Source organism: Carica papaya, chromosome 2 (assembly GCF_054855325.1).
Source record: "Carica papaya isolate Zhongbai chromosome 2, ASM5485532v1, whole genome shotgun sequence".
NCBI lineage: Eukaryota > Viridiplantae > Streptophyta > Magnoliopsida > Brassicales > Caricaceae > Carica > Carica papaya.
This window is the reverse complement of record NC_142310.1, coordinates 8,174,557-8,318,735: the sequence shown is the minus strand read 5'-3', so window position 1 is coordinate 8,318,735 and position 144,179 is coordinate 8,174,557. Positions and strand designations below refer to the sequence as shown.

General features: G+C 33.7%; 10 protein-coding genes and 1 non-coding gene across 21 annotated transcripts; 7 read left to right on the top strand and 4 right to left on the bottom strand.

The window, feature by feature from the left end:
* The first annotated feature begins 24,218 nt into the window (after window positions 1-24,218).
* Window positions 24,219-33,528, top strand: LOC110824095 (truncated transcription factor CAULIFLOWER A-like). Of its 2 annotated transcripts, none has more exons than XM_022054629.2 (8): window positions 24,219-24,630; window positions 31,303-31,381; window positions 31,509-31,573; window positions 31,672-31,771; window positions 31,862-31,903; window positions 32,397-32,438; window positions 32,624-32,745; window positions 33,201-33,528. In XM_022054629.2, exons 1-8 carry the CDS (start codon window positions 24,446-24,448, stop codon window positions 33,298-33,300), a joined length of 735 nt encoding a protein of 244 aa, XP_021910321.1. In that variant the 5' UTR covers window positions 24,219-24,445; the 3' UTR covers window positions 33,301-33,528. The 2 variants fall into 2 exon arrangements, with proteins under 2 accessions (XP_021910321.1, XP_021910320.1); XM_022054628.2 differs by having other exon boundaries at window positions 24,311-24,630; window positions 31,835-31,903.
* A 2,608-nt stretch (window positions 33,529-36,136) lies between these two features.
* LOC110824228 (Adenine nucleotide alpha hydrolases-like superfamily protein) lies at window positions 36,137-37,530 on the top strand. The gene is made up of 3 exons (XM_022054803.2): window positions 36,137-36,881; window positions 36,968-37,059; window positions 37,170-37,530. The coding sequence occupies exons 1-3, from the start codon at window positions 36,566-36,568 to the stop codon at window positions 37,461-37,463; spliced, it is 702 nt and encodes a 233-aa protein (XP_021910495.1). The 5' UTR covers window positions 36,137-36,565; the 3' UTR covers window positions 37,464-37,530.
* Window positions 37,531-48,754: 11,224 nt separating this feature from the next.
* Window positions 48,755-57,008, top strand: LOC110824067 (nucleolar-like protein). 3 transcript variants are annotated; one of them, XM_022054590.2, is made up of 16 exons: window positions 48,755-49,075; window positions 49,241-49,463; window positions 49,562-49,696; window positions 49,899-50,046; window positions 50,713-50,792; window positions 51,890-51,949; window positions 52,039-52,251; window positions 52,555-52,683; window positions 53,152-53,832; window positions 54,125-54,317; window positions 54,414-54,607; window positions 54,989-55,093; window positions 55,393-55,532; window positions 55,870-56,148; window positions 56,240-56,565; window positions 56,727-57,008. In XM_022054590.2, exons 2-15 carry the CDS (start codon window positions 49,254-49,256, stop codon window positions 56,502-56,504), a joined length of 2,832 nt encoding a protein of 943 aa, XP_021910282.1. In that variant the 5' UTR covers window positions 48,755-49,075; window positions 49,241-49,253; the 3' UTR covers window positions 56,505-56,565; window positions 56,727-57,008. The 3 variants fall into 3 exon arrangements, with proteins under 3 accessions (XP_021910282.1, XP_021910283.1, XP_088069272.1); XM_022054591.2 differs by lacking the exon at window positions 48,755-49,075 and having other exon boundaries at window positions 49,324-49,463; window positions 49,546-49,696; XM_088213146.1 differs by lacking the exons at window positions 48,755-49,075; window positions 49,241-49,463 and having other exon boundaries at window positions 49,899-50,050.
* Window positions 57,009-57,770: 762 nt separating this feature from the next.
* Window positions 57,771-66,282, bottom strand: LOC110823996 (Chaperone DnaJ-domain superfamily protein). Of its 2 annotated transcripts, XM_088213145.1 has the most exons (7): window positions 65,934-66,282; window positions 65,179-65,643; window positions 59,938-61,296; window positions 59,569-59,802; window positions 58,849-58,962; window positions 58,489-58,638; window positions 57,771-58,252 (listed from the first exon to the last, which is right to left on the bottom strand). In XM_088213145.1, the coding sequence occupies exons 3-7, from the start codon at window positions 61,270-61,272 to the stop codon at window positions 58,106-58,108; spliced, it is 1,980 nt and encodes a 659-aa protein (XP_088069271.1). In that variant the 5' UTR covers window positions 61,273-61,296; window positions 65,179-65,643; window positions 65,934-66,282; the 3' UTR covers window positions 57,771-58,105. The 2 variants fall into 2 exon arrangements, with proteins under 2 accessions (XP_088069271.1, XP_088069269.1); XM_088213143.1 differs by having other exon boundaries at window positions 65,179-66,282.
* A 5,150-nt stretch (window positions 66,283-71,432) lies between these two features.
* On the bottom strand, window positions 71,433-74,983 carry LOC110824260 (ACT domain-containing protein ACR4). Of its 2 annotated transcripts, none has more exons than XM_022054840.2 (8): window positions 74,501-74,983; window positions 73,770-73,842; window positions 73,605-73,650; window positions 73,348-73,462; window positions 73,171-73,238; window positions 72,489-73,079; window positions 72,307-72,411; window positions 71,433-72,081 (listed from the first exon to the last, which is right to left on the bottom strand). In XM_022054840.2, exons 1-8 carry the CDS (start codon window positions 74,502-74,504, stop codon window positions 71,740-71,742), a joined length of 1,344 nt encoding a protein of 447 aa, XP_021910532.1. In that variant the 5' UTR covers window positions 74,505-74,983; the 3' UTR covers window positions 71,433-71,739. The 2 variants fall into 2 exon arrangements, with proteins under 2 accessions (XP_021910532.1, XP_088069268.1); XM_088213142.1 differs by lacking the exon at window positions 74,501-74,983 and adding an exon at window positions 74,362-74,456.
* A 14,942-nt stretch (window positions 74,984-89,925) lies between these two features.
* LOC110824240 (Translin family protein) lies at window positions 89,926-97,253 on the bottom strand. Of its 3 annotated transcripts, XR_015816924.1 has the most exons (9): window positions 97,098-97,241; window positions 96,902-97,011; window positions 95,710-95,789; window positions 95,264-95,405; window positions 95,029-95,178; window positions 94,153-94,354; window positions 90,779-90,880; window positions 90,524-90,674; window positions 89,926-90,415 (listed from the first exon to the last, which is right to left on the bottom strand). XR_015816924.1 is itself a non-coding variant. In XM_088213141.1 (8 exons), exons 1-7 carry the CDS (start codon window positions 97,165-97,167, stop codon window positions 90,780-90,782), a joined length of 849 nt encoding a protein of 282 aa, XP_088069267.1. In that variant the 5' UTR covers window positions 97,168-97,253; the 3' UTR covers window positions 89,926-90,415; window position 90,779. The 3 variants fall into 3 exon arrangements, 2 of the variants coding, with proteins under 2 accessions (XP_088069267.1, XP_021910509.2); XM_088213141.1 differs by lacking the exon at window positions 90,524-90,674 and having other exon boundaries at window positions 96,902-97,005; window positions 97,098-97,253; XM_022054817.2 differs by lacking the exon at window positions 90,524-90,674 and having other exon boundaries at window positions 97,098-97,240.
* A 22-nt stretch (window positions 97,254-97,275) lies between these two features.
* On the top strand, window positions 97,276-97,348 carry TRNAV-UAC (transfer RNA valine (anticodon UAC)). Its single transcript has one exon. It is a non-coding gene; the product is annotated as a tRNA-Val (tRNA).
* An 80-nt stretch (window positions 97,349-97,428) lies between these two features.
* On the top strand, window positions 97,429-105,921 carry GEK1 (D-aminoacyl-tRNA deacylase). The gene is made up of 9 exons (XM_022054859.2): window positions 97,429-97,672; window positions 97,760-97,940; window positions 98,094-98,236; window positions 98,448-98,511; window positions 98,630-98,682; window positions 99,383-99,438; window positions 99,887-99,961; window positions 100,227-100,406; window positions 105,618-105,921. The coding sequence occupies exons 1-9, from the start codon at window positions 97,568-97,570 to the stop codon at window positions 105,703-105,705; spliced, it is 945 nt and encodes a 314-aa protein (XP_021910551.1). The 5' UTR covers window positions 97,429-97,567; the 3' UTR covers window positions 105,706-105,921.
* A 12,744-nt stretch (window positions 105,922-118,665) lies between these two features.
* On the top strand, window positions 118,666-123,338 carry LOC110824133 (18S pre-ribosomal assembly protein gar2-like protein). Of its 3 annotated transcripts, none has more exons than XM_022054685.2 (5): window positions 118,666-119,033; window positions 119,482-119,533; window positions 121,222-122,056; window positions 122,322-122,890; window positions 122,976-123,338. In XM_022054685.2, the coding sequence occupies exons 3-5, from the start codon at window positions 121,475-121,477 to the stop codon at window positions 123,082-123,084; spliced, it is 1,260 nt and encodes a 419-aa protein (XP_021910377.2). In that variant the 5' UTR covers window positions 118,666-119,033; window positions 119,482-119,533; window positions 121,222-121,474; the 3' UTR covers window positions 123,085-123,338. The 3 variants fall into 3 exon arrangements, with proteins under 3 accessions (XP_021910377.2, XP_021910379.2, XP_021910376.2); XM_022054687.2 differs by lacking the exon at window positions 118,666-119,033 and adding an exon at window positions 119,054-119,352; XM_022054684.2 differs by lacking the exon at window positions 118,666-119,033 and having other exon boundaries at window positions 119,363-119,533.
* An 11,699-nt stretch (window positions 123,339-135,037) lies between these two features.
* RGF8 (root meristem growth factor) lies at window positions 135,038-137,517 on the top strand. The gene is made up of 4 exons (XM_088212314.1): window positions 135,038-135,277; window positions 135,379-135,425; window positions 135,595-135,658; window positions 136,967-137,517. The coding sequence occupies exons 1-4, from the start codon at window positions 135,166-135,168 to the stop codon at window positions 137,119-137,121; spliced, it is 378 nt and encodes a 125-aa protein (XP_088068440.1). The 5' UTR covers window positions 135,038-135,165; the 3' UTR covers window positions 137,122-137,517.
* Window positions 137,518-138,508: 991 nt separating this feature from the next.
* On the bottom strand, window positions 138,509-140,545 carry LOC110824207 (rhamnogalacturonan I rhamnosyltransferase 1-like). 2 transcript variants are annotated; one of them, XM_022054779.2, is made up of 7 exons: window positions 140,443-140,545; window positions 140,264-140,352; window positions 139,989-140,157; window positions 139,585-139,874; window positions 139,303-139,507; window positions 139,051-139,208; window positions 138,509-138,973 (listed from the first exon to the last, which is right to left on the bottom strand). In XM_022054779.2, the coding sequence occupies exons 1-7, from the start codon at window positions 140,482-140,484 to the stop codon at window positions 138,733-138,735; spliced, it is 1,194 nt and encodes a 397-aa protein (XP_021910471.2). In that variant the 5' UTR covers window positions 140,485-140,545; the 3' UTR covers window positions 138,509-138,732. The 2 variants fall into 2 exon arrangements, with proteins under 2 accessions (XP_021910471.2, XP_088069266.1); XM_088213140.1 differs by having other exon boundaries at window positions 138,510-138,973; window positions 139,989-140,154.
* Between the last annotated feature and the right edge of the window lie 3,634 nt (window positions 140,546-144,179).

Sequence of the window (144,179 nt, the reverse complement as noted above, 5' to 3'; positions counted from 1 at the left end):
ATACAATTTTTTTTTTTATAAAAAAATGAATTATTTAAAGTATATGGTATATAAGATCTTAATAGTGTTGTTGCATATCAATATTATCTTATTTTATATTAAAAAATAAATTGTAAAATTTTATGAATTAATTAATTCACATGGTATTTACTTGAAAATCTATGTATGGTTTAACTAGAAGGAAGAATATGAATTAATGTATACATTTTGTATTTTATCATAAATTGGATATTTTCTATCTTTTAGAAACTAAATAAAATGATCCATCCTTTCTTATTTGCCTAAAGAATGGAGGCTTAGCCATTATTATCCACCGTTTCTTATTTGCTTAAAATTTAGGGGCTTAGCTATTATTTTAATTTGTTATTAGGGATTCTCTAATATCACTTAAATAATGTACAAGCATTACTTATTTTCTACTCTTCTTTTATAATAACAAAAAAGTAGAAAATGAAATCTCAAGTATTTTCCTATCAAAGAGTAAGAGTACAAGATGAAGCACTGAGAGACTAAAATATTGTAGGAATCAATGAAGGTGACCTTTTCACTTGAAATTCTTTTTTTTTTTTTTCACCTCAAAAGTTATAATAAATATGATAGGTAATGAGAATTTATAGCGCAAGGGCTAAAATAATTTTTTTTTTTTTACGAGGAAGAGAGTTGGCCTAGAATGTGCACTATTTAGTTGTATCTTTTGGTTTTTTCTCCCTTGAAGAAAAGTAATTTTTAGAATAAAAAACTGTTCACTTATTAAATGCGTGAAAAATACATTAAGAAAGTTTTATGTGATAAAAATAATCACATCAAAAACACATAAGTAATTATGTACTTCTTCACATAGATTTAAAATACATTAGTAATCTCTACACATATTTTACATGCCAATTAGTAATGTGACACTGTTAATTAAAAAAAATGCAAAGGTGTCATTAGAGACAAAAGCATATGCCAACTTGATTTCCATCTTCCTCCATACGACTAAATTTTAGTGTTACATAAAGAAACAAAAAAAATATATATATAGAAACAAGAAAAGGCTTCCCGAAAACATAGCCATTATATATTTATCAATTTGTAACTAGTGTATCTATTATATTACTTTCGTTGTGCCTCACGTAAGATAAATTATAAAGTTTAAGATCAATCAAAAGTTGAGGACTTAGAGATGTCCAAATTGAATAACAGTCCTCTATATTTAGAGAACCGTACTGGTGGTTTGTACCCATGATATGATTTGCACATAAAAAACATGATATGATTTTTTGCTTCATATACCATTCTCAAACATGGCCATAAGTTGTAGTGGAAGCAAGGAAGAATCATCTCCAAAAAACCATCTTATGAAACCCCGTAGTTAAAAAGAAGGTGTGGCTTACAAAATAATAACCATCTGTATGGGGTAATGTCCAACTATTGATAATATTTATGTGACATAAAACTATAATATGAACATTATGTATATGATATGAAAACACAATAACGAATTGTACACATACCATCTTGGACACATTGACAACTAAAAAATTTAACAACAAACTCCACTGTAAAAGTCCATCTCAGACTTGCTTCGGAGTTCTATCTTGCATACAAATACCAATATGAAGACAAGTTAACCCAATATAAAGTCAATCAAGAATTACACTCCTTTCTTTGCACTTATTATATTCATTATATAATCCATTTTGCCTCTTTATCTACCCCGTCCTAGTTAAAGAACCATCCAAACAGTTTCTTTCCCTGATCACTTTTGTAAATGCAATGGACTTTAACTTAGCCTTATTGGTCAATATCTCAGCCAGTTAACTTAATTCAACTATATCTCATCCTTTAACATGCTTATTTGAACTTGTGAATCACTCTTGCGATCAATTAATTTCTTTTGCAATCTTACATTACTCTATCGACAATCATGATACCACCCATGGTTAAACGTTTGACTATTAAAAAAGCATTTATGATTTTTTTTTTTTGTTTTTTACTTAAGCAGTTAAATATAATAGGGCCATATTAGGAGTGATTATATTGTGTCTATTATACTTATAGATGTTCTTCTATTTTATAGAAATACAATTCAAATTTATTGTAATATCCACATAAAAGAAAAGAAATGTAAATAAAATTTAGAGTTTGAGTGTAAATGAAAGAAATTTTTAAAAATTGGAGTTTTTAAGTAAATTCAAGGACTTAAATGAAGGTATGCAAGAAAAAAAATGAGTAAAAACATAAATAAGGAGAAGTGGAAGAGGGAAAAGGAAATCAGGAGAATGGACGGACCAGATCGGATTGCTTGAAGAGATCTGATGGAAGAGATTTTAAAAGAGAACGGATGGCCCAGATCAAGCTGGTTAGATCCAATGGCCAAAGAGATGGGTATATAAGGAAAAGATTAGGTTTTTCCTTATTTTGAGAGGAAAAGCCGAAAATGAGAGGGAAAAGGAGAGAGTCGACCATGTGAGAGGGAAAAGAGGAGATCTATCAAGGGAGGAGAGCTGAGAGAAAAAAAAAGGAGATGGAAAGAAGAGTGAGGCCAGAAAGAGGAAGGGAAAATAGAGAAAAAGGATGAAGGAGAAAAAAAAAGAGGACGGGCCGAGCGGGAAAGAGAAGGGGAGCCAAAGAGTGACCGCCGCGAGGGAGGAAGAAAAGAAGAGAGGGACGGAGGCAAGAGAGTGTGGAAGCTAAACCGAAAGGAAGAAGGATAAAGAAGGAATGACTGAGATGTCGTGTGACGGAAAAGACCGAGGCAAGCAAGGCAAAGCTTTGTCCTTTTCGTCTTTTCTAGGCATAAAAATTCACCATTCCAGTCGCAAACATACAAGGGAGTCGCGAGTTTACCGAGAAGAGGAAACCAGGAGCTAAACCAAGGCCAAATCGCCTACGCTTAAAGGTAAAACCATTTTATTTTTATATTTTGGTGGTGGTTGAGCAGTGGTGGGGTGGGGCTAATGTCGGACTAGCCGCATGGGTTCGGCTAGGTCACTCACCCGTGCAGAAACTGAGGAGGTTTCCTCGGGAATGGGGAAAGTCGACCTATTTGGAAAGTCGAAGGATTTTCCTCGAGCATGGGAACCTGGTCCACCATTTTAGGGTTCTAATTTACCATTCAGGAAGTTGAAAAGTCTTTCTTGAGAAACAAAAATCTGGTTTGTCATTCGGGAAGCTGAAAAGTCTTTCTCAGAAAACGAAAATCCAATTCGCCGAAAGATTTTTCGGGTATTGATCATGATAATTTCAGGTATTTCATTAGGTGGTCGTTGGAACCCGTAATTTGATTAAATAAAATTTTAGTATTTTGAAGTATTTTAATTAATCATGTCGTGTGTACAGAAAAATTTGGACCTTTAGGCGGATCCGGAAAGACACGTAGATGAGTAAGTATTTCTAAATATCAACCGGTTTCGAAATTTAAAAAGTGCATTCATTTCATTAAATTATGAATTTTGAAATTTGAACGGACATTGACCCAATTTTTGATAAAAAATAAAATCCAAATTATGATCAATAAAGCTAAACAATTAGAACCCTATGAGGAGACGAAACCAGAAAACAGACCAAATAGACTGAGAGTTATTTGGACTGATGAAATTTGAAATTGAAAAGAAAAATTCCCAATGAAGGAAAAATTGAAAGAAAAAAAATAAAATAAAAATGTAAAAATATAAAGGAAAAGAAATAATTGGGTTAAAAAATAATCATTTAAACAAATTAAGAATTTTGATATGAGAGGGTATGAGTGAATAGGGTAAAGAGCTCGAATACCTTCTTCTTTAGTATGAATCGAGGAGGGAAGTGTGTGTGTGACTGAAGTTCAGCGGGTATGGTAAACCTGCACATGGATAGAGTTTGAAACCTAATCCAAACATGGATAAACATTTGTGTGAGTGTGGGTCACCTAGTAAACATATCTGTTGTGGTCATTGTGTGATTTGTGTGTATACTATCCATGCGATGAGAGGATCTATTTCGCCTTTCCTTGATAATGACATAAACGGCATCGTGCGATGAAACCATAAAAATGACCATTCGAGTGTATCTGTCTATTATGTATGTGTGATTATGTTTCAAGATTATGAACGATATTCGAGTGTATCTTTGATCTTTTGTGTGTGTGTGATTATGTTTCGAGATTATAAACGATATTCAAGTGTATTTGTGATCTTTTGTGTGTGTGTTTATATTTTAAAATGACGATTGCTATTCGAGTGCATTTATGACTTTTGAGAGTATAGAAATATACATTTGATGTTTATATATAAAGAACATGTGAAATAATGAAAATAAGAACATGAATTTTGCACTGAGACATTTTTATTGCTTTTATTTATTACTCTGTGTTTTGCATAAATTATATCTAAGTTGAGTTAACGGGAATACTTATTAAGTTAGTGAAACTCATTAAATTTCACTCTCATATTTTTCAGATGAGAATGAAGAGTTAGCACTGCTGTCAGACGAGTAGAACCTCTAAAAGGGTTCTTGTTTCTATATATTTTGTGCATATTTGAAAAGTTTTATTTTATTATGTTAAACTCTAAATTCTGACCTCATATTTTATATATATAGTTACTGTACATATCATATGATATTTTAGATTGTATTATATATTTTTGATTCACTGATGTGTATATTTTATGGGCCTATTGCATGAAAATGGCGTGAGCGAAAATTGCACCTCATATCGAGTATCGGTGCATGACAGGTGATATCAGAGCCCACATTCCTAGAAACATCCATTGTGCATGAGGTTTTAGAGTTTAAATATGATATTTTGCAACTATTTAGGTGTTGAGAAGTAGGAAACGTTATTTTAAAATATTCTAATTCATTCTTTTCTGAATTAAGGGTAGTAAGATGAGACGTGGACAGACTCCATCGGAGCAACCTCCTGATTATATGTCCTTACAAGAGCATATTGACCGGTTATACCACATGATAGAGGAGCTTGTTAACCAGCTCAGAGAAAGGATACCTGGCCCTCCTCCAATACCGGCTCCATATAATCCAGAATAAATCATTATGGATCCAGACTGTCATAGAAAGTTCCTGAGACTCCATCCTCCTACATTTGCTGGTACCAAGATTTTTATTGAAGCTAAAGGATGGTTAAAAGAAATTGAAAAGGTATTCTGAATTTTGGGAGTGACTTCTGAACAGAAAGTGATCCTGGCTACACATTTGTTTGTGGGCGAAACTGATCGTTGGTGGGAATTGAGACATACTACATTACCTATTCGCATCACCTGAGAGAGATTTCTGGGGGCATTCAACGCCGAGTACTTTCCAACATGACTCCAACACCGAAAAAAATTGGAATTCATGCAACTTACTCAGGGAAACTTATCAATGGTTGAATACCCTCGAAGATTCACTGAGCTGACCCATTTTGACTTATGAAGGACAGAGGGCGAGAAAATTTCAATAGGGGTTACGCCCAGAGATCCAGGATGCTCTTGCAGTTCTAGAATTGAATACCTATGATGAGGTTTTGGCGAAAGTAGAAATAGTAGAAAGTAGACTGAGAGGTTTAGCCTCTGAAACAAGCAGTTCTAGACCCCCAATACCTCTGAGAAGACAGATTTTAGGGTTTAGTTTACAAGATAAAAGTCCTAGAATAATAACAGAGGTATCTCCTAAACCACCATTAACTCCTGGTAGGGTATCGACCTGCCATACTTGTGGAAAAAATCATGATAATCAGCCGTGCCATCATGTCATGTGATCCTTTTTTAAGTGTGGTAGCCAACAACATCTTATCGGTAACTACCAACTTATAAAAGAATAGTTAGAAGCTCAAAGATGGGGACGAGTGTACACACTTACTGCAACAGATGCTGAAGAAAAACCTGGACGTGGTTCAAGGTGTGTATCTTGTCTCAAAGAACCTAGTTAAGGTATTTGTAGGTCTTGGTTCTATACACTCATTCGTGTAACACACTTCTGCATAACGATTGGGTGTTACACTTATTTATTTAAGGCATATCTTGATGATATCCACACAAAGCATGGAAGTATTACTTTTTGATATTATCTATAAAAATTGTATAATAGAGATAACTTGTAGGGAATTAAAAATAGATTTGGTACTTTTAGATGTGAAAATTTTAATATAATATTAGGAATGGACTGGCTAGCGGCTCATTTTACTTCGTAATTGAATGATGTTATTTACCACATAGTATGGTTATTTAAGTTATATAATTTATTAAACATAACATGTAAAGGTTGACGTGGTAAGTGATAAAGATAATAAGATTGATTTTTATTATATGTTGGTAGTCCGTGAGTATCCAGATGTATTCCCTGACGAACTTCCAGGATTACCTCCGGACCATGAAATTGAATTTTTTATTGATCTACAACCAAACACCCAACCAATCTCCATTGCTCCTTACAAATTGGTGAGACCTAAAATGGAAGAATTAAAAAAATAATTAATAGAACTTCGAGAGAAAGGATTCATACGCCCTAGTGTTTCTCCTTGTGGTGCTCCTGTAACATTTGCCAATAAGAAAGATGGAACCAAACGAATGTGTATTGATTATAGACAACTAAACCAAGTCACCATCAAGAATAAATACCCTTTGCCCAGAATTGGTGACCTATTTGGCCAATTGCAAGGGGTGCAGATCTTTTTCAAGATTGATTTACGATCTGGTTACCATCAAGTAAAGATTAAACTCGAGGATATTTCAAAGACCGCCTTTAGAACCAGGTATGACCATTACGAATTCTTGGTCTTACATTTTGGATTGAAAAATGCCTTGACAATATTTATAGACATAACGAATCAGATGTTTGAGCCTTGGTTAGATCAATTTGTTATTGTATTCATTGATGATATATTGATTTACTCCAAGTATCGAGAATAACATGTTGAACACTTAAAACAAGTTTTTGAAACTCTTAGAAAAGAAAACTTGTGTGCAAAATAGAGTAAATGTGCATTCTGGTTCGAATAGATCGCTTTTTTGGATCATGTAGTTTCTAAAGACGGAGTATCTGTAGATCCAGTAAAAGTTGAACCTATCATAGGATTGGAACATTCCACTATAGTAAAGGATGTCTAAAAACTTTTTTGGTATAGTTGGGTACTATCGCCAATTTGTGAAATGATTCTTTAAAATTACAACCCCTCTTACCCAGTTTACTAAGAATGATGTTAAGTTTAAATGAATCCCAGACCGTGAAAATAGCTTCAGAGAACTCAAAAATTGACTTGTGACGGCTCCAATACAAACACTACCTAGTGGATTAAGGGGTTATTCTGTATGTACTGATGCGTCAGTCAAGGGCTTAGAGTGTGTGTTAATATAAAATAGCAAAGTCATCGCTTACGGGTCCAGACAATTGAAGAATCATGAATGAAATTACCCAACTCATGACTTGGAATTAGTTGCAATTGTTCGTGCCCTTAAGATCTGGCGTCATTTTCTGTATGGAAAGACGTTTAAGATCTATACTGATCACAAGAATCTTAAATATCTCTTCACGCAGAGGGAACTGAACATGCATCAGCTTAGATGGATGGATCTTCTTAAGGATTATGATTGCAAGATATCCTACCATCCAAGGAAGGGAAATGTGGTGGCTGATACACTGAGTTGTAATACCTCCAGCATGATTGCAAAACTAGTAGCTTTCGAATGCAAGACTCTAGAGACCTTACAAGAATTACAATGGGGTATTCATAAATGGAGAATGTATATAGCTAGCTTGAGAATCGAGCCAGTATTAATTCAGAAAATTAAAGATACTCCAGAAATTGACACTATTATAGGGACCTTGAAGAAAGAAGCTAAATAATTTTTAAGGTCTGACTTCAGAGTTCATGATGATGGGTTACTTCGATTCAGATGAAGATTATGTGTTCCTGATGACCCTAACTTAAAAAGATTCATATTAGAGGAAACACATAATTTTAGGTTTACCATACACCCAGACATCACCAAAATGTATCGGAGTTTACGATCTCGGTATTGGTGGATTGGGATGAAGAAAGATATCTTCGAATTTATTAGTAAATGTCTCACATGTTAGAGGATTAAAGCTGAACACCAAAAACCAGGGGGATTACTCCGACCTCTACCAATTTTAGAGTAGAAGTATGAACACATCACTATAGACTTTGTGATGGGTTTGCCTAGGACTAGATTGAATCATGATACTATTTGGATAATAGTGGACCAATTAATGAAGTTAACTCATTTTCTACCAACAAAAGCTATAGATCCTCTAGATAAACTTGCCAAATTATATATTAAGTTATTAAACTTTATATAATTTCGGTATCAGTAGTTTCATATCGAGATGCTCGTTTCACTTCTAAGTTTTATACAATAGACCTTAGACACCACTTTATCAGCACAACATTTGACCCATAAACGGATAACCAAACAGAGAGAATCATCCAAACATTAAAAGATATGCTTAGGGCTTGTGCACTAGAGATGGGAAAAAATTGGGACGAGCATCTACCATTGATTGAACTCGCCTATAACAATAGCTATCAGTTCAGTATTAATGCAACTCTATATGAAGCACTTTATAGCAGACCTTGTAGATCTGATGTGTGTTGGGAAGAAATTGGGGACAGAAAATTAATTAGACCCAAATTAATTGAAGAAACTACCTGCAATATTGTCTTAATTAAAAAAAATCTTTAAACCGCCCAAAGTAGACAGAAGAATTATGCAAATAACCGTTGAAGGAGTTTGAAATTTGAAATAGGAGATCATGTGTTCTTCAAAGTGTCACCAATGAAGAGCTTTATGAGATTTAGAAAGAAAGGCAAATTGAGCCCTCGCTTCATTGGACCATTCGAAATACTGGAGAGAATTAGATCTACTGCTTATCGATTGGCATTGCCATCAGAGTTGGCTAACGTTCATGATATATTTCATATGTCCATGTTACGTGAATACCAGTCTGATCCATCACATATAATTCAGTATGAGGAGATTCCTATTGAAGAAAATATGTCCTATCAAGAAATTTCCATATAAATATTGGACAAACAGGAATAGGTATTGAGGAATAAGACTATTCTGATGGTCAAAGTACTCTGGAGATATCATTTGCCAGCGAAATCTATTTGAAAAACTGAAGATTCAGTATGAGCTCAATTTTTTCACATACTGTAGAGACATATCAAATTTGGAGAACCCAATTTTTATAAGGAGGAGAGAATTATAATATCCACCTAAAAAAAAGAAATATAAATAAAATTTGAAGTTTGGGTGTAAATGAAAGAAATTTTCAAAAATTAGGGCTTTAAAGTAAATTCATGGACTTAAAATGAAAGTGGGTAAGAAAAAAAAGAGATAAAAACATAAATAAAGAGAAGTGAAAGGGGGCAAAGAAAATAAAAAAAATGGACGGTTTAGATCAGACCGCTTGAGAAGATTTGATGGAGGAGATTTTAAAAGAGAATGGATGGCCCAAATCAAGATGGTGAGATCCAACGACTAAGGAGATGGGTATATAAGGCAAGAGATTAGGGTTTTTCCTCATTTTGAGAGGAGAAGTCGAAAATGAGAGGGAAAATGAGAGAGTCGATCGGGTGAAAGGGAAGAGGAGATATGTCGAGCGGGGGGGGGAAGAGAGCCGAGAGAAAAAAAAGGGAGAGGGGAAGAAGAAGGAGGCAAAAAGAGGAAGGGAAATAAGAAAAAAAGGAGGAAGGAGAAGAAAAGAGAGGAGGGGCCAAGCAGGAAAGAGAAGAGGAGCCCAAGAGTGGCCGTCGCAAGGGAGGAAGAAAAGAAGAGAGGGGCAGAGGCGGGAGAGTGTGGAAGTTGAACTTAAAGGAAGAAGGAGGAAAAGGGAATGGTTGAGACGCTGTGTGACGGCAAAGACCGAGGCAAGCGAGGTAAATATTTATATTTTTTGTCTTTTCTTCCCCTATTTTCCTTTCAATCTATTTCTATTTTGCACTAATCGATTTTTTAGGCGTAAAAATTACCATTCCAATCGTAAGCATGCAAGGGAGTCGTAGGGTGACCGAAAGGAGGCGACCGGGAGCTAAGCGAGGCCAAATCACCACGCCAAAAGGTAAAACAGTTTTATTTTCGTGTTAGGTGGTGGTTGAGCAGCGGTGGGGCAGGGCTAAGGTCGAGCTAGCCACGCGGGCTCGGCCAGGACACCCATCTGCACGAGAACTGAGGAAGTTTCCTCGGGAATAAAAAAAGTCGATTCATTCAGGAAGTCGAAGGGTCTTCCCTGAGTATAAGAACTTGGTTTACCATTTTGTAGTTCCGATTTGTTGTTCAGGAAATTGAAAAGTCTTTCTCGAAAAACGAGAATCTAGTTTGCTATCTGTGAAGCTGAAAAGTTTTTCTCAAAAAATTGAAATTTGATTCACCAAACGGAGAACCGAAAGGTTTTCAAGGTACAGATCCTGATAATTTCGGGTATTATGTTGGGTGATCGTTGGAACCTATAATTTGATTAAATAAAATTTTAATATTTTAAAGTATTTTAATTAATTATGTCGTGTGTATAGAAAATTTTGGACATTCAGGCGGATCTGGAAAGACACGTAGGAGAGTAAGTATTTCAAAATCTCAACCGAGTTCGAATTTTAAAAAGTGTATTGATTTCATTAAATTATGAATTTTGAAATTTCAACGAATATTGACACAATTTTCGATGAAAAATAGAATCTAAATTATGATCAGTAAACTTAAATAATTTGAACCCTATGAGGAGACGAAACTAGAAAATAGACCCAATGGACTGAGAGTTATTTGCACTGAGTTATTTGAACTGATAAAATTTGAAATTGAAAGTAAAATTTCTAATTAATAAAAAATTGAAAAAGAAAAAAAAAATAAAAATGTAAAAATAGAAAGGAAAATAAATAATTGAGGTTAAGAAATGATTATTTAAATAAATTAAGAATTTTGGAATGAGAGAGTAGGAGTGAATAGGGTAAGGACCTCGAATACTTTCTCGTTTAGTCTGAATCAAGGAGAAGAGTGTGTGTGTGTGGCTGAAGTTCAGCGGGTATAGTGAACCTGCACATGGATAGAGTCTGAAACTAATTCAGACATGGATAGACATTCGTGTGAGTGTGGGTCACCTAGCAAACGTACCTATTGTGGCCATTGTGTGATTTGTGTGTGTGCTATCCATGCGATGGAGGGATCCATTTCGCCTTTTCTCAATGATGACATAAACGGCATCGCGCGATGAAACCATAGAAATGATCGTTTGAGTGTATCTGTGATCTTTTTTCTGTATGTAATTATGTTTCGAGATTATGAACGATATTCGAGTGTATCTGTGATCTTTTGTGTGTGTGATTATGTTTCGAAATGATGATTGATATTTGAGTGTATTTATGACTTTCGAGAGTATGAAAATATACATTTGAGGTTTGTATATAATATTCGAGAGAATTCATCAGATCGATCAAGAACATGTGAAATAGTGAAAATAAGAAATTTGTTTCTTACCATGTGTTTTGCATGAAATTTTATCTGTGTTGAGAGAACAAGAATACTTATTAGGTTGGTGAAGTTTATTAAATTTCATCCAGATATTTTTCAAAGAATGAAGAGCCAGTACCACTGTCAGACGAGTAGAACCTATAAAAATATTCTTGTTTTTGTATATTTTGTGTATATTCAAAAAATTTTATTTTATTCTGTTAGACTCTAAATTCTGATATCATATTTTGTATATATAGTTACTGTACATATCACATGAGATGTTAGATTGTATTATATTTTTTTGATCCACGCATCTATATATTTTATGGGCCCACTGCATCGAATATCGGAACGTGACATTTATTTTTAAGAAATCGAATAAATATTTTCTGTTCAATATATCTAATAAAACAAAACTTTGTAACAAATCAACTATAGGGATCAATCGAGATTTAAATATCTAGTGCTTCTTTGGGTTGTTCACAACTCTATTTTGTTTGAGGTAAGTTTGTCTTTGTCATTACTCTTTTTTTGAATTGTTTTATCTCTAAAAAAGCTTTCTATCTCTAAAAACTTTTTTTTTTTTTGGTATTTTTTAAGGATTTAAATATGAGATGAATAAAATTTTTCATCACCAATATTATTATATATTTTTCGAACTCCGTGAAAAATAAGTGAAATAAGAGTGCAGAATATGGAGAATAGTTGAGATGACATTTGATTCTTAATTTTTTCTGGTGGGAGGCAAAATGTTTGAAGGGAGAAAGAAAGTAAGCATGCATGTATGTCCCTTTAAAGTTGAGTGGAGTTGAGTGGCATTACCACAACCTGCACTCTCAATTGAAGTGCTCAACCTCCTCATGTTTATCCAACTATTTCTCCGTAGGTGTGTGTGTGTATGTATACATACATACATATATATATACATACATACATATATCACTCACCTACATATGTGAAATTACTTATTTACCCACTTCAGTGCACGCCCATTTAGCTTCACATTTTTCTCTTCTCCTACTCATTCACAACTTTCCTTTTTCTTTTTCTTTTTTTTTTTTGGGAAAAAAAAAAACCAAATAGTTCACCATTAAAAACAAAAGCAAAGAGAGATCAAAAGCATATGGTGCAACCATTAGTCACTAAAAATAGAGCAACCATGGCTGGCCTCATAAAATATTTTAACAAATCATATTCCTATTCCTTAATTATATTTACACTAAATTGTATTTACACTAAGAATACGAAGTTCATATAACAAGATATTTTTATTATAATGCTAACAATTCAACACTAATTATATTTTTTTGTTAAAACTATCTCTTAATATGCCTATTTAATTATTGCAAACTAATTAAAAATAAATTTTGAAAAATATGTAAGTAAATTTAATGATAAAAACATAAAGTAGAATTTAACTTAATTTAGCATGAAATTTATCATCACTTTACACCATGAATATATACAAATATGTATTATAAGAATTAATGCTCATACCTTATGAAGCCTACGTATAGGTAGAATAAGAATTGCCACAAATGGCCAAGTAGATTTTGCATTTGAGATTTGAAGAATTAGCAATAACTTTACAGGAGAAAGAGTTAATAGAACTTTCATAAGAGGATGCCGGCAGTAGGTTTTGATTTTGGCACCCTCGCCAAGGACACAGTTTCGGCAAAACTACACTCTCCGTGCCCACTTGCCTCACCTTGTCACCCATCATCTCAAGAAAGCATTCACTAACTTTTCATTTTTCTTATTTTTCTTACCTACTGTTTGAAAACATGTACAGGGTCTATAAATATATTTATGAAATTAAAAATTAATGTACTTGCATAGATGTATAGGTATATTTACTGAATATAAACGTTATTCCATTAATGTACTTAATGATAGAATGAGGTAACCCATCTAATCCAACAATTAAAGAAACTAATGAATTAAGTGTATTTGTTTGAAGACCCTTTTTGACATGTATATTTTAGAATATGGGTTATTAATATCATTAACTTATTATTATACTAAACCTTTTCACAATCTATCCCTTTCATAAACTATGTAACTATTGTTTAACTCATGAGAATTTACTCAAATCTATCTGTGAATAAGTGGCTACTAATCTGATTATCAAGAAATCTTTGACCAATAATTACAAACAGAAAGTATCCATTTCTTCTCTTAATATTAAAAAAGTATAGTCCCTGTCAAATTTACAATATATAGATCCAAATGACTTATCATTATTGTAAAAATTATCTCTCACCCTTGAACCTATTCTTAAGAAAACCTAAGATACATGTAGCTAATAGTACTTTCATTCAAGCTCTTACTTCCATGATTAGTACCTCCACCTTGTGTCCGAACACTAACATGTCCTGTCATATAACACCTCATTTGTCTAACCTAATAGCTTTAAATATAAGATTTATGACTAATAATACATTGGGAGTGTATAATACTTGTATAAAGTTTTATATATAATCTTCATCTATAGGTGCTTCCTACAAACAAAACCATTTTAATTTCCCTTTAATAAGAAATTACTTGGGATAAATAAAGAATGATAATCAGATGGTAAAAAACTTTTAGTACAAACAACAATCCAACAGACAAAAGTTTTAGAGCAAAGAAGCTGATCATGTCTTGAGAAAGAAGTGTCGTATTAACCAAGATGGGTTAATATGGGACCTGTAAAATAGTCTCATTTGTTCTTTGAAAAACCTTTCGATACGTGAATTAATTAATATAGAAAAAAGAGTCTGGAAGAGCAAATTAAAGGAAATAATCCAGATGAGGAAAGAATCTTTTGTTTTTGCTTTATTTGCTACCTTTATCACCAAAATTATGGAACTTGTGTAGCTCCGAATGGTAAGAAACTGACATAGCAACAAAAATTATTGTGACTGGATTGGATTTCAAATTCATACAAATAAGTCATCTGTTCGTGACATTTCTGAATTGGGTAATTGAGTATTTGTACCTTGTTTTTATGGGGAGATATTTAAATCATTAATGTGGTTAACAAGAGGACTACGTTAGTGATAACTATTACTAGGAACTATTTTGAACTATATGCTTTTTGCTTTCTGTGGCGATTTAATTTTGACTATTTGTTTTATTATTTCTTCAAGGACAATTTTCTCGTCAAGCTAAAAAAGGTTAATTTGCTTCCTTTTTATAATTATCGTACAATGAAGAGGTTGCAAATGGTAATAGGCGGTATTCAAGTTACTTACTTCGTTGTTTTTTTTTTTTAATAATCAAACTAAATGAGATAACATTAAAATGATATTTGTATTTTAATTCCATATTCTAAATTTATATTATTGAAGTTATTGTTTTCTCTATTGAGCAAATTGTCTAGTAAAAACAAGATATTTTTATATAAGAGACTCAAAAGTATGAGCATAATTTTTTGTTGTTTGTAAATTGTTTGCTTTAAAATTATAACTAAACTCTGTACATAGAAAAATATTTTAGCAAATAAAATATATTTAATCCAAATGTGCTAATTTTGACTGAGTAGGAATAAGATAAATGTTAGAAAATTTTTAAATTTAAATTATTTTTCAAATTTTAGGTTTATTGAATATAAATGAGAAGTACATAATAAAATAATATAAAAATAATGAAAATAACATTTTAATCCCAAATCAATTTTATATCTAATTCGAGTTATATGTTTTTGTTATTTATTCTTTGACAACTCAAAGTACAAATCTATCCTTGTGCCATTAGAAATATATATGATTTATTGAAAAATATATATCAAATATGTAGGTGATGATTAAATTTACATATTGAATAAGATAGATATGAGAATTGAATAAAATAGATAGCTTAAACCAAAAGCAAAGTTACTATCTCTTTTGTTTTGATTTAATATCTATTCTATATTTAGCTAATTCTTAATTCTAAGTTTTATATTAGTTTTCATGAGTATAACTGTAATAATCTTTGTTGTTAACTTGGGCCATTTTTACTCATAATATTTCTCAGAAATAAAAATTCAGTTTCTAGTTGTTAAAGTATGTATTGTATTGTAATTTCGTTCCCATTTTAAATTAAATTAATTTATAGTTCTTATAGTATATAGTCAATTAACAATAAGACATTTATTACAAACGAATTAGTCAATTAATAATAGGAATCAATTGTTACCTATTATTGTCTGTGGATAATAATAGTATTTTTTAGTGCGAAAATGATTTAGAAATAACACTTTGAATATGATTTTGAATGGTTATGATGATGTATTATGAAAACGTGAACTTCTAAAAAACTTACAATCAACTTTAACCAAATTTTGGCAACTCGAGGATGTCATAAAGCATAAGCTATAAACTGTAATTGGACTCGATACAATTAAGGACAAATATAAATATCTAGAGGGTGTCGTCGATAACTAAAAGATCATAATTTTAACTATATAATGGAAAGGGTGGTGTAGAAGCTAAAAGTCGGGGATGAATGCAATCTTTAAAGGGCCAGAAAAAAATAACATCAAAGCGATGACCTAAGTCCTTTTGACACATTAGTGAGTTGTTTCTTGTCCCATAAGTTATAACGAGCAATAATAAGAGTATAATGACAAGTTTTTAACAAGATCAAAGGATTAGTAAGAGAAGAATTCACTAGATGATTTGACCAAATTTATATACACCCAAAAGGGAAGAAAAAATATGGGATTGAGGGATTTAAAATCTGTAATATAGACTTTCTTGTAAAACAAGTAGACTCATACTCATAAAACAAGATTCACTATCAATAAAAATCTTAAAAGCCATAGAAAATCCAAATTCTAACTTGATGGGAGCATGTTTAAGGCATGGGCCTAGCTATCCATGAAAAATTATTTTAATTGGTCGTAATCACCTGAAGATAAGATTATTTTAATAGTTAAGAAATAGGTAAAAATTTCATTTACAGAAAGACAAATGGTTGTCGAACTAAGTAAGACACAATATATGATTGATGATATAAATTTCAAATGCAAATGCAAAGATATATATCTACTTATGCTCCCAAATAATTCTTATCTTTTATGAAACAACCAACTTATGGATAGTTCTTTTTTTTTTTTTTTAGTTTTTAAGTGTAATCAAATATAAAGCATCTTGTTGAGTTTGTAATGTAAAGAGGATAAGAAGATAAGCTTTATGTTTGCTACATTTACTAAATAAAGATAAAAAAAATTGTTTGAGTGTTATTTCTACACACAAGTTGCGATTAGCATTATCAAGAATATAATGATAAGTTTTTAGTGGGATCAAAAGATTAATAAGAGAAGAATTCACTAGATAGTTTGATCAAAGTTATGTATACCTAAAAGGGAAGAAGAAAGATGAGATTGAGCGAACTAACATCTGAAATGCAGCATTTCTTATAAAACAAGTAAATTCATACTAATAAAACAAGATTCATTATCAATAAAATCTTAAAAGCTATATATATATATATATATATTCAAATTCTAGCTTGATGGAAGCATGTTTAAGTCATGGGCCTAGCTGTTCATGGAAAATTCTTTTAAATGATTGTAATCAACTAAAGATGAGACTGTTTAGATAGTTAACAAATAGGTAAAAGTTTCATTTACAGAAAGACAAATGGTTGCCGAATTAGGTAAGACACAATATATGATTGATGATATAAATTTCAACTACAAATGTAAAGGTGTATGTACTCATGCTCCCAAATAATTCTTATCTTTTATGAAACAACGAACTTATGATAATTTTTTTCTTTTTTGGGGCTTTTAAGGGTAATCAAATATAAAGCATCTTGTTGAGTTTGTAATGTGAGGAGGACAAAGAGATAATCTTTGTGCTTACCTGTTTTACTACATAAAGATACAAAATTTTTATCTGAGTGTATCTCTACTCACAAAGACATCAGAATTTACTTATAAATTAATATCATTAATTTAAATTATAATTTTCATAATATTGACATATGTAATTCTTGGTAATATAGTTATTGGACCTATTAGTGCTTATATTTCTCATTCTTAAACTCCAATGTGTTACATTAACAATTTTTCTAACATCACAATGACTAACATCTCAATGAAAAATGCTTTAAGCATGATGCATGATAAAATACAAGTATACATGATCATATAAAGAAATAGAGGATATTGTTATAACTTATGCTATGGAATAATGTAATAGTTTACAGAGGTGTAATATAAATCTTCTCTAGTTAAAGTTCTTAGTAGTATATGGTGGATCGGTCAGCCACTACAACCCACATCTTCACCAATATTAATGGTTTCCTAACTATAATCCACATGTTTACAAACATTGATGGTTTCCTAAGTTTAAGAAAACTAATAGAATGTGAGCGATGGATCTATTCTAGAAATAAAGTTCACATGTTGAATTAGTTGAGACTTATAAGCTCATTTTGATATCTAATTTTTTATTGAATATAGAAAACACATTATATTTTTGAACATTTTCAAGGAATCTTGTTCCAGTTCCAAGATATTTAAGATTATATATAGTTTTTATCTTGGAAATAATTATAACATCCCGAACCCAATATCGGTGGGTACGGACGTTAGCATAATATTTCCAACTACTAGAACAGATAAATATTAAATATGCAGCAGAACTATACTTTAATACACATCCCTTATGACTGGATAGTTATTTGTTTACAAATAATTGAGGCATCTAAATTAATTTACAATATTAAAATAAAAACTAATAAGGTTTTCTTCGCCGTCTTCTTTTAATCTTGAACTTGTTTCTTATCTCATTTCACATAAATAAGGATGAATTGGGGTAGGCTTTACGAGCTCTGTAAGAAAAAAAATTCTATAACGAAGACTTACATACATACATTTACGCAATAATAAAATATAATAATAATTATAATAAAAAAAGTGTCAAACAAAACATCCCAATTAAAATACACAACAAAATATATCATCACAAGAAACATTTTTTAATCCTCACTTTTTTAACCTAATTATTGTTCTCCTTTCAAATCACACTTACGGATTCACAGATTCCTCAAGCCAAAACGGATTTACTCACATACACATATCACTCCACTCGGATTTATAATTTCACATCATTTACTCTTTTAAAGCTTAATTAGGTCACCATTACGCGATGCCCGTTATATTGTTATCAAGGAGATGCGAAATAGATCCCCTTATTGCATGGATAACACACACAAAATTTCACATTGGTTGTAGCAGTTACGTTTGCTAGGTGACTCAAACTCACAAATACCAATCCACGTCTATAATATGTTTAAAACTCTATCCATGTGTAGGTTCATCGTACCTGCTGAACTTCAGCCACACACGCACCCTCATCTCCTTGATTTACGACTAACGAATTAATTGTCTTATTTACTCTTCACAGTTTTCATATGATTACTTTCTTAGTGGCTTATTTAGTCTATTTCTCTAACTAATTTATACTTCTCAATTTCTTTATTGTTTGTTTTCTAAATCTATTTAACTTATTTAGTTTCATATTTAAAAATTTAAAATCTATATTGATTTAAGGTCCTAACTTCTACAGACAATTAAATATAAACATATACACAATATATGATATCATCATGGATATCAGAACCATATATTTCTCAAATAACTTTCTGAGTCATCTTATACCAGATCACACAGCAATCATAGGATGTTCAAATTTCTCGTGCAACTGTAATAGATCACACAGTAAGAACAATATATTGTACATCTGCACCAGATCGCACAACAAGTGCAAACATGTACCCTCACTACATATCTCAAACAAAATATATATTTATATTCACACACACACACACAATCTCTACCCATACATACACACACGTTCATATTTAAACATGTATACAGAATCACACACAACATACCAGATATATATATTTATTCACGCATTTATTCGTATCAACTCTGTTCTTATTAATTCATATCTCATTCATTGCATATTTTTATATATATACACACATATATGCGTAATAACATATATATATACACTATATAAACACACACAAATACGAATTATACATACATTTAAATATTCACACATAATGCACAATTTATATACACATTTACATAAATATATAATTTATATTTCCGTACAGAATACACATAATTTTTACCTATGATATAATTGAAAAGGTTTTAGAAATCTTTTCTAGCTTGATTATGGTCATCTCGGAAATTCGAATACTGTTTGGATAGTTTTCATCATTTATAATAAAAAACACATATATTAAATTAGGAATAATTTTGAAAACTTTATCACGCGAAATGAACGGATTTTACCTTAGGACACACGATCCCAGTCGCTAATGTTACCATGCGCCATCATACGCGTGTCACTGGAAATGTCAGGCATTGATGATTGAATCAACGCGCATTGTCACATGCGGCGCACCAACATCATATTGGTTGTCGCACTTCCATTTTTCTTCCTTAATTTAATTTTATTTTTTTTTTTCTTTCTTCTCTTTTTCTTCGTTTTTTTCTTTTATTCCTTTTTTTTCTCTTTTTTTCTTTCTTTTCTTTTTCTTTTTCCTTTTGTTATTTTGGAAGTAATAACTCTATTCTAAAATAAATTTACTAACAATTATAACAAAAAAAATTTGTAGACCTACTCATAACAACATGTAGAGCGATTAGGATAGGAAAATGGAAATTTATCTAAGTTGTAATATAATTTTTCAAATTTCAACTTCTAAGGCAAAGCACAATATGGATTATTTTCATTTATTTAGTATCAACAAAGTCTGAATAGTTAGTGTATGATTAGAAGTTAAACAGCTTAAAATCAAACAGTAACCCTTGATTTGGAGAATATATATATATACGGAAGATGTGAGCTTTTAGTTATAATTAGTTCACAAATGGTGCTGGGTGGTGAGCGAACGGATTAATTAGCAATAATTGATAATTGATTGGCAAGGTACTAGCTAGCTACCTTGTGTCCAAATCTATAAGAGCCCAAACCTCACCATCCATCGTGCAGAGTGATGATGTATAGTGATCAATCAAATTTAGTCAAATCAACTAATTGCTTATATAAAATTAACTAGATCTATTTACATATTTAGTCAGCAACCTTTAATATTTAACTATATATGTACGTGTGTGTATATATATATATATATATAATCTAGAAGTATAGGGTGCATATATATACACATATATATGGGAAAGTGTCCATATATTTATAATACATATTTGTAAATAATGTGTGGATCACGTGCATGTGCTAGAAAGGGGCCTCATAGCTTAACTAACAAGTTTAGAAGAGCAAGGAGTGCCAAAGCGACAATCCTCATTCCTTTATCAACGGAATTAGTGACAGGGATAATGATCTTTTTTCCTCTATTAAATATTAAAAATTACATTTTCTCTCCTTTTTAAAGTGCAATAAATTACTTTAACATTAAAAGTTTTTTACATAGTAAAAAAAAAAAAATTAACACTGGAAGTGTGAAAAGAATTAGTAAAAGTTTTAACAGTAATATACTAGGATGGCTTGTTGAAGGACAAATTTTGTTTCTATTCAACATTAGGGCCTGTTTGTTGATTTAGTCGAGCTGAATTACTTACTTGATGATTATTTCATATGATCAACAGTGGTCTTCGACCTATGCACAAACGTTTATTATGCACAGCAACTTGCCAACATTACTTGAGTTCTTTAAACTTTATCCTTCACTTTAAATTAAGTTGCATTTAATTCTTTATATTTCTTGTGAAACTTTTAACATCAAGGAGTAGTCAATAATTATTTATTTATTTTTTCCCTTGCTTGTGTTGTATATTGTTCTTATAATGCGGAAATCTTGGTGTCCTTGATTAACAATAAAATAATAAAAAAAAAAAAAAGTTTCTTACTGTGTGCTAGTGATCTCATGGTTAGACTAGCTTATATTTTTCCAGTCACATGAATATGACCTAAGAACATCTCTCGTTGTTTATTTTATAGAATTTTTTCTCTAGTTCCAAAATAAGTAATTTATGTGTGAAAATACCTGTAATAAGATTCTATGGGCGTGATATAAAGTTGCAATTCATGGTGAGTTTTCTATCAATCATATTATAGGCTCCAAACACCTTAAGGTTCACGCTTTAACACATTGTTGGCGCTAATATTTAATACTCGAATATTTAGGCTCTTATCAATAGAGAAAGGCAAACTATGGAAGTATTTCACTTTGGAGACGTTGTCATTCTTTTTTACTTATTTTACACATGTTTATCATGTTTACTTGGCATGCCTTTGTCAATTTTTACAGTTTGATCTTTAGTATATTTTATCTTAAACTGTATGTTTAATATTTGGACTTACATATCAATATGATAGTTTTTGTGCACTTGCTTTGTTTTAACCCAATAAAGCATATCTTTACTTAAAAAGAAAGTAAAACAAATAATGGATTAGTGAAACGTTTAAGTTTTCTCTAAATTAAATTATTTAAGGATAAAAAATGATAGTAGTGAAAGTGATTAACAAATTAGAAAAAAGAATTATGGCTAAAAAGTTGAACTTTGTCGTGATTTAAGGAAGTATTTGTAAGGATTTATTACTAGGGACAATTAACTAGCCAAAAGTGTTTTATGATGATTTGGTTGGCTCCTTGTCATGTTTCAAATAGTTTTGACAATGAAGGATTTTAATTTTACTGATATCATGAGATCTCTAAATTTAATGATGCCAGGAAATGATATTTAAAATACACATTGTCAATTTTTTTTATCAATGTAAATGGTACAAAACCACATGAGTCTATCAAGTCAATTTGAGTTCTTGGGGCTAGAACCCCTAACTTGAGGAGTCAATCAGCCAGGGCTTGATACTAATGGTGACTAGAATCTCTGTGAGGTATTAAAATATTTTAGTTGAAGTAAAAGATATGTTTTTTAGTGTCAATAGTCATATATCATATTGAGAGTTTCCTAGTGTCAAAATTATCTTTAAGATTAATTTTTTTTCGTGATTATTTTAATCATTCAAGATTAATTCAAGTGAAAGATAAATATTTTAGTGTCTTATAAACTACATAATATAATATAAATACAACTACTTGAGTCTACCTTAAAATTAAAAGTAAAAAATAATAACAAAAAAAAAGAAATTTTAGTTACATATGAAGTGCATTACTTAGAGCCAACTATCTGATCTATCAGGAAAAATATACATGCTGCTAGAGAAAACCTCCCAAAGGCAGAATCCAAGTGAAACACTACACCATTTGTATGATTCAGATAAAGAACGTATTTATCCTAGAAAAATTACTTCAATAATATCTATATCTCTAATGTCCTTTCCCCTCAAATTTACATCAAAAATTGGAGACAAAAGTTTGTCTTAAATTTTGATAAATTGAGGCATAGGTAAATCTTGGATGAAAATATCTATAGTTTGATCTAGAAAGGAAATAATTTGGATGTGTAATTCCTTGATAGCAACTTTTTCAAATACAAAGTGATAATCAATCAATCTCAATGTATTTAGTGCAAATATAAAATATTGAATAATAATTAGATACATACGTAGCACCAACATTATGCACCATGGTATGAGATGGGTAAAGTTTAATATCAAATTCATGCAATAAAAGTAGAGTCAATTTGGAATTTGGGACTTGAGATGTACAATTGATACGAGATAATATCATCTTTAGTAGTGTAGTACCAAATTCATTAATTAACCTATGTAAATTTTGATTGTTACAAACGGTAAGAAATTATGTTTTCTATAATAAATAGCATATAAAAGTAAATTTTGTTAAAAATTAATTACCAAAACAATATGACAGTAAAATAATTGAATCTTTTACTTGAAGAAAGGAAGAAGTAGTGCTTGCAGTACTTTCTAATCCTTTTTAAATTACCATCATATAGAGCTTAGTAAATTATTAATTATTGTATATTAGTTACAAGTTAATGCTCTTAGAATTCTTTTGAATTGTGCAAAATTTTATTTAATATACAAAAAAAGTGACAAATGTAACAATATTTTATTTTTTTATTAATTAATCGAATATATATATATATATATATCCTTATATCCTAATAAACGATATACAATATGTATAGAATTTTCTCTAATGGGACATTTTGTTACCTAATAGTTAAAGAAAAATCTTAAATTAGGTGTAGATAGAAAAATTTCTATATCTGTTCATATTCGTAAAAATATTTAAGCCAATAATTTGAACGAAAGAATTGGAATTAAAAAAATAATATCATATTATATAATTAAACATCTCTATAAATATAGAAAGACGAATTAGAAAAAGAATTAAAAAGGAATATCGAATGTTTTCTTTGAAAGCAAACAATTCTCTCTATCAAAGGGTATTGAATCATTGATATATTACGATCTATATAATATTCTATGCTAATATTTTAATTGTACTAGCTAGAAACTAAAAGAAATACATATATATATTTATATAAATGTGTAAAAATTTGAAGGCTTGATGATCTAAGATTTAATTCCTTGTAAAATCTCCGCCGTCAAGACAAAGCGAACTTGACACTTGGGGTTCCTGACACGCTTAGCATTATGAGAACCCTGTATTTGAAAACACTTTAAAGAAAATAAAAATACAAAATTTGTGGTTCCTACACGGGCCAGTGACTGATAGCAAAAGGACAATGAGCCAATCACAACTCGACAGCACATTCAGTGAAAACCACTTGGGTTTCTCCAAAAAACCACTAATTTTCCCCTAAAACAGCTTTTTTCTTATCTTTGAGAATTTTTCCTATTTCTATGTGTGTATATATACACACTTACATGCTTCCTCAGACACAAGAACCTCTCATTTATTTTAGCAAGAACAAACACAAGAGAGGAAAACAATTCCCCATTTGGGCTTTTTAATACACTACCCAAAATATCCATTTATATATATATATAAATAGTTTTTTGAGTTGTGTGTGTGTGTGTTATAAGTTGCAAAGCCTGGTTTTGTTTTCCTGGTTGTGTTTCTTGGGTTCTGGTTGTTGGGTGTTTTTAGAGAAATCAAGAAGAGTAGAGATGGGGAGAGGTAGGGTTCAGTTGAAGAGGATAGAGAACAAGATCAACCGCCAGGTGACCTTCTCCAAAAGGAGAGCTGGCTTGTTGAAGAAAGCTCATGAGATCTCTGTCTTGTGCGATGCTGAGGTTGCATTGATCGTCTTTTCTCACAAAGGAAAACTCTTCGAGTACTCCACTGATTCCTGGTAATTTTAATTTACTTCCGTAATTTTTTTCATCTCCAATTTCTTCAATTGATATTCTTATTCATCTGGGTATTTTTATTTTTACTCTTGATTTACTGTTATACACGCACACACACATATATCTCTCGTCTTATAGATCTTTGCACACCGATCCACATCTCAATCATCTTACAACTCCTTTTGTTTTCCTGCAAATTAATAATTTTGATCTTCTATTTTTCTTATTATATTTTTGGTTCTCAATATCCCTTTTGTTTGTAGTTAAGTAGTAGGATTAATACATTAGAGTGGTTTATAAAGCTTAAATTAATTTTTAGTAAATTTGTCTTCATCTGAAGTGGTACTGAGTTAGGAACTGACGTATATTAGGAACTACTTGCGGATTTAACACATGTACGTATGCTTTAAATGGAAGGTTAATTAAGGGGGTACCGCGGTTTAAGTTCTTTCTGAGCTGTTTCATTGAATTCATGCAATAATGCCCGTCATAACGTACTTCATATAACTAATAAATTAATCTGTAGTTAAACAGAACTACTGTTAATTCTTCATTTACTTGGTATATATATATATATATATATAATATCCGTTGGTCCAAATTTGAGACCGTACTGACTATAGAGCTGGACGTTTACTCATTACCCATTTCCTATTAGAGTAATTAATAGGATAATCATAGGATTATAGGAAGGAGAGATATTGACCTTTATGATGCATGTACATACATATATATATATATATATATATTCATGAAGCGATCAGTTGACGCCTAGCTCTGGTTGATTCTTGGGTATAAGTAATTTCTAATAGCAAACTATATTCAATTAATTAATACTTTTATTAACATAATTAACAATAATGGTCACAAGTGTTAATAAACGAATAATGACATGTGTGTATGATATATAGTTACTCCTTTTGAATGATACCGAAGTTTCCTCTTTTTCCTGCCTTTTGGAAGACAAAGTTTATTGATTTGACTCAAAGAACGTCTGAAAAATGCTAATGCTAGAAATCCATTTGGAGCTCTGCTTCATAGGCTCTCAATCATGGTCAAGGGAGAAAGGTGATACACACACACACTGCACTAAATCCCATACTTGCTTCCTTAACACGAGTAAGCCAAATTAGCAAACCCTACAAACATAAGCATCATTATAAAGTTGTATCACCTTTAACAAAAGATGGTTAATTAGTGATAATTATAAGCTTATCTTTCCGAAAACGCCCAGTGAAGTCTTCTGGATCCCACTAGAAACCTAGGATGAAAATATAGGTAGAGTTGTTTCGTCTTTACTAGGTTTGTCAGGGTTGAAGGATACATCTGAACGAGGACAGAGAAAAGAAAAGAACCAAACAGCTTTTTACTTCTCATCTCAATTCTTTTGTAAGATGAATTAACATAGTATTAATACATTTCTATTGATAATTTATTAAAAATTTTAATTTATTAAGTATATTATTTAAGTTAAATTTTTAATAAATTTCTGATTTTGTATGAATATATATTCATTGTACAAAATCATTTCTCTATTCAAACTTCAGATCCTTTCATAAAAATTTTATTATGACATAATTTTAATGGGACCTGTTGTGTCTAAACACCCCAGAGGCTTTCGATTTGGATTGAGGAATATAAGGACATTTCCTGCTGACCTTCCAAAAAGAAAAACCATAGAAAACCTTCATGAATATCCCATAACTTCGAATACATATACATATACATATATACACACACACACACACACACACACACACACACACTCCACAGGGGTATGCATGTAGTTTCATTCATAATGACCTGTGTATATATATATATATATATAGTATATATAGCTAATAGTTAATGACCTCAGATGATGTCAAAACTGAAGAGACTTACTGTAATCTGAGGTCAAGAATTTATTTGACTGATGTTCACTGACTCAAGCTGCTTAGAGAGCTAAAGATGAGTGACCTTGGGGGTTGTGTTCCAAGGAAACTTCTCTGATGTGTTTGATTTGTGATTTTTTTAAAATTTTAATATCTATAGTATTTTTAGTAAATAGGCACAATATTTTTTCCTTAAATTTTGATTTAACAGTTTTGTGATATAGTTTTACTGGTTGAAATAATCTGCTACAGTACAGCTATTTCATTAATTTAGATATATAGGAGCACCTTTTTTCACCAAAAATAATAAGTTATTGTCTATACTATTAATTTTATTCAAATTAATTATTCCGACAATTTTTCAATCAAATTAATTTATATATTTTATAAATATTTTTAATTTAGTTCATCATCTTAACTTGCTAACGTAGTTAACCTTAATGCCACTTGTCAAATTTGACATCAAATAACACTTTTTAATTGATCTGTGCAAGTGAATATAATATCAAATATTACGTAATATTTAATACGGTATTTAAAAAAAATTATATTTAAATTAGTTTAAACTAACACAACGTTTTTTTTTTTTAAATAAATTCCTAAGCCCTAATTTTCTTAAATTCCCAAAACACCCCACTACCATTCTGCTTCTTCTTCTTCTTCTTCTTCTTCCTCCTCTCATCCTTTCATGTAGAGATATTAGAGTTATAAGTGGGGCAATAACATTTGTCAAATAAAGCCTCAAAATCAAATTGACCTAAATGGAGATCTTAGTTGGTATGCTCAAGTTGAACTCATTGGTGGGTTTTCTTTTATTCGATAAGACTTCTGATCTCATTAACTGGCGTTACATCATTGTTGTAGTCACTGCAACATTGATAGTAGATGTAATTTTAATAGGATTCGCGACATCATTATCGCTCCTCATGGCTAGAAGAGTAGTTACATAAACATCAAGGTCAATTACTCATTGATGATAGGTTCCATTTATGTGGTCGAGCTATCTTTAGCTATATCTTGTGGCTTGTTGTCATCGTCCCCAACGATCTTCATCACCATGGGAATTCTTCATCACCATTGAAAGGAGAAGAAAAATGGTCGGAGAGTGTTTTTGGGATTTAGGAAAATTAAAGTTTAATGACTTTTTTTTAATTTGTTGATCAATCTAAATTTATTTACATATAAATTTTTTTAAATGTTATGTCAGATATTGCAACTGATATAATATTTACTTGCACAAACCAATAAAAAAATATTATATGGTGACAAAATTTGACATATGGAATCAATCTTAACAATGATAATGGTAGGACGATAGTGGTAGGTTAAAGGGAGAGACTAAATAGAAAATTTTTCAAAAATATAAAAATTAATTGAATTAAAAATTAAGATAAAAACTAATTTAAATAAAAATTAGTAATATAGAAACTTTTTATTATTTTTGCCATTCTTTTTGTTTAAAAAAATTCCTAGCTCATGAGCATAGATTTTAAACATTAGTTATCTCGTATTTTATTAACAAACCTCTAATCTCATGCTAACTGGTGAAGGAACAATTTTAGAAGTCTAAAATGATTATTAAGAATCTAATTTTTTTATTTATTTATCTACAATATTCTGGAGATTAGGTATATTTATTGGAGCTACAAACAGTTTTAATACTTTAGATTAATGAAACTCTAATCTAATGAAATTTTGATGTATTCATATTTTTTACTTTGGAAAAAAAGAAAGAAAGTTATATTCGTTTTGAACGAGAATAAGAGATTAAAGAGTGTTGGAAATATTTCTTTGCTACTTATATCTGTTTATACATAAAAAAAAAAAAAATTATTTGGTCTTTAAAAACAATTTTAAGTATATAAAAGATAGACGACTCATTCGTAATGTTCTAAATTTCTTTTCATCTATTAAATTTTGTTAATTATATATGTTGATACTCTTAAAATTAATATCATACGCAATAGTACAAATTAGGAAATATTTATAATAAATATGTACTTTTAAAAAAATTTATTAAATATACCTACTTGTTTTGTAATCACCCCTTTACTCATCTGTATAACTACTTATTTTTAAATAAGAACTTATTTATTTTAAATAATTTAAAACATCAAATTCTATTTTAATCCCACTCTTTTCGAAAATCTCGAAATCGTTCTTAAAACCTTGCATTTCTTTCTTTTTTCTAGTGGAGGGGAAGGGAAGGGGTGTTCAAGTACTACCCCTTCATTTGAATTTATGAACTTGGAATGAGTAATTTAAGTTGTTGTAGTTTAAATTCAATTTACAGTCTCTATAGCTAGTTTAACACTTCTGTTTTGAATTGTTAGAAGTGTTTTATAAATAATTTTCAGTAAAACAGTTTTAAAATAAAAATACTATAGTGATTTGTAAAATTTATTATATAAAATATTATTCAAATTTAATTAATTGCATTAAAAATTAATAATAAATATTAAAATGACAAAGAATTGAATAACAATAAGAATTGTTATAATTATTTAAACAGTATTAGTTTTTTAAAAAAAAAATAATTTATAATTTAAATATTTTATAAACTAATTATTACTTTTACTAATTCCATGTGAAACCTCATGCACATAAACTTACATCCCAAGACATCACCTAAACGGTTAATCTCGCTAGAAGTAGTATTTATATTTGGTACTTATCGGTTTTAGAATCCTTGCTAGTACTTATGTCCCGACAATCTGAGGCTTTTCCTTCTTTATGGAGTTTTTCAAGTGTTGGCTGCTTCAAGCATGCTCTTCTTGTTTTTCCCCTATGCAAGATATCTTTCATTTGCCAGTTTTCTTTTTGCATGGAGTTCTAACTTCATTTAGAATCCTATGAGGTTTCAGTCGTTTCAAATTTGATCATTGATGAACGTCTGGCTTTATGCTGTAAGTATAAGAGTTATATCAATTGCCTTTTTGCATCCCTGGTGGTGTGATTTAGTACAAGCTTTGGATTGTCTTCTTGGCTGCTGTGGGGTCAAATGAAACTTTCTTTATGGATCTCAATATAACAATTAGAATTGCATGATAAAATTCTTATTTTACTTCTAAAAAATTAATAGGGGGTTAAGACTTTAGGAGATTATGGCTTTGCTTCGAGCATGAAAATATTTAAATTTTTTTATGTATATATTTTTATAATTGCTTTTGTGTATGTTTTTAGGTGAAGATCACAAAATATGATAGAATGTTATATATAAAATAATATATTAATTTCAAGTTAATTCGATGTTAATCAAGATAAATTTGTCTTAAGTTAAAAAGTATAGCCGAGTTCCAAAAACAAACAGTAAAAAGCAAAGAGCTGAGTTCGGGTGAGAATGAAACTTGGTATGACTGTATCTGAAAATTCGCCAGCATTGTATCAAGTTTTTCTTCTTTTTTTCACACTGAATAAGATCGATTTAAAGAACGTACAAGAAAAGACAAACCCCTAAATTTCTTTCTTGTGTATCGAGTACCCTCAGTTGAACATTGTTGTTGAGAAGAAGGTGCTAAGCAATATAGACATCTTCAGTGATAAGATGGCTTGATTTTAAAGGTTGTAGAATGACGTCGCTAGAAGCTTCAACTGTGCTTTTTTATGGTTAAATATATTAAGTAGTACAGATCTGATCTATATATATATATATATATATGTACTATTAAGTATATATCAGTAATAGAGACCTAATCCTACTGACTTCACCTTTTAGGAGTTTCCACAATTTGTACACAGGAATATCTAGCTTCTTGCATTACCAATTTTGTCAGTTTTTTATTTATTAATTTATCAGAAACAGAAAAAAAAGATTTCTGTGTTAATCATCATTTTCTTTTCTTTTCATATATAATAAATCTGTAGAGACTTGTAATTAAGTCAACCCTCTCTGCATGCTTTTTAAATGTAATTAATATTATCCTTAAGAAAACTTAAATTAATTATTCCTCCTCTAAAAAAATTTGTTAATGTACTAAGTGTTATATATTACCTATTCACATGGTATTAGATACTGATTTTATGTTTAATTGTTAAAATATTGGTGATTTTTGGAGGAAAATGGCTGTCTGGATCAATTTGCAAGCTTTGTATATCATGTAGTTTATTTGAAAACCTTATGACTGTATGTAACTTGTTTCATCATCTGTCTATATATCTCTATATATATATATATTGTACATATATAAGGGTGTGGGTAAATAAAAATCATTAGATGAAGGTAGGGTATTGGGTTTTCACAGACAACCTACACTTAGCATCGGTGTTGACCCACTGTTTGAAGCTAATCTCATATGTACTTGTCCCTTGAAGACGTCACGACTTGTACTTGTTGACAGGCACAAAGGAATATTTACTGTGCTTATATATATATATGTACGTATTATACTACTCTTGTTTGTTAGAGATAATTGCTAGTAAAATTCTTAATTTGTAGAGACTTGGTATTTTAGCGAATATAAATTATTCAAATATAGAGATTCGAATCTGTGTGAGAGTCTCATAAGTAGGAATTGAGAGGTGATGAAGTTGTAATTTTGTATACGTTACAACTAAGAGATGTTTTAATTGAGAGTTGTATTGGGTTCAAGGGGACTTTTGACATATCAAATTAATAAACCTCATTTACTTAATTTCAAAAAAAAAAAAAAAAAAAAAAGAACATGTATGTACTGAATATTAAAATTTTAAATTATGTTGCTCATGTTCTTGATTTGTGATGAACTGAGAGATGAAATTAGGATTCTTAAATAATATATTGAATCAATTATTACACGAACTTAAATTGTAATTTGTGTACAGCATGGAAAAAATCCTGGAACGTTACGAGCGCTATTCTTATGCAGAAAGACAGCTTGTTGCACCCGACTCTGAACTGCAGGTATATATTAAAGTGATTAATGTTTAATTAAATTATGAGCATCTCTGATTTCTAACGCTACTACATACTATATATATTACATATGTGTGTGTGTATATATATATATATATATTTGATCAATATGAAGGGGAATTGGTCTCTGGAGTACAACAGGCTTAAGACTAAGATTGAGCTTCTACAAAGAAACCACAGGTATAGTGCAGCGAAAGTCAAGTGACTTGTCATTTTTTTCTAATGATGATACTAATTAATACGTACTTGTTAATTTACATTTCTAAAACCCTTTTCAGGCACTATATGGGTGAAGATCTTGAATCACTTAGTCTCAAAGAAATTCAAAATCTTGAGCAGCAGCTGGATACTGCTCTTAAGCACATTCGATCAAGAAAAGTATGTACTAACTCATATATAAAAATATATCTTCCTTGTTATATACTCATTTCATTTTGTCAGTTGATGATGGAATTTTGGCTGCTGCAGAACCAACTCATGTATGAGTCCATTTCTGAGCTTCAGAGAAAGGTTAGTTACTTAGGCCCCTTCAACCTCTTATCTAACCCTTAATTTGGTCAAACAAAAATTAATTCATGTCTTCATCCATACAATTAACTATATTATATATCGTATATATTTACATGTATACGTGTTTATTTATTTTGAGTTCAATGAGATTGATGCATGATTGATTGGAGGAATCAGTAGGTAGATTTAATGGTCCTGTGCAGTACTTTTTACCATATCAATTATCATGACATCCTAATTCATGGAACTCAAAAGCATTAGTACGAGGGAATAAAATAAAATAAAAGGAACCATAAATCACTCAAGAATCTTTGTATTCTTTTCTACTGTGGACTTTATTGATGTTGCACATAAATATATATATATACATCATATGTACATACGAACAAGATTAAAAGTGGCATATAACAACGATAATATGTATATATATGTTATTCTAACTTGTATGTCTGAGGTTGTTGATGATATGTCATGTCTTGTGACGTTCACACAGGAGAAGGCAATACAGGAGCAAAACACCATGCTCGCCAAGCAGGTCATCATTTACATATATATTTATACATATATACAGTTACTCATATGCCTACTGGTTTAATTAAGTTGTAATTACATCTCCAGAAACAAAAGTATATATTAATTAACTTTAGTCAGTAAAAGATATTTGAAAGTGGTCTTACATATGTATAGTTAATTTCTGTGTCATTGTATTTATGAATGTAGATCAAGGAGAAAGAAAAGACGCTGGCTCAGCAGGCACAGTGGGGGCAGCAAAATGGCAATGCAGGACCCAGCACTGTACCAACCTTCATGCTGCCTCAGCCACCTCCCTGTTTAAACATCGGGTATAAATATATATATATATATATGTACTCTCTTTTACAACACAGACGCCGTAGATAAGACTGAGCTAACCCTATCTATTGCTAATATATGCATGTGTGCCTACAACCCTAGCAATGCATAAACGCTATTACTTTCCTTCCAGCACAAGAATCTTAATGTATCTAATATGTGTGTGTGTGTGGATGTACATATATTAGGTGCTCATATGTAGCTTCAACTCTCTGCTCTCTATCAGCCACAGTAGTTACAAGACGTGCACTTCTTTTGATATACTCCTCTCTATGCTACGTTTAGACCCATGTGATTTTTACTTCACCTGATCAAGTCATTTCCTATGTATCTAGCAATCACCATAGGAGATTTATTCAACAACAATTTATTTATATTGATAGAAAATGGTAATTAGTAGATGAGAAACAAAAATTAACGAAGTAATTGGGTGATGTGTGTGTAGTGGGGCATACCAAGAAGAAGGTGCAGAAATGAGGAGGAACGATCTGGAGCTGACGCTTGAACCCATATATTCAACCCACCTTGGATGCTTTGCTGCTTAAGTTAACCCATCAAATATATAACTTTTACTTTTCTTTATATATATATATATCAGTTGGGATGAGATTACCACACCCCCAACCCCCTAAGAAAAAGAAGAAAAGTGTGATTGAATCTCATCCTCTCTTCTTATATATATATATATATGTATGTATGTATAATATGTGATGTAACATCTATGTTTGCCCTTCGTTAAGTACCGTACTTATAAATATGCACATTTTACTTTAGATCCATGTTTGAATGATTCTGGAATGTATCCATATATACATGTATACTGGTCTGCTTCTGATACTGTAGGTCTTTCATTTCGTCTACTCCAAAATCAAGGTGGGTGTGGTAGACTTCATCATCTGATGAACAGTATATTTGAAATTAAGATTTTATCCATACAATTTCATCATCTTTAAAACCCAAATGACAGAAGAGCATATTCACTATGGAGCCATTGAATAAAACCCAGACCATATGCATCTCTTTCCACACCCATTCACGTTCAAAACCACCTAAAAAACAAGTAATTGGATTTTCTGTGCTAAGGAACCGAACCAGTTGTAGCTAAAATTCTGTAGATCACAAAAACATTCCAGGATATTATAATTACAATGTGTTTCTTGGATAATATGATAATCTATTAATTGTTAAAAAGTTGTGACAAGACAGATAAGCTGTTTCTTTAATTAAGACGATTATTGCATGATTTATGGATTAAAAGCCTCTTTCTGCTCTGCCAAATCAATCTCTGCCCGCAATATAATTAAGTTTTGACTTCTCCCCTTTTTCTTTTTCTCCCTCAGACTTCAATCTGGTTTAATCTTCAAAAGACACGTTTCAATATTATGAGAAAATAATTATGATCAAGAAGTTGATTAATTTTTACGATTAGATGACCAAAACCTGCAGCGCAACATAATAAAATTGTAATTATACATGTCATTATTTATATGTAATTATTATAATTATTACACATATTTCCTATAAAAAAAAATTACTATTTATTACATATTACATAAAAATAATTACTGTTTGCCTTTTGAATTAGTAAAACTACTTTAAAACTAATCTTTTATAAAAGTAGTTTTAAGATTAAAAAAAAAAAAATTGTAAAAAGTATTTTAATATAAAATATTATATTAATTATGTTTTTAAAAAAATAATAATGTAATAATAATAATAAAATTTAATTATTCTGTTATTAAATAACATTGTTTTTCTATACTTATTATAATAATTTAAATTAATTTATAACTTATATTTATGTATTTATTTATTCAATATAAATATTAATTTTAAATTATTATTCTTTTTAAAATACATATTATTTTAATAATTTATAATAGATATAAAATTATTACTAATGAGTTAATATTGTTTTTTATCTTAAAAATATTTAATATTAACTTATAAAACATAACATTAATAAAAATGCTCATTACATTATTATTTACCTCATATATACAAGATAAATTATTTCTCAAAGGCGTCTACTTTCAGTTTTCTAATTTCATTTTTATTAAAAACTAAAAAAAACTAAACTAGTTTTTGATTTTAACATTTTTTTAATGTTTAACTAGGTTTTTACCTTTTGATAGCATAAATAGAAGCACTAATCGTTTCCATTAGAATGTGTAAAGAGTCAAATGATTAAGTAATTTCTCATGAGTGGATGAATAAAAAAAAATTTCGATCAAAGCTCTAGATTTTTCTTCATCCATTACTGTAATAGTATCTCAGGATATGCAACTATAATTTGATATATTTATTATATGACCATTAATTAAAATATGTCTATAGTTAACTAATTGACAAACTTTAGAAATTGTCAAAGTCATACCCATTCGAAAAATGATATTATCCAAACACGTTTCAAGCAATTGTAGTAAAACTTAACCTATTGATTCTTTGATTTTTCCAGCGATATGAACTTATTTAAGAAATTGTCGTTCCCTATGACCATAATGAAAAAGAAATTTTTGTTTTTCTTGTAAACAAATACGATATTGAGATTTCTTCCCGAAACACTTTTTGTTTGTAAGATTGCTTCCTTCTCTAGGTCGTTATATATATATTGGCCATGTATGATGGAAGTATAGGTGAGATACATGCCCACAAAATTTTTTTAATAAAAAGTTAGGTAATTATAATTTATACAACTTTTAACTTTGATATTATATTGAATCAACCATTTTAAAATATTTAAATTAATACAACATAGTTCAATTAATTATTTATATATTAATATTTTTGAAAAATGATGTTATACAAGATAGTACCAGTCAAGTGCTATTAAATAAATAATTTTTAGATAATTATTATTTTTTTTTTTTTGTAAAAATTAGAAATTTCTATTTAATAAGGATGATGTGAACACAATTAAATTACTACCTAATCATACCAATTACATTTATATTGCTTCTCCTGGTAAATTCTCTCTTTTCTTTTTTCTTTTTCCTTCTTTTCTTCCTAACCCAGTACGCGTGCAACTGTCTGTGACAAAAAGACAAACAGTGAGAAGCTACTTGAAAAGACAAAATTACATACATGTGTTTAATATTCTTGTAAAAATTTGAATAGCTTCTTTTTCATATCCTACTTCGCCCAAGATGGATAATTGAAATTATCAAATTTTTTATGCAATAGGGTTCTTTCCAAGCATAAGTAATTGCATGCATTAGTATAAGAAATTCTAATTCTTGTCAAATTTAAAGTAATTTGGATAATAATACATAAAATTTCACATAAATTTCATTGAATAACCTCTGGAGAAAATTAAAACACAGCTTAATTTGTCTGCAGATTAGAAAATTGGAGTGAGCTGTGTGTGTTTATTTTTCAAGAGCATACGTGGGTAGAACACAAAAAAGAAAATGAAAGAGAGTAACGTAGGGCTAATGATGATGATGATATGGGATAGTGCCTTGCATTTTTTTTTTTTTGAAGAGTAAAAATATAAATAATCTAATGACAGATTGCTCAAAATAGGTTTAACCAGTCGTCGACTAAAGACTAAACACCCACCGGGTCTACAACTTCATGACAAGCACGTTGATCAGAGCCCCACCCTTCAGGAAAACGAAAAAAATAAAAAAGGAAACAAACACCTTACCATGATTATCATCATACCCACCAACAAAAGCAAAAGCAAAAGCAAATCAATAAAAGATAATTTCAGTCATCAAAACAATACCCGGGTTTCTATCTTCTTCTTTCTTCCACCTTAGCTTCTTATAATACTTGGTCTTTGGTATCTTCACACCCAGAGAGAGTATGGGCAGAACTGGTGTAAAATTGCCTGGTTTCTGTCTAAACAAGATCAGACCTCACGTTAGAGTCCGGTCGCCACCCGTTGAATCAAACCCACCTACTCATCAGCTCAACACAGTCACTCATCATACAGAAAATAAAACCAGTCGTGAAGATGATGGATCAAAACCTGGTCAGTCCACATTGCTTGGAAGGAAGATCATGATTGTTGTTAATTCCAGCCCCGAGTCAAAGACTGCTTTGCAATGGACACTCTCTCATGGTGTTCAGAACCAGGATAAACTCATCCTTCTTCACGTGACTAAGCCTTCTAAACTAGGTGTCACTAATTAATTACTTTCAAATATTCTCAATGATGATGGCTATATGAATTTTTAACACATATGGATATTGTACGTATGTCAGTCTCAGGTGAGGAATCTGGCAAGAAGACAGATCCCAGGGCTTATCAACTTGTTCATTCTTTGAAGAAAATGTGTCAATCCCAAAAACCGGAGGTGGGTATAAATTCAACTAATTTGTTTACCTCTCCATAGAAAAACTTTTTTTCCTGTGGAGAAGATATATATTATCTAATTGAAGGGTGTGATTGTGTGGATGGCTGCAGGTTGAGATTGAAGTTGCAGTGGTGGAAGGGAAGGAGAAGGGTCCGACAATAGTGGAAGAAGCCAGAAAACAAGGAGTATCACTTCTGGTTCTCGGTCAGAAAAAGAGATCCATGACATGGCGTTTAATAATGATGTGGGCGGCAAACCGGGTAGCGGCAGGCAGCAGTGATATGGTGGAATACTGCATACAAAATGCAGATTGTATGGCAATTGCAGTGCGGAGGAAAAGCAAGAAACTTGGAGGGTATTTGATCACCACTAAACGTCACAAAGATTTCTGGCTCTTGGCTTGATCACTTGAACATAATCAAAAGAAAAATTAATTGAGTGAATAAAACTTTGGGAGCTTTTTCTGGTTAATTTATGTGATTGTGCTCTTCTATTAACTAATATTGTTTGTACATGGTGGGTAAAGTAAAATGGAAAAAGGAAAAGGAGTTTGAAGTGTGAGTAGAAAAAAGTTGTGTTTGCCATCACTTTTGGGCAGCTTGTATTATGGTAAAGGGAGAGACAGATGGGTCCCTTTTGTCTCCTTCATGGTTCTAATTAGAAGTTTCCAGATAGTTAAATTTAAAATTTTTAAAAACTAAGAAGATATTAAAATGGAAAAAATAACTATCCCTCGTTGATTGATTCAATTACTAAAACTAAATTAGATATATTTATAATATTTTATAAACTAAATATGTATACAATATAAGAAAATAAACACAACCATTAAACTGGACTGAACTTTAATTAATCACTTAATTTGTTCAAATATTATTTTCAATGTTGAATGACCCAAGAAAAGAGATGTATTTTGAGTCATCCAAATACATATAGGATGGTATTGTATATTTCAGGCTCGTACAATATAATTATATATATATATATATGTATATATAATTAAAGAAGGTGAGGATATAAATATAAATATAAATATAAATAACAAAAAAAAAGTAAGGATATAAATCATCCAAATTACATAAAACCACCGATTCAATAGTTTAAAAAAATGAGAAAAATGGTAGTTTTAGGAACTATGTAACAACTACTAAAAAACTATGTCATGCGTATGAAAATATAAATAAACAAAATAAAATTATGAAATTATCATACCATACACTAATAATATAACACCCCGAGCCCAGGATTATTAAATTTATGTTAATAATAATTTTAAAGACTTTAATTTTAATTTTTTAAAAAAATTTTAAAAATATATATATTTTGAATGTATTTGAAAATAATTTTCAAAAGTCATGGTAAAATTGGAAATAGAAAATGACATATTTGAAAAGAAAACTAGAAAATTGAGACAAAAGTGCAAAAATAAAAAAATAGTCACATAAGACGACCACCTCAGCAGCACGACCAGTGGTCGTGCGCTATGTGGCAGACATGCGGATACGCGTCCACGCAGGTAATCCGCGTGTCAATCGATCCAATGGTCCAAATTTGCTCATGCGCACACGAATTGATCCAGATCTGTTTTTTTTTCAGGTGCAATCGAACGGTTCACATGTCTTCAATCAAACGACTCTGATTTGTTTTTCAAATAAGATAGATCGGACGGTGGAGATTGGGCCACATAACTTTGAATAGATGGCCCATATCGAAAGTGGAGAGGTATTTAAACCTTTCCACTCGAACTCCCAAAATCATAACCGCCAAGGAAAATCGGAGAAGAAGTAGAGGGGCAGCCAAAAAGTGAACCAACCGCCGTCACCACTACACCGAAACCCGTTGTCGATGCCTGAAGGTGAGTTTTTTCTTCCCGTTCACTTCGTTTTTCCCCTTTTTCCATCAATAGAGGCCACCTAACCCCGAATTTCGCAGGATTTCGCAAAGAACCAGCCAAAACCGGCTTGACAGAGAGGAGGAACTGCTGTAGACAACGGAGCCAGCCTGCCTTGTTGGAACCCTAAACCAGCTCTCGAGAGAATTTAACCCATTTTGGCCATTTTTTGCATATTTCTACAATATTTGACGCGTATTTTTGGTTTTCGTAGAAAAATTTAAGAAATTTGATAACCATGAACTACCGAAAAATGCAAAAAGGCGGTATTCCGAATACTGACCCAAGGTAAAAATCTCTCACTCTTTTTTCTGTATATTTGTCCCTATTTTATTTGTGTTACATATTTATTGCTATACTGTTTTAATTGCTCACTATTACATCGTGTACCCTAATTTACTGATTTTAATTGCATGTCTGCTTATTAGTTTGTTTAATCATTTTCATCCCTATCCGTTAATTGGGTTTAAAATAATTGTTTTAATTACGTTTCTTGAATTATTGAGTATTAACTTATATTACCTATTAAAGAATAATCCTATTGTTCTCTAATTTTAGAATGCGAGTGTTGTATGTATTTGGTTGCTAAATGGTAATGGGGACATACAATGTGTAAGTTAAAGTTCAATAGATAATAAACAAAAAATTTTAAATGTTGGCGACCCCCCTTGACTAATTAAATACAGGTCATCGTTGGAGCCGGTAATCGGTTAGTGTATATTTATCCATATTTTATTTGTGTTACCTATTTATTGCTATACTGTTTTAATTGCTCACTATTACATCGTGTACCCTAATTTACTAATTTTAATTGCATGTCTGCTTATTAGTTTGCTTAATCGTTTTTATTTCTATCCGTTGATTTGGTTTGAAATAAATGTTTTAATTATGTTTCTTGAATTATTGAGTATTAGCTTATATTACCTATTAAAGAATAATCCTATTGTTCTCTAATTTTAGAATGCGAGTGTTGTATGTATTTGGTTGCTAAATGGTAATGGGGACATACAATGTGTAAGGTAACATTATTAAACCAATGGGGCTTATTGGGTGTCATGAAAAAATGTGTGCAGACTCGGTACATAGAGTAAATCCTACCATAGATGTTACCCTCATTCGAACAGGATTGAGAAGTCTTATACCGGAAGGGGTTGAGAATTATTTTAATTATACTTGTACCGAACGGGGTATTGAGACGGTTGTATGTTTGATGCCCATTACTAGACGGGATATGAGGACTGTCGGTTAATTAATAAAATGAATATTTGGTCTACGCATGGTAGAAACCCCTATGAACCCCCACAACAGCTGTAAGTAAGTAAAAGGGTAAAGTTTGATTACTGTTGGTCTTTTAGAATGTATGATGTGTATTGTTATCTTGTTTTTTTCCTTCATAACCAGTATTTGGAAACTTAAAGGTAAGGAATAAATATTTTTAAGTTAAATGAATTTATTTAAATCAAAAAATAATCTCCATTGGTTGTTTACGATTTCTACCAACCTTTAATTTTTCTATATCGGTTGTAAAGTGTTGACATTCTTACTAAGCTAGTGTAGCTCGTATCTTTATTATTAACCATTTCATATCAGAACGACCAAGATCCGAATCTTGAATAACAAAAAAGTTAGGAAAAATGTTGCCTCCCATTTTTTCCCATTTACTCAGTGGAGGTTAATCACATAGATTTTTAGTTTGCATTTTTCTTTCTTTTATATTTTTTTTAAGGGACATTCTCGTAACCCTATTGAGCATTTAAATTAAACTGTGCAATGAATGTTACCCAAAATTCAAAACTGCTTCCGCAAACTAATAAATTTTAATATTATTATTTAATATAAATGTTTAGGCCTTTACAGTTGGTATCAAAGTCACGATCCTTAGAACCGTTCCTTGCATATGGGGTTAGAATAATTTAAAACAACCTGAATCTCAAACCTTGTTGTGAAATGTAGATACAAAGACATAAGGAGAGAAATGTCCCCGCTAAATAGTGCAGCTTGGAAGGGATCGTTTCGAGAGGATATCGATCGGCTCTTAGAGATGCTGGAGAAACTCATCTCTGACCAGCAGGCTAGGGAAAAGAGGAGGGAGCTGTCTGATTCCCCTCTACCACTGCCATTGTATGAGCTACCTCTACACTAAGAGAATCCAGTGCCACCACAGTATGCCCATGCTCCCCCACCGTATTATCTAGTACTGTCACAGTGCAATCCCGCACCCCCAACATACAACCAGGTGCCACCATAGGGCCACTCGATCCCTCCCCAGCATAATCCAGTTCCCCTTTAACCAAAGCCAACTCCACCCATAATAGACCTAACTTACATCAAGAGGTACAAAAGACTTAATCCATCTACTTTTGTAGGGACATTCACTTTTGAAAAAGCTGAATACTAGTTAGTAAAGACTGATAAGGTCTTCGCAACTCTTAGAGTAGTTCCCAAATAAAAGGTCATTATTGCCACTTACATGCTCGTGGGCGAGGCAGGGCGTTGGTGGCAACTGAAGTAGGTCACTCTACACACTCCAGTCACCTAAGAATAGTTTCTGACAGCCTTCAATACTAAGTACCTTTTAGAATACCTTCAACATCTGAAAGAGATGAAGTTTGCACACTTGGTCCAAGGGAATTTGTCAGTATCAAAGTATGCTTAAAAATTTCTGAAGTTGGGCCAATATTCTCCTAAGAGCATGATAGACGAAGGCAGGACGGTAAGAAAGTTTAAGTGGGGTCACTGCCCCGAAATTAGACAACAATTGTATGTGTTCGAGCTCAGCACCTACTCAATAGTTTTGACCAAGGCACAGCTAATATAAAAGAACCTTTGCATTTTTTCTCCAGTAGTGGGCAATTCTAGGCCCCTGGTTCCACCTGTAGGTCAGCACCTACTGCACCAAATCAGTAGAACAAGATATCAAGGCCTATAACTTAAGCTCATTCTCAAACTCTAATGACAGGACGCAGTAAAATTTACCAGCACTGTGGCAAGGATCATGAAAACTGACATTGCTATCACCTCAACAACACCTGCCATATATGTTGGAGTGCCTAGCACTACGTGATAGAATGCCCGCGAAATCAAAATCAAGCCAGACCCGTAGTCCAGGGCAAAGCCTATACGCTCACTCAGCTGGATGCTGAAGCCAACTTGGACGTGATATATGGTATGTACACTATTTGTAACTACCTTGCACATATTTTTATTGATAATAATACTTCATGTTTTTTTTATTTCACATGCTTTTACTCAAAAGTTAAACGGGTTACTTGAAAGCCTTGATTCTATACTGTTTGTGTCTACACTTGGGAATGAGACACTTTTAGGAGATGTTATATACAAAGCTTGTATAATAGAAATAGCAGATAAAAAATTGAGTGTAGATCTGATAGCACTTGACACAGGAGATTTTGATGTAATTTGAGAATGAGTTAGTTAGCAGTGTATCACACCACTGTGGACTGTTTTCATAAAAAAATTGTATTCAACATTCTTAACAAAGAGTCTTATACAAATTAATAAAAATTTTAGATATCATTTACACGTGGTAATTGCATTTTTTATCAAATGCCTTAACTCAGTTATTCTTTTCCACATTAGGCAAGTTTAAGAAAGAGATTTCTATTCAAGATATTCCTGTTTGTCTGAGATTTTCTGGACGTATTCTCTTATGAACTATCAAGACTGCCAGTGTATCGAAAAGTTGAATTTGTCATAGATCTTCAAAGTGGCACCTAGCCCATCTCGGTTATCCCATATTGAATGAGTCGTGTTGAGATGAAATAACTGAAAAAATAGATTAAGGAATTGTAGGATAATGGGTTCATTCGACGTAGCATATCTCTTTGGGGTGTCGAAGTCACGTTCACAGGAAAAAGTGATGGGTCTTTGAGATTGTGTATTAACTACAGAAAATTGAACAGAATTACAATCAAGAACAAGTATCATCTCCCTAGGATTGATGATCTTTTCGACTAGTTACAGGGTGCTCAGATTTTCTACAAGATTGGTTTGCGTTTAGGATACTATTAGGTAAAGATCAAGACAGAAGAGATTTCTAAAATGGCCTTCAGAACCCAGTATGGGCACTATGAGTTCCTAGTCATGTCATTCGGGTTAACTAATGCACCCAGAATCTTCATAGACTTGATGAATAGGGTATTCAGGCCATTCTTAGATCAGATCGTCATAGTGTTCATTGATAATTTTATGCTTTATTTGAAAAACAAAGAGGAACATGCTCAGCATCTAACTCAAGTCTTACAGGTTTTCAGGAAAAAGAAACTATATGCAAAATTAAGTAAGTATAGGTTTTTTCTTAAGCAAAATTCCTTAATGGGGCACATAATATCAAAGGATGGTGTGTCAGTGAATCTCAAGAAGATTGATGCAATGATGGGCTCAAAGCAGTTGACTTCAGTTAAGGAAGTTCAAAACTTTTTGAGTATGGCTTGTTATTACCGTAGGTTTATAGAAGGATTTTCAAGTGTAATTGCCCTCTGACACAATTTACGAAGAAAAATGTCAAGTTTAAGTAGACTAAAGAATATGAAAGGAGTTTTATAGAACTTAAGGAATGACTAACTACTGTGCCAATCTTGGCTCTACAAAATAGAACAAGTAGATATATAGTATATAGTGATGCGTCCTACCATAGACTGGGTTATATTCTGATGCAGCACGGGAATGTCATAACTTATGGGTTTAAACAATAGAAAACTCATGAAAAGAATTATCCTACCCACGACTTGGAATTTGCCACTATTATCCACGCCTTGAAGACCTGATTTCATTACTTATATGGGAAAACATTTGAAATTTATATAGACCATAAGATTTTAAAGCATATATTCACTCATAAGAATCTCAACATGCGTTAGAGAAGTTGGATAGAACTCCTCAAGGATTATGATTGTAAGATCTTATATCACCTAGGTAAGGGTAATGTGGTAGCCGACGCTCTTAGCAGGATAACTGTGGGTAGGTTAGCTCACATGATGATTTCTTAGTGTAGGGTGATAAATGCTACGCAGTAGATACAGCTCTAAGATTTAAAAATGGCCACATGTCTGGCCCACGTAGCAATCCAACCCAAATTAATTCAGAGAATAAAGGAGGTTCAATTGACCAACCCGCTCTAGCAGTTCTCCAAAAAAATACATAACAGGGTTTAAACTCATAATTTTGAGTCTCTGTCGATGGGTTGTTCAGGTTTCAAGATAGGTTGTGTTCCAAATGATAGTAAACTGAAAAATGATACATGACAGAGGCTCACAGTTCAAAGTTCACCATGCATCTGCGAAGTACTAAGATGTATCAAAATATGCGACCCTGATTCTGATAGAGCAAGATGAAAAGAAAAATTATTGATTTCGTCTCCAAGTGCCTTGTATACTAATAGGTCAAGAGAGAGTATCAACACTTAGTTGGGCTACTTCAGCTATTGTCAATCCCAGTATGGAAATAAGAACATATCACTGTGGACTTTATAATAGGGTTGCCTAGGGAATGCTCAAGACATGATGCGATCTAAGTAATTATTGACCGACTCACTAAGTTCTCTCATTTCTTGGCCATCAGAATGTTTGAACCCTTGGACAAACTAGCTAGAATCTATATTCAGGAGATAGTCAGGCTATATGGAGTTCTGGTGACAGTGGTATTAAACAGGGACCCCAGATTCACCTCTCAATTTTAGATAAGATTTCAACAAGTAATGGGGACAAAGTTATCTCTTAGCACAATATTCCACCCTTAGATATATGGACAATCAGAGCGAATAATTCGCACATTGAAGGATATACTCAAGGCTTATGTTCTAGATTTCGGGGGGCACTAGGATAACTATGTACCTTTGGTAGAGTTCGCCTACAACAACAGTTATCAAATAAGTATTGGCATGACTCCATATGAGGCATTGTATAGCTGACTCTATAAATCACCGATCTATTAGGAAGAGGTGAATGATAGAAAATTGATTAGCCCAGATTTTGTATATGAGACCACAGTGAAAATTGTTAAAATAAGAAAAAACATCAAGATGGCACAGAGTAGACAGAAAAGTTATACGGATACTCGAATGAGATATTTGAAATTTAAAAAAAAACGACCAAGTGTTCCTTAAGGTCACCCCCTTCAAGGGTATCACCAAGTTTAGAAAGAGGGGGAAGTTGAACCTCCCGGTTCATCGGACCGTTTGAGATCTTGGACAGGGTTGGGATATCTGCCTATAGATTAGCATTACCTCCAGAACTATCCATAGTCCATAACATATTTCATGTGTTAATCCTACTCAAGTACAATCTGAACCTCTCACATATCTTGTCTTACGAGGCAGTTCCATTCTAGGAAGATTTATCTTATGAGGAGGTACCGGTTGGTATTTTAGATCAGAAGAGAAGAGTGTTTCGCAACAGAAAAATTCCTTTCTTCAAGGTCCTACGGCAAAATCACTCGCAGGACAAGGCCACTTGGGAGTTGGACTAAGACTTCAGGACTAAATATCCTCAATTATTTGACTAGTAGGAGAGCAGCAAATTTGATAACCAAATTTTCTTAAGTGGGGAGAGTTATAACACCCTAATCCCAGAATTTATGCTTAAGATGGTTAAATTTATGTTAATAATAATTTTAGAAATTTTAATTTTAATTTTAACTTTACTTAGAATTTTTGAAGAAATATACATTTTAGGTGTATTTGAAAATAATTTTTAGAAGTCAGAGCCAAACTGAAGATCAGAAATAACCTATTTGAAAAGAAAATTAAAAAATTGGGGCAAAAGAGCAAAAATAAGAAAATTGCCACATAGGACGGCCACTTCAACAGCACAGCCAGTCGTCGTGCACTGCATGGCAGACACGCGGAAAGCCACGCGAGCAATCAACATGTCAGCCGATCCAACAATTCGAATTCGCTCCCACGCATATGAATGACCCTGATATATTTTTTCTTCAAGCATGATCGAATGGTCCACGTGCCTTCGATCGGATAACTCTGATTCGTTTCCCAAATAAAATAGATCAGACAGTAGAGCTTGGGTCATGCAGCCTTGAACGGACGATCCAGATCAAAAGTAGAGAGATATTTAAACATTTCCACTCAGACCCTCAAAACCCTAACCGCTAAGGAGAATCATAGAAGAATAAGAGGGGCGATCAAAAAGTGAACCAGTCGCCGACCAAAAAGATCGGCCGCCATCATTACTGCACCAGAACCTATCGCCAATTCTGGAAGGTGAGGTTTTTCTTTTAGTTTGCTTTGTTTTCCATTTTAAGTCACCCCAAACCCTTGTCGATGCCGAAAGACCAAAGGAGAAGCCAGAAATAAAGGGCAAAGCTCGACCAAACAGCCGTACCTGAAACTAAAAACTCATATGGTGAGCCTGAATCCTCTTCCCAATCCCTTCCATTTTTTAACCATTAGTTTCCTAACATGTTTTCGGTGTAGGGCAACCGACAGAGAACCGCTAACATAAGCAAGGAATGGCGAAGTCGCCACACAGGAAACCCCAAACCGCTGGTAAGTTTTGATTTTTTTTCCCTTTTCTGTCAATAGAGGCCACCTAACCCCGAATTTTATAGGATTCTGCACAGAACTGACTGAAACTAGCTTGACCTAGAGGAGGAACTATTGTAGGCAGCGTAGCCGGCACTAGAGCATGGCGGCGTCGCCGTACCGGAACCCTAAACCAGCTCTTGGGAGAATTTAACCCCATTTGGCCATTTTTTGCGTATTTTCATAATATTTGATGCGTGTTTTTAGTTTTCGCAAAAAAAATCAAGAAATTCAAGAACCAAGAACCACCAAAAAGTGCAGTGGAAAAGATAATATTCTGAACACCGACCCGGAGTAAGAATCTCTCACTCTTTCTCTCATTACGATTAAGTTAAAGTTTAATAAATAATAAACGAAAAATTTTAAATGTTTGCGACACTTTAACTAATTAAATACAGGTCACCGATGGAGCTGGTAGCCGGTCAGTGTATATATGTCTCTAGTTTATCTGTGTTGCCTATTTATTGTTATACTATTTTAATTGTTCACTATTATGTCATGTACCCTAATTTACTGATTTAATTGTGTGTCTATTTATTAGTTTATTTAACCGTTTTCATCCATATCCGTTGATTGGGTTTAAAATAAATGTTTTAATTACGTTTCTTAAATTATTGACTATTAGCTTATATTGTTTATTAAAGAATAATCCTATTGTCCTGTAATTTTGAAATTCGAGTGTTGTATGTATTTGATGGATAAATGGTAGTGGGGACATGCAATGTGTATGGTAACGTTATTAAACTAAGGGGGCTTATTGGGCATCATGGGAAAGAGTGTATGGACCTAGTACATAGGGTAAACCGTACTGTGGACGTTATCTTTAGTCAAAAGGGGCTGAGAAGTCCCATACCAGAAGGGATTGGAAATTATTCTGATTACGTTCATACTGGATGGGATATTGAGACGGTTGTATATTTGGGGCCAATTACCGAACGGGATATGAGGATGACCGGTTAATTAATAGAATGAATACTTGGTCCATGTGTAATGGGAACCCCTATGGATCCCCAACGACAGCGATAAGTAAGTAAAAAGGTAAAGTTTAATTACTTTTGGTCTTTTAAAATGTATGATATGTATTGTTATCCTGGTTCTTTCCTTCATAAATGATATTTGAAAACTTAAAGGTAAGGAATAAATATTTTCAAGTTAAATGAAATTATTTAAATCGAAAAGTAAACTCCATTGGTTATTTACGATTTCTACCAACTTTTGATTTTTCCGTATCGATAGTAAAGTGTTGACATTCATACTGAATTAATATAGCTCACTCCCTTATTATTAACAATTTCAGATTAAAACGATCAAGATCTGTATCCTGAACAGCAAGAAAGTTAGGAAAGAGATTGTCTCTTATTTTTTTCCAGTTACGCAGCTGAGGTTGATTGCATAGATTTTCAGTTTGCACTTTTTTTTTATATTTTTTTTAATTCTCATAATCTTATTGAACATTTAAATTAAATTATGTAAGGAATGTAACTCGAAATTCAAAATTATTTCCACAAACTAATAAATTTCAATATTATTATAAGTATTTACAAATAAACTATCGTCCAAACATACTTTTAGCCTCCAATTGCAAGATGCAAGTCGTTTTTCTTTTCTTTTTTTTTTAAAAAAAAGAAAATAATAATAAGATAAGCTTTATTAAACAGAGTAGTAGTTATGGTAGGACAAAAGAAAACAACCTATACAACCCTACCAAAAGTTACACAAGCTTGTATGATATGAAGAAAAGAAGCAAAATATGCCCAGAAACAAAAGCTGGATAATCACTTGTATTTAGTTTGGGTTCCTCATTTTGTGAAATTGTGAAATCAACTGAACGCAAATTGAAGTTTTACTTTTGTAATTAATATACTATTTATTTTTTTATTTATTATTATTATTATTATCTTATTTGTTTATCTTTATTATTTGTATTTTTATTATTTTTCATACCATTTTATTATTTTTTCCTCTTTATGGTGAAGAAAAAGATAATGAAAAAAGAAACAGAATGAAAGAAAGAAACAAGAGAGAAAAAAAAAACAAAAAAAAAAGAGGATTGGGTTCATAAAAGCCCACCCAGAATCCAACCAGCAGCCGAGCCGAAACGGAGAAAACCGCGCCGGCCCGCCCAGCCTCGTGCCCAAGCCCAACTCCAAAAGGTGTAAAAACGGCGCCGCTGCGCTTAAGGTTTTTGGCGGGCAGGATTGAAATGACGTCGTTTCGTTAACTCCATAAACGACGTCCTTTGTTTAAAACAAAAACCAGAAGCTCTGGCTTCTAGGGCTTCTGGCTTTTGAAAAGAAGAGGAGGAAGCAGGTTCTGTGGCAGCTGTGGAGAAGAAAGAAGCTGTCGACGCGCGAAGAAGAAAGCTAGAAAGAAAAGAGGGAGAAAGAAGCGTTCGGCCTAAGAGGGAGAAGAGTCGCGAGTGAAAATCAGAATTAAGAAGGGAGAAAAATCTGAGAGATTTGAGGAAAGTAGTGTTCAAAAGAGGAGAAACAGTGAAAAAGAAAATAAGTAGTACGTGAAGAAGAAAGCTAGAAAGAAAAGATTTGAACCCGTTTGTTTCGAATCCTCAGGTACAATGTTAATTCCTTCGAATGATTTATGTATAATGCCGGTAGGGTTTAAGTTAAGTATTAAAATTCTCTTTTCTCTCATGAATACATTACTCGTTTGAAGAAAATATATATTAAGCTGAAGACGTTGGCCAAACCTAATATGAACTCTCCTACTCCTAACAGCGAAGCTCTCTCCATGGCAAAGGGGAATCCCAAAACGTCCAAAAAGAAGACGAAGAGGAGCTTCAAAAAATCTGGCCCCGATGCCGTTGCCATGAAGCACAAAACATCCCAGCCCAACCCCTTCGAGACGATTTGGTCTAATCGCAAATTCGACATCCTCGGAAAGAAGAGAAAGGGCGAGGAGCGCCGCATCGGACTTGCTCGTTCTTGTGCCATTGAAAAGGTAATAATATTTCAGCAAGTTTTGCTTTTAATCTCATCGTCTGTGTGCGTCCATGTATTTTATGCATATTTTGATGTGATAGTTTTCCTTGAGGGCAGAGGAAGAAGACGTTGTTGAAGGAGTATGAGCAGAGCAACAAAGCCTCGGTGTTTGTGGATAAGCGAATTGGAGAGCGAAATGACGAGTTGGGGGAGTTCGATAAAGCTATTATGCGTTCGCAGCGAGAGCGTCAGGTTAGTTGAATTTTTTCCAAATCTGTTTAGTGCGATGGCTTAGTTGTCTTGGTTGGCTATAAAAAAAGTGAAGGAGAAGACTTGGTGGCTTAAAGTTAAACATTTTATGTTTTATTGTTCTGGCTCTTTTATTTATATACCTCAGTTTTGAATCATATTGATTAATATTATGTTTTCTTATCTCTGCTTTTTGGTTATGTAGTTGAAACTAGGGAAAAAGAACAAATACAACTTATCTGATGGAGAAGAGGAGGATTTTGAAGGTGTGGGTCTTGGGGACAGGGATGATTTTGACGCCAGTGTGCTGTCAGATGACGATATTGATGAGGATAGTGAAGCAGCTAAAACTAGTATGTATGCACTTGGATATTGGTTTCTATATCTACATTAGCTTCGTTATGTAGTGCTATGAAAAGAAAAATTAGCTTCATTGGTTTCTATGTAGAGCTATAATCTTAAAATAAAAGCTTCATTATATATACATGCCTCAATTGCTGAAAAACTAGTAAAGACATGTCATCTTAACTGCTGGTACTGGAACATAAACTTTAAGTCTACAACTTAAAAAGTAATTCTGTGGCTAATACTATGAAGGACTATAATATATCACTGCTCTAGTATATGTTGTCTATCAATATATATTGAGAACTATGAATAGCCTACTAAAATCTGCTTTGAAGCAATTTCTTCCAATGATGAATGGTTCCTTCACATTCTTATCCAATGGAAGTTTTAGATTCTCCTGATTAAAACTTGTCATTTATTTCTTTTATCTACAAACTACATTTACTTATGTAGCTTTTATTTTCGTTAGGCTAGGCATTAGGTGCATATTTATTTGTTGGCATATTTTATTGCTGCCTTCAATTTCTTTGGATGACAGCATTCCAGCTCACCAGTTTGATAACCAATTATTGGTTATGTCATGATTCTGACTGGTTGTGTTAGGAGTAGTGAAGTTTGATAGGTTGTGACTATATCAACAGCATCAATGATATCTCGTTATTTTCTTCCAGGCATGTCATCTGTCTTAAGGCAACTTAACGCGCATGGGTCACAGAATTCCTTGGAAACAGGTTTTGAAGGGGAGGAAAATGTGAGACCTAATCTGCTATTGCTTTTGGGTGATTCTGTCACTTATCCGATTATTATTTACTGCTCTTAGTAACTCAATGTTTTTCTTAATAACATGCAAATATAAGGTCTGAGTTATATATTTTGCTTGTAAACATAAATTTTATTTTGGCTTTTTCTTGATATTCGCTGTTTGATTTGTAAATAGTTTGCTTTCTTCTTTCAATTATCAGTTCTTCCTGAAAAATTCTGCTTCAACCTTTTCTTGGAAAGGATATTATTAATCTGTAGCCTGCAATGGTCCTTTGATTGGCGAACCATGTCACTTAGAAAGGGATCATAATTTCATATTTAATTTCCAGAGTGTCTTTTAATTCTAGTCTCAATATTAAAAGTTAATTTTATTTTAATATTTTCCTGCCACATTCCTTTTAGTATTTTGTGGTACTCCAAATTTAATACCAAAGAATTGTATATATAAGGACTTTGCTGGAATCCGAGGGTGAAAATGAGTGAGAAACGGATAGTTCTTAATGATAGGGGGAACAATCAAATATGTCAGTTTCATTTGTTCCTTATCTGTTTACCAGAAAAAGAAACATATATTCATATAAAAAGCACCAAGGGTTGATTCCATGTAGACAGTACAAAATGTTGCATCATGAAGAATATACACACAAACAGGTATAAAGGTCTCCTATCTTTCTGACACTAAAACTAGGATGACCAAAAACAAAACATGCTAAAGGTATGAATCTGATTATGATTATTTAAAAAGGATCAGAGACACCTTTTAGAGCTCTATGGTTTCTTTCACCTAGAAGATAGTCAAAAGGGTAGTGAAAGATTTTCTTTTTTTCCTTCGACCAGATACCACCCAAAGCGCCAAATTCAGCTGCCCCTGCATCCCAAACTGCTCATCTGATTGAGTGATCAGTGCATTTTTTTTAACTTTCCTTTTCCCCCTGGCTGTGCTGGAAAGGTTTCCTAAATTGTACTACTGGAAATTATGTCAGAGCTAGGGAAAATTGTTGAAGAAGTTTTCTGTCTTTTTTATGCTGGGATATTTATACATGTAATGCATCAAACCTTAATTAAAGCTTGTTTTCTTCACTGCAGAAACAGAAAACCAAAAAAGAAGTAATGGAAGAGATTATCATGAAGAGTAAACTTGGAAAGGTGGGAATCCATTTTGTAATATTGAGACTAGAACTTTTCTATATGATTTTTCCTTAGGTTTGATTTATTTATATTCATTTTTTTATCAGATGGAAAAAGCAAAAAAGAAGGAAGAAAATGAACAGTTGATGGATGAATTGGATAAAAGTTTCACGTCTTTAGTGCAGTCTAAAGTGCTATTATCATTGACTGAACCAGGCAAGATGAGTGCGTTAAAAGCTCTTGTGAACAAGGTCACACCTAATGAAGATGTGAAGAAGGATGAGTTACCTGTCACTCAGAGAACGGAAAATTTTAAGCAGGTATAGATTTGTGGTGGTCTTGAGTCCTAAAATATCCTCAGTTATATATCTTCTAAAGTTCTTTTATGATTTTCTATGGAAAGATATCCCTATAGCTGCTTTAGCATGCCTTGTTTTCTTCTGTTTAGAGGATGCTTCTAAGGAGAATTTCTATGTTGTTGCTTCTACTTCTGAAAATGAAGGTTTCCTATGTTTGTTACAGTTGAAAGCTTAGTTATCTGTGTAGTTTATTGTTCTTGTAATACTTTCACTTTTTAATCTTGTTTGAACATCAGAAATATAGCCTGTTGCTTTATCTGGCAGGAACAACCTGATTCTTATGACAAACTTGTCAGAGAGATGGCACTGGATATGCGTGCTCGCCCATCAGACAGGACAAAGACTCCTGAAGAAATTGCCCAGGAGGAGAGAGAAAGATTAGAAAAATTAGAGGTATGTTTATTTCAGTCAAAATTATGTGTTTTCTGATGGTGGATTAGTTAGTACATGTGGAGGCTTACTATGGTTTAGATCTTTCTGACTTCTGCTCTACCAAAATATCTGTCAATTGAGTCCTTTTTCGTTAAAGAATCTGTCAATTAGGCTGTATCTAAGCTTTTAGTATGTCTAATATGAATTTACTCGCATAGATAAACTTAACTTTGACAATGTGGGTCTTCATAATGCACATATTCTTCCAACAAAATCATCTAAAGAAATTGGAATGACTTGTAATTTAAAAAATGAGGATATAAATGTGGAATGGGTCGTATTTTACCATAGAACTTTCTTCTCCCTTTTTTTTTTCTTTTATCGGTTTTTTTTTTTTTTTTTTGTTTTGAGGAGGGGAGGGGGGGGTGTCGGTAGAGGTAACATATTGCACACAAATGCTTAAAATTATTCCACTCCCATCAATTTCAGGAAGAACGTAAGAAGCGGATGCATGCACCTGATGACTTCAGTGATGAGGATGATGAAAATATTGAGAAACAGTCTGCCCAGAAGCCAAGGATAATTTCTGGGGATGATCTTGGTGATTCTTTTACACTTGAAGAAGAGACCGGGACTAAAAAGGGCTGGGTTGATGAAATACTGGAAAGAGATGTGGAAAATTCTGAGAGTGAAGATGATGATGGTTCTTCTGACAATTCAAGAAGTTCTGATGGTGACGGTGAGAATGAAGGATCTGAAGATAGTGCTGATGAACAGGAAAGAACTTTTTCTTTGAAGGATTGGGAACAAAGTGATGATGATGATGATGTAGGTACAAAATTGGAAGATGAAGAAGAAGAAGAGGATCATGATGATGATAATGCTGATGAAGAGGAGAAAGATCTGGAGCCAAGAGTTCATAAGAGGTTAAAGACTAATGATGCTGCTGAAACTGGAAAAGAAGCTGTAAAATCTTTGGGTGAGAGGGACAAGAAAAAAATTAATGAACATCCAACGGACATTCCTTTCCTTATTGATGCTCCAAAGAGCTTGGAAGAACTGTATGCATTGATTGAAAATTGTTCTAATGCCAATGTTATTTTGGTGATCAATCGAATTCGCGTAAGCAATGCAATTAAGCTTGCTGCAGAAAATCGGAAGAAAATGCAGGTATTGGTACTCTCTATTTCTCTCTAGTTTGTCTGGTTGCTAAATTGTTGCTGATAAATTATGGCATAAAGAAAAGGCAATCGACTGAGTCATATTTCCAAATTGGGTTACCTTACTGGACAGGATGCAGCGCATTAAGCTTCCATTCAACTAAGTGTCGTTGGGAAAAATTGAATCCTTAAAAATGCTATTTGAGTAACCTTGAATTTTGAGTATGCAAAGCCTGCTGTAGAAGGATTTTATTTCTTAATCATTGTTTCTTAATGAAAGCAATTTGTCCCCATGGTTCCAGGTATTTTATGGTGTGCTATTGCAGTATTTTGCTGTTTCAGCAAATAAAATGCCCTTGAATTTTGAGTTGTTGAATTTGCTGGTCAAGCCATTAATGGAGATGAGTATGGAGATCCCATATTTTGCTGCAATATGTGCTCGTCAGAGACTTTTGTTGACTCGAACACAATTCTGTGAGGCTATCAAGAACCCAGGTTTGCAGTAACTTTGATCTCAGAATTGCTGGGTCTTTTTAACTATAATTTTTCTACTTACTGTTGCTTCGTTACTAACCAGATGTTTGGATGCAGATAATGGATGTTGGCCATCCTTGAAGACTCTGTTTCTCTTGAGACTGTGGTCCATGATTTTTCCATGCTCTGATTTCCGTCATGTTGTCATGACCCCAGCAATAACTTTGATGTGTGAATATTTAATGCGATGTCCCATCTTATCTGGCAGGGATATTGCTATTGGTTCTTTCCTATGTTCAATGCTTCTCTCAGTACGTCTCTTAATAACCACCATTTTCAGCTTCTATTTTCTTTTTTATTCTGTAATTAATTAATAAGAAGTGCCTAAAGTGCATTTGGAGCATATTTCTTTGACTTGACAATCATTATGTGACAGACTTTCAAGTAATAGTGCTGGAACTTGTCATAACACTCCTATTATTTCTTGGTGGGGTTAGAACCCCCATTAGTGAACTCCTTATAAGTGTATTTATGGGAGCAATTCTTTTTGTTTAGAGAATATTGTGAACTGACCTATATTTCAATCTGAGAGAATTTACTATAAAACAAAAATAATTGAGTTCCTATATTTGTTACATTTTATTCTTGACTTCGCATTTGCCCATTGCTAATGTAAGTTGTATATGGTTTAGATTACTAAACAATCTAAGAAGTTCTGTCCAGAGGCTATATTGTTTCTCCGAACTCTGTTGATGGCAGCTACAAACAGAAAAGCAGCATCAAATCAGGAATCTGAGGTTTGTTACTCCTTGAAGACTTAAACAAGTCTATAAAAAAGAAAGAGAAAAACAAATAGGTGACAGAGACAGATAGATATCTCTTACAGATGAAATAAGTAAAAGGACCTGGCTATATTCTTTAAGTGCTGTTGACCCACCAGTTCTGGTAGTAAGGGAGTATTAAACATATTACACCAGAAACAAGTTAAAAGACAATAATAAAATATGAAAACAAGAGTTAAAATTACTATGTCCATTGCTTATTTTTCCTTGCCTATTTCAAATACATTGCTATTCATAATGTTATTATATGGCAGTTTTATCATCTTATGGAGTTAAGAGCCCTAAGGCCCTTGCTGTGCATACATGGCCATGTAGATGACATTAGTCCTTTGAATTTCTTGGTGGTGATGGATATGTCGGAGGACTCCCCTTTTTTCAGCTCTGATAATTTCAGGTTAGAGCCTGTCCCTTTTCCATGATAACATTGATTGATGAGGTTTCGAGTCTTGCACTCTTATTCTGTACCAAATGGACGAGGACTTGCTATTTCCTGTGGCTCTCTCTGAAGGTTTTTGTAGTATCTAACACTTTTTTTTGAAGTAGTATCTGTAGTATCTAACATGTAAGGTCTATAATGAGATTTTGTCAACAAGTCAAATAGATCATAGCTAATGGAGCTTCTTCGTGTTGTATTTGCTCCTACAAATACTAGAGTGTTTGTTGCTACAAATCTAGTATGTATCCTATTTCAAGATTACCTTACTCTTGTAACTACTGAATTTTGTGCTCAGGGCTAGCATGCTACTAACCGTAATTGAAACTCTGCGAGGGTTTGCTGAAACATATGAAGGATTGAGTTCCTTTCCTGAAATCTTCTTGCCAATTTCAACTTTGTTACTTGAAGTGACACAACAGGAGAACATGCCACAAACACTCCAAGTTAAACTTAAGGACGTTGCTCAACTTATCGAGAAAAAAGCTGGCGAACATCACATGTTACGGCAACCACTTCAGATGCGGAAGCAAAAGCCAGTGCCTATCAAATTAGTTAATCCTAAATTTGAAGAGAAGTAACTCTTTCTCATCTAATTTCATCATAGTGGTGTTGAGCTACTGGTTTATAGACTTGATGGGTTGCTTAGCAATTATTTTATTTTGCAGCTTTGTTAAGGGTAGAGATTATGATCCAGATCGTGAACGAGCAGAGGCAAGAAAGTTGAAGAAACTGATTAAAAAGGAGGCTAAAGGTGCAGCTCGTGAGTTGCGCAAGGACAATTATTTCCTATATGAGGTAAAAGAAAGAGAAAAAAGCAAACATGAGGAAGAAAGAGCAGAAAAATATGGAAAAGCTCTTGCTTTCCTCCAAGAACAGGAACATGGTTTCAAATCTGGGCAATTGGGAAAAGGCAGGAAAAGGAGGAAATGAAATTGAAGTATCGTGTCTGGTTAGGTTTGCTTCTAGTGTGGTATTCCTTGAATGGTGGAAGGTAAATAGGCAGATATATAATTAAGTTTAGATGCCTTTATTTTTTCTTTTTCTGTGCATGATAAATCCTCTCTATGACATGCATAATTATAATCTTTTGGATGTGAAAACAGTGGAGTTGCTAGGATGGCTAATACTTTGCTTCCTTTCCATTTCTCTCAGTGGCAAGGCAAATAGTAGAAATTACCAACCACCAGCCATCCGTGTAGAATTTTTTCGGGGCAAATTTTGTTCGAGCTTTTATTCCCTAAAGATCCCTTGTCTCTGTTATTCTAATCTTACACGCCAAAATTTGAGTTCATCTATATGTATATATATATTTTTGTTATATTTGTGTTCGGATTGAGCACGTTTTATTCTTATTTAATATTTTGATCTGAGTTATTTGTAGAAATTAATTATAATTTACATATTTAATATGTAATTGATTTGACTCCACTAAAATGTTATCTTTCTAAGAGAAGTGAATGTTTTTATTTTGCTTGTTTTATGAAATGACGGAAGTACTACTAATATTGAGTTTAGGATGTTCTATGGTACAATTTGCTACCAGTACCGCAGTTGATACAAGCGCGCACGCATGTGTATATATATATATATATATATGTGTGTGTGCGCGCGTGCGTGTGTATATGTACACAAAAATGTATATATACGTGTTCACATTATTTGGATCCTCGTGCCGCAATTGGTTAGTGTTAATTACAGCCAATTCCGGCGCTTTATATGATTCAGGTTTTGAAAGGTCTCAATTAAGGGATTTTCAACATTTTACATCCAATTTGTGATAACAATAAAAAATTATAATTTTTTTATAAAAATAATGGAATTGTATACATTAACGTATTGTCTAAATAAATAAATAAGTAGTAATTTAGTTTTTTGGTAAGATAACTAGAAATTGTTGTTTAAAAGAAAAAGACTCACTATTAGACACTAAAAATTTAAAGCGTTCAAAAATGGCTTTTAGACCGCTGCACTACGAAAATTTTTCCAAATTAAATCTATATATTCAAAATAACTTTTGGACTGCTTTATTCTCAGAGATCTCCAAATCAGATGACAACAAATATTAAAAATCTACGTATTCAAAACCATCATTGTCCGGCTTTCCAAACTTCAAATTTTCAAAACCAATATCGAAAATGACTACAAAGAACTACAAAAAGCCACTATCGAGGGTCGGCAACGAGACCCAATAAACAATAAAGCAAAACTAGGCTGAGAAAACCAGCCCAACATAAGTTCGTGCGTTTATTATTTTATTTAAAGAAAAAATTTGTGCGCTTCCAACATTCAAGACTAGGTAGAGCTCCAAACATCATCATTCTCTTTGGGAATATAAACAACTGCTCTCTACAAAGTATCTACCAACCACGAGTTGATACTCCCTAATGGAACTTACGCCACTTGGAAAGCTATGAAACCATTACATCACAAAAACCAAAAGAATTGCTAGGGCACACAACTGACTAAAAAAGTGCTCAAAATAAAACCGCTATTCTGTATACTAGCAAAAATTTGGCCGTTTCGTTGGCACCTCAGTAGCATGAAGTTGATAAAAATTTCTCCTTCATGCGAGAAACAAGCTTAAATTTTTCCTCAGCCTCAACCTGCTGTCGAATGTCTGTCCTTGATGCTCGGTCAGGATGAAATTTTAGCAAAGCTCGTTTGTAAGCAGCATGCACCTGAAACAACCATTAGCACAATTGAAAACTACACCATTAAAAAGTACGTAAAAATATGAAGAGTATGGGAGAACAAGTTAACCATCTGTTGACTATTTTCCCATTTCCTCGTGGCAAGAAAGTTCACCTCTCTCAGGTAGAATGATACATGTATATATGTGTGTGTGTGTGTGTGTGTGTGTGTGTGCTCATAAACAATTAACCAACTCACTGACATGATTTTGCAAGTAACTGACCTCATTTGACAAGGGATGAAAACCACCTCCCACATGGATGCCTAAGCCTCGTAGTAATGAAGCCATATCAATGCAAGTCATTTCCAACTTGTTAAGCTCCTTCAAGACTTCAACACGAAATTGCTCTTTTAACGACATTTTCTCCTCATCCTGAATTTTCCCCCATTTCCAGATGGGAATGGAAAAAATTAATAACTAAATTATTTTTTATAAACCTAAACAATATCCAGCTAAATATTACGACTAGACATATTAGCAAGTTTTAGTTAATTTTTGCTAATTTAATAAGTGGAGTGGGAAAAGGAAAAAAAAAACTAAATACTTTAGCTTAAAAAAGTAAAGGAATATGAGACATCACACCTTCTTTTGTGTCTCTCTCATTTCCTCCACTCTTTCCTTTTGTCTTCTTGCCATGTCCAAAACACGCATACTTTCAGCTTTTCTCCTCTTCCGCAATCTCTGAGCCTCTTCTGCCTGTAAAGGGCAAAAAAAAAGCTCAAGCGAGGCCCAAAAGACAAACAAATAACGATATGTAACGTGCACATGAAAACAAAAAGGAAAAAAAAAAACTCCGATCGTTTATAACACTAACTGTTAATTGTACCAGATCCTACTTATTTGAATTACATTCCAGCATGCAATGGCCAATTTCTCACCTTATATCATTTTTTAAAACATTTAATTAATAATCATTAGAAGGACATTTCACTAAACTTTGTTCTGTATCCTTTACACAATCCAAATGCTAGAATAATCATTAGAATATAAATACAATGGGAATGACTTATAAATGGCTCTTGATTCTTATAGATTCTTCATAGTCACTTATAAAATAGACCATAGTGGACAGGAAACTGAAAGACAGTAATTCATATAAGACATCATTGCTAACATAGTAAACCATGCTTTAGTGCATGTAAGTAAGCTAACTGATCTTATTATACCTGGCGTACAAATGATAGTAAGAAAAAGCCATCTTCAAGGAGAACAATTCATAAGTTTGGTAGGACAGTCTACAAGTTACTATAGATAGCTATCAAACCAAATCCTTATGAAAATGACCAAGGACTTTAACCAAACCTGGATTTGCAGCTGTCTCTGCCTAGATGCCCATTCTTCTTCCACAGCTCTCTTGTACTCATCAGTCTCCTTGAGCTTTTCTCGGTCATTGATTATATCTCCTTCTGCAGAAGAGGGGGTAGCACCAGTTGGAATGCATAATTGACCCCTATCATCATATGGATTACCAGCAGATGTCGAAGGAGTAATCAACAATTCTTGCTCTTCCTCTAAATGTGGCATGCCTTGCTTGCTCTGGGCATTGGACAAAGACATTCCATCAAAATATGTTTGATTCATATCACTATAACTAGATTTCTTATTTTTTCAATCTGACACACAATACAATGACCTATTATAAAAGAAAGATTCTTCAAAGGTAGCTCTAACCTTCTTCATGGAAGCATATAAGCCATCTTTTCCATGTAAACCATCAGAAGATTGAGGATCACATGCCAAAGGTCCTCCAGATACTCTTTTCCCTCTCCCTTTAAAACCAGTTCCTTGTTCAGATTCTTTCAGATGGATATTGCGAAAAATGGTTGCAGGGGTTTCATCTTTCCTCTTGAGAACTTTTTCATGATCAGCATGTCTTTCAGAAGGACACTTGCCATTGCACATCGAAGCATTTGCATTCTGAACACCAGTATATTGGCTATCAGCATGCATTTTTCCCATAGCATTTTTCTCCTTATCCATAAACCAAAATTTTGTATTATACTCTTTATCACTCCGTTGTCCTCCGTAAGACCAAACTGATGGCTGTTGATAGCTTGCTTTATTATAAAAAGCAGCACCACCATGGGAATATTCATTAGATGTCTCTTCTCTGTATTGAGCACTCTGCTTGCATTGTGAAGATGGAGTTCTCACTGTTGAATCTGATCTTAACCCAGGATAACTTTCACCGTTTAATTTCTGAGAAGTTCCCACAAAGACACTCTCCATTTCAGGACTGAATGACACTTCAGCCAAGTCACCATTACCAGTTGCAGGGAAAGCAGATGCACTTCCCATCTGGACGTTGCCATTGCTTGAATCAGAGCAAACAGATGGGGTCCTATTATCTTCTGCAACATTTCCATTAGTACCATTATGGGAGCCAGAAGGACTAGCCTCATCCTCGAAACCAGAGTTACATTTCCTCCTCATAGAAGCTTTTTCCCACTGTTCACGAAGTTTTCCGAGAGAACCCTCCATAAGTTCACAATCAGAACAATCACTTCCTGAAGAACCGCTCTCTGACTCCGAATTTAAACCATAGTGGTTTTGTAGGTTTCTTGAGGGAGCAGTTCTAGAGTAAGTCTGTTTGCACCTTGAGAAATTGAATGCAGGTTTCTTTTCGTGGACAACTTGGCATTCATCATCAGTTGAGTCCACAGATTTCCACATATATTCAGCAGCATGACAACTTCTACTTGAGGAGGCATCACTATCCAAGTCACCACCACAGTCAGCCATGTCAATACAAGGTTCATCCATGTTAGTTGTTTCATCATCGTCAATGCTAATAATGCCCCGCAATGGAAATTTTTCTCTTCGTCTCAATACACTAGAACCTTCAAAATTTTGTCTTAAAGAATCAGGAGCATCAATAATGACAACATCATCCAATTCATCACTGTCAATGTCAATAGGGACATTATTATCATTATTTCCTTTTACATTACAACTCTTTGGAACTCTTTTCCCAGAACAAGCTCTAAGTTGAAAATCTTCTCTCATGATTCCGTCCCCACCTGTTTACTTCTGCATTTTGAATGACAAGTATCAAAAGAGAAATTGAGTAATCAATAAAGGTAAGTTTTACCACCACAAAAGTTAAATATCAAATGACAACCTAGTATACAAACGAATCCCAGAAATAAATAATAATGAAAATAACAATGACAACTTGCACGTTATCAAGAGAATTTCAAAACACTCCTTTCTTGCAATGAGCACAGAATATCCTAGTCCTAGCAAGAAGGAAGTGAAAATTCACTCGAAGTTTGATCTCTCATTCCCCTGATAATAAATAAATAGTATATAAACCTCTTAGACATCATAAATTAAGATTAACTTGCCTACTTAGGATTTGGGGGAAGAAAAATCCAAACCAGGGATCTTAGACATCATATCAAAAAAGTTTTAAGGATTTCACTTAAAGGTTTGGTTACATTACCCAACCGACAAATTATTAATCTCTCAAAATGTTTTATGAAATAACTAAAATCTATCCCAAAAATTGAAATTACAAAAATATCTATGATGCTTCCAAAAGTAACCATTACCACATAGGATTCATCTGAAAAATAGTAATACTAATAGAATACTAAGAAATAGGACAGCTAAATACTAAGAAAAATAAAATCCTCTTTTTTAAATAATAAATATAAAATTATAAAGTTACTAAAACTATAATAATACCTTAGAGTTGTACATAATTTTATAATTTAATAGTACTATAATTTTAATCTATTTAGACAATATAGAGCTAATCTATTCCGCATCATTCTCTACTAGTTGTATTAAACTCGTCCATGAGTATTAAAGTGGCCAATGATGTAAAACATTGGTCATCGAACTTCGCCATGAAAACTTCACTTATAATTTTATAATTTAATAGTATTATAATTTTTAACCTATTTAGATAATATAGTGCTAATTTATTCTGCATCATTCTCTACTAGTTGTATAAAACTCATCCACGAGTATTAAAGTGCAACTGACATAAAACATTGATCTTCAAACTTCCTCATGAAAACTTCTCTGTGCTTGACGATTCTTTTCAGTGACAATATAATTGAAGCATATAAATGTTTAAGAAAATGAAATCCTGATGGTAGTATGAGATCAACATATTGACCAATTTGTGCTTCAACTTAATCCTTGAGCTGAACATCAATAGATTCTTTATTTGGCTTACTTCTACCTAGCACTAAACTTCCATAAAACTCTCCTTAGGTAGTGAAAGGTCTCGAGGATTTTTTTTCCTTTCTCAACTTCAACGAGCTCCTGCTCTTTACCTTAGTCATCGACTTTAGGCATTTTGGACATTTGTATTTACTTATCTAGTTTGTACTCAGATTCTAAAATTACATTCTTTATGCCAGGCACAAAGTGATAATATTTCTAGTCTCATCGTGCGGAGCATATCAATTACAAAGCCATGCTCGACCTAAAAGAATATGTATGAATATTAATGGAACAACGTTGCACAAGATTGAATTGCTATGATAGGTACCATGATGAATAGAAACAAGACCTTGATGAGTCACCAAAATAACTTTTATCATCCTACCAAACTAGTCCATATGGTTGGGGATGCAATTGCAGATAGATTGAGTCACTCAATTGTAAAGATTGGAACAAGGTTCTTGCAACAATCCTCATGAATGAAAACTTTCTAACTTTTATTTCCGCAATGGGCTAGCGAAATTGGAGAATGTTTCCAATTTTCCTTCACTTTACACAACATTTGTAAAGATGATTGCAAAAAGAAAAAAGAAAAAAAAAGGAACAGGCAAAAAACCCTGGGAATTGTGTAGAATTACCTGAAAATAAATCTACTAAGTGAAAACCATTATGAGTAAACCAATCTGGTCAAACCTAGTTAAAAAGTCAAAACAGAGCACATTTTACAATGCCCACACAAAGATTGTGCACCCTGTCCATGCACCGGGCACAGTCACCAAAGGGAGTAGAGGTTCCAATAGTAGAATTGACTTGTGAGGGTGGTTGCAAATCAGGTGGTAGTGTGAGATACAGTTACAGAGAAAGATGAGAGAGTGAGGCAGTGGCTGAAGAACCTGCAGTGGTGGCATAATTTCTCGCAACGGGGCTTTCGAGTTTTGCTGATTGGGCTCTTTTGATGCTGGTAGTAGGGGCAGTGTCACTCACTGCCTGATTGTGGCTAGTGAACAATGGGAGCGGTTTTAGGTTTTCTGTATATACAATTTTCATTTGTTGTGGGGGCTTTAGATGGTGAAGCTGTTTGGATCTGGAGTTTTAAGGTTTTGGATGTAGTATTGTTTTAACCTTGATACCAACTGATATAATGCAAATTAGGATTAATTTTCCTACCAAGGGATTTACTGACGGAAAAAAAAAAGCTACACATGGCCCCTAGAGTTTCAGAGGACAATATATCTAAAAAGTCTTAAATAAATGGCAAGAAATTGAAAAACTTAAAATATTTCATTAAATGACATACTTCTGTCCTAAAAAGTGAAATTACGAAGATATTTATGATACTTTCTAAGTAAGCATGTACCAAATAGGATCAAACAAAGTAAAACTAGTACTAACAAACATAAGAAATAATACTGCAAATACGAGTAGGAAAACTTAGTAAAAATAAGAATAAAATGTTAGTTACTAAACTATAAAAATAGACTCCTAAATAATACAGTAATTTTATACTTAATAGATTTATGATTTATGATTTATAATTTATTAATCAAATTTTGAGCTAATAAATTCTTTGCAATTGTCATGACCAAGGCGATGGCAAGGCACCCCAAAAATTAAAGTAATTGATGATACCTAACAATGTTGAAATGAAATCACCACTAACTCTATGAGAGACAGGTCCATACGCATATAGACGATACTATTCATAATTGCATTCTAAGTTCGTGAATGAACTAGGATGGAAAGTGTGAGACACCCATCCTAGTGGTAGAGGCTAATCATATTAATACTTTTGTGTATTTGTGGTTGCCTCCTAATTACACTTCATCTACGCATGTGGTGTCCACACTAAATCCAATAAAAAGGTATCAAATGTCAATATTTACAAAACAAGACAGGAAAAAGGAGAACCAAATACAACCAGCTAAAAATAGAATTAAAAAAGGGGTTGATCTCCTAGTCTTTGCATCTCACAGCTCCTATTCCTCCATGAAACTTCCATGATCAATGAGTTAGTTCAGAAATTGCTCAAAAAATCCCATGTTAAAAGGAAAAAGGAAAAAAAAATTAGAAAATTCATAAGATAATTGTTCGGTTAATCTAAACTCAACACTTTAACTATAGCCTTAACCGAAGGTGCAAACCAACTGTAAAACCAAAAGACTCAAATTTACAGTATTACATATCACTTGCTGTTAAATAAGAACTAAGCAAATTTTAATGAAAAAAATAAATAAGCATATGGGTAATTAACGTATTGCAACCCAAAATAAAAAATTCTAACAAAATGTGCACTGATTCTGAAAATCTTAAACCACACTCAATTACTCCAAACCATCTAAGCAATAATTATTCAACTTCAATATAAAATATATTAATTTGGAAGCTATTCACATGTATCAAATATAAATTTCATTCCTTCTTCCCGATGAGGAAAAAGAATTTAGATACAGCATGAATGAATGGAAATAACCCAACAGACGTGCATATCCAATATCTTGCATTTCATAATATATCACGTGGATCAAATATCAAGCATTTTCTCCAACATTGTTCAACTAAAACCCAAAAATACTGTCTTTATGTCGCAAATAACCTCATGAACAATCTCAACTTACATTTTTCTCAAAACCAGTCATAGGAATCAAATGCATACAGTTTCACCACCATGCAATCAAATATCCGAAGTCACTTTATGGTAAGAGTGATTACATGAAATAGCAAGTAAATGCTCACCTATATAAGATCAGCTTCCAACCAGATGACTCAATCAATCCAGTGTTGAAAGTTCTTCTCTTCAGCTCTTTATCCAAGCTTCTCTTTTTTCTGGAATCTGAGAGAATCAGAAGTTTCATCCGATTTCCAGAGGCTTCTGGAAAGCTGATCCACCTTCCCTTTCTCCTTCTTTCCTCTGCTGCTCTTTCTCTCCAATGCTTCTCCTAAGTCTCGACTCTTCCCCTTGTCTTCTCCAACAGAACCAGGTAGGATTCGTGCTCTCTCTCAATCTCCTCTCTAATAAAACCAGTGCGCCCCCCCTCCCCCCAATTCTTCTGCCCTTTCCTTTAGTCCTTATCAGAGAATCAGCCCGTCTCCTCTCTCGGCCCTCTAATCCCCTACTTCGTCGCTCTCAGTTCCAGAGCCTCTTCCTCGGCCTCTGTCACCTGATTTAATGTGATTTTGACGTTTCCTCAACTACAAACCCTAATAGAGATGGTCATCCAAACTTAACAAATTAAAAAGGAAATTCGAAAATCTGTCTTTTACCAAAAAGGGAAGAGCATAATTCACCATAAGAAGAAAAACCATAATCTTCCGCGAACAACTATCAAACCCTAATTCTAATCGTAGAATCAACCAGTGAGAAATGAAAAAGAAAGTAAAGCAAAAGAAAACATAACAACACAACACAATTCATGCAAACTATAACAAGAACCTATAAGTCATCTCCCAAATATCAAATACAGAATAGAAACTGGGAAGACTAGAATTACCTCTCCACCAAAAATTTCTCAATTCAATCAAAGAAAGTAAACAGGGCGAGGCATTGGTGGCGCAAGTGAGGGGTATTTCGAAACTTTGATTTTGAAATACTAAATTTTGGTACAACAGGAAACATATAATTCGTAAATTAACAAAACAAATTAAAATACAGAGGGATAGGAAACCGGTGAATGTGAACGTGATTGCACAGACGACGAATCAAGGAGTAGAACGGGAAACGCGGATTATTGGTCCGTGATTCGTCATGGGTCAACGTTGTAGTAGGCTGTAAATGTAAGCATAGAGAGAGTAGTGGTAGTATTGGGAGAAAAAATATAGTAATACGCGAAGTTTGGCTTCTACAGTTTCTAAGCTTCATCTGTCAACATGTTAGTGTCAACAATTTTTGTTCCAATTTACTTAAATGCCCTTCTAAACTGCCACGGGTCTTGTGGACCGGTTAAATCCAGAAGCTTCTGCCCCGACCCGACGAACGATATACGTAGACTACACAAGGCAATATATAGAAAAAATATATATAATATTAAAACTAAAATAAAATTAAACATGTGCTAATATAATATCATATCATACTTACGTATTTGGTGCTAAATATATTTTCTTTTCCTTGATAAAAATGGAGAAACATGTTTTTGGATGTGAAGTCAAAGGATAATGTGAGACACGATAATATAGTATATTCATCACGTGCGTATATATATATATATATATATATATCTACATATATATATCTCTACATATTTTTGTTTGATATTATTTTTCAATCCTATAACATCTTTTTCCTTTTACTTTCTCCCTTTCTATTCAACATGTGTCCTTTTCGTGTATTATTATGCATGCCTCTTTCTTCTAAACTTTATAGTATGATTTATATAAAATTTAAAAAATAAATTATAGAACACTATTCAATTTTTTAGTTCATGTTTTAGTAATTTTGAACTTCTAACTTTCTTTTAACAATTTGTTGATATATTTTATCTTTTAAATAGTAACTTTATGTTTTATGTTTTAGGTATGTAAAAATTAATTTTTATCTTTATCGATTCTTAGAGAATTAAATATCTAAAGTGAGCCGCACGGTTAATGTCAAAAATTCTTATTCTATAATTTTAATTGCTAATTTTAGAGTGATAACTTATATAATATTAATGGCTGAAATTTTGAGAATGTATACAACTTTTCTTTATATGTTTATTGATATGTTTTAGATTTTAAATAAGGTCTCGACATCTTTAGTGACTTCTTTGAATTTTAAATTCCATTAAAGTATTTATTTACCTATTCCATTATTCTGTGATATTTTAATAAGTATTATAAATTTTAATAAATTATTCAATTATTTATTAGTTTTTAATTGTGTTTACTAATTATTTAGATCCATTTAAATACTTATTATCTCTCCTTTTATTATTCTTTAAGTAGAAAATTAAGTTTATTTTTAATGAAGTTGTTGAGAAATTAAGGTACTTAGACAAACTTATTTACTTTAACGAGAATAAAAGTTGTTTCTGCGTTTATTTTAAAACTCACAGTTTAAATAATGTTCTAATCTTGCCAATTGAAAATATAAACTTTCTATTTTGGGGAACATTTTTTTACTTCAAAACAGAAGAAAATTATTTATTTTTAAACTTATAAAATTTAAATATTGTGTACTATTTTTGTCAAGTAATTCATAAAATATTTTGATTTGTTTAGAATTAAATGAGTTCTCATTTTAAATATTTTGAGAAAATCGTTGAAATTATCTAATTATTATATTAGATTTGTTGTATACTTAATATACTTTTATTAATAGTGTATAATCATGTTTGGTTCAATTAGTTTGATTTTTTAATTATTTAAAAAGTTGCATGTTCTTCTTACAAATTCAAAAGAATGATTGTATATAGGGAGTCAGGCAATTGTTAAGCTAGTTTGTTCAACTTAATTACAAAGTTACGAGTTATTTAGTGTTTTCTCTTTGTAAACTCAAAAGAATAATTGTATTATTATTTGAGTGCCTTGGCTTGAGAATAATGAATTATGTATAGATTTAATATTTAATAATTTAAGTTGAATTCTTAAACTTTTGAATTGTATAACCTATTTGAATAGCTTATTAGTCATATATATGTTTATTTCACTACAGAAAAAATAGGAATTTATAGTAAATTAGCTGCAGCAATTTATGAAATACATATCTTACTGCTGTTATAAATTTTTTTCTTTCAACTGTTGTAACGTAAATTTTACGATTAAAAAATTTTAGATTACTCTCTATTCACTTTACCCTCCTCCTCTAAACAACCAAAGTTTCGACTTTCAATCATGCACGGACTAAATTTTACTCTGTCACATTTTGCTTGACATTCTCAAGAACCAAATCTCTCATTTTGCTTTAACACATGCAAGTTCTTTTAAAAAATTGTTTCTCTCTCTCTCTACTTCTCATTCAGGTAGAGATTTATATTTCACCTATCTCATTTAAATTTGTCTAAACATATATTTTTACTCAAGATATCGACATCTTGAAAAAAAAAAGCGTAAAAAGAAAAAAAAAAAAAAGATACAGAAAAAGAAGAGCTAGGAGATAAAAGGGAGCATGAGATGAAAGGAGTCGAGACTAAGATTGAGAGTGAAAAGAGTTAAGGGAGAGTAAGTTTTTATAAGACTGAACTACACATAAGTTTTAGGTTTACATAAAGTAATGATCTAGAAAAAATTTTAGGGATTTTTTAGGAAATTTGAGAGCAAGAAGTAGAGAAAACAAAGGAGTTTGGATCTTTGAAGTTTTGATTTTGTGCTCATTATATACGTGTATATATACATTGCATGTTTTGTGTTGCATTTATTTATTATAATTTATTCAATTTAATTATTTGTTTAACCTTATGTTAATTGGAGTTTGAAGTTGCATTTAAATATATAATTATTAAGTGGACATATGTAATTGTTTATGAAGTTTCTTGATAAAATAATGTTGGTTGGTTCATTTCAACTCTCTTCCTTAGCACTTCCATAATAATAAAGGAACGAGGATTGGATAAAATGCAATATATTTGCTTCAATCATATGCACCCAAATATGTAAATAAGATATTTTTATAAAAAAATAAAATAAAAGTGAAAGTGTACTAGGTTTTGGAAGGTATAAGACATGACTCCTTGGACCATAGCTATCAAGTCCAAAAACAAAAAACTTGGTTACAACAAAAATATTATGTGATAAGTTTAGGGTTGAAACAACGATCTTAATAGTTATGTAACTAATTCATAGATTTTAATGCAAATTTTAGCTGATTTGTTTAATATTTAATGTCATAAATGGAGGAGAGTTATATAATTTAGTTTTTTATCCTCAAACAACTAACTGAAATAATAAATTTTAGTAGTTATACTTATTCTATTTGGGGCAAACACTACATATACGTTACTTATTAAGTAGTTTACACTGAACAACTTTTAATTATCAGCGTTATGCTAGGTATAAGTTACTTCTTAAATATTTTATTATCTTTATATAAGATTTTCATTTATTCTAGTTATATAACTAATAGATTTTTAAATATTCTATATACAATTAAAAACATAAATGTTGTTCACTATCGTTATAATATATTATCTCAAGTGATAGTTTATCAGGTAATTCAATTTTTATATACGTAATTGAGATTTACATGATCATTGTGAATGGTATATATACATAAATGAAATAATCAAAAAATACAATTTCGAACTATGCTTTAATTAGTGGAATATTCCAATTGAACAATACATACACCTAAAATTTTATTTGATTGTCAAAAGTTGTCATATTAACTTAACAGTTACTTTTCTTTTTCAGAAAAATTATAAATTCTAAAATAGATATAAATTATGATCCAATCATCAATAAAATGATATGTACGAAAATTACTTGAAAGATGTTTTTATAAATGATTTTATTTACATTTTTATTTTGTGAACTTAAATAAATGTTTTTTATTATAGTAAAAGATGTGTGGAATTGAATTTTAATATTATATTTTGATGATCATGTTTTTGTGAATGATTTTATTTACATTTTTCGTTTGTGAACTTAAATGAATATCTTTTATAATAGTAAAAGATGGATTTATTATGTTAATATTATTGAATTAGATCTTTAAAACTATACTTTGACATAGAAATAAATAAAAATATAAACAATTAATTTGAGAGTGTATTGTATATTTTGGAACGGTTTATAACTGTTGCGAAAAGCATTGCAAATTTTTTAAAGTTTAGCATAACATTTTGCAAAAGTTCTAAAAGATTACAGACGTATTAGATACAAATACCGTCACGCGGGGATTGCTATTACCTGCAGCATGGTTTAAGGACACGGATAACCGCTGTAAAATGTCAAAAAAACTGCGGCGGAAACTCCTATTTTTGCTGTGGTGTTATTACCAAGATGCTAAAATAAGTGCTTATATATTGTTAAACAAATTGTTGACACCCATTTCTGGCATCAATACCATACATATATATATGACAATTCTTCATCCAATACTTTGAGATGTTAGAAATATTGAGAGAGTATCACAAGACACAAGTATCAAGTATTGGTAGTGTTGGTTACTTGTGCTTATACCTATTATAAAAACCATCACCTAATTTCTGGTGAATAATTATTTGTGCAACTAGACTGCTTCTTTTCTTTCTGGATTCAATTACCAATCTTGATTTTTAACATCATCTACCACCTCCTATGCAAATTAAACACTGCCATGTGGCAACAAGTGTTGTTAATAATCCACCAATAATGGTAGTGTTTATCAAATTGGTAATGCTCCAACACCCAAAAAGAAAGTGGATAAGAAAATGGGAACCAAAAGCCTTCCTCTCCCATCCTTCCCATCTTTCCTTTTCTAGCCTTTTCCTTTTTTTTTTGTTTTGGTCAAAAGAGACTCAGTAGAACAGATTTTGATTTGATTAGGAAGGATTTGGTTTTTGATTAATTGTAGTGGTATGGAAAAAATTAAGAAAACTTTAACCCATCATTTGGGTTATTATCATTTTGACTTACTTGAAAATAAAAATTAAGATACATATATATATACCAAATGAATCTTGATAAGAAGGAATATTAAAAATAAAAGTGAATGATGTCATTCAAATTAAAGATGATTTCACAAACCAGATCCTTCTATTAATGCTTGTCTCCATCTGAAAGGGATGGTGAAGATTCATATCCAAGATCTTGGTGGACTAGAAAACCTAAGTGATCATTTTAAACAACCACAGAAGCTGCCACAATCCAACATGGAGGCACCCACCAATTATTTTATGTTTTTGTCCACAATTGGGAAGTTAGTTGGCCATATCAGATCATCAAGAAACAGTTTCTTCAAATTCAAGAATGCCAGTCCAAACTTATGGTCAAAGACAGTTTCCAGTCTCACAAGCAACATTATTAAAAATGTTCAAGGTAGAAGTTTAGCAGAATATTGAACTTTTAGAACAGTAGCAACAAGAGGAGAGCAATAAACAAGATACCCCAATAATAAATCAACACAAAGCCTGATTATATACAAGAGTTATAAAAGGCTAATAGTTCAATCACTACATAAAAACTATGGATGCTTCTCCTTTCCCGGCTCCAACTTTGCTATTGGATTAAGAAAATATAGAAGTTAAGAGAATGGCAAGTAAGGTGGGATATACAGGTGTTCTGGGATTCTCCCTATGGTTTCCTCTACCTTCTACGGAAATGGCTACGGTTGCTAAATTTTTTACTTCCCATCCGGCATCATACTAATGTACAACAGAAGGGGATTGACCTGAAACTCATTCAAGAATAGGACCTGACCAAACCAAAGTTGACAAAAGATCTTGACTTGAATAGTCCACCAAAGAGAAATCTGGTTGGGGATTCGTGGGAACCTGGTTTCAACTCTTCAGGGCTGCCTTTCACTTTCAGTATTGTCTTACCAATTGCTTGTCTGATGGACTCTATGGTCTTCGTATCAACAGGACAACCAGAGGCGCCACTTACATAGAATGTATTTACAGCTTTTCCTGCTTTGGTTGTCACTTCTGCTCTTGTGACAGTGAGGCTGTTTTCTCTAAAGATGCGAGTCACATCCGATAGCAAACCGATTCTGTCTGTTGTGCAGAGTTCAAGCTTCAAACCCTGAATGAGGATCAAACAAACTAATTAATATTCTTAAAAGAGACAGCAAATTACAAAGTATGACAGCCATGATCATGTATTAATCCCTTCAAATATATACAAAGAGAGGCTTGAAGGTTTTTGTTATCACTATCAGATGTATATTCCATCACATTACTAAAGGAATTTCATGGACAAAGACACAAGTGAATAAAAGCTTGTTTTCATATATGATTGAACACTCACCTCAGATACTCTCCTTTCAATCGCTGCTTCGAGACATTGTATCACTCTTTGCCTTTCTGCATCTGATTTTACAGGGGATCCATCTATGTGCCTAATATAGTATTCCTACAAAAACATCAAAGAATTACTTACCAAACATGAGAAGACCAAAATGAACCAAAGGTCACTTTTGCACAGCATACCTGATAAGCTTCTGGCCCCTCAGCATCAATGTTTGCATGGAAAACTACATACTGCATATCTGTCAAGGTGCATACTGTATCGAAGAGAAGCTTCGGCCTATCCTTACTTCTAATAGTAACAACAGAATAGTCTTTATCATACCAATTAACAACACTCACATTAGGCCTCTGCTTCTCATCTGAGACATCATCATCAGCTCGTTCATAATCCCTATCTGCAAACATCATCTGGTGAAGCCTCCTCCCAGTGTGAGTAGCCCCGTGAGAAACAACAGTCTTGGCTCCCCTAGATTTGTTGCTTCCCTTCAGCACATTGCAGAGTAGTTGCTTCATCCCAGCCAACCTTTCTGGGTCTGTAATTGCAGCCCCAGTTTTCTCATCGGTCACTTGCATCACAGCGGCTGCTCTTCTGTTGTGCGTCCAGACCTCTGCATTTACTACATTGCATTTAAGGTGGGTGAGGACAGCACTCACTTCTGAGAGCAGTCCTGGTCTGTCACAGCCCGTCAACTCAATTGCAGTGTGGTCCATTGATGGTTTAACCCCAACGGATCTCAAGCAAGATGAAAAGCAAGATTCTGGGCCTAAATTCTGCAGATAAACACCCATTAATTGGATGACTATGTATAAACAACTAAAGAAACTGCTGAGAACAAAATCAACAAGAAAACTTATGACTTACTTTTCGAATATAGTCTAGAACTCCTTCATCTGTGACCTTGTTTCCATCTTGGTCAGTAACGTTAAAAACTGGTAAAGAAAATAGACATGATTATTTCTCAATTGAAGAAAGTTGGAAACTTTTACATCTTGGTAGAAAACAACAAGAAAGTTTAAGAAGAAAGAAACAAAATCTTACCATCCATGAACCAGCCACCATCCGAAGATATGTACGCTTTGAGAATGATGAGGTTAAGATCTGTAAGGATCTGTACAACTTCCAGAAGAATTCCATGTTTGTTTGCACTATCCACCTACATCAACATCTGAGGTAAGTACAGCAAGTTCCAGTTTTGTTTTTTTTTTCTTTAAAAAAAAAAGAAGAAACAAGTAAAGGGCCAAATTTTTTATGGTAAAAGAGCAAAGAATGAAAAAAGAAACAAATCAAAGGCATACCCTGATCACAGTAGCATTCTTGCAGGCATCATTATCAATAACAACCCTGGCAAAAGGAGGTAAGTGAAAATGGACGTGTGAGAATTCGGCTTTTATTTTTTATCTTCCTTCTTTATTTCATTTATAACGTGAGATGACTATGATAAAGAAGAAGAAACTGCAAACCTTGGGGGATTCATTCTTCTGATGAGTTTCTCATATTCATCATCCATGTCATGTGAAAAGCTCATGTTGACCTCTGGAGCCATTAAAATTAAAACAAATCAATGGAGGCGATGATAATCAAACAGCCAACAGAAATGGAAAAAGGGACAGTGAAATACAGTAGTGCAACCAAAGGAAAATTTACGAAAAAGAAAATAAGCATGGAACACATGAACCATAAGAATAAATTCTTAGAAGGGACTTGTCACAAACATCAAGGGGGTGGATTTTAGCTGTCAAACAGAGGAGGAAGAAACTAATCAAGAAAAAGCCAATGAAACACCAGAATCATAGCAAACTATATGCCAATATCGCCATTTAATATAAAGGGAATTTCATTCTGTGTGCGTGTGTCCAGCACATCCACCAAGCCACTAAAACAGAGAGAGAACCATAGAGGATAAGAAGTATAACGAAGCGAAAGTACCATAACATAGATTCAGCTAAGAAAACTTAGGATTCAGAAGAAAAAAAACACAAACAAAACCACTAACTCCAAATCCTACAAAATGGGACACAGAGAGCCAAAACTTAAAACAAATAAATCAATTACTTGACAGAAAAATCAAACCCGGGCGTTCTCACACACAAAATCATTACCCACGAAACCATTATAGTAAACCCTGAGAGAAAAAAAAAAAACGAAACAAACCCAGAGGAAACAACCTTCGAAAGAACAAAACAGCACCTACCCATTAGAATTATTCGAGTGCTTTCCGTGATCTGACTAGACAAGAGTTCTCTTTGTTTTCTATCAACACAGAGTTTTGCAATTGTATGGACAGCAAAGCCTCCAAACGACGTATATAAGGGTGACCCAAGAGATCCTAGCCTCCTCTGATCTCACTCTCATTTAGGAAAAAAAAATATTCATACAATTTCTTACCATTAAAGAAATTGACCCCTTCCCATTAAAAAATAAATAAAAGAAAAAAAAAACAATTTCAAATCAGACACACCCGACACAATACTCCAAAAACCTGCAGCTTCAAAGCTCAAAAAGAAAAACCTACAAATAAAATATTAAATTATATATACGCTTCTCTCTCTCTCTCTCTCTGTGGAGCGAGAAATTTGTTTCCCTTTTTCTCTACCTTAATTTCGTAATATTTCTCGCCACTTAAAAGAGAAATTTCCCAGAAAGACAAGTGAGAGAGAGAGAGAGAGAGAGAGAGAGAGAGAGGTTGAACTAACACGCGGTGCATTATAGCAAAAACGAAGCGTTTTCGGCAATCAAAGTGACGGACCATTTCTAAAATGCGCGGGTGGGTTAAATAAAGAACCCACGTGTTAGTATAGATAGTGTTGTTCCAAGGTTTGTGGAGGGAGAGAAACAGTTGTCACTATTAGAATGGTTAATTGGGATTTGGGGGTTGCCCTAAAACCTATGCCTCTGCCTTAAATTGTTGGATTATTAATGCCGGCTTTTTAATTAATTTTTTATTAAAAAATAATTAATAATTTCTTTTTCTTGCACATGTCTATTTAAATCTCTTGTGTTAAATGTGCTTGCCTTTTTTTTTAAAAAAAAAAGAAAGAATGATAACGTATCATAATTCCCAATCAGATCATGAAAAAGTAACAGCGTGAGATTATGAAGAGAGAATTATATTTGTACCCAAAATTGAATTTATTTCCTTAATTTCACTTTTTTTATATATAAAAAAAAAAATCCGTTACAAGTATTTAAGAGGAGAATCTCTGTTTATTAACGTTAAACGTTTATGTTTTAATTAATGCTTGTTTATGTTTATGTTACAGCAATTAAGACATTAATTTATTATAATATCTAAGAATCTTTTCTTTAAAGTCAAAACAACAAATAATACTTTTTTTTATAATCACACTTCGTATTTTTTTCTACTTTTAAAATTTATACTCTTTTTAATGGTACTTCGGGGCTTTTTTTTTTTTTTTTCCTCTAAATCTCTTTCGAAATTCAATAATGAAACCGAAGTTTCCTCTTTTTCTATGTAAATCTCTTAAAAATTCAGAAAATTTATTTTGTGGAACTTATTCATCTTTCTAATAGTAATATCGTGCTCTTATTATAATTCGATAAAATTAATTTTAATTTCAAATAATTTACCATTAACTAGTGGTACTGTCATTAAACGTTATAAAATTGTTGAATTAAAAATGACTTCCTCTATAATTAATTAGTTATTGAGGATTCTCATTCAATTACAATCAACTAACTGACAATAAATTTGGTTTAAATTCTCAATCAAAATCCTGACGATATTAATCTTTATAATAAGATAACCAATACATCTCAGAAAGACTCACCTTATTCTAATTTTCTTATATTGTGCCTAAAATTATTATTTGTCAAATATGTGATAGAAAAAAGTATATTGTCAGAAAATATTATTGTTACATAAACTACCAATTAATTATGAATTGTCATTTCTTGTAGATTCTTATTCTTGATTGGTAGATTCAATACTACTTCTCATAAGCCAATTGTTAATAATGTAATCTTTATTTTAACCATTATGTCTAATAAATGTTCTTAATTTACCTTTAATCATTTAAACTCCATAAGTTTAATTCCTCTTTCACTCAAACTTTCAACTTTTACACAATGTTAATGTCATAAAAGTAAGATGTCTTTTGGACACTTCCACATTAACTAGCAAGAAGCCATTGGAGCTACTCTTTAATGATGTTTGGGGTTTAAACCCTCTAGTCTTAATAAAAAACTCTTGCTATTATATACTTTTTGTTTATCATTTCATTCTTTATACTTAGTTTTATATTATTTCCTCTTAAGTTTCACAAACTCAACATTTAAAAAAAAAATTCAAGTCATAGTTGAAAAATTTTCTTACGGTGCCATTATGAAGGTTTACATAAATTGAGATTGAGATTTTGTCAAACAAAATCATTCTTGGATACATTTGAAATTATACAGTTAATCACAGCTTCATGCACATCATAACATAAACAAATGTGAAAAACACAAACATAGTCTTATGTTGGAAACAAATATTAACCTACTCCATTAAGTGTCTCTTCATCTCGAATTCTGGTCAAACACTTTCAAAGCTTCTCCTTAATTAGTCATTCTTATCCATGTAATTTACATGTTTACGCTATGTAATAATTATTTAATTTTAAACATAACCACGAAAATCTAAAAAATTTGATGTCGTGATTTTTCTTGAGTTAAGTCATATAATAATGACAAAAAAAAAATAGTCATGAGTCTTCTTTAGGTATTTTAACAATTATAATATGTATATTATTTAAGATCAATGCTGCAAAAAATCACTTGTCAAATCACATTTTAGGAGTCTCAACTTTCTTATATATACTATTACTTCCAACCTCCATTATAACACCATGTATAACAATTTCATAATCTGATTACAAAGAACTTGTCTCCTTCATTCTTATTTTTGTTGACCCCTCCATATTTAAAATAAATAGCTAAAGCTACTAGTACAAGATTGTAGTGAAATGACACTACTTAGGTAAATTCTTTCTTCTTTTATATTCCCCTACGATTAATCCTCAACACAACACTCATATGATGCCTTCTTCCGTCTCTCATCTAGTAAGTCCTCCTTTCAATTCACCACCTACTCTACCCGTTTTTTCTATTTTGAGGCACTCTAAAAAAAAGAGAGATTTTTTTTTATTCTTTTATTTTAGAGAAGAATTTAGAAATATTTATAATTCTCTAGTTTCATATAGATTAAGGGTAAAAATTTTAAAAATTATTTAATCAATGTAGGAGAGGTACAAAGTTGTTGAACTGTACAATAAAGTTAATTAAGTATAACATATCATCTCTCTCTCTACGTGACTTATCTAAGTTTGTCTTTAGCTAAGAATCTAAGATCTTCTCAGATGTAGAGAACCTTCATTATAAAGATAAAGAATAGATTATAATTGTAGAAAATATTATATTTATTAATAGATGCAAAGGTTATTCTTATAAATTCAGCTGTGTCGTCTGAATGTTGTTCATGCAAATACTTATCTTTATGACATAGATTGAAAAATTTATTTAAAACATTTTTGCGCCTAGGAGGATTAGAAGAGTTCATTACATGAATTAGGATAGTATATATTCTAATAAAAGAGTACATTTTAGGATTTAATAAATTTTTAACATGAATAAGGATTTACAGATAGCTTATCCGTAATCTATATGATTAAGAGAACTCTTGGGTTTGGCTTCATTATGTGACTCTTAAAATAGTGTTGAATGTTTGAGAAAATATTTTAGGGGTTGAAAATTTTAAATTGAAGATAGATGTTACCTATTAAAACACTTTGGGTTAAATGGATTAGGACAACATAATTTATTTCTTAATATGTAGGATCTTCAGTTTTAAAACTCATTTTTCTTATATATATGTATATAGCTTAAAGAGGCTTCAATTAGGTATGATTTGAAATTTTATTGATTGCTTGAATCGTTTAAGTAATGTAAGGTTAATCTTAAAAGAGAAATATTTGGTTGAAGAATGAATATGTGAAACGAGTTTTATATTATTCAAAACAAATAATTTTACAAGGAAAAAAAAAAGATCGATAATTTGGTTTTGAAAGTTGAATTGAATTGTTAGTTTTCAATCAAGTTTTTTAGGAATCATGTAAATTTATAACTTTATATCTGTCTCTTCTTTATCTTTAGAGAGCTTGCTATGGAAATTTAGAATTCCACGTAAAGTCCATGATTCAACTTTTAAAAGAAAGAATAATTGATATAGAGCATCCACATATCATTCATTATAAAGTAGAGATACATAATAAGAATTATTTTTAAGTATTATTCTTTATTTTATTGGAATAACATTTTTTTTATTATTCAATGCCAATATATCACTAATTACAAAAATACTCAAAACATTCAAATAAAAAAAATTGAAGTTGAAAAAATATAAATCATTAAGACAAACTATGACTTTGAATTTTTTACATTCAGATAATTATATACTCGATACTACTCAATAGTTAATCATATGAAAGATAAATTTTATATTACAATACTTAATCTTCATTGATATAGATTTTATATGATATTTTCAACTAGATATTCATAATATAAATTGGAGTTTAGTTTTCAATTTTTCATTTGATTAGGAATTAATTTTTAAAAATTAAATTTTATTTATTTTAGGCATACTAGTAAAAAAAATTTCGTTTGATTAATGATTTAAGAATTATTAAAAGAAATAAAAGTCAGATTTCTGAAATTAGAAACGTAATTAATTAGGGAAAATAATTATAATTATGGTTGGATTTATAGGCTAATGGCGAGACACAAGCTTATGGCCAAAGCATAGTTGCACTCGAACACTTGGTGCGCGCACACCCACGCGTGTCTTACGGTTGATGCCGGTTTCATGTTCCTCGCACGTGGCCACATCTTCTTCTCTCTTCGTTTCCCAAATTTAGGGCTTCCTTGTTTCATTAACCTCCAAAAACAACAAAATAAAAAGAAATATTAAATTGCTCCAATTTAGGTTCTTATCTTAAAATAAAACATGCATATTGTTAAAATATTATACGGGTAAATTTTCTTTTTTAGAATTATTGATTCTTTTATATATATATATATATAATGTTTGTTTAAAATATTATATGCAACATCATATAAAAAATTACATTTTTTTTTAATAAGAAAGAAAAACGAAATCTTTGTTAATGGTTAGTAAAATTTTGGCATTAAGAGAGGAAAGATGGGGGTAGGTTTTGTTTTGGTACATTGGTTGAAGTGTAATGAAAATCTTAGTATAATAGTATGTGCATTGATAAATAATTTCCAAAGCTTTTGTCCACTGTCAGTTTTATGTGTCCCAACATCATTTGCCAATAATTTATTCAACTTGTTATACATTTGACTATCACTAATATTTTCGAACAAGATACGTGTGGTGATTGTTTGTATGTCTCTCTCTCTCTCTCTCTATATATATATATATATGTATATATGTATATATAGTGTCAATTTTGTAAGCATATGCTAAATCCAAAACCTAATCTTCTTCCTAATTTCATAAATTAAGAGATATACACATAAGATGTACAGTCTTAATCATAAAAATAAAATGTGAGTATCACTATTCATTCAAGTGATAGTTAATAAATTAATAATTAAATGAATTGAACGAACTACAGATAAATAAATTAAATTAAATTAAAAATAATAATATAATGTGACCGACCATAAACTTTGGAGATTGAAAGAAGAATTAATGTGGAAATAAAAGCGAAAACGTGGGAATGGAGATGCCATGTTACTGATAGGAATTTGAATAATTATGATCATACACATTGCAGCATGTGCATGTAAGTACATGTCACATGACAATTCTGAAAGGCTGAAACTAACATAAATTTACCCAATCAAATTCTAAACTCCAACCCTACTTTTCTTTCGACATTATTATAACGACTCAAGTTTCATATTTATTCACCTTATAATTGTGGGAAAATTTTTACCAAAATGTAAGATTTACTAGTTATTCTATAATAATCACCTTTAAAAATCTTTATATACATGAATCTATATATATATATATATATATATTTTTTTTTTGGGTGTATCTTATAATTACTCAGTTAATTAACACACACACACATATATATATATATATAATATAGAAATGTTACATAAAATGGGTATATCCACCAAAAGAAATATAGGGACAAATGGTGGTGCTACATCTACATAATGGGCACTTGCCATGATGATGTATGAAGATGGGGAGGAGGCAAACTAACATGTCTCAAGGAAAGTGTAATTATTATTACTTTTTTTTTTTTTAAAGAAAGAAAAAATGTATCTATAAATTAATTATCAAAATTAATACGAGGTTTTATGTGAATTGAGAGCTTATGCTTCATGTCTCTGCAGTGGGTTTCCTAATCACCCATTTTTTACCCCAATTTGGGTCATTACATTCTTCAACAAAGCTTCCATTGATATGACATCTCTTTTCAAGTGTCTTAAATACCATATATTATACACATTTGATTTTATATTATAAAAGTTTACTTTTTCATATAATTTTAAGGGTGTATGTATATTTCCTCTTTCATTATATAACAGACTAACTAATTTTTCTATAATTCTCTAGTTTTAATGTAATTGGCCTTTTTTTTTTTTATATATATATATAGAACAAAAAATAGTACATTTAGCCAAATTTGTGCAAACTAATTGCACCCTTACCTAACTATATGAAAGAAAAAAAAAAAAGGTGCACTTGCTGCATTTAGTTCATCACTCTTTATTCAATTTTAGATATTTATCTAATTAATTTTTCAAAATCATTAATAATTTATTATATTTTCATAAAAAAGCAAGTTTAGATATTGAATTGTGCATTCTGTGTATCATTCTTGAACTATTATTATGTTTATGTTATGTTTAGTGTGTTATTATTATTTAATTAATGAAATGTACGAATTAAGTTGTAAATTAGGGCCAAAAAGTAATTAATATGAATGTAGGTAGCTAGTGGCACGAGGAGATGATTTAATTATCTGCCAAACTTTCCAAGTATGTAATTAAGATTTGGCTGGGACCATTTTCCCAACTCAACTCATCTATGTTAACCTAATAATTAAATCTCAATTAATCACTAACAACCCATGGTCCCTACCTCAATTAACTTCGTATAGACTGGGGATCATCCCATAAATTCTTAATTTTGTATTACATACACAACACACATATATATACATGTGGCGGAGTTAGATTAGATGATGATAATAATGATTAGCGACACAAACAAGAACAAAATTAAACTGGCACTTGGCTTAATCTCCCTCCCAATTATCATAACGTCCATTTGGTGGTATTCCCCCAGTGGAGCACGTGACACAATCATACACATCACATCCTTACCAACCACTATTAACGACCAACTACCATACCAACCGTAAATCAAACCGTCGCCGTTTTGGTAAGTCGCAGTAAATATAAATCTTTTAAAAATTATTATTTTATTTTTTTATATATAAATAAAAGAGGATTAAATTAAATAGAGGCCTAGAGGTGTAGAGTATATAGCATTTTTGACGATCCTTAATTAGTTGAGTCAACGGTCAAACCGGAAGCACCAACTTCTTCTGTATCGTATTATTTAATAAAAAAAAAAAGGGATTGTGCAGTAAATATCTTTTATTTATTATTATTTTTTATAATTTTGAACTTTGGGAGTAGCGAAGGGAGAACGTGACATGAGGCAGACCCGTGAGGCATGCATAGATGTGGAGCCAGCATGGCAGTCACGCACGAAACACGTGTGAGTCATAATAATCTTAATTATTAAATAAAAATTAAAATTTTCTGAAAAGTAGAATGAGAAGGTCTCTTGATTGAGACGAAGGGTCGTTTTAGATTCTTTGCCAGCTCAACGTCCACGTCAGCAGAAAGCCAAAAGCCGTTGTGGGCTGCGATTTTCACGCCTTTTTCGCTTTTTCTTACTCTATAAATACTTCTTTTTTTTAAAAAATAATAATAATAATAATAATAATAATTAGGAGGTTTTATTATTATTTTTAAATTAATATTAATATTGTGATTCCAATTTAAGGGAAAATGAAAAAGAAAATATTTTCCACGTCGGATGGTAGTAGGGAAGGGGCGTGTACACGTGTGAAGATAGGGTTTTGAGTAATAAATGAAAGGGCAAGTAGGCCATGTTCGTCTTTTGGGTAGACCTTAGAGTAGAGTGGTCCCCACCTCACCCAAACAAACCTCTTAACTCCCCCACCGCCATACCCTACCAGATTTCCCATTTAATTTTTATTCTTTTAAATAACAAAAATAATAATGTGGAGAAATTAAAAAAAAAAAAAAAAAAAAAAAGAGGAGTTGACAGGTGGAAGGTGGGGCCGGGAGAATGGCGCGAAAATCGGGAATTGAAAGACGTATTATGTTGGGATTCCTTGGAAATTACCAAAAATTTATGGGGACTCATTCTTAAGATTCCTGAATCCTGCACTTGCTTTTATTTCCAAATAGATTCAATAATAAAAGTCACAATTAAATCTGACTCTAATAATAAATGTTTAATTTACACCAAATATATTATAAATATTTTAAAATAACATTTTTAAAAAATTACAAAAACAAATGCCAAAATATGTCTATGACAAGCATATATTTTTTTTTTTTTTAATTTTCCGACTTAATTTTTTTCTTTAAACTCTTTAAAACTAGAAAGTTATATTTTTAACTTTTTTTAACAGTAGTAGCAATCCTCTTCTTCAAAATATTCCTCTTAACTCTCTCCAAAAAATAATAATTGAATTCAAGTTCAAGTTATCAAGTGATCAAAGTCTTTGTCGTAGTAAAAAATCTTTCAAGCAATAATAAGAATCTATATCGAGTTGGTGATCGAAACTTTTAAGCAATCAAAATACGTGAGCTCAAGATAAATCTTCCTATTAACCAAAATATAATTTGCAACAAACAAATTCTTTCAAAAGTTAGAAGAATGTGAAAACATTTAGGGGGAATCAAATAGTCAAGCCCTCTACATAGATAAATATAGTTTCATCATTTAGGTTTTAAGGTAAAAATTATATTTGTTTGATTTAGCCTCCCATAATGTAATTAGTACTAACATAATTGGCCATCTCATTATTATTTAAACTCAAAAGGGTGGTAGAAAAGATTTTGCATGCCAACCAAACTTGGAGAGCCCTTTATTAAAGGAATTACATATATTTTCTTTTAAGTTTAGATAAATTTCTATAAATAACATTAAATTTACATGTAATTAGTACTCGCTTTGTTAGTTATCATACCTTATTGGTTGCAATATTACAATTTAAAATCTCAATTATTTATGCTTATGATTTGTTTACGAAACTGTAGGTACATATTAAATAAAGAGACTATTGTCACCAAGTTCATTAAAGTTGATACGAGAGTAAAAATAAGACTCTAAAAAAAATATAACTTTTAAATTTTTAAAAATTTAAAAGTCGTCGTTGATCTTATCGGTAACAAGATTTGAATACTAAACTTATATTCTAATGGTCTAACTTTAGAAATTCTCAATTTATACATGATAAAAAATAAGAAAATAAATTAATTATTAATTTAACTCGCATACAAAAATATTTACTATGATGTTATGCATTTGTGTAATTCATTTGTCCTTAATTTATTACACTATTTACAAATGGTAAGTGATGAGAATTCAAAAATAAATCAAAATAAAAAATAAGGAAAATTATCTTATCAAGTAATCGTATCATGGTCTTTTTCTCATGCGGTCCAAAAGATCTTCTTCCCATTCTTCATTTTATTATTTTATTCTAGTGTTATATTTTTTTTATTATATTATTTATTACTTTTGGTCAAGCTTAGATGCAACTGAAACAAAATTAAAATATTATCCTGTACACAACTAAAACAAACACATTCAAAGGGGACCAAAAAACAATGTAACTCATATGTTTTTCCAAATAAATTAATCCAATATACATTTTTTCTTATTAAAATATTTTAAAAAAACATTTAGTAAAATAAGATTTAACTTGGGTATAAAAAGAATATATATATATATATATATATATGAAATTTGACAGAGAATTAAGGGTTTTATGTTTGTGTATGTACTATCAAAATAGGAGATTCATTATTCCCATAAAAACAAATTAGGAGAGACTGAGTAGAGAGTAGCTAGTGGTTACAAGATGAGATCAATCTCAATCTTTTTTTCGATATTAAATTTTAAAATTTTAATACTAAGCATGATGATAAAGATAATATTCGGGTTCGAAATTTGGTCTGAGATCAATTTTAATATTAAAAAATATATAAGAATCTATTTTTAAAATTAATTTATTTTAATTTTTGTTAGATTTTTGAAAAAAACATGTTAATGACGAAATTAAAAATAATTTTGGGAAAAATCAGTGAAAATTTAGGTTTAAGGGGTGTTTTTAAAAGAAAAATCGAAAATTGAGAGTTATAACGCAATTAAGAAAAATTTTGTCACGTAGGACCGCCCAATCAGCTATCTCGACGAACCAGAGCACACCGTGTGTCAAGGCACGCTGACTCGGTACAACACGGGAGACCACACTGGCGATCTGCGTGCCCCGCGATCGAACGACCCAAAAGTGTTCCCGCGCGTGTGGACGGTCTGAATCCATTCTCTCCAGGCGCGATTGGACGGTTGCGATCAAACGCAATGAACAACTCAGATTCATTTCCTCTTTAAACACGATCGGATGATCGATATCAAATCGTAATAAACATTCTAGATTTATTTCATCTTTAAACGCGATCGGACGATTGATATCAAACGCGATGAACGATCAAGATTAACGCGAGACGGGTATAAATATTTTGCATCACACTGAATTCAAACCCTAGCCGCCAGCCTCTCGCTAGAGAATAAGAACTAGTCGCTGGAGAAGGGAGCAACTTGCTACCCGTCGTCGTGCCGAAGCCACTTCTAATCGCAAAAAAAGATAAAAATTCTCCTATCCGCTCGAAATTTGATTCTGAGCACCTCCATGGCCAAATCGGAGCAAAAGAAACGACGGGTGAGTCAGAAACTGCGGGCAAAGCTTGACGCTGCCTCCTATGAGCCCCTTCCTGTTTTCTGTTTCGTGCGATTTTTTTACTGTTGTGTTCACCGTTCTATTTTCTATAGGTTGACTGAAGAAAAATACCCAGCCGTGAAGGTGAGCTGGTGAACCCACCATACTGAAAAATTCTGTCACTAATAGGTTTCTATTTTTTTATTTTTTTGGCCAATTGAGGCTCCTTAACGTATTTTATCGCATAGATGGGTATAAAATCAGTTGAGACTGACCAAAACTGGTCGAAAACGGTCAAACCGAAGGAAACTATTGCCTGTGGTGGCGGTGCCGTCGCTGGAGCACGACGATGGTGCTGTGTCGGAATCCTAAAATTGGCTAAAAAGAATTTTTAACATTGATTTTAGATTTTTGTTGTATTTTTAGGTACGTGAAGCGTGTTTTAATATTCGTAGGAAAATTTAGGAAACCAACTGGACTGCCAGTAGGCGCAGTAGAAAGTTCAGTGTTTCGGACATCGATTCGAGTAAGAATCACTCATCTTATTCTCTGTTATAGAATTAAAACTTAATAATCGATAATATGGTATTTTGTATAATTTAGAAAACTTTGAGAATAATTACAGGTTACTAATGGAGGCGGAACTGATTAGTTTTTTATTTGTTATGTTTAATTAATTGTTGAATTTACAACTTTAAATACATGATGATATATTGAAATAGTTGAATAATTCAGTTGTGCTTCCTTAATATATATATTGCTTATCTTGCGTAATTTACGGTTAATTTATGAAATTAAAAATTAATATACAAACGAAAAATTGTTTTGTCATGTAAATTAATGAATGACAGCCTTACTGGATATCATGGGAGATGGTAGACGGACTGGATACATAGAAAACCCTACTGTGAACGTTGTTTCATACTGGACAGGGTATCGAGGAATGATATTTTTGGCGCTCATACCGGAAGAGTTATTGAAGGATTGTATTTTTGGCGCTCATACTGGACGGGGTATGCGGACGACCGGTTAGTTAATAATGTTGAATATTGAATATTGCTTCACACGTAATGGGACATCCTTATGGGACTCTAGGGATACAAGTAAGCAAATAAAAAAAGAAAGTGGTTATTATTGCTCACTTGAAAATGAGATTGGAATGTTATTTGAGTTATTATTCCTATAGGTCGATTTTGGAAATATCATAACGGTAAATATATGCAATAAATGGTTTTCCTTATGATAAATAAATTTACTTAAATCAAGATCTCTATTAGTTATTTTTATGATTTTTACCAATATTCAGTTTCTGTATCGGTGAGTAGTGTGATATTCTTACTGGGGTAATATAGCTCACCTTTTCATTAACTATTTCAGATCAAGAGAACCAAGACTCATATCCTGATCAACAAGAGGGTTGTGAATAGTTCACCAGCCGGATTTCCTTCAAAAGCTAGTGAAGGTCGTCGTAGAATGCTCAGTATATTGCCTTTTATTTATTTCTTTGATTTTCATTTGTTCTTTTAGAAGAGACATTCTCGTAACTTTATTGGGCATTCTAAATTATTATGTAAAGAATGTAAACCATAAACCCTATTATTTCGCTTCTGTATTTAATTTATGATTTTATTTTCATTTAAGTTTCGGGTCTTTACATTTGATATCAGAACTGCGTTCTTCGAAACCATTCCTTACACAAAAACCTTAGGAAACACCAAAAAAAAATTATCGCTCAACTATTTCTTGTGAAATGCATGTACAGATAGATGAGAAGAGGAAGACCCCCACTAAACTGAGCAGCCCAGGAGGGTTCGCTTTGAGAGGATGTTGATCGACTCTTTAAAATACTGAAGAGACTAATTGTTGCCCAGTAGGCTCGGGAGGAAAAGAGGGAACTACCTAACCCTTCCCCGCTGCCACAGATTGAGCCACCCCTGCAGCGGAAGGATCTTGAGCCACCCTAATATAATCATACTCCTCTACAGTACCATCTGGCACCACCACATGGTTCAATGCCCCAACTGCATCACCCGGCACCACCACAGTACAATTTGGTGCCTCCATCGGATCATCCAATACCACCATAGGGCTATTCAGTCCTTCCCCAGCACAATTCAGTCTCTCTTCCACAGGACCCAGTTTCACCCATAATAGACTTATGTTATATTAAGAGGTACAAAAAACTAAACACATCTATTTTTACAGGGGTATCCTACTAGTTAGCTGAGACAGAGAAGACTTTCATGACTCTTGAGGTGGTTTCCGAACAGAGAGTTATAATCACTACTTACATGCTAGTAAGAGAGATAGGTCACTGGTGGCAACTCAAGAAGGCCATCTTGCCAGTTCCAGTCACTTAGGATCAATTCTTGATAACCTTCAATCCAATGTACCTCCTAGAGTATCTTCGATATCTGAAAGAAATGGAGTTTGCACATCTGGTCCAATGTGATATGACTGCGTCAGAATATGCCCGAAAGTTTTTAGAGTTAGACTGGTATTCCCCTGAGAACATGATGGATGAAGGCAGAAATGCAAGAAAGTTCAAGTGGGGCCTCCATCCTGAGATTAGACAACAGTTGTATGTGTTCGATCTCACTATTTACTTAGTCATTTTAGCCAAGGCACAACTAGTGAAGATGAACCTTCGCATTTTTTCTCAAGCAGTAGGGAGCCTCAGACCCCCGGTTTCACACCACAGACCAGCAGCCACTGCACCTGTTCAGCAACATAAGAGACCTAGGCCAGTGACTCAAACTCCTCTCCAGATTCCGGCAACAGAACGCGACAGGACTTGCCAACACTGTTGCAAGAATCATGGGGACCGACCTTGCTATCGGCTCAACAATACTTGTCATATATGTAGGAGTACCCAACATTACGCGAGAGAGTGCCCGAGGAATCAGAACCAGGTCAAACCTCCTATTCAGGGCAGAACTTACAACCTTACTCAATAAGATGTAGAAGCCAATCTAGACGTGATACAGAGTACGCACATTATCTATTATCATCTTACACATATTTTAATTTATACTAGTGTCTCACGTTCGTTTGTCTTATATGCTTTTACACTAAACTCAAATATATTACATGAAAAACTTGATTCTGTGTTGTTTGTGTCTACTTTTGGGAATAGAACACTACTAGGGGAACTTATATACAGAGCATGTATTATAAATATAACAAATAGAAAATTGAGTTTGGACCTAATAGAGATTGACACGGAGGACTTTAATGTAATCCTATGAATGAATTAGCTAGTGGCGTATCACGCAATCGTTGGTTGTTTTCACAAAAAACCTGTATTCAACCCTTCTAATGAAAAGTTATTTACAAATTAATAAAATTCTTTAAACATTATTCCCTCATGGCAATTTTTCTATTACTAAGTGCTTTAACTCGACTGTTTTATCTAACTAGGCAAACCTAAGAAATAAATTTATATTCAAGAGATTCTAGTAGTCTGAAAACTTCTCGGATGTGTTTTCAGATGACCTACCCGGACTGCCAGTAGATAAAGAAGTTGAATTCACCATAGATCTTCAGCCAGACACCCAGTCTATCTTGTTTGTCCCTTACTGCATGAGCCGTGTTGAGATGGAAAAGCTAAAAAAACAGATCAATAACTGCAGGATAGTAGATTCATTCGACATAGTGTGTTCCCTTGGGGTGCTGGAGTCATATTTGAAAGGAATGTGGATGGGATGTTAAGATTATGTATTGACTATAAGGGACTGAACATGGTCACGATAAAAAACAAATACCTAATCTCTAGGATCGATGACCTTTTTGATCAGTTGTAGGGTGCCCAGATCTTCTCCAAAATAGATCTGTATTCGAGTTATCATCAGGTAAAGATCAAGGTAGAAAACATTCCAAAAACAGTTTTTCGAATCGAGTACGGATACTATGAGTTCCTAGTCATGCCAAAAACTTAAATTATAATTGAATCAAAAAATGACAATTCACATTTTTTAAAAGTATAAAGATTTTTTTATATATATTATCCTAATAGAGATTATAACTAAATGGGGCGAGTATGATGACCGACCAACCTACCAAATTGACCATGTCACCATCTGCAGCTTCACTGAGCTTGCAAATTCGTTCGGGGTTTGCCACTTGAGAAAAGCTCAATGCCTTCGGAGGAGAAATATGTCTCGCAACTTGCTTTTCGTTTATATGAAGTTTTAGAAATTTATTTTTATGATTAATATCCTTAAACTAATAAGAAAATATCAATCAATTGATTAATAATAATAAAAATAAATAAAGAAGCCTTGCATGTAAAGCGAGCTAAAGTATGTACATATTTAACAGGTAGACATATGTATAGATGCATACATATATGTAAATAAATATGTTTACAGTAAATTCTTTTTCAATTAGAACATGCAATATTTTCCAATGAGAAAATGTATGATATAAATGTCAATATACAGATTTTCTATTGATGATAACATTAAAATTTATTTGTTTGGCGTAAGGCAGGCAAGAATAGAGGAAGTGTTTTATGTTTAAATTATTTGATTGTGATGTGTATCTAATTTTATTAAATCAGTTGAAATAAATAGCATTCGGATAGTCAGCAATTAAAAATTTTAGTAAATGGAAATTAAAATGCTACATGTTTCTTTATTGTTCAGTCAAACATTCATATGCATGGGAAAGTAGGCTGCATTTTCTCACTTAGCCGCACGTTTAAACCTAGTGTTTTTTCAATAATTTTGGTTACATTCTAGAACATCCATTATATGCATTCTTTCTACTGAATGACTGCACTGAATCTCTAATTGGAGCTATGTGAGAGTTGTGAGAATATGAATACTCTTCGGGTAGACTCAGTAAAACCAACAGAGGAAGTTCTTGATAAGCCAAGCCAGCAGACAAGGATTTAGCAGTAGTCAGAGATCAATATGTTTTCCAACTGGTGAAAGAAGTACTGATTCGAGCATATTCTCCTGGAGTGGAATCGTGTTCTCTACGGTTCCTTTTCCTAGGAGGCTGTGATCTACGCCTTTTCTTTTCTGGTCTTGCAGGTGGAAGAATAAGTGAGGCTGCACTTCCGAATTCTGCAAAACCGAGCCCTTTTGTGAAACTTGATGAGATAAATGCTAAATTATTAGCACCCAAAACTAGGACTTTTTTTAAACTTGATGAAATAAGTGTTAAATTATTACCGCTTACAACCCAGTGCAAATGTTCTTGATGAGCCATTGCAAATTAATGTTCTCTTTACTGTATCTTTCAAAATTTTCAGTGAATAGATTGACACAATCCTCCTCAGACCACTCCATGATCCAAATTAAGAAAAAAGAAAAGAACTTTTCCCTGAACTTTTTTCATTAATGAGTGTAAGAGAAAGCAATATACATGTATGCTTGAAACTATCATAGGGAAGAGGATTAAAAGAAAAGACACAGAAGCAGACTTACCTCATAATTCAACATCAGGCACCCCTAATAGGAAGGGATTTGGATCATCAGATCCAAGCAGCGGAATATACTCTGATCCTCTCACATGAACGCTGAAGCAAGCTACCAAACGGAAAAAAAAAAAAACTCCGATAAGAAATCAATTAAAATTTAAGATATGGATAGCATTTGGTACTGTAAATGAAAAGTATGAATTAACGTAAAAAGTATAAAGGTAATATACATGCTATGTAATAAATTATAATTAATCTCTCTATTTATTTTTCTATTCTGAAAATTTTATATATATAAAACTGTGATATTTAATAAAAAACACATCAACCATTTTCTAGCCAAACCAACTATAACCCAGCTAATCCCTAGTAACCCATAAGCCATAGTTCATAATTTGTACACAGTAGGGCATCACTGTAAAATATGATTACAAGATTTCGCTTCTCTCTTGTATAGATAACAGCCATTCACCATAATATTTCTTCTTATTAGTTTATCAATAGTCAATATACACTCTCGTCCCCTCCTATGCAAAAAAGGTAATCTGAGATGAGCATTCACCTTCCGTATCTGCTTGAACACAAATCTGGGTCCAGTGGCTACATTTCTTACCAAGTGATTATAGTAGGACTTAACTGTGAAATCTCCATTCCCCTTAAGTTTCCATAATGATTGATCATTGTTTTCGTTTAGATTGACGAGTGAAAGTAAATTAGGAGCGCCTCATATTGATTAACCTCTCAGTCATTAAGGTTTCTTATCACATTCACATTCCATTTCCTATTTCCACCAATAACTCTGCATGCCTCCTCAACTGTGATATTTTTAATCGTACTATAGCATAAATCTTAAGGAACTGATCTCTGAGTATTCCATCTCCAACCCAAGGGTCCATCCTGAACATAATACTGATCCCCCTTTCTACTCTCCAACTAATGCATTCATGGAATCTTTGCCTACCTATGTTGATTTTCCTCCACATCCATACCCCTCGTGGTCTTGCTGTCACTCTTGAAAACTATCCTCTATCTAGAGTCCCAAATTTAGATTTAATCACTCTCCACCATTAAGTGTTGTTCTCCTTCATGAATCTCCATAGTTATTTCACTTGCAAAGCCAAACTCATCTCCACAAAGAATCTCAACCCCATACCCCCTGCAACATAGGTTTTTGATCTTCTCCTGCTCCACTAAATGGTACTTCCTACTGTACTTGGAAGCGTCCCAAAAGAACCTGGACTAAATAGACTCCAATTTATTTGCTACTTTAACAAGGATTGTCAAAAGAGACATGTAGTAAATAGGTTGATTAGCCAACATGCTCTTAATAAGTGTTAGCCTTCCACCCTTGGATAAAGATTTTTTTTTTCCAAGAGGCTAACCTTCTTTCAAACTTTTTAAATCTCCGGATCCCATGTCCTCACATATTTGTAATTGGCCTCTAAAGGTAACTCCAGATATTTAATAAGTAATTCCATCATTTTACAACACAACATACTTGGAAATCCAATGTCATCTTTCCTGTCACCTAGTCTCACCAACTCCGATTTGGTCAAGTTAATATTTTTTTTGAGATAAAAGGTAAAAAATATATTGAGTGTAGGTACCAAAGGACGCCCATGTACAAAAGATTTACAAATCTAAGAGTATATCTACAATAAAATTAAAACACAACAAAACAAAACGCATATGAGATTGAGCATCACCTTCTCATCCGGTTCACAGAAAACTTAAGTGTCATCGGCAATTAAAGATATTGTTACCTCCTCCATATGTTCCCCCCAACCTTCCCCCCCCGCCCCCTGCCCCCCGCCCCTAAATAGCTCCAACTCCCTCGCTCTTAACAACTTATTCAACGCTTACATCACAATGATGAAGAGTAGAGGTGAAAGCAGATCCTTTTGTGTTAGCCCCTAGACTCCTTGAAGAAAGATAATGAACCCCCTTACTGATCCCAATCATAAATTAGGAATAATAGAAAAAAATACGCTAGTAGACAAGGGAATGTACTAGAGATTAATTGAAAAATTGATATACTTATCCCACACTAGACAAGACGTCGCTTTTAGAGTGAGTGTTATAATTTAGTTCATATACAGCTTGAAAAAAGTACATTTCTAAGTAATTTACAGAGTATTGCATTACCTAAAAAGGTTACTTGGGAAAAGAATTATGTTTAGAAAGAGTAATATTATTGCTTCTAAAAGCCTATATGGATCCAGATTATGTAGAATCTCTTGTGGACAGAAGATCTACCACATGAGACTCTAACTTCCTTGGGGGTAAGCTAAGTTATCTAGATAAGTAAAAAATAAAATATATTTACTAGATCAAATGCAGAATCAAGTGGGAAAACCTCATGCACCTATACTGTGATAAGTCACCTAAAAGCATTGTACACAATTCGGTACAACATAGCCAAATCAAACATATCAATGTCTATCTTTATTAATGAAAAACTTATTAGTAGCCTAATATGTACTCAATACATGTCTACCAATTCACAATTAGCAGATATGCTGATTAAATACTTGAGCAATACAGCATTGCGAACTCTTATTGGCAAATCGATGATGAATAACATCTATTCTCCAACTTGAGGGGAAGTGTTATGGAAATCGTAAATTGGGTTAAATTCTATAAAGATAAATTATACTCAATGTAATTAATTTTTTTTGTTAATCCTAAAACTTATATATATAGGGTTATGATATTCAATAAATACATCAACCATTCCAAACAAGTACCATAAAAATTGTAGTAGACAAAACAATAAAATCTAGCCTTTTGTTTTGTGGCGCAAATGTGGGGACTGAAAGACATAAAAAACACTAAAAATTGAAATAAATTTGTTACTAGAAAATGATAGAATAAAATAGTCTATGGATGATATGCTTTCTGATGGTACCCCTCCCCTCCCTTATTGTGTTACTGTACAATCTTCTTATTTGACATCCAATTACTAATTTTTTCCAACTTCAACTTTAACTTTAAGAGCTTGGTTTTTCAAATTGAGTACACACATTTTTACATCAAAGCAGTTGGGACCATTATTAAGGAAAAAATTGAACAAAACAACTAGGTTCAGCAAGAAGACATGGACCATATTCTTGGTAATGAGAAATAAGATGATAAATGTGATAAAAAGGGGACAAAAAAGACACTTGAATCCATTCATTCACGTGCTTCCATAAACAAGATGAAGAACAGTATAGCACCGAATGGCTCAAGTGATAAATATATTAGTTTAAATGCTGCAGTCTTTTGGCAAGTTTTCTAAAGCTTAAAAAAATAAAATAGATGCAAAAACAGACACAAGCAAATATGCAAGATATGAAGATCGTACACAATGCTCAAGGCAAGAAAACAAAAGCAGCATACCATTCTCTATTTTGACCACACTTTGGAGCATTGTGTCCATTTTTGTTTTCATATCATAACTATCATCCATGCGTGGGACAATAAGGGTCAGCTCCCTGTAAATATCACGAACAAAATGACAGATCTTCTGAGCATATTCAAGTTCTCCATCTGATATTCGGCCTATTGCCAACCGCATCAACTCTCCTGTTAAGTCTGCAACCTGACAGAAACATTGACCATTAAACACAAATAAAAAACACTATCTGGTGTATAATAATTTTAGAAATGTATTTTTTTAGCACAGTTAGTTCATGCGCATACATGTGCCAATGATCTTCATTGCTGGCCTTCGATATCTGCTATTCAGACGCCAGAATTAAGGAAAAAAGGAAAGGGGGAGGGGAGCAGGAAGGATCAAAGTATAGTACCCGAACTATTGTGAGATGTTTACAATACCTGCATAGGAGTTATTGCTCTGTTTGGTCTAATTCTCATTCTATCATCTTCTATTCCCGGACCCTAATTATAAAAATATTATTTATATGTAAAACTTGATCATACTTCTTTCATATTTGGTTCAGAACTGAACCAATTCCAGCCTTATTTTCAATTTATTGGAAATAGATTCTATCCCTACTTTTTGAGAGGAATCATATTGAACTAGAACACAATTCTTCTTCCTTCAAAATTCATTTGCATTTGTGTTCCTATTCTTATTCTATGGCATTAGCATTTTAACATGGCCTCAAAGCATTGGTCTTTACTACTTCACACATGAATCATTTTTCTAACTGTCATTCCCTTCTAACATTTGGAGGAAATGCTTTTCCTCCTGTCTCCACTTTAATGTACGAATGAATATTGATCAAATTAGTGTGAAAGCAGGATAATTACTCCCAAGATATAGTCAAGAACATTGATTTGCAATGGTTCAATTGATGGATTGCTGAGTGGTAATAATGTAGCATTTATCTCATCAAGTTTCAAAAGGGTCCCAGTTCTGCAGAATTCGTAAAATGTTGCAGCCTCAATGTATTCTTGCACCTACAAAACCAGAATGGAGAACAAGGAAATTAGCTTTAGATTATAGCCTTGTAGAAAAAGGAGACCTTAGAGAACAAAATTCCACCCCAGGAGAGTATGCTCGTCTCAGCTTCCAAAAATCGGTCCCTTGTAGTTCTTTTGCCAGTTGAGAAACATATCGATCTCTCACTACTGCTAAATCCTTTTCTGCCTTATCAAGAACTTCCTCTCTGTTGGTTTTACTGAGTCTACCATAAGAATTAAGACATAAAGCAAACAATCAGCAACACCAGCCACACAGAATGTAAAGTTCTTAGTAAGGACAACTGACATTATATTAATCTAGATGACTAGCAACTTTTTTGAAGGAGAAAAAAAGTATCTTAAAAAATTAACAATTAAAACAAGATGTTGCTTTTCTAATCTAGAAACTGCTAAATTTGATTTGGTGCATCAATAGCCAAGAAAAGAAAATGAACAAGTAGTTTCCGTGAAAGACGATAGAAACTATCCATGCACCATAAAACGAAGCTAATCAAATGAATTTGTTACCTGTGCACCTGAAATATGACTTTTTTACTGTTAATGGTGATATCACGACTTGCTTTTACCACTCTCTCCCGTTTTTCATTCTAGAAGCATACAAAAGTCAGAAATTTAATCAGGGCAATCATAATAGATTAAATTGATGTAAAACAATATGATGCAAGGTGCTTTTTAGCATATGGATAGATTATAGAAAATGTGCACTCTAGAACTAATGAACAATATCCAGCTTCAGCAAAATATTCACAGGCTCACAATCCACATAGCTCACATGGAAACCTACTGGGTCCATCAAATCAATAAAATGAATCAACATAATTCTCCAATTAGGGACTTAGTGCAGTCATCAATAGAAAATAATGCATCTAAATGGATGTCCCAGAATGTAACAAACATGACAAACCTATGCAATGCAATATCAGCTTACAGCTGAAAGTATCAGGTACATTAACCTCAGCAAGGGAACTCAGGTACATAACAATTCATATATACCCTTAAATATCAAGGTCTCCCCCAAAAATTATTTCCAAAAATAATAAAAATCCTACATTTCCAATTTTTTAAGAAAACAAAGAAAATATAATTCAGATAGCATGACACTTTCTCAGTGGAGCTAATGCTGATGACTTGAGTTCAAGTACTATTTCCGTCTAAGTAAAATCTTTGAAACAATTAACTTTGAAATTTCATTCTTTGGCAAATGAATTGAAGAATGAACTCATTTGCTATCGAATCCTTATATTTGAAATACAGCATTAACTTGCAACAGTGCAAAAGACATCAATTTTTTCCCCTTAATTTATAAAGTTCATCAAACATAATAGAATTTGCAAGGTATTACTCCAATAAAGTTAAAATTCATATCCAGACTGTCTTCATTTGGAATAATTTTTACTGAAAATTTTGAATTTACAAATGAATTTCATATTTTCTTTGCATGAAGTTCAGATTTGTTCCGAACATGATGTAAAATCCTGATACACAAAAGACAATCCAATTATTCTTCTTAGCCAACCAAAACGCTCCTATACACACACGAGTACGTAACCATGAATAATACACAAGAACGAATTTAGTGTCAGCAAACTCATAATTAAATATACGAATAATCACAAAAGATATACAAATTCGAATTTTTGATAGAAAATGAGAAACAGAAAAAGAAAATGGAGGAAAAAGGAGAAGAGTGAAGAATTACAAGCTGATTAAGGTAGTCCACGTATATGGAAAAATGGTCTTTGATGGAGGAGTCCGTGCTCATTGTCCTTGCTCTTTTCACTGCGATTTTCTGCAGCGTCGTATCTGCAACTGTTTATCGTCAAAGAAGAAAAGTGTATTTAACAAAACTAAAGTGAAAAACGCAGAGTAAACAGCTAAGGCTGCTGGAAATAAACCTTCATGGATGCGAAACTTGTGCTGAGAAGCCATAAGCAAAGAAACTCGGAATGCCGAGGAATTCAACATCCCTTTAATTTTACCGCTAGGTCTCCTCTCTTCACATTGTTATTTTACTGGGTGATGATTCAGGTTTTTAACAGCTTTTTATAATTTGTGTTACGAAGCTAACACAATGATGCTGTGGTGTAGTGGTTATCACGTTAGTCTTACACACTAAAGGTCCCCAGTTCGATCCTGGGCAGCATCATTTCTTCCAGTGTTCTCGTTTTGGTTTTTTTTTTTCCTAGCCAGGCAAACTTGTTCACGCATGTAGTACAATACAGGAAATAAAGAGTCAAAAACCAGGGGAACCCACTGAAACAGTTGGCGCCTCTCTCCTATTATCTCACGGCGAAAGTTCAAAATTCTGCAAGCAACGCGAAAATTAACTACTGAAAGATACATAAATTGTCAAAGAAAGTTAAAAATGGTGACGCTAATCGTGTCCACAACCAACGATCCAGCCTCAATCAACCCGGCAACCGAGCTCCTTTCCATGCCCGGCTGGCAACCTGGTCCCACTCTGCTTCAGGTCACCTTACATCTCCATTTCCAGAACTCACATTCTCCATCATCCTAATTTGTGATTAATCTGGTTTTGGTTATATGGGTTTAACAGGATATAAGGAGCTTCGCGAACCAGCAAGTGAGATTATTGCAACACGATAAGAGTATCGTGGAAGAGGACGATCTCGACGAGCGGTGGGAGGAAGCCACAAACGAGGCCGTGGAAGAAGTCATCTTCTTCAGCAAGCACACTGCTGTTTCTAATCGACCTGCTCTCACTGTTCATCCAATTGGTACTCACTTTACTTCCTAATTTTTCTTTCAATTCAGTTGTGAACTATAGTTTACACTTCATACAATGTGTTCTTGTTTTAATAATTTTTTGGTTTTTGCGTGCTTAATTTTTAATGGAATTATTTCCGTACTTTGGTATAAATATAATGCAGGAGTTCCTCATTTACGAGAAGGCGATGTGCCACCCCAAGGAGGGAGGCCAGGATGGGCGGCACCCCCGGATCCGAGGATGGGGCCTTGGCTTCGGCTATTAAAGGAAATGGCTGCGTCTCGAGATATGATTCCTGAGTTTGAGGCACGTTTAAATTTTAGTTTTTAATTTTTTATTGACTTGCCTCTGCTATACAATCTTTTGAAATCATATGCCACTATAGACGTTAATACGTAGCATTTTGATAGATACAAAGAAATCCGTTTTTTGAGAATTATGATATTGGGTTTCCTCTAATGTCTAAAATAGTATAGAAAGATAATATCTCTTTGGTGGTCTGTTTAATTTGATATAGGTTACTTTGGAGGGTACTCATCATGGACCGGTTACTAGTAGGCCGACTATGTTTTTGGAGATTGGTATGTTTCTGCAGCTTGACTTCCCTTTGATCCTCGTCCCTACATTACGATTATATTTTCGTGGTGAGCAATTGAGACCTGTAATTCATGTTTGGTCGGTCTCTTTTACCTGATACAGGAAGTACAGAAGAGTACTGGAAGAGGCAGGATGCTGCTCAAATCATGGCTCAAGTTAAGTGGATATTTATTGCCTTTAGTTTACAACTCCAACCTTAAGTAATCTGCATGTCCTGAGTGTTACTCACTATAATTCTTCTTTGGCCTTCATTAATTTGTTGCATTCCATGTTTGCATGTCAATTTAACATACATATATCTGTTAAAGTTTTATTTGATAGTCCAAATATGATTTAATGTGAATTGGTCAAGGTCCATATGATTCTTTTTCTTCAAATGCTTTGGCATGTGAAAATGAATGGACAAGACACATAATTGATCGGTGATGTTTGTGGAAGGTATTTGAAATAGCAAAATATGACCTAGTTGAATAATAGTTATGTCCAGGTCTTGAAGAAGATTTCGGTTACTAATTGAACCAGATGCAATTATTTTGAGTACCTGTGAATCTTCATATGCGAAGTAAATAAGTTTATTCCTAACTAGTGAGGATCTGCTCCCAAGGAAAGGGATACACATATGAGTCAGTCTGTAAGACATTCTCAATCTACGAAGTAAACATGCTTAAATATTTCTCCACTCCATATGATGTATCATAATTTCAACTTAAATGTTACCATGTTACTTGACACTCATTCTTAACTTGTATTTCGATATGTTCAGTAGACAGCATGTCAGTATAAAATGCAGGTTTCTCAAAACTACTCATTATTATAACCTGCTCCATGCTAACTCTTTGGTGTTTATGCTTGCAGTTGGTTTGGGAAGGACTTGGGCTTGGAGGAGGTGCTGCTGTGGGAAACTGGAGCAGGTACTGTCAATATAACTGAAAACACTTGTCATTAGCTGTTCCTTGAGCAATGCTGATGCTTGCCCTTGATGTTTGTCTTAGTATTGCTAGTTTTATACCTTTATTTCTTTCTTCGAGTAGACCTGCCTTCTGATAACTATTGATAATAATCACTGCTTTCTTTGTTCGTGATTTTCTCATTTGTTTTTTTTTTTTAATTCTATTTCATGTATAAGCACATAGTCGCTAAGTTTCATTGTCATGCAAGTATCTTCTCTTTTCTGACTGCTTTTCCTGTTAATCATTTCATGCTTGTACTTTTCAGAAGTTCAGTAAATTCCCATGTTAATTAGTTCTATGACTAATTGTTTTATTCTTTTACTCTGGATAACACTAATTCTTTTTCCATGATTATACACATTAGAGTATTAGCATAACCTGATTATTTATTTATTTATTTATATGCAAGTGAGAATGACAAGAAAAAAGTCCTTCTTGGCATTGGTGGTGGACATTATGCTCCTCGGCACATGGATATCGTTGTGTGAGTTATCCATCCATAAGTCTCCTTTTACCTTAGTTATCAACTGTAGAGTTCCAGAATGTATGACTTTAGTCAAGTGGTACTGCAATTTGTTTGTTAAATCTTTTAGTAACATCTAACCATTTGTTAAATGTTAATATTTTCCTTTTAGTTTTGTTAATAAATAATAACTGAGTATAATAAGTTCATGGAATCATGGGGCGCTTTGATTACAGAGATTTTCTTCATAGCTCAATTGAACCTCTTCTTTCTCTGTTGATTACAGGAAATATGATGATCTTTGGGTAGGCCACCTACTTTCTGGATACTCCTTGCCAATGGAAGAACCAAACCAGTCAACTGGAAAACATATTGGCGGTGCTTGGAGACAATCAATTCTGGCTGCATATGAGGCTACTAGAGTAGCTTTCCCAGGAGGGGAGATTTTGGCACATCTTGATCATAAGTACGTTTATAAAGAAGAAATTCTAAATGAAACTTAAAATTTCATCTTTAATCAAACTTATCTAGTAAAAAAATAAAAAATAAAATCTATTTTTTTCTCTGAATAATTTTGGAGGATTTGGTAATAAAGAAAAGTACTTGTTAATTTTGGATCTCTTCTATTTTCCCTTCATTGCTTTCCCAATTTCTTTCAGAGGTACGAACATAGATGATTTATGTAGTATGTTGACGTAGAAAATTACTATATGCAAAAGCTATTTACTCGGCTTTTGTAGAGAGAGAAAGTAAGAGAGAGAGAGGGCACCGAAACATAGTACAACCTTGCAAATGCCTTTGTTTCGTGCTTAGATGTTTTTTGAAGAAGGCAATGGAGGAAAAGGTTTGCATTTTTCATTTATATTTGCATGGCTTAAATAAGCCAGTTTACAACCATAAATTTCATTTTTTCGTGCAAGTGATAGGCTTGCAATTAAATTCAAATTCTACCCTATCCGATTACAATTAAATTCAAAACTGAAATTTAAAATTCAAATTCAAGCTGATAAGAATAAATTTTAACTGATTCTTAATAATTTAGCACTCTTCCTTAAGAATCAGTCTATACAATTCCTAACTTCTCTTTCATATTTTTGAATTTTCCTTTTCCAAGCAGCTTTGTCAGAATATCCGCAAGTTGCTCATCAGATGAGCAATGAGTAAGCTTGATTTCACCACTCTTTTCAGCATCTCTAATTGCATGGAACTTTACATTAATGTGCTTGGTTCGACCATGCATCACTGGGTTCTTAGCGATTGCTATGGCCGACTTATTATCCACCTGAATTTCGGTTGGCTGAGACGCATCAAGCTTCAAATCCTGCATTACTTTCCTCAGCCATACCGCCTAATTTGTAGCACCTGCAGCAGCAATATACTCAGCTTCAGCTATAGATTGTGCAACCACTTCTTGCTTTTTACATACCCAGGAGAAAGTACCAGAGCCAAACGAAAATAGATAGCCAGAAGTGCTGCGTGCATCATCGAGACTCCCTGCCCAGTTGCTATCAGTATACCCGAGCAGCCTTCCTTCTCCCTTTGCCTTATATAAAATTCCATAATTTTGGGTACTCTTTAGATACTTCAATACATGCTTTGCCATTGCCATGTGAGATTATTTTGGAGATGACATAAACCATGACGGCAAACTCACAGCAAATAACATATCCGGCTTTGAAATTGTGAGATACAGCAAGTTCCCAATTAAGCTCCTGTACCTTCCCTCGTCCACATTATCACCTGTTTCATCTTTAGTTAATTTCAAGTTTGGAATTAATAGAGTAGATACAGCTTTACACTCCATCAAATTAAACCTTTTAAGGATTTCACATGTATACTTTGCTTGTGACAGAAAAATCTCATTCTAAGCTTACTTTATTTCCATTCCCAGGAAGTATGTTACTTCACCTAGGTTGGACATCTCAAACATCTTCTCAAGTTGTCCTTTGAATTCTTCCATTTTGCATCGATCGTTTCCTGTCACCAGTATATCATCCACATAAATGGCAGTGATCAGCCTCCTGCTATTTTCATCATGTTTTGCATATAGCATTGCTTTTGCCTTACTCTTTTCAAATCCACAACATAGTAGGTATTCGTCCAGCTTCTGGTACCAAGCTTGTGGAGCTTGCTTAAGGCCATACAAAGCCTTATGTAGTAGATAAACGTGGTCCTCTTTTCCCTCAACTGTAAATCCTTCCGGTTGATCAACATAGATCTCTTCTTTGAGGTCACCGTTTAGGAAGGCAGACTTGACTTCCAGGTGCATAACATGCCATTGGGAATGCGCTGCTACTGTCAGGATCATTCTGATGGTTTCGTGTCTTGCAACTGGAGCGAAGGTGTCCCCAAGGTCAATTCCCGCAGTCTGGACATATCTCTTCACCACCAGCCTAGCTTTGTGTCGATTTAAAGGGCCATCGGGGTTCAACTTGAGTCTGTAAATCCACTTGACACCAATTATCTTCTTGCCCTCAAGCTTAGGGATCAAAGTCCATATTTTGTTCTTTGTGATCATAGCAATTTTCTCCATCATAGCATCCTTCCAAGAGGAATATGTGGCTGCCTCTTGATAGGTTGTAGGTTCTTTGAAGGCAAAATTGCATGATTTGTATATCTCAGAGAGACTTCTCATCCTAATTTCATAAGCACTTCCATCATTTCCAACTTCCTCATCATTTTCTAACTCAAAGAGAAATGGAGTAGGTACAAATTCATCTCCTCCTGTCACTAGTTTCCCTACCTCATCACGTTCTATTTTTTCTTCTGTCCAATTCCAGTGTGAGCCTTCATCTATCACAACATCTCTCCTAATCATAAGTTTTCTGGAGCTCAGCATATACACTCGGTACTCCTTTGTCTCTGTACTATAGCCTAGAAAAATTCTAGGTTCTCCCTTGTCATCTAACTTTCTTCTTCTTTCTTCAGGAACTAGACTGTAACAAACAGAGCCAAAGATCCTGGTGAGAGTAGTCTCGGGCTTCTTGCCATGCCAAGCTTCAAATGGCGTGATCTTCTCCAGGGCTTGAGTGGGCAGCTGATTAAGCAAGTAAACAGATGTGTTTACTGCTTCAGCCCAGAACTACTTGGGCAACTGTTTGTCATTCATCAGACATCTTCCCATTTCCACCACAGTTCTTTTCTTCGTTTCTACAACACCATTTTGCTGTGGTGAGTAGGGGGCAGCTAGTTGCCTTTTGATCCCTTGAGAGCTACAAAAATTTATGAATTCCTGTGAATTATACTCAAGGGCATTATCAGTTCTTAGCATTTTAAGTAAACACCTACTTTTCTTTTCTGCAATCGATTTGAACTTTTTAAACTTACCAGATACTTCAGCTTTGTTTTTGAGAAAGTAGACCCAGGCCATCCGGGTCTGATTATCAATAAAAAGGGAGAAATAACTGCTCCCATTCAAGGAATCTTGGCTCATTGGCCCACAGATATCAGAGTGAACAAGTTGAAGCTTTTCTGTTGCCCGTGTGTTAGCTTGCGCAGGGAATGTTGTTCTGTGCATCTTGCTTATTTGACATACACTGCAGACAGTATTGGTTTCATCAAGTGTAGGGAGATTGAGACTCAGGTTCTAAATTTGCAACTTCTTCAAACCGGACATATGATAAGGTCTAAACCTTCTGTGCCAAATTTCTCCCTCATTTGCATTAGCATAACAGGCCATTTATGCTGGCTTCTTCATGCACAACAGGTAATTCTGATTAATCTTTGGTGTTATCTCGATCTACTTCCCATCAGGATCATAAATTCTGCAATATTTGCTCTAAAAAAGAACCTTATACCCATTATTTATCATCTGATTCACACTTAACAAATTTTGCTTTAATGTAGGTACAAAAAGCACATTTGTAATATACCGTGTACCTAGGTGGGTATTTACAGAGACATTGCCCTTACCTTCTGCATTCTCAAACTTGCCATTTCTCAGCCTCACTTTGTCTTTCAGAGCTTTGTTTAGGTAGGTAAACATGGACTCGTTCTTGCACATGTGGGATGTACACCCACTGTCAACGATCCATTTTGTGTCATCTTCATCTATGACTTCATTTGAGGTCACATACAAATTTGTTGAAGCTTCACCAGTTGCTTCGGTGATGTTTGCTTGCTGAGGTTCTCCTTTAGGTTGGCCTTCACTATGCTTCTGCTTCAACCTACAGTTTCTTTCCTTATAGCCAAGCTTTTTACAGAAATGGCATTGAATTGCCTTCTTGTGCTTGTACCAACAATCCTTTTCTAGATGGTTCATCAAGGTGCAAATTTTACGAGAAAAAAATTTTGATTGCTTACCACGGTTTTGGTTTCCATGTTACTTCTCAGTTGAGCTCTTCTCTCCAGTTTGCTTTCCTTTGTTCTCAATTCCTGCTTTGGCTTTTATGAACAAGGCTCATTCTGTGTAATTATTTTCTATTATGTTGGCTCGCTGCTCCTGCGACTCCAGCTTATTGATAAGCTCGGCTGCAGTGATGGTATCGGTATCATTCAGCTCCTCCAACATAGAGATTTTGGACTCAAACCGAGCTGGTAAACTGATTAGAATCTGTTCTACCACCCGTGAGTCAGGAAAGTTCTCTCCCAGCAGCCTTATTTTGTTCATAACATCATTATCTCACCGTCTCATCTTCTCTCATCCGTAACATCACAAACTCTACTTTTAGTTTCAGCAACTTCGTTCTCTTGCTTCTGGTACCACCTTCAAATTCTTCTATGATTTTGTCCCAAGCCAACTTGGGAGTTTTGTAAGGCATGATCTTACTGAAAACCGTGTCTGAGATAGCTGAGTGAATGCAAGCAAGTGCACGAGATTTCTTCATAAGTTCCTCTTCATGCCTTTTGATCTGAGTTAGGGACGTAGTGTCCCGCAATGGAGGTGGCTCAGTGTCGTCGGGAACCACATCCCAGAGATTCAAAGATTGCAAATGAATCTCCATTTTCAGTGCCCAAACATGGTAATTTTCGTCATTGAAGTGTGGAGGTGCAGATGAACTAGAACAGGTTGTCATTTTCGTAACGGATTTTGGGATTTTTTGGATTGGTGGATAAGTTGTATTCTTTTTATAGATCTCTCAAGACAAGTGGCTCTGATACCATGTAGTATGTTGACGTAGGAAATTGCTATATGCAAAAGCAATTTACGTAATTTTTGTAGAGAGAGAAAGTAAGAGAGAGAGAGGGCACCGAAACAAAGTGCAACCCTGCAAACGCCTCTATTTCGTGGTTAGATGTTTTTTGAAAAAGGCAATGGAGGAAAGGGTCTGCACTTTTTATTTGTATTTGCATGGCTTAAATAAGCCAGTTTACAACCATAAATTCCATTTCTTCGTGCAAGTGATAGACTTGCAATTGAATTCAAATTCTACCCTATCCGATTGCAATTAAATTCAAAATTTAAAATTTAAAATTCAAATTCAAGCTGATAAGAATAAATTTTAACTGATTCTTAATAATTTAACAATTTATGCTGATTATAGAATATTTTGAGAGACTTATCTTTAGTTACAAATAAAGAGTCTATGGCACAGTGAAGAGGATATTTGTTCTGTATCTGGCACAATAAAAGAAATTATTATCTAAGTGGATATTTAGTTATTACTACACTATCATATTCTGTTCCTGATTTCAAAATGTCAGTGATTTCTTACTAATGTACGTGAACTGGTTGCAGAAGTTTCAAGAGTTGGCAGAAAAATGCAATTACGGGGTTTTTAGAGGAGCATAACATTAAGATTGGCAAGCCAAATGACTTCAAGTGATACTGGTGATGCTAATGGATGGTTCAATTTTTACCGCAGGATTCAGAGATATTACATTAAATGGTATATGCATATAGTAACATTATCAAGTATGTAAGAAAGATGAATACATGATTAGGATGGATAAATGATTAATCAAGTAGAAAGGAGATTCTGCTTACCGTTTCAGATGATCATTACTGCTCTTAAGAGGTCAATCAATTTTGAGTTTTTTGAGTTTTTGGTGGCTACTGTCCAGAAGGATGATTATGGAAGTTGCTTAAATAGTTGGTACACAGTCATATGCTGTTGTTGTAGTTGATTATGTTAGTGGGAGACGAGAATGAGTTCAGTATCATACTGTAACTGTCTGAGATGGTTCCCCCACATCGAGTTTTGAGAGTTGCAGACAGAATTGATCCTCCATGACCCATAAGGGCGAAGTTCATTGACCATGAAAACTAAATATGAATTAACACCTTTACCACACTCTGCTGATAAATTGTGTTATGTTATGAGAATATGAATTGTGATATAGTTGTTTTACTACAAAACCTCTTCATAATTAGTAAATTCAAATTTTTTTTTTTAAAAAAAAGGAGGTAGAGGCATGATGTGATGTGGGTATATAATAAACACACGAGTAGTACTTCTGCAATTCCCCCCCACATTGGCCGACCATGTCCCTATAAATTAGTAGATGGGTGTCGTCCAATTGTCAAAATTATACAAAATATTTTTATATTATTAAAAGTTTATAACAATGTTGTGAAAACAAAAAATAATAATAATAAATGACAACGTATAATTTAAATTTTAAAAATAATACCAAATCCTCTGTGTTTCTTAATCTATTATTCTCTTTGTTTATTTTGTCTTTTTATTTTTATTTTTTAAATTAAAAATATATTTAAATAATAATAATAATAATATTGTTAGTATTAGTGTTACATTAATTTAAGTAAAGTTTTACGTATAATTTGTTCTATTTGTCTATTTGAAAGACTCTAATTTGAGTTTTACATGTTACAAATAAATTTAATATAAAATAAAATAAATAAATGTAATTTTTTTATAAATCATAATATATGAAAAATTTATGTTGACGAAATTAATTCTTTAATATAAAAACAATAATGATAATTATTAGATTAAGCCAGATTATTACATTTAAAAAATAATTAAGATATTGTATATCTTACACATTCCCTTCGTGTATATCTTTGACTTGTCTTTTTATATTTGGGTAAATCTTTTACATGCTATTTTATGATAAACACTTTTGGTTTTTGTACGACTTTCTTTTTAGGTGAGTGAGTTGGTTACAGCTTGACTCCTTGACTAATAATAATAAGCAACTATATATACACTATGTATTTAACTTATTTTAATTTTTCAGTGCAAAATAATTTTTTTTAATATATGTTAATTTTACTTTAAACAAAAGTTATAATTCGTAAATTAAAATTCCAATAACTGCGAGTGTAACGCCCAGAACATGGGCATTTTTGTAATTTCCTCATTAATTATTTATCCAGCCAAAAAAAAAAGAGTGTGGTGGCGCAGAGAACGGAAGAAGAAGAAGGAAGCAAAGACGTGCACGTCGCGAGCGGGAAGAGATGGGTTTTCGTGATTATTGGAGAATCTTCAGTGTGAGGATGCTGATCTAAACAGTTTCGCTCCACTATAAGCAGCGTAGTGGCGTAGAAAATGGGAGAAGAAGAAGGAAGGAAGGACGTGCACGTCGCGAGCGGGAAGAGATGGGTTTTCGTGATTTTTGGAGAATCTTCAGTGCGGGGATGCTGATCTAAACAGCTTCGCTCCACTATAAAGAACGAAACTCAAAAACAGAGAAAGGAGGAATCCTTGAGGCCAAAGGGGCATAGAGAGAGAGAGGAGGCCGAGAAGAGAGAGAGAGCTCATCTTCTCCATGGACTCTTCGCAAAATACTAAGAAAAATCCCCTCAAATTGTTCTTCTCATTCTTTATTTTCCTTCTACTCGCAGAACCAATTACTGGCCTCTATTTATTGACATAAACACAAATATCACCCATCTCTGTATTTTCTTCAGCGCGACTCCAAGCAACTCAGGCCATCTCTGTCACAGAAGAAGCTCTCTCTCTGTTGTCCTTAATTTCCGAGCGGCAATCATATACATTGCAGCTTATCATCACCGAGACCCAACCTTCATTGCACAATTGATCGGAGCCAAATCACCAAAGCACGAACCTCACCGGAGAGCCGTCGCACCCGAGAGCACCGCCGCCGGTAAACTTCAGTTTTTCGTAATTTTTTTGGCTCCTCGAGGGCCCTAGGGTTGTCTTATCACAGGAAACGATGCAAGTGTGGCCGAATTCGGCCGGAAATGGCCGAAAACGGCTAACCCGAGGCGAATCGCCGCCACCGGAGCACGGGGGAGCCGCCGTGCTGGAATTGCGATATTGGCCAAAAAGGAGCCCTGAGCCTAATTTGGGATTTATTTTTGGAACATGTGCAGGTACCAGTAATGCGTTTCAGTTCCCCGAGGAAAATTCAGGGAAAATTAGGGACAGCCTGCAAGCGCACTGTGAAGCCGTGTTCGGACTCCGAAACGAGTAAGGACCCCTCACCCTATTTCCTATCACGGTTTTAAAGTTCAATAAACGATAAAACGGTATTTCATGAATCAACGAATGTGTGAAATTGCTTAAGGTCGCTAATGGAGCCCGAGTCTAGTGTGTTTGTCGGTTAACTGTTATTTGGCCTATTTTACAGTTTTAAATGCAGCATGAGGTTCGATGTTTTCATTTTATAGTTTCGTGTGCATATTTTACTGTTTTATTGATTATGGATTGAATGACCGGGATATTGATGCTGTATGTTGTCTGTTTGGCATAAATGATCGTTTTGCTTGTTTGTATGTGATTAATAATGCTGACTGAGGGAAAAGGAGAATGAAAGATTATGTAAATGGGAATTTTATAATGTGGTCAGCCTGACTAGATATCCTGCGAGATGGTGGACGGACCGGGTCCGTAGGGAACCCTGCCGGGATTGTGGTCTCCCATACCGGACGGGGTATGGAGATCTTATGTGTTTGGCGGCCATACCGGACGGGGTATGGGGACGGTCCGTTTCACCCTCATACCGGACGGGGTAATGAGGTCTATGGTTTGGCGCCCATACCGGACGGGGTATGGGGACGGCCCTGGAATATGATTTCAAGTGTTAAGGATTAACGGGTAGCGGGACCCCTATGGATCCCCATAGATACTAGTGGGCTGGTGAATTAGGAAAATATGTTGTTAACGATTGAATTACGAAAAATGTGATAGGTATTATGTTATACAGTTCATATATATGTTTTCGTGATGATAATGATGTTATTGTTTTCGTATATTGTCTTATGAATTTCACCGGGTAAGTGAATGGTAAAGGTTTTATTATCGATAAAAGGATTTGTTGTAAATTATGCTCCATTGGTCTTTTCGTGTTTTCTACCCACCTTTACCTCCGTGACGGTGAGATATCGTGATGTCTTTACTGGGCTAGTGTAGCTCATTCCTTATTTAATCATTTCAGATCAAGAGGACATCGTTCCCGAGCCGGTTCCGCAGGCGGACGACGAAGGGGACGCCTAAAGACTCCATAGTTACATTCGTAGTTTTTACTTTCAAGTTTCTCCTTTAGGTAGTTTAATTTTCTATATTTTGTGAGCACGTTTTGGTTTCAGTGTAAGGGATGTTATTCAAATTTTGACTTCGCTTCCGCATTGGATATTTATAATGTAAATTCCATTATGAATTTCCGGGGTTGTTACAGTTGGTATCAGAGCCGCATTTCCTCGGACCCATCCCTTGCACTAATGTGCCTTAGAGAAATACTCACCGATATATTGTTACTCAATCATTCCTTGTGAATGCAGGTACACAGGAATGAGGAGAGGAAGACCCCCACTAAACCGAGCGGCCCCAGATAATTCAATTCGGGAGGATTTAGATAGACTATTCGAGATGGTGGAGGCTCTCGCAGCTGCCCAGCGAAGACAAGAGGAGAGAAGGGAGTTACCGGGACCTCCTCCGCTAGCGCAGGTTGAGCCCCCGCTACAGCAGGCTGATCCCGAGCCACCCCGGCAGGAGCCTGTTCCTCCACGATACCACCCGGCACCACAACCGCGGTACGATCCGGTACCACAGCCACAGTACCAGCAGGCACCACCACAGGGTCCCCCAGTTCACCCTCAGCCGGCCCCAGTCCCTCTACCTCGGGACCCCGCTCCCTCATTGATCGACCCCGGCTTCATAGAGAGGTACAAAAGACTGAACCCTTCTACTTTTTCAGGGGGATCCTCTTTTGAAGAGGCCCAATACTGGCTGGCAGAGACTGAGAGAGCTTTTGAGACCTTGGGAGTAGTTCCTGAGCAGAGGGCTGCCATTGCCTCCTACATGCTGGTAGGGGAAGCAGTACGCTGGTGGGAGCTCAAGCGGGCCACCCTGCCTGTACCAGTTACTTGGGAGCAGTTCCTAGCGGCCTTCCATGCGGAGTATCTCCCTAAACACATCCAACATTTAAAGGAAATGGAATTTGCTCAATTGGTCCAGGGTAATATGACAGTGTCGGAGTATGCCCGCAAGTTCCTGGAGCTGGGCCGACATGCCCCGGAGACATTGTTAGACGAGGGCCGAAAGGCCAGGAAATTCCAGTGGGGTCTCCGCCCGGCAATCAGACAACACTTATTGGTGATGGAGCTCGAGACATATTCGGCAGTTCTGGCAAAGGCGCAGATCATAGAAAGGAGCTTCGACACCCGCCCTCAGCTAGCGGGAAGTTCCCGACCCTCAGCCCCGCTCCGCAGGCCAGCGCCTACCATGCCTGTCCAACCCAGTAAGAGGCCCAGACCTGCCGTCCAGGCCCCTCCTCAGGCTATGGGGACAGCACGTGGGAAGATCTGCCAGTACTGCGGCAGGGATCATGGGGACCGACCCTGCTACCGCCTCAACAACACCTGTCGCATATGCGGCAGTGCCCAACACTATGCGAGGGAGTGCCCTAGGAACCAGAATCAAGGGAGGCCTCCAATCCAGGGCAGAGTTTACAACCTTACCCAGAAGGATGCCGACGCAGACCCGGACGTGGTATATGGTATGTATACTATCTCTGGCCACATTGCTCATATTTTGTTTGATACTGGTGCATCACATTCTTTTATTTCACATGTTCTTGCTTCCAAAATTTGTATATCACCTGATAGACTTGATTCATTATTGCTTGTATCTACCGCTGGGGGGGAGACATTACTAGGAGAGGTTGTCTACAGGGCATGTGCCGTGGAGATAGCAGATAGGAAATTGAGGGTAGACCTGATAGGGTTAGACACAGGGGATTTTGATGTAATCCTAGGAATGGATTGGCTAGCGGTGTATCACGCCACCATAGACTGCTTTAATAAAAAGATTGTATTTAATCCTCCCAACGAGGAGCCATTTACAAGTTAATAAAATTATTCAGTACTGATTTTCCCTAATGACAAATTCTTTTCTTCTTAATTCCCAGTGCCTTAATATTGTATTTTCTCTAACTAGGTAAACCCAAGAAAGAAGTTTGTATCCAAGAGATTTCAGTAGTCCGAGACTTTCCAGACGTATTTCCGGATGAACTGCCCGGTCTACCAGGGGACAGAGAGGTCGAGTTCACCATAGACTTACAGCCATGAACCCAGCCCATCTCGGTAGCTCCTTACCGAATGAGCCGCATCGAGATGGAAGAGCTAAGGAAACAAATCACTGAGCTACAAAACAGTGGCTTCATTAGACACAACATTTCCCCATGGGGTGCTGGGGTTACTTTTGCAAAGAAAGGGGATGGAACGTTTAGACTGTGCATTGATTATAGAAGGATAAACAAGGTAACAATTAAGAACAAGTACCCTCTTCCCCGGATTGATGACCTTTTCAATCAGTTGCAGGGTGCACAGGTCTTTTCTAAAATAGATCTACGATCAGGTTACCATCAGGTAAAAGTGAGAGCAGAAGACATCCCCAAGACGACATTCCGAACCAGGTATGGACACTATGAGTTCCTAGTTATGCCGTTTGGCCTAACCAACGCCCCGGCCATCTTTATGGATCTGATGAACAGAATCTTCAGAGAATTCTTAGACCAATTTGTCATCGTGTTCATCGATGATATCTTAGTCTACTTAAAAAGTAGGGAAGAACATGTTCATCATCTTGCCCAAGTCCTACAGGTACTCAGGGAAAAGAAGTTGTATGCGAAGTTGAGCAAGTGTGGATTTTGGCTCGAACAAACCGCCTTCCTAGGACATGTTATATCGAAGGAAGGAGTGTCAGTGAACCCCAAAAAGGTTGAAGCGGTACTTGGTTGGGAAAGGCTGACAACAGTTAAGGAAATTCGCAGTTTCCTAGGGATGACAGGTTATTACCGCCGGTTTGTCGAAGGGTTCTCTAGTCTAGCAGCTCCTCTAACCCGACTCACAAAGAAGAATGCAAGGTTTGAATGGAGTGAGAACTGCGAGAGGAGTTTTTCAGAGTTGAAGAAGCGACTGACTACTGCACCAGTGCTGGCTCTACCGAGTGGATCAGGAGGGTACACAGTTTATAGTGATGCCTCCTATCTGGGCCTGGGTTGTGTCCTAATGCAGCATGGAAAAGTTATAGCATATGGGTCTAGACAGCTAAAGAATCATGAGAAGAACTATCTTACCCATGACTTGGAGCTTGCTGCCATCATACACGCCTTGAAAACCTGGCGCCATTATTTGTATGGAGAGACCTTTCAGATCTACACCGATCATAAGAGTTTGAAGCATATCTTCACCCAGAAGGATCTCAACATGCGTCAGAGAAGGTGGATGGAACTCCTCAAGGACTATGATTGTGACATCCTATACCATCCAGGTAAGGGCAACGTGGTGGCCAATGCCCTCAGCAGGAAAAGTGCAGGCACCCTGGCCCATCTGATGGTTTCAGAATGTAGGTCCATTGGGGCTACACAGCAGGTTCGCCTGCGAGACCTGAAGAGAGTCACATGTTTGGGCCACCTAGCAGTCCAACCCGAGTTAATCCAAAGAATAAAGGAAGCCCAGTCAGTCGACCCCGCCCTAGTAACCCGCAAGAAGAGTGCAGAACAGGGAGTGAGCTCAGAATTTCAGATCTCTGCCGATGGATTGATTCGTTTCAGGGACAGAGTGTGTGTCCCAGACGACAGTGAGTTAAGAAGAGACATCATGACAGAGTCCCATAGTTCAAGGTTCGCCATGCATCCAGGAAGTACGAAAATGTACCAAACTATGCGACATCGGTTCTGGTGGAATGGGATGAAGAGAGATATAGCCGACTTTGTATCTAAGTGCTTGGTATGTCAGCAGGTCAAATCAGAACATCAACGCCCGGGCGGGTTACTTCAGCCTTTACCGATTCCAGAGTGGAAGTGGGAACACATCACCATGGACTTCGTATCGGAGCTACCCAAGGCACGATCGGGACATGATACTATATGGGTAATTGTTGACCGACTCACTAAGTCTTCCCACTTCCTGGCCATCAGAATGACTGATCCTTTGGACAAGTTGGCAAGAATGTATATTCGGGAGGTAGTCAGACTGCATGGAGTTCCAGTAACAGTGGTATCCGACAGGGATCCCAGATTCACTTCTCGGTTTTGGAATAGTTTCCAGCAAGCTATAGGAACAAAGTTGTCTCTTAGTACTGCTTTCCACCCCCAAACAGATGGACAATCAGAGAGGACAATTCGTACGCTGGAGGATATGCTCCGAGCTTGTGTCCTTGACTCCGGGGGCCATTGGGACGACCACCTACCCCTGATAGAGTTTGCTTACAACAACAGTTACCAAGCAAGCATCGGCATGGCCCCATACGAGGCGCTATACGGGCGTCCGTGCAGGTCGCCGATCTATTGGGAAGAAGTGGGCGATAGAAGATTGTTTGGCCCAGATTTGGTAGAAGAAACCACGTCCAAGATAGTTAAGATCAAGAAGAACATCCAGACAGCTCAGAGTAGGCAGAAGAGTTATGCTGATACCCGGAGGAGAGACCTGGCCTTAGAGGAAGGCGACCGGGTGTTTCTTAAAGTCACCCCCTTCAAGGGAATTAGTAGGTTCGGCAGGAGGGAAAAATTAAACCCCAGATATATTGGACCCTTTGAAATCTTAGACAAGATTGGTACCACTGCCTACAGACTTGCACTGCCTCCTGAGCTCTCCCGGGTTCATAATGTGTTTCACGTATCTATGCTACATAAGTATAACCCGGATCCTTCTCATGTCTTGACTCATGAACCGCTTCCACTCCAAGAAGACTTGTCTTATGAAGAAGTACCGGTCGGTATCACGGGCCGAGAGAGCAGAATACTCCGCAACCGGGAAATATCATTTGTAAAGGTCGTGTGGCAGAACCACACGCCCAGGGAGGCTACTTGGGAACTGGAATCAGAATTTAAAGTCCAGTATCCCCATCTGTTCGATCAAGAGTAAGAGGCAAATTTGGGGGACCAAATTTCTTTAAGGGGAGGAGAGTTGTAACGCCCAGAACGTGGGCATTTTTGTAATTTCCTCATTAATTATTTATCCAGCAAAAAAAAAAAACAAAAAGAGCGTGGTGGCGCAGAGAACAGAAGAAGAAGAAGGTAGCAAAGACGTGCACTTCGCGAGCGGGAAGAGATGGGTTTTCGTGATTTTTGGAGAATCTTCAGTGCGAGGATGCTGATCTAAACAGTTCGCTCCACTATAAGCAGCGTAGTGGCGCAGAAAACGGGAGAAGAAGAAGGAAGGAAAGACGTGCACGTTGCGAGCGGGAAGAGATGGGTTTTTGTGATTTTTAGAGAATCTTCAGTGCGGGGATGCTGATCTAAACAGCTTCGCTCCACTATAAAGAACGAAACTCGAAAACAGAGAAAGGAGGAATCCTTGAGGCTAAAGGGGCGTAGAGAGAGAGAGGAGGCCGAGAAGAGAGAGAGAGCTCATCTTCTCCATGGACTCTTCGCAAAATACTTAGAAAAATCCCCTCAAATTGTTCTTCTCATTCTTTATTTTCCTTCTACTCGCAGAACCAATTACTGGCCTCTACTTATTGACATAAACACAAATATCATCCATCTCTGTATTTTCTTCAGCGCGACTCCAAGCAGCTCAGGCCATCTCTGTCACAGAAGAAGCTCTCTCTCTGCTGTCCTTAATTTCCGAGCGGCAATCATATACATTGCAGCTTATCATCACCGAGACCCAACCTTCATTGCACAATTGATCGGAGCCAAATCACCAAAGCACGAACCTCACCGGAGAGCCGTCGCACCCGAGAGCACCGTCGCCGGTAAGCTTCGGTTTTCTGTAATTTTTTTGGCTCCTCGAGGGCCCTAGGGTTGTCTTATCGCAGGAAACGATGCAAGTGTGGCCGAATTCGGCCGGAAATGGCCGAAAACGGCTAACCCGAGGCGAATCGCCGCCACCGGAGCACGGGGGAGCCGCCGTGCTGGAATTGCGATATTGGCCAAAAAGGAGCCCTGGGCCTAATTTGGGATTTTTTTTGGAACACGTGCAGGTACCAGTAGTGCGATTCAGTTCCGCGAGGAAAATTCAGGGAAAATTAGGGACAGCCTGCAAGCGCACTGTGAAGCCGTGTTCAAACCCCGAAACGAGTAAGGACCCCTCACCCTATTTCCTATCACGGTTTTAAAGTTCAATAAACGATAAAACGGTAGTTCATGAATCAACGAATGTGTGAAATTGCTTAAGGTCGCTAATGGAGCCCGAGTCTAGTGTGTTTGTCGGTTAACTGTTATTTGGCCTGTTTTACAGTTTTAAATGCAGCATGAGGTTTGATGTTTTCATTTTATAGTTTCGTGTGCATATTTTACTGTTTTATTGATTATGGATTGAATGACCAGGATATTGATGCTGTATGTTGTCTGTTTGGCATAAATTATCGTTTTGCTTGTTTGTATGTGATTAATAATGCTGACTGAGGAAAAAGGAGAATGAAAGATTATGTAAATGAGAATTGTATAATGTGGTCAGCCTGACTAGATATCCTGGGAGATGGTGGACGGACCGGGTCCGTAGGGAACCCTACCGGGATTGTGGTCTCCCATACCGGACGGGGTATGGAGATCTTATGTGTTTGGCGGCCATACCGGACGGGGTATGGGGACGGTCCGTTTCACCCTCATACCGGACGGGGTAATGAGGTCTATGGTTTGGCGCCCATACCGGACGGGGTATGGGGACGGCCCTGGAATATGATTTCAAGTGTTAAGGATTAACGGGTAGCGGGACCCCTATGGATCCCCATGGATACTAGTGGGCTGGTGAATTAGGAAAATATGTTGTTAACGATTGAATTACGAAAAGTGTGATAGGTATTATGTTATACAGTTCATATATATGTTTTCGTGATGATAATGATGTTATTGTTTTCGTATATTGTCTTATGAATTTCACCGGGTAAGTGAATGGTAAAGGTTTTATTATCGATAAAAGGATTTGTTGTAAATTATGCTCCATTGGTCTTTTCGTGTTTTCTACCCACTTTTACCTCCATGACGGTGAGATATCGTGATGTCTTTACTGGGTTAGTGTAGCTCATTCCTTATTTAATCATTTCAGATCAAGAGGACATCGTTCCCGAGCCGGTTCCGCAGGCGGACGACGAAGGGGATGCCTAAAGACTCCATAGTTACATTCGTAGTTTTTACTTTCAAGTTTCTCCTTTAGGTAGTTTAATTTTCTATATTTTGTGAGCACGTTTTGGTTTCAGTGTAAGGGATGTTATTCAAATTTTGACTTCGCTTCCGCATTGGATATTTATAATGTAAATTCCATTATGAATTTCCGGGGTTGTTACAGCGAGATAAAAGTTCATTGGTTAAAAAAACTCGGCTTATATAAGAAATTTTATTAATATTTTTAAAATTTATTTAGTATTTTTATCTACGCATTTTAAAATATATAATTATTAATAGATGTTGTATATGCGTACAGACTATTTGCCAACTTTGACCATTAGGACACGATTTTCATTTCTCCTCATTATTATATGCACATGATCCCAAAGTGTTATTATGTCATTTGTTTATGTAAGTTAAGTTACCTATGTTTTTTTTTTTAATGTAAAATAATTATTTCAATTATTTATTATAAATTATTATGTAAAAAATATTCGTAAATAAAAATTATTATATATATATTTTTTACATCATGTCCACCTTTACAAGTATGAATTCACTACGTTCTTATTACTACATAATATGTCAGAGCAAATAAGTTAAATTTATATATATTTATAAAATAATTGAATTAAATCTGAGTTGGTGTCTTAAAATGAGAAATCTATTTAGTTATTTAATTTAATTAGTCTTATTTAAATTAAATTTTACTAAGCATACTACATAAAGATGACATCATTTGCACATTTCTTTAACTATTTAATATACGTCTTTATTCATCTATCTTTAGTATTTTTATAAGTTTTACGATAATATAAATTACGAAAAAAAGTTAGGATCATTGTTGCATCACAACAAACTCATCCATATAAATGATATTTATTTTAATTTTTATTTCTATATAATCTGACAATATATTAACGACATGTTTACCATTTACAAAAAATTATTCATAGCATTTTTTTCAACCTTACTAATTATATTATGGAAGTGATAATTCCTACTCACTAATGAGATGAGTTATGAATATAGTTTGAGTTCTTAGATAATTTCTACCTATATGGTATACTTAAAGCTCACTTCAAATTATATAATTCATAAGAACTTTTCGTTCAGATCAATTACATTATCATTTAACATTTTCACTCGTTTTAACACTCTATTATTATTTCTCTAGATATTTAAATTAGTTGAGTTTTCATGATGCTTTTTATTCGTAACTCTTATTTAATATAGTAACGAACACTTTTTTGTTTAATAATTTTTAAAATTTTTTAATTTATTAATAAAATTTATGAAACATAATTTTTATTCATAATTCTTATTTAATATTATTGTATAATTAATAAAATTTTATTTTTACAAAATTAAAAATAAAAATGAATCTAATTTAATTATAAATCATATTTACCTTCTGTATCTTAATAATTAATAATTAAAAATTAAATAACATATCATTCAATTAAATTAATAGCAAATGTTTTTGGGCGATAAAAGAGAGGGGTCGAGTAAAGAATGAAGAAAAGGAAGGCCGAGTCCTGACCCGTGATGTGGCTAAAAGATGTGGGGTCCACAGAGAAAAGTAAAAGGCGGAATCAATCAGGGACCTTCATCATATTTCCATGGGGCCTATCTCCCGAAGACACGCTTCAGATATAAGAGTGTACGGTAGTCCCACCTGTACCTCATCATTCTCAGTTCCCAAACGCACGCTCCGGTTTTGCCTCCTCGGCTCCGCCGCGTCACGTAACGACAAAATAGACTTTATCTTCCCTCCCCGGCGCACGTTAACTTGAATCATATCCAGCGGGACACGTGTGAATTTCCAGATCATTCTGCTTGGATCCCGAGAAAGACAAGAAGAGCTTGCATCCAGTGTTACGCACTGTACGCTAATAAAATATTTGTCTACTCATTCGTCATGATTAACAGGATCAAAGTCAGAAGACGTGCAAAAACAAAAAAAGAAAAGAAGAAGAGAAAATGAATTGTTGAGTTGACTCGGTGAGTGGGGAGGATGAACCGAACGCGATACTGTGGGTCCCAAAACCCGGTGAGAGTGAAAAGAGAAATCTTCCGGTGTGAGAGAGATATCATATAATATAATATTGTTTTTTATATTAAAAAACGACAGCTCAGGATCTCGACAAACTGACGCAGCATCAAAATACGGTGAGTCGCAGCTGCACTCTAACATTTTCGCGTCGATCTCTCGCCGTTAATCTTGCTGCGGCTTTTTCCAGCCCACCAAAAAACAAAATATAAAACAGTTGACTTTGTTTTTTTAAAAAATAATTTATTTTTGGTTTAAACTTTCAGATAGGGCCGAGAGAGAGAGCTCAAATTCTCCTCCTTTTGTCATCTTCGAAGGGAGAATTTGTTCTTTGTTATATGCAGATGGTTACGAAAATCGAGGGATTTCGGGAAGTTCCACAACGGTAAAAAGTTGTTGACTGAGTGGCAGTGGAGCTGTTTGGGGAGGAGGAAAATTTTGAGAAAACTGGAAATTTTATCGGAAATCAGAGAGAGAAAGAGACGTGAAGTTGAAGAGCATGAGAAAGTTTGCATTATTTTTTGGGTTTTAAATTTTGGTTTTGGGGTGGGAGTTGGGTGGTGGGTTGATAATTTAATGCGAAAAAAACAGAGGCTAATAAAAAGATTGGTATAACAGGTAAAAATAGCCGTTTGTTGCTCTCAAAAATTAATTGCAGGGATGGTAATCAGTTGACCTTTATTTCTATTAGGTTTTTGATAATTACAACTCTGTTCTCTCCTCCTCCTCTCTCTTCTCTATTTATTATTTGCTTTCCTCTCTTTGCTTTATCATTTATTACTCGAGTTTTCCTACTACTTACTTTCTCCTTCTCTTTTCCATTAAACACCCGAAACTATATTGTGTCAATCTAGTTTTGAGCTTTAATTTAAACCATCTGCTTCACTTCGCCCATTCAATATTTCCTCATCCTCTGCTCAAGATTTTCTCTTTCTGGGTTTCGTCTCGCTCTCTCTCTCTCTCTCTCTCTCTCTCTCTCTCTCTTTTCGATCCCATCTTTGTTTCATCCCTTTTCCATGTCTTATATTTTTATGGGTTATTTATGTTTTTTTGTTCCTTTTTGCAGTGAAGATCACCGAAGACTGTCAGTTATGAAGCAGAGTCGTCTTTTCTAAAAGGTACTTTACCATTTTTTTCTACGCCTGTATGTTTCTTAGCACTTTTCTGGGCTTTTTTTGGTTTGTGTGTTTCTTAGGTGGGATCTGATTTAGTCGTCTATTTGTTTTTTTTTTTTTAACTAGCTTTTCTTATTAGATTGAGGTAAAATCCTTCTGGGGTTTTCTTTAGCATCTTCCAGGTTGCCAGTCTTTTAAAATTCATTTGAGGAGATCTTATTAGCATTTTCAAACAAATAATTTTGATATTTATTGTAAAATTAGGGTCATTTGGTTTGTTAAATCAAGATTATATATATATATTGGCTGTAGTTAGTTGCAATTATGTAATCTTTGAAAAAGAAATATTTTCTTTTGTCTTCATCTCTTTGTATATATATATAGAGACAGACACACAGAGTTACATATACATACTGTATATTGAGGACAGATTAAAAGATTCCACACGCTTAGCTAATACCAATCGCCCTGAATCATTCTTTTGTACCTATTGTATTTGCCACTGTTGCTTTCTACATACAATTGAACAGTTCATTGTTTTTTCTTTTTATTATTTTATAGAGTAATATTCATTGCCGGTATGATTATTTCCATAAATGAGCATTAGATTATATTTAAAAAATGGAATTAATTAATATTTATTCTCCTTTTTAACTTTAATGATTGGTCATGCACTAAGCCTACTGGGTGCATATCAGCTTTCTTTTGATTTTTCTCTCCATTTGACAAAAAGCAGGTATGGAGGTTGATGATTGCTTCCTTTTTGCTTAATATAATCTCTTAATTTGGAGATGGTTGAGTTGATTATTTTCTTTTGTTCAAGATCGATGATGGGTCTTCCCTCTGGCATAATTTCTAGCAGCTTTCTCACTAATTTTTTTCTTCTTGTAATACTTTCACAAATATGTTTTCTGTTCTGAGTTTGTATTTGCCTCTAGCTTTGTTGGATGATTGTATGCTTTGTTTCTATTTAGGAGGTGGTGATCCGATTCACGGTATCAATTACTGTAAAATTGTGTTTGGTTTGAGGTCTTGCAGATGGCTTTCTTGTTGCCTTTTTTTGGCTTGAAGTTCTTTAAGGGGAAAAGCATAAGTCATGCTTGTTGAATGTTTACATAGTTCACAGTTTTACTTTTATATTCAGTTGTTGTATGCTTAATTTTTTTTTTGACCTGGATATATTTATCCGTTGCAGCTCCTTGTTGTCATTGTTATGAATATTCTTAACTGCAGAATGGTCATAAAAAATTGCCTGCAAACCTAATTTGTCATGCATTTTATGTTCATGGAGATTGCTAATTGTCTGAGTGTTTCATGCTTGAAGATATAACTTGTGCTGGCTCTGAATAATTCTCCTGTATAATCTCTCAACTTCATGTTGTAAATCTTGAAACTCGATAATTTAACCATTTTATTATTATTGTTATTATTTTCCGGAGGATAGTCTGTGTTCATCTCATTTTATCTTCCTCTGAGGCTTGCAATACTTGTTATCTGCTTTTTCCTCTTAATCCTGTTAAAGATATTTAAACTTTTGATCTGTTCTATCTTTTTTGGTGGCATGACTTTGAGTTTGAATACTGTCTACTTTCTGAAATTGGGACACTGCTCTTATTTGAGGACTTACTTTGGTAGCAGTATTTTTTTTTTTCTAATTTTCCACTTTATTGAGTATTTTAACATTCTTGCAGATTAATGAGCAAGTGTTTTGCAATTCAAATCTAGGCCTACAAGCAAATCTGTAAACCTTTTGAATACAGTGAAATAATGTGGGTTCCAGCGAGGTAAAATCAAGAAATGGAATAATGAAACAAGATCTGAGGGTTCTGTGCAGTTTAAGGGATAACAAGGACTATGGAGATCAATTACCATTTTGAATGAATGACCGGAAAGATTAGAATGCTGCAAAACTTGATTCATCCATGCATGTGAACGATCTCACATATGATAATGAAAAGCGACCACACAATTTGTTCTCGTTTCAGAAAAAGGGACTTGACTGAGAAGAATTCAGTTGTTTATATGGACAAAAGTGTTGTTGAACATGAACTGCCCGAGTTAATAGTTTGCTACAAGGAGAACACCTATCATGTTGTTAAAGACATCTGCATTGACGAGGGTGTGCCTATGCAGGACAAGTACTTGTTTGCTTGTGGTGTGGATGAGAAGAGTATTTGCAACAGCCAGCCTCCAGAAAAGGATCAGAATCATCCATGCATCAAAGAAAACGATGAACTGGTCCAGGTAATTATGAAAGAAAGCCAGGAGAACAATGCGGTGGCCCAGGATAATATGAAATCACCAGGAGAAACCAATTCTGACAAGCATATTGGCAACATATGCAATCCAAGGGGTTTTATGCTGTCTGGGGAAGTGAATGATGATGCAATGGACAAGCCAGCAAATGATGTCTCCAAAGAGGCTTTTACACTTGGTGATATTCTTTCAATGCCAGAATTGAACATGGAGAAATCCGGACCTGTCCCTTCTTCCAACAGTAGCAATGAACTTGAACAATCTTCTCAGGTATGCATGTAATTACCAAATTATCATGTTGTGTTGGGAAATGTAGCATTAGGGAACCTAATGGTTTTGTGGGTTCCACATAAACCACATTAATTAACTTTTTTTGCCACGAACTAAAAACAGAAAGTGCATTTTTAATGTTGCTATGAAGGTAAAAAGATGATATTTCGAGCTTTAGACTTCATGCAACAATTATCTGCTTTTATTATTTCATTAAAGTTTCTGGTCTATGCATGTTGATTCCCATTGTATGATACTAATGCAGAGCTCAAGTGGAAATACAACATTGGCAGGTGCTGCAGTGGCTTCTGCAGGGGAGGAATTGAACAGTGACAGTGGGGAAGCAGTTGTGATGCATCTTGCTCTGGTTCCAGCAGCTGAGGAACCAAACAAAGACAATCAGGAAACAAACTTGGTGGGCTCTGCTGAAGAAATAAGTAGTAGCAGTGACAATCTCGACATGGCAAGCTGTATAACTGAAGAACTAATCAACAACAACAGCCTTGATAACGAGGTGTCTTCCGGTAACAAAATAGAGACTGAAGGCATCAATGTTGATCACAACTCTCGTATTCCCATGTTGACTGGTGGGAAAGAGTATTGGCTAAATCTTGATTCTGAACATCTCGAGTCTAAAAGTACCAGCGTGCTCAAAGATTTAAAAGACCAATCAGTCTCCGGCCACATTCAGAATGGTATTGGGGAGACAAGTTTCTCTGCGACAGGTCCAATATCAGGTCTAATAAGTTACTCAGGACCAATAGCATATTCTGGCAGTCTGTCACTACGATCAGATAGCAGCACAACTAGCACTCGTTCCTTTGCTTTCCCCGTGTATATATCTGTCAAACTATTTATCTCATAACATTACAGTCGATACCTAACTATTGAATAAAATATTTCTCTTTGTTGATTGCAGCTTGCAGTCTGAATGGAATAGCAGTCCTGTTAGAATGGCAAAAGCTGACAGAAGATATCTCCGAAAGCACAGGGGTTGGAGACGAGGACTTCTTTGCTGTAAATTCTGAATGATTCTGTTTCATCAGTAGGTTAAAGGTGAAAAATATATACATATTAAAAAGTTTGTTCATTTAGTAAACTAAAAATAGCTTTATTTTTGGCCTCTGGGGTTGGTGTGTAATACTCATTAGGTTCAGAGAGTATGAGTTTGGTCTCATCCTTGCGAGTTGAGAGATGTGAGCAGGATTTTGTAAGTTTCCTATTTGGTTTTATGTATTTCTACTGAGGAAGTAATGTTACGCTCCGAAGCAATTCTTACTCATGTTACTCATATATATATAATATAAATTAATATCTCATGTGATATGTACATTAATTATATATATAAAATATGAGATCTAAATTTAAATTTTACCAGAACGAAATAAAATTTCTCAGAATATGCACAAAATATATAAAAATAAGAATTTTTTTACAGGTTTTACTTGTCTATTAGTGGTGTTAGTTCTTCATTTTTTTCTAAAAAATATCGGAGTGAAATTTAATAAGTTTCACTAAGTTAATAAGTATTTCCGTTCTTTTAATTTAGATAAAATTTCATGCAAAATAAACGGTGAGAAATAAAAGCAATAAAAATGTTTCAGTGTAAAATTTATTTTTTTATTTTCATTATTTCACATATTTCTGATCAATTTTTTGAATTTTTTCGAATATTATATACAAATCTCGAATGTATATTTTTATACTCTCGAAAATTATAAATATATTTGAATATCAATTATTATTTCGAGACATAATTACACATATACAAAAGATCACATATATACTCAAAATGACATTTATATGGTTTCATCGTGTGATGTCGTTTATGTTGTAATTGATTAGAGATGAAATGAATCTCTCTATCGTATGGATAACATACACACACAAATCTTACAATGGTCACAACAAGTACGTTTGATAGGTGACCCACACTCACAAATATCTATCCACGTATGAATTATATTTCAGACTTTATTCATGTGCACGTTCACCATACCCACTGAACTTCAGTTACACACACACACACTCCCTTTCTCGATTCGAATTAAACGAAAGGTATTTCAGGGTTTTCTACCCTCTTTACTCACACCATCTCATTTTCATAATTCTTATTTTTTCTTAATTTTATTTAAATGATCATTTCACTACCTCGCGTATTTCTTTTTCTTTCTGTTTTTACTTTTTTATTTTATTTCCTTTTCTTTTTCAATTTTTCACTTAATTGAGAATTTTCTTAATTTTTAACTTTGTATTTTATAAGTCCAAATAACTCTCAATCCATTAGGTTTACTTTCTGGTTTCGTCTCCTCATAGGGTTTCAATTGCTTAAGTTTACTGATCATAATTTGACTTCTATTTTTTTTATCGAAAATTAGGTCAATGTCCGTTCAAATTTCAAAATTCATAATTTTTATCAAATGAATGCACTTTTCAAAATTCAAATCCGGTTGAGATTTAAAAATACTTACACTTCTACGTGTATTCCTGAATTCGCCTGAATGTCTTAATTTTTCTGTACACATGATATAAATTAATTAAAATACTTCAAAATACTAAAATTAATTTAATCGAATTACGAGTTCCAACGACCAGCCAACGAAATACCTGAAATTATCAGGATCCGTACCCGAAAAATTTTTATGCTCCCTGTTCAGTGAATTAGATTTCTGTTTTCGAGAAAGGCTTTTCAGCTTTTCGAGTGGCAAATCGAAATCTCAAAAGGCGATTATGACCTCCATTCCTGCAGAAGACCCTTCGACTTCTACGGTGGGTGGGTTTCTCTATTCTCGAGTGAACCTCCTCGATTCATGCACAAGTCGGTGGCCAGGCTAGGCCTGCGCGGCCAGCCCAACATCGTTCCGCTCTACCGCCGCTCAAACCACCATCAAAACACAAAAATAGAACGATTTTACTTTCAGTGTGAGCGATTTGGCCTCAGTTTGGCTCCTGGTTATCTTCTCTCGGTCACCCTGCGGCTCTTTAGCTTATTTGAGATTTGGATGGTGATTTCTCAAACTTACAAATTGATTAGTAAGCAAAGCAAAAGAATATAACGAAATAGAAAGAGAAGAACGAAAAAAAGGATGAAACTTACCTTTGTTTGCATCGGTCTCCGCCGTCACACGATGTCTCGATTGTTTTCCTTCCCTTATTCTTCCTTTTGGCTTCAAAGTCCACCACTCACTGCCTCTGCCACTCTCTTTCTTCTTTTATTCCCCTTGCGGTGGCTATTCTTAGCTCTCTCTACCTACCCCATTTGGCCACACTTTTTTCTTCCCTTTCTATTTTTTTTTCTCCCTTCCCCTTTTCTTTTCCGTCCTCTCTCTTATTTCTTCTCTCTTTTCTCTCTCTCAGCTTCCCCGTGCGACACCCTCTCTTCCTTCTCTCCTCAATCGCCCCTTTCTCCTTATCTCCCTCTTTTTTTCGACTACTCTTCAAAATGAAGAAAAAATCCTAATCTCTTTCCCTTTTATATCCGTTCCCTCAGCCGTTGGATCACACAAGCTCGATCTGGGCTGTCAGTTTTTTTTAAAATTTCTTTCAGTGGTCCGATCTGGGTCGTCCATTTTCTTGATTTTTTTTTACCCCCTTTCACTTTTTTTATTTATGTTTTTGCCCCTCTTTTTCTAATTCTAATTTTATTGATTTATTTTACATTTCTTTTGTTTTCTTTGGGTGGATGTTACAATTCTCATCTTTTTATAGAAATTTTATCCTCCAAATTTGATATGTCACTAAAGCAAGTGAGGAAATCGAGCTCGTATCGAATCCTCAGTCTCCCAGGTAGCTTCTGCTGGTGAATGATGTCGCCAGAGTACCTTAACCATCAGAATAGTCTTATTTCTTAATACCCACTCTTGTTTGTCTAATATATCTATGGGCATTTCTTGATAGGATATATCTTCTTCAACAAGAACCTCTTCGCATTGAATTATATGTGTTGGATCAAGATGTTATTTACGTAACATGCACCCATGAAATACATCATGAACGTTAGCCAACTCTGGTGGCAATGCCAATCAGTAAGCAGTAGATCCAATTCTCTCCAGTATATCGAATGGTCTAATGAAGCGAGGACTCAATTTGTTTTTCTTTCCAAATCTCATAAGACCCTTCATTGGTGACACTTTTAAGAACACATGATCCCCTGTTTTAAATTCTAAACTCTTTCTACTGTTATCTGCATAATGCTTATGTCTAATTTGGCCAGTTTGAAGATTTTTTTTAATTAGAATAATCTTAGAGGTAGTTTCTTCAATTAATTCGTATCCAATTGATTTCCTGTCCCCAGTTTCTTCCCAACACACAGGAGATATGCAAGGTTTTCCATAAAGTACTTTATATGGAGTTGCACTAATACTAGACTTATAGCTATTGTTATAGGCAAATTCAATCAAGGGTAGGTGGTCGTCCCAACTTTCTCCCATCTCTAGTGCATAAGTCGTAAGCATATCTTTTAATATCTGGATGGTTCTTTTTGTTTGACCATCCGTTTGTGGGTGGAGTGCTATGCTGAATGATAAGGTGGTGCGTAAGACTTGTTGAAGGCTAATCCAAAACCTGAAAGTGAAATGAGCATCTTGATCCGAGACTACTGATATTGGAATTCCATGAAGTCTAATAATTTTCTCAATATATAATCTGACAAGTTTATCCAGATAATCTGTAGCTTTCATTGGTAGAAAATGAGTTGACTTCGTTAATCGGTCCACTATCACCCAAATAGTATTATGATTCAATTTGGTTCTAGGCAAAACCATCATAAAGTTCATAGTGATGTGTTTCTACTTCCACTCTAGAATTAATAGAGGTCAGAGTAATCCCCTTAGCTTTTGGTGTTCGGCTTTAATCCTCTGACATGTGAGATATTTACTAACAAATTCAGAGATATCTTCCTTCATCTTATTCTACCAATACTGAGGTTGTAAATTCTGATATATTTTGGTGATGTTTGGGTGTATGGTAAATCTAGAATTATGTGCTTTCTCTAATATGAGCCTCTTCAAGTTAAGGTCATAAAAAACGCACAATATTCCTCTGAATGAAAGCAATCCATCATTGTAAACTCTGAAGTCAGACCTTAAACCCTGTTCATTTTCTTTCTTCAAGGTCTTTATAATAGTGTCGGTTTTTTGAGCATCTTTAATATTTTGAATCAATACTGGATCAATTCTTAAATTGGCTATATACATTCCTCATTTGTGAACACTCCATTGTAATTCTTGTAGGGTCTCTAGAATTTCATATTCGGAAGCTATTAGTTTTGCGATCATGTTGGAGGTACTGCGACTTAGTGTATCAGCCACCACATTTTCTTTTTCTAGATGGTAGGATATCTTACAATCGTAATGCTTAAGAAGATCCATCCATCTACGCTAGCGCATGTTCAGTTCCCTCTGTGTGAAGAGATATTTTAAATTCTTGTGATCAATATAAATCTCAAACATCTCTCCATACAGATAATGATGTCAGATCTTAAGGGCATGTATAATTGCAGCTAATTTCAAGTCATGGGTCAGGTAATTTCGTTCATGATTCTTCAATTGTCTGGACCTGTAGACGATGCCTCTGTGATTTTACATTAACACACATCCTAAACCCTGGCCTGACGCATTAGTATACACTACATAACCCCCTAATCCACTAGGTAGTGTTAGTATTGGAGCTGTCACAAGTCCATCTTTGAGTTCTCTGAAGCTATTTTCACAGTCTGAGATCAATTCAAACTTAGTATCTTTCTTAGTAAGTTGGATAAGAGGGGTTGCAATCTTAGAGAATCTTTTCACAAATCGGCAGTAGTACCCATCCATACCCAAAAATTTTCAGACACCCTTTACCATCGTGGAATGTTCTAATCTCATGATAGGCTCAACTTTTTTTGGATGCACAAATACTCTGTCTTTAGAAACCACATGACTCAAAAAAGGGATCTATTTGAGCCAGAATGTACACTTACTCCATATTGTATACAATTTTTCTTTTCTAGGAGTTTTTATTGCCTTAAGTGTTCAACATATTCTTCTTGACTTTTTGAGTAAATCAATATATTATTAATGAACACAATAACAAATTGATCTAAAGACTTAAACATCTGATTCATCATGTCTATAAATACCGTCGGGGCATTTGTCAATCCAAAAGGTAAGACCAAGAATTCATAATTATCATACATAATTCTAAAAGTGGTCTTTGAAATATTCTCGGGTTTAATCTCCACTTGATGGTAACCAGGTCGTAAATCAATCTTGGAATAGATTTGGACCCCTTACAATTCGTCAAAAAAATCATCAATTCTGGGCAAAGAGTATTTATTCTTGATGGTGACCCGGTTTAATTGTCTGTAATCAATACACATTTACTTGATTCTTTCTTATTGGAAAATGTTACAAAAGTACCCCAAGGAGAAGCACTAGAGCGAATGAATCATTTCTATCAGATTTCTGTTAATTACTTCTTTAATTCTTCGATTTCAGCTCTCATCAATCTGTTAGGAGGGATAGAGATTAGTTGGGTGCCTGGTTGTAAATCAATAAAAAATTCTATTTCACGGTCTGAAGGTAATCCTGAAAGTTTTTCAGGGAATACATCTGGATACTCATGGACTACCAACACATTAAAATCAATATTCTTATCTTTATCACCTACCACGTCAACCTTTACATGTTGGGCTCAATAAATCATATAACTTAAATAACCATACTATATGGTAAACAACACCGTTCAATTACGAAGTAAAAGTTTCTTTATTAGGGATATTAAATACAATATTCTTGTTACGACAATCTAAAGTCACATAATGAGTTGCTAGCCAGTCCATTCCTATAATTACATCAAAATCTCCAACATCTAAAAGTATCAAATCTATTTTTAATTCCCTACCAGCTATCTCTATAACACAATTTTTATAGATAACATCAGAAAGTAATACATCCGTGCTTAGTGCGGATATCATCAATATATGTCCCAAATAAATAGGTGTAACAACCAATCGTAGTGCAAAAGTGTGTGACACAAATGAGTATGTGGGACCAGGATCTACTAACACCTTAGTTAAGTTTTTTGAGACAGGATACATACCTTAAACTACGTCTGAGTTTGCTTCAGCATCTGATGCAGTAAGGGTGTACACTCGTCCCCGCCTTTAAACTTCTGACTGTTCTGTCATAAGTTGGCAGTTACGGATCAAATGTTGTTGGCTACCACACTTGAAACAATATCTAGTAACACGATGGCATGGCTGATTAGCATGATTATTTCCACAAGTACGGCAAGTCAGTGCCTTATCAGAGGTTGATGGTGGTCTAGGAGATATCTCTGTTACCATTTTGGGCCTTTTATCTTGTGAACTAAACCCTGATATCTGCATTCTTAGAGGTACCAGGGGTCTAAAACTACCTGTTCTGGAGGTTGAACCCCTCAATCTACTTTATATTATTTCTGCTTTTGTCAAAACCTCATCATAAGTCTTCAATTCTAGAACTACAAGAACATTCTGGACATCTGGGCATAGTCCCCACTAAAATTTTCTCACATTCTGCCGTTCATTAGTCAGAACAGTTAGAGTAAAATGGGTCAACTTAGTGAATCTTCGAACATATTCTACCACTGACAGGTTCTCATAAGTGAGCTGTATGAACTCTAACTCTTTTGGTGTTAGAGTCGTGATAGAAAGTACTCAGCATTGAACGCCCTCAGAAATCTCTCCCGGATGATGGGAATAAATAAAGTAGTCTGTCTGAATTCTCACCAACGGCCAGCTTCATCCACAAGCAGGTATGTAGCTAGGATCACTTTCTGTTCAGAAGTCACCTCCAAAACTCAAAATGCCTTTTCAATTTCTTTCAACCATCCTTCAACTTCAATAAAATTCTTGATGCCAGTAAATGTAGGAGGATGGAGTCTCAGGAACTTTCTATGACAGTCTAGATCCTTAATAACTAGTTCTGGATTGTATGGAGTCGGTACTAGAAGAGGGCCATGTATCCCTTCTCTAGGTTGGTTAACAAGCTCCTCTACCATATGGTATAACCGATCAATATACTCTTGTAAGGACATATAATGGGGAGGTTACTCCATTGGAGTTCGTCCACGTCTCATCTTACAACCCTTCATTAAGAAAAGAATGAATGAGAACATTTTAAAATAGTGTTTCCTACTTTTAAACACCCCAATAGTTGCAAAAAAAATATAATTTTTGAACTCTAAAACCTCATGCACAAGGAATGATTTTAGAAACGTGGGCTCTGATATCACCTGTTATGCCTCGACCCTCGATATGAGGCACAATTTCTACTCATGCCATTTTCATACAGTGGGCCCACAAAATATACATATACACATAAAAAAAATATATATATATCTAATACAACATAACATCTCATGTGATATGTATAGTAACTATATATACAAAACATGAGGTCCGAATTTAGAATATAACAGAACAAAATAAAACTTCTTAAATATGCACAAAATATACAAAAATAAGAACTGTTTTATAAGTTTTACTCATCTGGCAGTAGTGTTGGTTCTTCATTCTCATTTGAAAAATATCAGGGTAAAATTTAATGAGGGTCACTAACTCAATAAGTATTCTTGTTCTCTCAACTTATATAAAATTTCATGCAAAATAAACAGTAAAAAACAAAAGCAATAAAAATATTTCAGTGCAAAATTCATTTTCTCATTTTCACTATTTCACATGTTTCTGATCGATCTTTTGAATTCTCTCGAATATTATATACAAGTCTTGAATGTTTATCTCATATTCTCAAAAGTCATAAATGCACTCGAATATCAATAATCATTTTGAGATATAATCACACATACATAAAAGATCATAGATACACTTGAAGAGTCATTTCTATAGTTTTATTGTGCGATGCTAATTATGTCATAATTGAGGATAGACGAAATGGATCTCCCTATCACATGGATAGCACACACACATAAATCTTACAATGACTACAACAGGTACGTTTGCTAAGTGACTTACACTCACAAATGCTTATCCACATTTGGATTAGGTTTCAGACTCTATTTATGTGCACGTTCACCATGCACACTGAACTTCAGCCATACACGCACGCACTCCCCTTCTCGATTCAGATTAAATGAAAGGTATTTCAGGGTCCCTACCCTATTCCCTCACACCCTCTCATTTTTAGAATTCTTATTTCTTCTAAATTTTATTTAAATGATCATTTCACAACCTCACGTATTTCTTTTCCTTTCTATTTTTGCCTTTTTATTTTATTTCTTTTTCGTTTTCAATTTTTCACGTACTTGGGAATTTTTTTAATTTTTAATTTTGTATTTCATCAGTTCAAATAACTATCAGTTCATTGGGTTTGTTTTCTAGTTACGTCTCCTCATAGGGTTCTAATTGCTTAGGTTTATTGATCATAATTTGAGTTCTGTTTTTCATCAAATATTGGGTCAATATCCATTCAAATTTTAAAATTCATAAGTTTTATGAAATGAATGCACTTTTCAAAATTTAAATCCGGTTAAGATTTAAAAATACTTACACTCTTACGCATATTTTCGAATCCGCTTGAATATCTTAATTTTCCTGTACACACGACATAAATTAATTAAAATACATAGAAATACTAAAAATTAATTTAATTAAATTACGGATTCCAACGACCACCCAACAGAACACTCAAAATTATCGAGATCTGTACCCGAAAAACCTTTCGACTCTCCGTTCGTCAAATCGAATTTCTATTTTCGAGAAAGACTTTTCAACTTTCAGAATGGTGAATCGAAATCCCAAAAGGCGATTCCGGCCTCCATTCTCGCGGAAGGCCCTTCGGCTTCTACAGTGGGTGGGTTTCTCCATTCCCGAGGGAACCTCTTCAGTTCACGCGCAGGTGGGTGGCCCGACTGAGCCCGTGCAGCCAACTCAACACTGTCCTGCTCCATCGCCGCTCAAACCACCACAAAAACATGAAAACAGAACGATTTTACCTTCGGTGCGAGCAATTTGGCCTCGGCTTGGCTCCTAATTGTCTTTTCTCGGTCACTCCATAGCTCTTTAGCTTGTTTGAGATTTAGATGTGATTTCTCATACCTACAAATCGATTAATAAGCAAAATAATAGAATATAATGAAATAGGAAGAGAAGAAAAAAAAAAGGACGAAAATTACCTTTGCTCGCATCAGTCTTCACCTTTGCACGACGTCTCGGTTGTTTTCCTTCCTTTTTTCTTCCTTTTAGCTTCAAAGTCCACCACTCACCGCCTATGCCACTCTTTCTCTTCTATTCTTCCCCTTGCGGCTGTCGTTCTCAGCTCTCTCTACCTTCCTTACTTGGCCATGCCTTTTTCTTCCCTTTCTCTTCTTTCTTCTCCCTTCCCCTATTCCTTTCTAGCCTTTCTCTTATTTCCTCTCTCTTTTCTCTCTCTCAACTTCCTTTTATGACATCCTCTCTTCCTTCTCTCCCCAATCGCCCCTCTTTCCTTCTCCCCACCTTTTTTTTCGGATAGTCTTCAAAATGAAGAGAAAACTCAATCTCTTTCCCTTTTATATCCGTTTCCCCAGTCATTGGATCTCACAAGCTCGATCTGGGTCATCCGTTTTCTTTTAAATCTCCTTCATCCAATCTCCTCCAGCGATCCGATCTAGGTTGTCTATTATTCTGATTTGCTTTGCCCTATTCCACTTCTTCTTATTTATGTTTTTGCCCCTCTTTTTCTCACATGTTTTTATTTAAATCCTAATTCTAATTATATTGATTTATTTTACGTTTCTTTTGTTTCTTTAGATGGATGTTACAAGTAATGTTATACCATTGCTGGCCAATCCCATTTACTGCAGGTTTTGCGTTTGAAAAGTAATTTTAACTATTAACATTCTTTTTATTTTTTTCTTCATTTTGTCAAAAACATTAGTGCTGGGTGGATGCATAGTTTATTATTACTAAAAAACAAAACTTTATTTGTGATGTGTGAGTTTTAAGTGCTGGAAATATAGAGTAGGTAAATTCGACATCTCCTTCAATGATGAGTTGCCACTGTTTAGCCTCCAAAAGAGACTAGTTAGGGGCTGCAATCTTCAACTCCTAAATTAAGAGTTGGTATTTGCAAGCACTGTCCAAAATGTTATAACCAACTTAAATATGAGAAGCATGCCAATTTAGTCTATGTGTCATGTGAGAGACTTAACTATGAAGTATAAAAACTTTAATTTAGTGTTATTTACACCATTGCACCCCATATATAAATATAGTAACATAACGAGTTAATTGCTATTTGAAAATAAAATTTAAACTATATATATAGCAACTAGATTTTGAAAAAAAAATCGTAATATTATGAAAATTATTTAAATTATTAAAAAAATAAAAAAAAAGGAGAGTAAGTAACCAAAATTAAAAATCACATGCGTGTTAGTAGATGAGAATTTTTCTAGTTTTTTCATATTTTTTCTCTTTAAATGTGGAATGTTATTGATTTTGATATATTATTCTTGCCATTGAATTATATATATTGCTCTTGTTAAATTCTTTTTCCTATGTTTTTTTATTGATTTCCTTAGTAAACTTATTGACATAATAAGTCATCGTATCACAATGCCAGTTGACTACTGGTTTCATTCAAGTAGTTGATATAATTTATTGTCAGAGTTGGTGGTATTATCTTTTTTAAAAAATTTGATTTAATAAATTTTTATATATGATAAGGTTTTCAGGTAATTTTTTAATAAATTTATTTACAGTCTCACTTTATTTAGAATTGAAAAAAATTTATAGATACCAATTATTATCTAGTTAAGTTCTTAAATCCTCAACCTATAATATTGATTAATAAGTGCTATAAAGTACTCTAGTGATAATTCTCTAAAGATTAAGTTAACAATTAAGAAAGCAAAAAGCTACCATACAAAGTTGATAAAATAATAATACGGTATTTTTAACTTGAGATGTGAAAGTATCTGTATGATAGTTATTAAGAGTAGCATATGATGTATAATAGTAGAAATTTTGGAATTTATAGGAAATGAGAAAAAAATTATAAATAATTTTGATAGTCAACGACTTTTGACTAGGTAAGGCCGAAGAGTTACCAAATAAAGAGGTGGGTCAACTTTAATTCAATCAACCTAATAATAACATGTCAAGCACCTCCATTACGTAAACATTTAGAATATACGTCCTTAGTAGATAAGGTCAAGTGTGCTTGGCGTCTCCTTAATTTGTCCATATACTATGAATTTGAAATCATTTAACTTAGAAAATGTTTGGATATAAAGTCTCTAACCCCGGAGAATGCAGAACGTGATAAAAGGAAATGAATGGCAGCAGCCTTGCCCAAAATCAGCAGCCGAACCTGAAATCATATGCACACACTTATAAGTTATCTCTTTGATCATTCTTTTGGATATAAAAGTAATGATATATACTGAGAACTAAATATTAATTATCAATTTAGACACGTATAAACTTATCCTTCTTTCGCTGTATGTACTTTGGTCTCTAGTTTTTCTTTTGTATAGATGGGTTCAAGCACGTTCTGGACTTTGGAAAAACATAAAAAGTAATATCTGGCAAAGAAGCTCTGAACACGAAGGTCAAACTTATTAGTGTGTAAATAATTTATTTCTAGGAGTTTGTCAAAATAAGTGTATGTACAGCTTGTTGAATAGTCAAACTCAAATGTCTTTTCTATTTTTTTTTTAAAAACCATATCTTTTTTTATTTATCTACTTTTCAGCATGTTAATGTCAAATAGAATGGTGAAATAATTCAACAAAAATGATTACATACATATATATATATATGTATAGATATACCACTAGCTAAGTTCTTTTTAGATGATGTAGCGGTGGGCTTTTCTTATTTAGGTGGGTGTATAATTGTGAAATTTTCTCCAAAAGCTGGAGGCTTAGTCTCAAAAAAGATAAACATAATTAATTATAATATTAATTATAGCAATCTCCTTATAATTAATTAAGATTTTCCTTTCACTTGGTTTTTGAGAACTACGCATTTTTTGCTTCGCGTTTTTGTCATTCTCTCTTTCCGTTGTCTTCTTTCTCCGCAGGCTCTGCTATTTAAACCTCTTCCCCCTCCCAAAAAAAGATTAAACAAAACTGTCGTAGAAATGGAGAAGATAGTGATTATATGTTTAGCTTGCATGAGCCTTCTTCTGCTGCTAATAGAGCCCTCTTCTTCTCTGCAATTAATTCACCTGCAAATCCCATTATACCAACAAGGTAAGTGATTATTATTCAGTCTCTACTTAATTTCTAATTTATCTTTCTCTTTTCAACATGATGAACTAATTATATATATGGGTATTGATTCATGACCGAAGACAAGGTTTTCCTGTCAAGGAAGCTCAAATTCACTGATGAAGTCACTGTAAGAATCTATCTTAGCTACTAATAAAACAAACCTATCTTGGTATAATAAATGGTCTCTGTATGTGCTTGTGTGTGTGTGTATATATATTTATATAAATATATATGACTGCTATAACAATGCTCTAATATACTTGAATAATTTCTTTTTGGTCTTTGAAATTAAGCAGGTTAAACAACATGAAAGTCAAGATGCAACTTTGAACACTGATCAGCATAAGAGACTTCCTTCAGGTATTCCATGTCTTCTAATCTAGGTTTAGTCTCAGCCTTATTGTACTGCTTAATCACTAAGTTGTTCTCAAGATAAACATGCAATTTACTATTCTTATGCATTATTATTTTTTTTAAAAAAACAATTAATTATCATGCATCTTCTTCTACCGTGAATATATGCATATATATATATATATAATCATATATGTACACTCTTTTAAGTTCACTTGAAAAGCACTAGTCCCACATGATAGAAATCCATCTGCTCGAGAATCAAGTTTTCTGGTTGGGTTAGATTGGCTTAATTAATACGGAAAAGACAATACATATATATATATATATATATGGTATTAGTTAGAGTTAATGTACATATGTTCTTAGTCTTTAAGGAAATCTCACATATCTTAACAAATAAGTCATCTCTTTCCCACAATTTTTTCTGAAGCAAGTTCTGTTACCATTCTTTATGAAAAAATTTAAGATATATATTCAATTTACATGTAAGTAAGACTTATAAGTTCACATATATATATATATATTGTTTGGTTAGAGTAATTTTATTTAGCAAGTGTTTCATTAAAAAAAAAAAAAAATCTTATAAATTAAAAAGTTACCAAAGTAAGTCAAAACTAAACCTCTTAAAGATCTTCTCATTGAAGGGTTTGAATTTTTTTGAAACCTTATAAGCATGTAAAATTTTGTAAAACTCACTTGACCATGAAATTTATTAAGTTCTTTAAAAAATTTAAAAAAATTGTTTCATTAAGTATATTTTATTTGATTTATAAGCTCCATAGGAAGTATATGGTAAGAATGTATATATTTATAGGTGGAAGAATTATAGAAGGACCAAAGAATAATATATAAACAATATTTTAGTAGTTTCGAACGAGGACATTTATGTATAGAATGTATATTTTAGTTTAAAAAAAAAGAAAGATAAAATTATATTTATAGTATAACATATGTACATAAAAGCCAATAAGTAGACTTATATATATACTTTTTTGTTCAATAAATATGACATGCATTGACCTATAAACTAAGCCTCTAATTGCTTTAGGGTGTTAGCATACAAATAATATAGCATAATACCTAATTAAAATTAAAAATTTTCTCTCATCGTAAAGAGAGGTCACCCATCTTTAGTTTTCTCCCAAATAGAAATCAACAATCCCACAAATCAACATGCAAATACACCCACATATATATATATATTATAAAATTCTACGACCACCATGCATGATTAATTTATTATTTAGATTTGAAACGTAATCATTCTTTTTCGGTGTAGTCTTATATATTGATTGAGGTGGGAATGTCCAGGAAAGGCAAAGCAAAAGGAGGAAAGCATGAAGGAAAGTGGAAGGCAAGGGAGATGGATTGAAGGAGCCGACGCATCACAATTTTTTACAATGGATTATACCCACGTCAGAAGACGACGACCCATACATAATAAGTCTTTACCAGTTGCTCCTTGAAACCTCCCTTTCCATCCTACACACCACCTATACATATACATATATAGTATACAAGCTTTCTTTTCTTAATTAGCTTACTTATGTCTAGATAAATCTAGTGTTTTTGGCTTAAAAGGTAAGAGTATTTTAATTCGTAATTAGGGAGATAATTGAGGAGTACTGTGTCTCGTGTTTCGTTAGGTATAGTGGCCGACAATGTGGAGCAAAACCCTAAAACCTTTGTTATTAGTCTACTTATAATTAAGCTGGAAATATTAACTGTCTTATAAGGTGGGGGGGTTTAATTTACTAAACCCAACATTTGGGTAACGTGCATTGCCAAACCCAATTTTGTATTACGTGGAAAAATCTTTCTATACATATATATATATACACACACACGTGTTGTGCTGGTTTTGTATTGTTGTAATTTGTAAATGTAAGAAGAATTTTTTTGACTAATTGGACTGAAAGTGCGCGTAGGTGACCCCCCACATGTTATCTTTGGCATCTGTGACCGATGCCATTTCCAATTTCAATGCCGTTGACACTTTCACTTGAATTTATATAATCATTTTCTCTCTGAAATTTTTTGAAAATAAATTTTATTTCTTGTGATGTCATTAATATTTAAATTACAATAAATTTAAATACCACAAATAAAATGTATTTAAAGTATAATTGACTTTAGTAGTAGATATAGGCTTGAATTATAAAAATTTGGTCCTGTCAACCACTAATAGCAAATTAGATTTCTACCCGACCACAATGTGTTGCAAATTTTCAACAATCTCATGATTAAGTGGATTTTATTAGATTGGAAAGGAAAAATTACATATTGTTTAATAAAAAATTATGTGTCGCAAGTTTTTCTCTAATATATTATATGTACATAAAAAGAGGATTGAATTTTTTTATAAAATATTTTAAAAATAAAATTAATACATATCCTTTGAATTAATATAATAATATATAGATTAGCTAAAATATAATTAAAGTAATAATATTTATAATAATTATCTATTTAAATTTTTAGTTAATTATAAATTTCGAATTTTATGCATTATATGATTTAATCGTTTCCTTGTTTCTCATACCTTTTTATTATAAATTCTTTTATTTTGATAAAAAAACTTATTTAGGTAAATAACATACATTATCTTTATATGATTATTAAAAAAAAATTAAAAATTATATCAATACTACAGTATAAAAATATAATTTTTTAATTATCTTCTCACGTTTGAAAAATAAAAATAGAAATTTAAATTAAAAAATAAAGAAGAATAGCCCGAGTCCGGAAGGCTTGACTGTAAGTTGCTTTCCCAGGAGGGTTCATTGAGTCGGGAGAAGCGGCTGGAAACAGGGTTCCACTCTGTTTCTTCCCTTTCTTGGTCTAATCAGATTAGAGACGTAATTAAACTAAATTTTAATCAATTACGGACACTACAAATATGTATTACAAATTAGTGAATAATCAACCAAAGATTTCCTTTAAAATTTCATGTAAACCACAAATTTACAAGGAAACCAGAAATCACAAACACGAAGCTCAATCTTCATCTTCCCCACCAACTTTAGATCCAAATTAGAGTAAAAAATAAATAAATAGATCAAAATTAAGTAGCAATTTTAATCTGGGTTGCTTTTGATTTGAGGCAAACATTCCTGTGGATTGGTGTAGAAGTAATCCTCTAACTTGGGTTTTCCAGGAATCTTGAGTCTCTCAGTTGGACTTCCAATTCTATTTGCATGAGCTACCTTCACTGCCCTGCAAAATTCATTCCACTTCATTGTTCCATTTCTGTACTCATCTATTAATTTCACCACCACCTTCTTGTCCACGTTTATTGTCATCTTGTAACCCAAGTATCTGCGAAACCAACTTGCTTAATTAATTAGCTTTTCTTGTGCGTATATATATATATATATATATCTATATGTATATACCTTCTATGGCCTTCAACGAGCTTAGCCATGTGGCCTTGATAAGTCATAACAAAAATATCACTTGCTAAGGATACGAAGTAGTCCAGAGCTGCCATCTGGTTGGAATGGCTCTGGAATGGCTTCAAGTCTGAGGCTGGAAGTAACGTTTCCTTCTTAACCTGTACATGATATATATGTATATATCGAAAAACAAGGGACCCCTTTTGATCATAATACATAATTGTATTGATTTAAATTTAGTCAATGAATTACCAGATTGGGAAAAGAGTTTCTCAGAGCATTTAATCTGGTTTCTCCCCCATAAATATCTCCAGCGGCAATGTAAATTTGCATATCAGGAGTGAAGTCAAATGCCCGTAAAACCAGTGCAGTTTCTTCGGGAGTTAACGGACATAGACCAACTTTCCTTTTTTCCTTCTCATCAATTTCCTTTTCCTTCCACCAGGAGATATTGTATCTGACACATACATATTTACATGCCTGTTCAATTGAAACAGGTTAAGTAGTAATTAATAATTATTTGGTGTAAATTACCTTAGGTGTTTGAGTTCTTCAGCCTGGTGGTGGGAGCAACCTTCAGTGCAGCCAGAGAATGCTAACATGTCTTTCTCATATCGAAGATGAAGAACCATGAAAGGCCCTTTTTCCCTTAAAATTCTAACAATCTTCTTCCCCAATTCCTCGATTGGCGTTGTGAATCTCAAGGCCTCGTAGTTAACTCGACAAGGAAGCTTCTGAACCTCCTCAGGCAGTCCATTATTTGCAAGCCTAGCATCTGTTTTTGCCAGATGCACCAATCCATATGTTTCTATCCGAGGAAGAACCTGATCAACATGCATATTATTCAATTAGTAATTATATATGCCTATATACTACTAGTTAATTTAGAAAACTTGAAAGAGTCATGTGACAAGGTATATGTGTACATGTATATATACCGTATTGTAGTAATAAGAGATGTTAGTCCAGCTAACAGGTGCCATGGAATGAACGCCGAGTCTGGAAATTTTTCTCTTCAGCCGGAAAGGTAGATCTTTGATTATCACAACCTCATCTCTCAGTGAATTGATGAAGTAATCCACATCGAATATGTCTTGGAATTTGCTGCTATCTCAAATTACCCAAAAAATTTTGAACAACTAATTCTATGAATATTAAATCAAGTTTATAACACCATGCATATATAAACACATATAATTACACATACACACACCTCTGATCATTCCAAAAGGAGTTTCTGTCTAACTCAGGAACTACAAGTGTGACATTCATGTACCTTGCAACAACAACCATGTCGCATATCTGTAAAATTACACAACATTGAGAAAGAATTAAACGATATTGTTTGTTTCCACGAAAGTTTTGTAAATTAATAAAGAACATAAAACATACTCCAGATCGCATTTGATTCAATCCTCCATTAGATGAAACCATTAAGTATCCTTTGTTGGCATAACCTCCTGCAATCAAAATTTATTTTGCTCTGTCATTTTTCTGAATCTGGTTTATATAGAATTAGTATTATTATTATAATAAGTATGTATGCAGTGGGAAAAAAGACTTACTTTCAGGGGGAAAAGAATAAAAAGTTTTATACTTGAATGCTCCCAACCCCAAGCTTTCTCCCATTGTCGTCAATTGAACTATACCAGCCCACAACAGCAGCAACATGGTACTCGCCCCGAGCGCCCACAGCTTTATCTGAGTTATATGCGATGACTCGTCCATTCTCATGCCTCTACTTACAAAATTCTTTACCTTTTCAAATACATAACTTATATATAAATTCTCTTCTCTATCTCTCATTCTATATCTTCCAAGCTGGAGCTCGTGATAAAGATGTAGCAGAAATTCAGCACCTAAACTATATTGCAATAATATCAATAGGTCAAATATGCTGGTAAAGCCAGGTCCAGAATTTGGTTTTCTGGACCTATGAATCCTCAAATACCTGCCTAGATAGTCTGTACCAAACGCAACATAGAAGAAATTTAGTTTCGATAAGTAAAAATTGATTCAAGAATTCTTTGACGACTAAACGGGAAATATATCTATACATATATGTATAAATCATACAGCAAGCAAAGCTGAGATTTGATATGGGGAAGTGGGCAAGTGCATCTTGAATCCCTACTCAGATTTCTGATGAATAAATTCTAGAAATCTGGGTTTAGAAGTCTAGGATTGGCACGTATATAACTTCACAAATGTGTATTTCAGGAGGTTCCTGAGGTATTGAGAAAAAATGTTCGTGTCAATGTCATATATAATTAGAATAACATCAATAATCCCATGACTAATTGATATATATTATGTACATATTCATTTAGAGAACGATGCTGCATTTTTTCATTAAATGTAAGTTGCGTCTGTTCAATAATTAGAATTTCAGAATTAAATATTTGATGAGCAAGTCACCTCAAATTTAAAGCATAATACACATTATATATATGATGGCTCAATCAACCATAAATGCCGATAATCAAAGCACGTAGACATATATATATATATATTATAGACTGATGTTTTTCTCATTGAAATTAACTTGTGCTTATCAGGAGAAAAAATATATATATATATATAACTGCTACTGAAATTCTGAGCAATAAACATAAAAAAAGTAAAATTAACAATGTTGATTATATTGTTGAAATCCCACAATAGAGAAATGTATTTGTGCGTTTATATATTGGTTAATGAAAATGTGTGAATGAATTAGAGAAAAAATTATATAGTTATGTTAAGCTTTATATCTTCTGTATTTCTACAAGTAAAAGTTTAGAATTATTAACAGACGAATAAAAATACTAATCAATAGATAGTTAGTTAATGTGGTGTAATTAGTAAACGTAATTGTTGAAATGATAAGCCCTCGTCAATTATCATAAATATATTATACATTTAAATTGTATTCACCACCATTTTTGTGCTAATTATATATATATATATAGATATTATATGTCAACAATTATAGTCCTTTTTTTATTGAAAATGTCAACAAACAAATAAAGATATTTTTTTTTTAAGAAAAAAATTAAGATTGAATTTGTTTATGAGTAAGTGTTCATTTCATTCAAAAATATAATAATTTTACTGAAATTTATTATAACTTAATCATCATAACTTTTATAAATAAATATTTTTTAAAAATTCTTTTAGTTCTCTACATTAAATTTAAATTTTTTATCTTGTTTTAAAAAAATTAAAATTAAAATTAAAATTAAAAGTAAAAGGAACAGAGGCAAAATTCATTTAAATTCCAAATCTTAAAACATAATTTTGCTTCAAGCCAAAAGGTTTATCTAAAAGACAATGCCAATAAGAGCCTTGAGTAATTCTTCTATTTGGGTTTCCTAATTTTCATTACCCTTTGTTAAGATTAATTAGAAGATATATTAAGATTAGTTTGTGTTAAACTCAAAAATAAAATTAGTTATTTGTAATGTAACCGTTTTTGTTTTCTTCAACTATTGTACAGCACCAAATGGCAGTATATGTATTCCAGTAGGCTGTAAAAGGTGAATTCAGAGAGTAATTTTTCTTCATCATGCTGCTCTCTCTTTGCTCCATTTTTGCTCTCCTTTTCTTTTCTATCATAGTATTGGAGCAGATTAATTAACCAACATCTTTAGCTCAGTGATTGAGCTCCAAAACATTTAATCTCCAATGGCTAGAGATCAATCAGATGACTCCCAAAACCCGTTCTTCCTTCACAGTGCCGACCATCCCGGTTTAGTCTTGGTGTCTAATCTTATCGATGACAACAATTACAACACATGGGAGAGAGTAGTCAGGATAGCACTGAACGCCAAAAACAAATTGGGTTTCACAGACGGAACCTACGATCAACCGAGCAACACCGACTCCCATGCCGTAGCTTGGTCGCGTTGTAACAGTATGGTGATTTCTTGGTTGTTGAATGCTGTAACAAAGGAGATAGCTGACAACTCTGATACCATGATAGAAAAGAAAATGAGAGCAAAAATGGAGCAAAGAGAGAGCAGCATGATGAAGAAAAATTACTCTCTGAATTCACCTTTTACAGCCTACTGGAATACATATACTGTTGATCGAAAGCGAAAATAAACTTCAAGGGAAGCTCTGTGATTGAACAAACTTAGAGAGAGAAAGTTAAAGAGAGAGAGGGCAGCAAAACAGAGCAAGCTTATGCAGCTGCCTCTGTTTTGCTGTTCTGAAGAGACGTGCTTTTGCTGGAGAGAAGAAGTGTTTTTTTCTTTTTATTTCCTCATATATATAAGCAATACAAATTTAAACTGATTGCATCAACCAAACAATCAAATCAGATCCTCAGAAAATCATGCATACACATCGCATGAAATTTACGTATCCTACTGTAATTCAACTTCACGGTGGATTTTCATTTTTTGAATTTAAACTTAACAGAAAAAATCATTAATTTTAACACTCCCCCTTAATGACTTTTTTCACCAATCCCCACATTTTCCCGCAAATCCTCAAATTTAGCTTTAGACAGGGCCTTGGTTAGAATGTCTGCAAGCTGATCATCGGAGGAGCAATGTATCAGATTTATTTCTTGATTCCTCTCAGCCTCACGTATAGCATGATACTTAACGTTGATGTGTTTAGTTCTCCCGTGCATTACAGGATTTTTTGCAATGGCAATTGCAGACTTGTTGTCTACATATAACACTGTAGGTGTTTCTTTGTCCAGCTTTAGATCGTTGAATACTTTCCTCAACCAAATTGCTTGGTTAGTTGCTGTAGCTGCGACTACATACTCAGCCTCAGCTGTGGACTGAGCCACAGTATCCTGTTTCTTATATGCCCATGAAAAAACACCGGAGCCTAGTTTGAACAAGTACCCAGTTGTGCTACGTACATCTTCTACACTTCCTGCCCAGTCACTGTCACTGTAGCCAACTACTCCACCTTCAGCTCTTGCTTTGAATTGAACAACAAAATTCCAGGTTCCTTTCAGGTACCTCAGCACATGTTTGGCAGCTTGTAAGTGTGATTCCCTCGGTGAAGCCATGTACATTGAAAGTAAACTCACTGCAAACAAAATGTATGGTCTGGTAGCTGTGAGATACAGAAGGCTCCCAATCAGACTTATGTAATTCCTCTCTTCGACTTTGCTACATTTCTCG

Bases quoted from the DNA above. Each gene is read 5' to 3' on its own strand.
- LOC110824095 (XM_022054628.2), top strand. From the start codon at position 24,446: ATGGGGAGAGGTAGGGTTCAGTTGAAGAGGATAGAGAACAAGATCAAC. The intron at 31,382-31,508 runs GTATATATTAAA...ATCAATATGAAG, and splicing joins CACCCGACTCTGAACTGCAG to GGGAATTGGTCTCTGGAGTA. The intron at 32,746-33,200 runs GTATAAATATAT...ATGTGTGTGTAG, and splicing joins CCTCCCTGTTTAAACATCGG to TGGGGCATACCAAGAAGAAG.
- LOC110824228 (XM_022054803.2), top strand. From the start codon at position 36,566: ATGGGCAGAACTGGTGTAAAATTGCCTGGTTTCTGTCTAAACAAGATC. The intron at 36,882-36,967 runs GTGTCACTAATT...TACGTATGTCAG, and splicing joins GACTAAGCCTTCTAAACTAG to TCTCAGGTGAGGAATCTGGC. The intron at 37,060-37,169 runs GTGGGTATAAAT...GGATGGCTGCAG, and splicing joins GTCAATCCCAAAAACCGGAG to GTTGAGATTGAAGTTGCAGT.
- LOC110824067 (XM_022054590.2), top strand. From the start codon at position 49,254: ATGGCAAAGGGGAATCCCAAAACGTCCAAAAAGAAGACGAAGAGGAGC. The intron at 52,684-53,151 runs GTATGTTTATTT...CATCAATTTCAG, and splicing joins AAAGATTAGAAAAATTAGAG to GAAGAACGTAAGAAGCGGAT. The intron at 55,094-55,392 runs GTTTGTTACTCC...ATTATATGGCAG, and splicing joins CATCAAATCAGGAATCTGAG to TTTTATCATCTTATGGAGTT.
- LOC110823996 (XM_088213143.1), bottom strand. From the start codon at position 61,272: ATGAGAGAAGATTTTCAACTTAGAGCTTGTTCTGGGAAAAGAGTTCCA. The intron at 58,963-59,568 runs GTTTGGTTAAAG...TGCCCTTTACAG, and splicing joins AGAGACAGCTGCAAATCCAG to GCAGAAGAGGCTCAGAGATT. The intron at 58,639-58,848 runs GTGTGATGTCTC...GGGAAAATTCAG, and splicing joins TGAGAGAGACACAAAAGAAG to GATGAGGAGAAAATGTCGTT.
- LOC110824260 (XM_022054840.2), bottom strand. The intron at 73,651-73,769 runs GTTTGCAGTTTC...TCCTTTTGCCAG, and splicing joins AGAAGAATGAATCCCCCAAG to GGTTGTTATTGATAATGATG. The intron at 73,463-73,604 runs GTATGCCTTTGA...ATGTTGATGTAG, and splicing joins AGAATGCTACTGTGATCAGG to GTGGATAGTGCAAACAAACA.
- LOC110824240 (XM_022054817.2), bottom strand. From the start codon at position 97,167: ATGTTGAATTCCTCGGCATTCCGAGTTTCTTTGCTTATGGCTTCTCAG. The intron at 97,012-97,097 runs GTTTATTTCCAG...GACGATAAACAG, and splicing joins CAAGTTTCGCATCCATGAAG to TTGCAGATACGACGCTGCAG. The intron at 95,179-95,263 runs GTGGAATTTTGT...CTGGTTTTGTAG, and splicing joins GACGAGCATACTCTCCTGGG to GTGCAAGAATACATTGAGGC.
- GEK1 (XM_022054859.2), top strand. From the start codon at position 97,568: ATGGTGACGCTAATCGTGTCCACAACCAACGATCCAGCCTCAATCAAC. The intron at 98,683-99,382 runs GTTAAGTGGATA...TTATGCTTGCAG, and splicing joins CTGCTCAAATCATGGCTCAA to TTGGTTTGGGAAGGACTTGG. The intron at 100,407-105,617 runs GTACGTTTATAA...AACTGGTTGCAG, and splicing joins TTGGCACATCTTGATCATAA to AAGTTTCAAGAGTTGGCAGA.
- LOC110824133 (XM_022054685.2), top strand. From the start codon at position 121,475: ATGATAATGAAAAGCGACCACACAATTTGTTCTCGTTTCAGAAAAAGG. The intron at 122,057-122,321 runs GTATGCATGTAA...ATACTAATGCAG, and splicing joins AACTTGAACAATCTTCTCAG to AGCTCAAGTGGAAATACAAC. The intron at 122,891-122,975 runs GTATATATCTGT...TGTTGATTGCAG, and splicing joins CGTTCCTTTGCTTTCCCCGT to CTTGCAGTCTGAATGGAATA.
- RGF8 (XM_088212314.1), top strand. From the start codon at position 135,166: ATGGAGAAGATAGTGATTATATGTTTAGCTTGCATGAGCCTTCTTCTG. The intron at 135,278-135,378 runs GTAAGTGATTAT...TCATGACCGAAG, and splicing joins AATCCCATTATACCAACAAG to ACAAGGTTTTCCTGTCAAGG. The intron at 135,426-135,594 runs GTAAGAATCTAT...GAAATTAAGCAG, and splicing joins AATTCACTGATGAAGTCACT to GTTAAACAACATGAAAGTCA.
- LOC110824207 (XM_022054779.2), bottom strand. From the start codon at position 140,484: ATGGTTTCATCTAATGGAGGATTGAATCAAATGCGATCTGGA. The intron at 140,158-140,263 runs GTGTGTGTATGT...AATTTGAGATAG, and splicing joins TCCTTTTGGAATGATCAGAG to CAGCAAATTCCAAGACATAT. The intron at 139,508-139,584 runs GTAATTTACACC...TGTATGTGTCAG, and splicing joins GAAGAACTCAAACACCTAAG to ATACAATATCTCCTGGTGGA.